Source organism: Hemibagrus wyckioides, linkage group LG09, assembly GCF_019097595.1.
Source record: "Hemibagrus wyckioides isolate EC202008001 linkage group LG09, SWU_Hwy_1.0, whole genome shotgun sequence".
Taxonomy (NCBI): domain Eukaryota; kingdom Metazoa; phylum Chordata; class Actinopteri; order Siluriformes; family Bagridae; genus Hemibagrus; species Hemibagrus wyckioides.
The window spans coordinates 22,195,367-22,314,052 of record NC_080718.1 but is presented as its reverse complement, the minus strand read 5'-3'; the positions used below and the strand labels follow the sequence as shown (position 1 = coordinate 22,314,052).

General features: G+C 40.2%; 1 protein-coding gene across 7 annotated transcripts; it reads right to left on the bottom strand.

Moving 5' to 3' along the window:
* Window positions 1-3,329: 3,329 nt before the first annotated feature.
* daam2 (dishevelled associated activator of morphogenesis 2) lies at window positions 3,330-106,618 on the bottom strand. 7 transcript variants are annotated; one of them, XM_058399892.1, is made up of 27 exons: window positions 106,303-106,618; window positions 67,963-68,185; window positions 62,178-62,267; window positions 49,010-49,084; window positions 44,374-44,468; window positions 35,334-35,667; window positions 33,408-33,518; window positions 33,185-33,288; window positions 33,022-33,088; window positions 32,778-32,895; window positions 31,607-31,745; window positions 29,597-29,620; window positions 29,054-29,112; window positions 27,435-27,619; window positions 26,150-26,455; window positions 25,824-25,931; window positions 24,340-24,369; window positions 22,334-22,440; window positions 21,190-21,274; window positions 19,342-19,448; window positions 18,729-18,817; window positions 14,699-14,867; window positions 13,812-13,919; window positions 12,894-12,954; window positions 10,873-11,004; window positions 6,233-6,403; window positions 3,330-4,733 (listed from the first exon to the last, which is right to left on the bottom strand). In XM_058399892.1, the coding sequence occupies exons 2-27, from the start codon at window positions 68,128-68,130 to the stop codon at window positions 4,515-4,517; spliced, it is 3,261 nt and encodes a 1,086-aa protein (XP_058255875.1). In that variant the 5' UTR covers window positions 68,131-68,185; window positions 106,303-106,618; the 3' UTR covers window positions 3,330-4,514. The 7 variants fall into 7 exon arrangements, with proteins under 7 accessions (XP_058255875.1, XP_058255873.1, XP_058255874.1 ...); XM_058399890.1 differs by having other exon boundaries at window positions 106,399-106,617; XM_058399891.1 differs by lacking the exon at window positions 106,303-106,618 and adding an exon at window positions 80,546-80,890.
* Between the last annotated feature and the right edge of the window lie 12,068 nt (window positions 106,619-118,686).

The window sequence follows — 118,686 nt, the reverse complement described above, 5'->3', positions numbered from 1 at the left end:
ACTTTCCCATGGTCAAGCACTTCAGGGAGCAAATTTTGTGATAAAGAAATAATTTTTTTTTAGGTTAAATGTTTTCCATCTCTGCAACACAACACTACATTTGCGGTAATGTAACCTGGGCAAGACTGTAAAGTAAATAAAAGGTTGCCACAATTCAGTCAGACATATGACCGAATTTTTCTCAAACCAACATTTAAAATCTTTTTTTTTTTTTTTTTTTTAAAGTGTAACAGTTGTGGGTCTGGACACCTCCAGCGTCCTGGGTTCGAGTCTCGCTCAAGGTCAGTGTGTGTATGTGGAGTTTGCATGTTCTCCCCGTGTTTGGTGGGTTTGCTCCGGTTTCCTCCCACAGTCCAAAGACATGCTTCTAGGCTGATTGGAGTCCCTAAATTGCGTGAAAAGTGTGTGATTAAATGAGTGTGTGCGCCCTGCAATAGGTTGGCACTTCGTCCAGGGTGCATCCTGTCTTGATGCCCAATGACGCCTGAGATAGGCACAATCTCCCCGTGTCCCGAGGATCGATCGGATAAGCGGTACAGACAATGAAATGAAAAAGAAAAAAACATTTGTGGTCTTACGAAAAATAAGTTAAATGGTTGGGATAAGTCTTGTGTGTTGAAGATGTTGGTGGTGCAACACATGAACACCAGAGGGCAGTGTTGAGCTTTGTTCGGGATGAGTCAAAGAGAATACACACGCGACTTAAGGGAAACAGGTTTATTTAACCCTACAAAAGGATGCATGGCGAGCAAAAACAAAAAAAAACATACATTAAAAAAAAAAGAAAGAAAGAAAGAAAAAGCTATTTATACTCGAAAATCTGACATACAAAGACCACAGTATAGTTACTCATATTTATACTTCTCATGTAACATTTTTGCTGTAATGTTGTGTATACATACAAAATATAGCAAAACTAAATAAGGCAAATAAATAGACTCAATTTACAGGAAAAAAAAAATTGGAACATTCTTCAACATATTTTTTTCCTTTTTCTCTCCCCCCCTCCCTCCCTCCCTCCCTCCCTTCAACTATAGCGGCGTACAAAACAATTTAGAACTATACATCTTTCAGGTGAAGTTTATTATAAGAAGTCATCCATTCAAAATACTTTGTTTTTTTTTGCTCTGCACAATATACAACCTGCAGTCGGACGATACCAAGGGCGCGTAACTGGTGTCATTCTCACCTGGGGTAATTACTTACCCATCATATACATCATCTATAGCAAAAGATCAACCACCACTTGTTTTTTTTTGTTTTTGTTTTTTTTTTTTACCTAAACGTGTGCATAAAGGTGAAAGGCAACGATATAAAGATATAAAAGGCTAGAAAATAATGGAGTGATAAACACAGAGGAAATCGATGCTCTTTCTTTGTGTTAAGCTCGATTTAAAAGAACTACATTCTCGATATATATCCATCACCTTATGACTGTTACCAAACCCAAAAAAGGGAGGAATAAACGGCCCCTGCTTATCCTGTTGAGAACGTGTAACCGAATACCGGGGTGAAATCAGTTCGCCTTAATAAAGAGCTCCACTCAAATCCTTTCATAATAGCTGAGAAGGTCCGAATTTCATTAGCTATGAAAACATCCAAAAACGCAACCCTGTATTTGTCCGTTTGTCCTTCCTTAAGCTGCATTGTGTCTCGCTTTTTTATCTTTTTTTTTTTTAGCATAACGATGAGCTAAATATCGAGGGGGTAAATATCGAGGGGGTAAATATCGAGGGGGTAGCAAAAGGCCGTCTTTCCAAAAAAAAAAAAAGTGCATCAAGCAACAAGCTACATTTATTTATTTCTTTTTTTTTTCTCCGTCGTGTTTGGCCAGTCAATGACCAAATATACATACAAAAGGAAACAGAACTAATAATAATAATAATAATAATAATAATAATAATAATAATAACAACAGTAATACTGATGGTTTCGAATACCTACGCGGCACTAGACTGGAAATGAAAATGAAAGCTGACAGCTTTTCCTTTTGCTTTTACTGATAAACATCTATTCTCAGTTGGCACAATTTCCTTCGCCTTCATTGACGTAATTTTCTATATATTTTTATTTTCAATACATATTTCCGACGCGAGGGCCATTCCAAAAGTGTCAAAGTGTCTTTTTCCATTTGGCATAGTGTTTTTTTTTATAGTGTTATTTTAAGAGAAATGACCTCTCACCACTGAGTTGAAGGAAAAGGAGGGGAAAAAAAAAAAAATAATAATAATAATAATAATAATAACAACCCAACCGGCTCTGAAGAGCAAAAGACTTTGTATTAGCTTCAGAAAAAAGCGTAACAGAGTTACTGTAATACGTTACACCACACGAACCTAAGCTTTAACCTAAGTGTTGGTCATTATTGACACATACTGATACTAAATAATCGAGAGTCGGATGCCCTCAAAGCTAATAATCTAACAAGAGCTAATTAATGTAGCTTAGGTGAAATTATTAAATAAGGCAGTGTTGATTAGCTCGGTTCAATTAGACCAGACTCGTGGTACTTTTGGTGTAGGGTTAAAAAGGAGGAAACCTGTCCTTCTGAAAACGAATAACGAGAACCTCACCTGTTAGGGTGCCAAGTCCACTTTTTTTTTTTTTTTGGCTTAATGATAAAAAAGTGTCCTTATGGCACAAAGCAGCACAGACATCAGCACTGACCTGAACAGAGACAAAAGATTAGCGGCAAATCTCTCTTAGAAGACGCACGTGATCTCTCGACCTTCTCACCTCGACTGGAGGAAAACACACAAAAAGGTGCGAACTACAATCTGGATAACGCCGAACCTGTCAATCTGGGCTTCTTTCATCCAGCTAGGCATCACATTTCTTCATTCTGGATCCCACCAGCACAAGTACCCCAAAGATAAAAAACCGTACTTTATATAGAATTTCCTACTGATTTTCACGTTTCAAATCTTACATTGTGTCATCAAGGACTTGACCGTAACCTTTATCACAATTTCCCCATCCTTTATCCCTCTATCCTCCCCCCCCCCCCTCCAACACATGATCTTTACAAGCACAACATTTAACATACATAACATGAAAAACAAGCAAAAATCGAATGAATGAATGAATGAATGAAACAAGAAACACGTGGGCTGCATGAAGATCTTGAGCTCATTAAAAAGTAAGACCTTTTCGAGAAGGTTTCCTAATCTTGCTGTAAACCTTTTTATTAAACCAAACGAACCATTCGTTAGCTTTTGAATTGTCGTCACAATATGAGAAGTGCACTACTTTGGTGATTTAGGTTAGCAAGCATCACTAGTGATGGGGCGTCACAGGTTTGGATCACTGATTTTTTGTTGTTGTTGTTGTTTTTGTTTTTTAATACATGAAGGAAATACCTATCAAATGAAAGTATTAGAAATACAAACTAGAAAATGTGAATAAGAATTTAAAAAAAAAAAAAGGTTTTGTAACTAGCATGTTCGCTTCTTTTGTTTTTTGTTTTTTTTTCCCCCTCATATAAATAAATATATAAATGCCGTTCTACTTGCATTTATTGTTGTCTACTACATATTTACTTTCCTGATTTTTGCTTTGGCACCAGGTAATGCCACCACAATCCATGGAAAATCTTTTGACTTGCCAATGAGGCGTGCCTACAGCATCGTCCTTGTCTCAGAGCATTTCGGGTTCCTGGCGGTATATCTTTTCCTAGAAGTGCTGTGCTTTCTGGGCATTTCCATGTCGTCCTTGGGAATGCCGTCGGTATGGGGAGGCACTTGGGTAAAAGGGTATCACAGCCAACATGACTGAGACCACAGTGTCCTGTTTTTCCAAGCTGGCCATCCCAACATTAAAGGGTTCACCTCCTTCATTTTTTAACCACTTGTCTTTTTGTTGTCTCCAAGTTGAAGATGATTTGGACCCATTACTTAGCTGGGTTAAGATATGGGCATCTCTCTCTCTTTTAGTTCCCATATACACCAATGGTCTTCTTAGTCAAAGCACCAGAGAAATATAGTAGGCTGAGAGAGAGGCACAAGGGGTATCAGCACCTAACGTATATGGCAGTGTCTTTCAACAGTTTTTTTTTTTTTGAGAAGTGGCTCCATGAATGCCACAATATTCTGTCCAAATTGTCCCCAAACAGAACTAGTTCTATTGGTTATGGTACCAGGTCCTAACCTGCCATCTTGGTCTTCTCTGTACTGAGATCTTAAGAACTGGATCCCATGGTGCTTGGCAGTTATTGTTGTAATTGAGGTTACAATTTGAGTTGGTTTGGAGAAATGAACCATTGACTATAGGAGGAGGAAGACCATGTAGGATGTAAGATAAGAACAAGGTTAGCCTATTTATTGAGCACAGTGCTGTAAAGAGATACAGACACCCCGAGAACTGTCCTCCAAGTCTAGGAATCTGTCTGCCTTTAGGATGCGAGCCATCACGGGTTAGGATGTTTGGGTGAATATGGAGGCGGATGGCAGTTAGGATTTTTTTTCCTTCACGTACAGTATACAAGTCAGTGAATTAAAGTGGTCCAGAAGTCAATATCAATAGTTGACCTTGGTGACTGGTCTTTCGCGGCCACCGCTTTCCACAAGCTGGTTGACAGAGCGCTTGCGGTTGCGTTTGAGCTTCGACAGGTCCTTATCAAAGACTTCTCCTGAGCGAAGGGCTGACACCAGGTCATCAAACTCGCCCACTTCCTCAGACACGCCCCCTCCTGCGCTCTTCTTCGCCCTCCTTTCTCGCTCCCTCTGGTCTTTCAGCTGGAGGGGTAAAGACAAATTACATTAGTAAACATCAGGGTGATTTAAATATTGTAATTACATCAATGACCGTTCAAAATCAGATCTTTTACTATGTCAATTTCTCATTTTGAAGGCTGTAACAACAAAAACGCTTGGTGAGGCTAAACAAATCAGCCTCCAGTGTCACTCCAAACTTTATGTCCATAGCATCTCTTTAACTTTAGAAGCCAACCAGTACAGTATAATACTGTATAATGTATAATACAACTGTATAATACTGTATAATTTACAGCACGTGTCTTTTCCATATAACTGATTTGAACATAACCTAAAATCATGATTATTAGTTCCCACCATATTTGCATGGCAAATGTAGCCGAATTGGAAACGATCCCCATAACACAGAATACCTGGCAATGTCAGCTTTGAGATTTAACAGCTGTATTTGACACTATAACTTACAGAACATTTCAAACACTTATTTGGTTGTTTGTTTTTTTTTTACATGTCTAACTGGAAGATGGTATCAAGTTTAGGAAAAATAAAATATGTCTTGAATGATTCTATTTTCCATGGTGTACCACAAGGCTCAGTACTCTGTCCAGTTTTATTTTTCTTGTATATGTTGTGACAAGGTCAGATATAGAGATATATATATATATATATATATATATATATATATATATATATAGATAGAGAGAGAGAGAGAGAGAGAGAGAGAGAGATGAAACATAGCTTTGCATATTAGTAATAGAAATGACATCAGTGTCTTAGATAAACTAAGAATCTGTTTTATTTGACTAGATTGAGAGTGATTGAATGCATTAGCCATCCGTGTGTGTGTGTGTGTGTGTGTGAACGGCTACATGCATGGGAATGATGTCCACATCACTGTGTGCGACTGTGTCTCCTTCCTAAATAAAGTCTACAAGCTAATCAGCAGTGCCTCCTGCAATCTGTATAGCTGAGGGATGAGAGGAAATCGAAGAGTTGCTTGGTTCCCATACTCTTTCTGCTCTCTGCTCACATTCCCGACATTCCCTGGAGAAGACCACTGAAAATACTGGCTAAAATAAAGAGGGGCTGTAGGTCTACTGACAGCTGATCTTATGGAATGACCATTTAACAAAGTTTGGGTGGGGGGTGGTAAACAATAAACAGAACATGCTGAAACCTTTGGCAGAGATTTATGAGCAAAACAGAGACAATTGGTTGCAAAGGAAAGAACAAACAAAAGCATGAAGGCCAAGGGAGGTGCCTAATTTGAAGTCTGCTCCTTTGATTGAGGAATTAAAGGACTGATGAATGAATTGAGGATATGAACTCTATAATTACTGTTCTGGCTATTCAAAGAGTCCTAAAGAGACATGAAAATCCTCTTGTTAAAAGGAAATGATCTCCACTGAGACCAGCAGTTAAGGACTATTTAAACGGGACATAATTATGCACAGAAAGTTACTTAGATGAGAGAAGATGAAACAAGAGGCTGTAGGCTGTATTTGTAGCATGTGGCTCACCATGGCTTCCATGCGTGCTCGCTTCTCTTCCTCCTCTTTGCGACGCTGCATGTTCTCCAGGTCTTGCCGAGCCTCATTGAACGACTGCAGGAAGGTGTCGAAGATCCCGAAGAACTCATCTGGCTGCATGTTCACCTGCTCCTCTCCAAAGTGTTTCAGAGACTTGGCAAACTGAGAAGAGAAATGACAAGCACATCTGAAACAACAAGCATTTATATCTTGAACAAACACAAAAAACAGACCAGTGATTAAAGGCTCAACAAGTGTTTCCAGACCTGCAATAATCATAACATTTTAAATTTTGCTTATGTGTCCTGCACTGCTTTCTAAGATATTTTTCTGGCCTGGAAATAAGCTCCACAGCTATAGCAGAGCTGCTCAGCTAGGTTACATTTCAACCATTTCAACTCACTTTCACAGTGGAGTTGTTTGTTTTGGGAAATGTAAATCTTAGCAATATTTTTAATTGTAACTTGCCAAGAGGACAGCAGAGGGCCTGAAAAATGTTATAAACAAATAATAAACAAAATAAATCAATCAGTAAAAATACATATTTAATCTTGAGCAATAATCCATTTACTCAAAATACTGATTCAAATACTAATTAAATTGGATCCATCCATCCATCCATCCATCCATCCACTTATCTACCTAATTATCCATCCATCTATCCACTTATCTATCTATCTATCTATCTATCTATCTATCTATCTATCTATCTATCTATCCATCCATCCATCCATCCATCCATCCATCAATCCACCCACTTATCCATCCATCTATCTATCTTCCTATCCATCCATCCATCCATCCATCCATCCACTTATCTACCTAATTATCCATTCATCTACCTATCTATCCATCCATCTATTTATCTATCTAGCCATCCATCCATCTATTTATCCATCTAGCTATTTATAGCTATACATCCATGTATAGCTATACATCCATCTATTTATCCATCTATATATCCATCTATATATCCATCCATCCATCTTTCCATCTACCATCTATCTACCCGTCTGTCTGTCTGACAGATTTCTTCACACAATTTAGGATGGATTTCTCGGAACAACTCACTTTAAATCTTCCCGATACCTGGAAAATATAATTGGAACATCCCTTATATTGTAAACATTATATTGTAAACACATGTTTCTGATTGCACAGAGCCACTTTAAGCTTTGTTCATACCCATCATACAGGACAAGCTAACTAACACAAAACAACATGCTGCTGCTGACTTGAAGTAAAACAAACAATTTACTTTACGCAGCACTGCACACTGCCAGGCTAGTTACCAAAAAAATGACAGTTAGAAATATTTTATGATTATGAGTTATTATATAATGATTATTGGTTGTTATACAGTAGTATGATTATGGCTATTTAAAGTCGATTGCAGATAAAAGAGAACAGATGCAGTTAGATTGAACCTGTAGTGACAAGAAAAAAACAGAAAAGGCCCAGAGGTGGGAGAATTGCTAGTCTCAGTACAAGCTCATTTGTCATTACTTTAAAGATTTCTGACTTCTCAGGCTGTCCAAGTAGTGCAGTGTTTAACAGCTACACTGCTGCAAAGATCAGATATTAGTGTAAAAGCACCAGAAAGAAATCATTCTGTGTGGCTCTGGTTCAGCAAAAATAATGACCGCCTTCCCGGTCATGGCTGATTTCACAGGAGTGTTTCTGTGCAATCGAAGGCAATACTGCAGCACTATAAAAGTGAGGTTATGATATTATACAATTACAGTAATGTATAAATGCATAAATACAGGGAGAGAGGATGCCGTGGACCCGTTGTGCACCTGGTCAGTGCGTCCTCCCTACTGATGCAGTGCCACATCATTCGCCTGCTTATCTGCGTACTGAGTGAGCTACATCAATCTCAACTACGACCGCTAACAGTGCACGCTAACAAGAAAAGGCCTCGTTGCTCCTGTGTGCGTGATGGATGAGGTCACGCCTCATTTGACTACCATATGTCTTCTCTTATCACTACCACCTGTCCACTGATTACTGCCAGAGAGAGAGAGGAGAGAATATTCTTGGCTTCGACAGCATTTGCAAATCTCTTTCTTACATAACTTTCAAAGTTTGACGTTTGTTTTTTAAAACCAAATCCATAAAAAAAGGAGAAAGAAATAGAAATGACCCAGTCTTAGACCCAACAAGGCCTTGCTCTTTGGGTCTTTGGGGCTGGTTTGGAAGCACCATGGTGTTAAAAGCTAAAATAAGTCCTTCCTTTAGATACAATTTCGATTCGAAAAGTGTAAATCCATTTTAAGGTCAGACTGCTGTGTCTGCCAAGAGCATCCCAAATCCACAGTAGATTTACACCAAGGAGATCTAGCATTTATCCCAGCTCATGCTGGCTTCCTTCCTACTGGGAGTTTGGCCATGTTCTCTGGATTTCGACTGTATGAAACAGCAATGCAGTAGAAAGTAGGAAAAAACATTGGGCTCAACTCTGCTAGATGTGTTTTAAGGGAGAAGGTGTATTTAAGGTTAAGACAGTGGTGCCATGACAACAAAAGCAAACACTCTTAAGCAAAGGGACAACTCAGGACTCTATTGCTAGTGTAGTGTGCTATATAATATGTGTTTACTAGGCACCTTTCTGCGAGGGGAGACATTTTTCACAATTCCCAACATCTGATCATCCTTAAGATGGGGCTTTCTTTTAAATAATGATATCATTTGGACCAGATGTGTCATGCTCCAAAACAGTGATCTGCCAAAAGTGGATCTGGAAACCCATGATGATCTTTAAGTCATACCTTTTTTTATTATTTGTCACATATATGTTACAGCACAGTGAAATTGCTTCTTCACATATCCCAAGCAGAGAGGGTTAATCATTGCACTCTTCTAGCCGAATGGCCACATCTCATATCGAACACATTCCAAAATCTACTGGAAAGCCTTCTCAGTAGAGTGAAGTGGCAAAGAGGCAACAACTAAATATGAACACCCAGGGTTTTGGATTCGAGTTTTTCAATACTCAGGTGTCCACATACTTCTGGTCAGTATAGTTTGCAGACTATACAAAGGTATAAAAGATGTTGAGGTCACATCCCATTTTTTCGAAATGTATGAGCATTCAGCTGTGAACTACTTCCAGTGTTCTAAAGTTCAGCTGTTTTTGACATCTGTAGAAAACTGCTTTGAGGTTATTATTTATGTTATGTTATGATTTTACTGAAACATAAGCTGGTGTCATTGGTCACACATTCGAGTCAGAATATGAGGTACATCTTGATCAGTACTTGGTGAAATCATGTATGAAAGTTGAATGTATTAATACAGATAGAGTGACCACTTTTGGTAAAAAAAAAAAAAAAATCTAGTATTTACATTTTAATTTGGTTATAGCCACAGGAAATGAAAACATAACTGGGCAGGCTCATTTTATATACTATTGTTAAAATTATCCATTTTTTACATAAATTTAATTAAATAATTCGGGTTTTAATATCTGTGGTTCGTGATGATTGTTTACTTTAACATGATAAACTTTCCCACAACACTTTTGAACCAGTATTAAACTAATCTGGGTTGTCCTTCGAGTAACATTCATATACTTGCATAAATGGGAAATTAATATTTGACCCTAACACAAGTAAGAGTGAAGTCTGGCCGTTGGATAGCTGTAAGGAACAGAGTGAGCTGCAGAAATACAGCAGTGCCTTTGTTCCCTTGCTGCAAATCAACTTTCAGGGTCAGCTTTTTCCCGTGACGCCGCTCTGAACAGACTTTTCATTTTAACGGTGTTCCTTAAATAAATAATTAGGCAAATGGTGGTTAGATTCACAGTGGAGCCTGTGTGGTTAAGTACTGAATCTGGCAGCGTGTGTTCAGTCCACGCAGAGAGATTACGCTGACCAACTCAACCCAATAACGCTTTCTGTTAACAAGAGGAAAAAAAGGATGGCCTTTACGAATACTTTTATTCCCTTAAGACGCAGAGATTCAGTGTAGCGTGGGGACTGAGCCTTCATGCCACGTTTCAAACAAGAGTGCTCTTTCTCTTTCTGCCTCTGCACACAGAAAAAAAGAGAGGGCTCTGAAGGACTCAGGCCCAGTCACCAGGCTTCCCCGGGATGTTTAAGTCATCACACCACAACGGCAAGTGTGCACAAAGACTTCTCTCAGTCTCTCACACTCTCCCTTCCCTTTATGGCTCATGCGCAAGCTTGGCAGGACTATAGGCTCTTGTGAAGAAGGAGGACGGAAAGAGAGAGTCCATCCTGCAGGCTGCTCTCTTCTCACAAGCAGTGAAAGAAAAGCAGTTGGAAAACACCTCACGTCTTCACAATGACTCTCAAAGCAAGCATAAAGAAAACACTTGCAGAATCAGGGACTAGGGGAGTAAACGCCAAGCCCTCATTCTCTCTTCCTTGAAAATCCTTTGTGCAATTGCATCTGGCTTAGATAAAAGCTGTATAAATGTGTTTCCTGGAGCAGAGAGGACACGTAGGTGGTTTTTGATTATGATCACGCAGATACCATAATTAGATTAAGACCCAGAACTTTGGTAGTCCTACGCAAATTGGTGAAAAGCCCAGGTCTGAAATATTAGATCAGTGGAGATAAAATCCGAGTCGCTCACTGATGATTTGTAATCAGCTGAATCTTACCTTGTCCTTTGCCTCGTTCAGCAGATCTTCCAGCTCAGAGAAGCTGAAACTAGCCACCGTGATGAAGTCGCTGACCACAGGGATGAACTTGTCCCCTCGATCGCGTGGCCGGCTCTGCTGATACTGCAGCTCCTGCGGGTTAACGACAAGGCATGGTTTATAAAAAACAATACAGATCATCTTTCTCGTTCGGTTTTTTACTGTTTCCTGCTAATCATTTGTTAATACAGTGCTTTAGGCTTCTGGCAGCTTCGTGCTATGCTGTTAAACCGTCCACATGCTGCTGTTTTCAATTTCCATGATTAATGCACATTCTCGATTCTGAGTCATGGCTTTGCTTGGCCTTGTTCCTCTACATGCCTCTCTCTTAATTGCTTACTGAATATGTCCATAGGCATACATCACCAATAATTGCTTTGCTCTCTTTTAGAGCAGTTCCATTTCTGAAACGCTTTCCATTCTGAAGCGATATACAAAATGAAGAGAAGCAGCATGCTGCAGAGCGTGACTTGTCCGAATTCACAGTGTCCACTAAAGTATCAACTCTTAACTCACTGCAACACATTTTCACAAATGGGAGAAGCTGTAATCATGACCAGAGACAGCTGCACACACATGTAAAATGGGAGTGCTACTGGCTTGTCAGATAAAATCTTTTTTGCTTTCACTAGCACAGGCTTCTATTTCATTTTAAGACGGTGTGGCGGTGAGGGCGTGGTCAAGCTGCGGGTGTTAAGGTGGGTTGAACCAGCAGGTAACACATGTCTTATTAGACTGAGTGTGTCTATGTGTGCCTTCAGTTGTCCCCCCTCCCATCCATTTAAATGAGAGAGAGAGAGACAGAGAGAGAGAGTGAGAGAGAGAGAGAGAGAGGGAGAGCGAGAGAGAGAGAGAGAGAGAGAGGGAACACAGAGCTGTGTGTGTTGGTGAAAAGAAAATAAAGAAAGAATCTGTTTGAGTTGTCCCAAGCCTGCCTGCTGTCTCCTCAATTCTAACCCAGGAAAGTGTTACAGATGGTTTTAAAGGAAGAAAAACAATACACTGTCTCTAATCTACTGTGAATGTACTTGGTCAGCCAAGATATGTTTGCTGGGCAGTGGAGGTCTAATGCTCTGGGTTACTGATCAGGACGTTGAGGGTTCAAGCCTTAGCACTAGCACTGCCAAGCTGCCACTATTGGAACCTTAAGCAAGCCCTTTAACTCCAGTTGTGCTGCATCATGGCTGACCCTGTGCCCTGACCCCAGTATCCTACCAAGCTGGGATATGTATGTACTGTATATATATATATATATATATATATATATATATATATATATATATATATATATATATATATATATATATATATATATATTTTTTTTTTTTAAAAAAAAGGACTTTGCTGTTACATACTGTATATATAATAAGATAAAGGCTGCTTCATTACTGTTGCATTGGACGTAACAGTACATAATTAACGTCTTTTCTTTACAGGACACCAAGCTAAATAATCTCATCTTTAATTAAACAACCTGCAAAATGATTCAGATACATCCAGTTGAATGGAACTATGCTTAATATGTTATATTAGGCCCCACCTCAGAAACCAGCATAGTCTCTAAAAGCTGATCGTAATTCAGATAGCAATTTAATTCCACTCTGTACATCAAGCTGTGGATCCTCATTATTCATGACATTTTATGAAGCTGTTATTTGAAGCTGAGATGCAGTTATGAGAAGATTGGTGCCTTTTCAGAAAAAGAGTTAGACTTCCAGTGTAAAACTGGAATAAAAAAAATAAAATAAAAGCAGAAATCGGACACTAGATACTTCTTGGCTGATCGATTACTTTTGGGGGTAAGTGGAAAATTGTGCAATTTGAATTTTCACTGAACCGTTCCTTTAATTGACAGCATTATTTAAAGGCTTAAAGGGTTGGGAGGCTTTCATTTCGCTATAACCGAATGCCAGTAAAGTCCCACTGTATTGTTCATAATAGAAATCTGAATAAGCCACAGGAATGTATAATAGAATACTCACTGCTTCCAGAGCCTTCAGTCCACTCTTTATGCTGTAGACTTCCTTCTCCAGTTCAGCCAGACTGTGCACAGAGCAACAACAAATCAAACATCAGCCTCCAGATCAAAACCTTCAGTGCTCATGACTCTCTGAATTAGGCACAAGTTCAGTTTGGATATAAAAAAAGAACTAAGAATGGACAGAAAGGTTTCCTGGAATAATGACTATACTATGTTTAATACTGGTCAGAAGGGGTTGATTGATTTTTCTATAACAGTAGTGCCAGCTATAATTCCAATCACAGTTCATTTTAATGCACTATAGTATATAGCATCTAATTCTCAAAGACTTCATAATAATCTACAAAGATTTTGGACTGTTATAGAACAAAGATAAAACGGGCATAAGGAGACAGTTCATGAAAGGAGTCTCCAGTGTCAGCGCAGTAGGTTTTCCACCACAGGAAAGCCTTCGGGTGAGAGATGTTTGTGATTTCTCAGTAACTAACCTTTCTTGTGGACATTCCACCACAACAAATTCGGCTACAAATGGACAAAAGGTATGAGTAATTCTTTAAATAAATAAAATATTATAATATTGCAGATTCCTGTGGTAGAGCATGAGAGGAATGAATCACTTCAGGACATGCTGCAATAGGAAAGGGTTGTAACTCTTGTGGTTTCACCACCATGTTATTGTTGTTGTTGTTGTTCTTTGGCTGCTCTCTGTGTCGAATTGCCACAGTGGACAGTCTGATCTCCATATTTTGATTTTGGCACTTGTTTTTACTGAGTTAACCCCTCAGTGGCTGGGTTTGTGGTTTCACCACCATGTTGTTGATTATTTTCCTTACACGGTATGACCTGTTATCTCTATTATCCTTTACCTATAACTACAAAATTGGGTATGGGCATCACATAAGTTGAACATGTGACTCACTTGACTTTTGCTGCCTCTGGTACTCTGAGCAAATCCTGCTGGACGTTGAGGGTGTCGGGATAGTTCTTCTCAAAAATCATGATCAGGTAGTGCAACATGGTGATGTTTCTGTGAGAGATGAGCATATGGTAAGTAAAGGCTTCACTCCTTCAAAGCACTAGCACATGGATCCATATGCAAATCGGTGCAAATCATTAACCTGAAATGGCTAATTATACTTTTATATGAGCTTTAACAAGGCGAAACCTGACCCTGATTGGATACCTAGAAGATTCCAAAATCCTTTCCATTCCCAAGCAGGTCTAAAGGTGCTAATGGGTTCCTATTACCATAACAATTAGAGCTGAGTACATTTACGTGTACAAAATATATACTTATAAAAATATAAGTATCTTAGGCAATACAATTATATGCACTTATATAATCTGATAGTGGGTCTTCAAGTTATGAAATAATTTCCATTTTAAAAACAACACAAAGCCCTTGCTCAAGAATTCAGTAATTAAGATGGATATGATATAAACATCGAGTCACTTTAATAGCAAATATCTATTTGGATATTTTGTTGTATTTAAATAATACATTTGTATAAAAATGCTGACCTTTTTCAAGTAGCAAAATCTTTTTTTTGACATATTCAATGTAGAAAAAGCAAAAAATATCTTATTAATGCTGTAAATACTAAGATCCAGCTGTATTTAACCTGCTATAACATACCTACAGTGTGCTGTTTACATGTCCACATGATTTATCTGGTAACTGCACACAGGCTGCCATGAATATTTGCACAGATTTAGAAACACCATATTACTCAATTCCACCCAATCACAATGTACCATAATGCAGCACTTGCCCAATTCAAGTCTCAGTTTAAATGAAGCACTGACCTGTCTATGCTTGACTTGGTGTCTACAATCTTGTTCAGACTGGACACTTTGAAGCCATAAGCATTCCCTCTTTGGCCTTTATTCAGAAAGTTCCCAAAGGCCAGGACCACCTCCAAAATCTGAGTCAGACGTTTACTCCTCATCACCTCACGGGATGCACAGACAATAGCTGAGGAAGAAGCAGGCGTGGGAAAATGAAGAAAACGGACTTTCTTGCTATCTGACACTGTTTAATAATAATTATAAAGACAGTTATAAAAAATAAACAATATGCAATCATCAGGTTATGATAAGTAAGGAGTAAAACTCTCAGAGGCATGCTGGGATCAGAAAATAAACCAAGATGTCGGTGGAGTGATGCCACGAAGTGAATTATTTTCCCATCAGCACGCCCCTAAAAGTTTTACTCATCTCAGCAAAACAAATTTGAAAATTCTTACATTTCTGTATTTATTAATTATTGCATGACATGAAAAGTACTTTTCAATTGGTTTTTAGTTACATGTAATTTTGTAGAATGTGAGACAAGAACACAAAAAAAGTGCCTTAAATCATAGAAATGCCCAGAACTTGTGAATGAGTTGTAAGTTATAGTAATGATGCATTAGTAATGTATTAATATGAGCATGTGATAATATAATAAACTTATAAGCATCTGAATTACAGCCGTAGCTACAATTACCGTCAATGCTCCTGTTATAGAAAATGAAATTTTCTGACCAATCAGGTTCGAGAATTTAAGACCCTGTGGCGCAATTCTGTAACATCTGCACAATCACCTTGACCTTATTTCCCCTCAAATGTCTCCAGTATCATTTTTCCGTACTCACACTGCCATTTATCGAGGACAAATACAAATCAGATGCTGCTTTACTGGTTAAAGAGCTTATGGATCTTACAGTCCATTCATGTTGACATCGAACTCAGTTCCTACATTATGAGTTCAATTCTCCCTAAAACCAAATCCTCCATCACTCTCTCAATCATAAACGATCCAAGACATGATTTAATCAAAGCAATCAATACAATACCAAACCAAACCACACATATGTTGTGTAAAGGTTTCAATAAGACAAGGCTATCGTTCCCTTTTTCATTCTTTTCACCAAATGAATTTCTCAGGAACACACAAAGACAAAACCACCAAATTTCCCGAAAAAGCCCCTGGCATCAGACGAAACAGTTACTTAACCTCAGTGTCCACTATGAGCCAGATCATGTGTATATAAATTTCGGCATCAGTGTGTGTTTGAGAATGAACTGGTCTCAACTCTGATCTTTCTTCACTGTACTGGGATTCCCATCATGAGCTCTCATTACTGAATCATCACACAGCTCTGATGCCTGGCCACAAGTTTCTTCTCACTCATACAAATCACACAAGCGAAGAAGCGTGGTTAAATTTAGACGCAGTCTAACGAACTCTAAATGGCTCGTATTTTGACGAGTGAGTATGCGAGGGTGGGGGGGGTATTTTGAGGGTTGTTGGGTCTGCTGTGTTTATGGTCACAGATCCTGGGCCAGTGTTTGTTATTCCTTTCGACTGGTAGTTAAAATCATTCTCTATAGACTATAAAGCCACTCTGGACATTAGTCTTCCAACGTGTGGCCTCTCATACAGGACGTGACAGAGGCATGGAGGCAAAGCGCAGGATTGTTAGCTGATCAAACACACCAGCAGCTAGGATTTCATGACATGCGGTTCAGACACTGAACTCTTTACACTTCAACATGTTTTTCAGTCAGACAGACGGGTGTCTTGAGGTGCCCTTGAAAGCAAGCTGAACTATTAATGATGTCTGCATGAGGCACGTGCCAGAGTAGATTCTGTTCATACAGTGGAAACACACTGACATGCACAGCTACACATACAGTGACTTGCAGGAGTATTGTTCAGTGTTACCTTTGGCCTCTTGGTTGTTTCTCTGGCTAATCCCCTTTTTACCCGGTCACTGACTTTTAGAGTCACAGATGGGCTATAATCTTTCCATTTTATTAATTATGGAGCTAATGCTTCGCTCCACAGGATGCATTTTTTCCCCAAATGTGTTTTGGAAGCTCTTCAGGCTTCATTATGATATCTGATAAGCTATGGTGTCTAACAAACTCTGCGGCCTTTCAGAAATTAATGCATTAATACTGAGATCGTGTGACTTTAATTAGACACAGTTGGACTCCGTTCAACTAATTATGTGACTTCTGAGGGCGAGTGTTTGATTTAGTACTAATTTAGGGATTTCACAACAGGAGTGAAAACTTATGTAATCATGTAATTTTGTGTTTTTTGATTTGCTAATAAAAAAAAAAAGATTGATTTTATTTCCCCCTGCACGTCAATATTACGGGCCGTTTCATGTAGCTTACTGACATATAATTCCAATTAAGTCCATTTCAGGTCCAGGATATAAACCTACAAAGTGTGGGAAGAGCTCAAGGATGGAGAACATTTATGTAAACCACTGTATTAACCTGCTAATCCTTAACTCCCCTTCCATACACACACACACACACACACGCAATTCCATTCGCATGAAGAGTTCTAGCACTTTGATGCAATGAGCCTTGTTCACAGAGAGAGAGAGAGAGAGAGAAAAAGAAAGAGACTCTTAACATTTGCCAGCTTTCCAAAACAGCCTCCCTGGTAACGTGAGAGAAGTTTAAGCAGCAAAAACACACCATACACTCACACATTCTCTCCATCAGAGTTATAGATGTTATACTATTTGGAAAATAACCTACTGGGGACCATTTTCATTTCATTTGGCTGTGCTGACACGTCAGACTCCATCTTAAAGCAAACAAGGAAATCCTGTGTGTTCCTGGGTTCAAGAGAGTTTCAGGTCCCATTTCTTACAACCTCATTTTACATTTATTTTTACACTTCTGACATTTGGCAGACACCCTTAACCAGAGCGACTTACATTTATCTCACTTATACAACTGAGGGTTAAAGGCCTTGTTCAGGGGCCCAGAGGTTAGGAACTCGCAACCTTCCAATCAGTAGTCCAACACCTTAACCACTAATCTGCCACATCCCCACATTTTGTTGATCTATGCACTTTAATCAACTACTAAGCATTGAATTAATCATGGACATACTTAGAGTAATGCTCCCAGACTTAATTATGTCCTAAAATAGCATGTCCTGTAAATATTTTATTCCTCTTATACCACAGCAACATGGCAGGATTTAAATACTGCGATCGTGATTATCTCCACGTTGACGTTTTTCCATCAGTTTTTACTACTGTGAAATGTCCATGGAAGAAAAAACTCCCTGATCCTTGAAAACTGAACTGGATGCTAAAAAGTGTTAACACCTAACATACCCATTCCTTATTTTTAATAAAAATCCAAGGTCAAAGATTCCTAAAATATCTGCTGTTAGTAATCCAGATTGGATATAAAATAGAAATAAATAAATAAAAATAAATAACTAAACAAGGCAATAAATAAATTAAGTAATTAATAAATAATAAATAAATAAATAAATAAATAAATAAATAAATAACATTTACAAGCTTTTAAAAAAAGGGCATTATTGGCCCTGTTTAATCATAAAGCTTACAAAATTCGTACATGTAATTACTAAATTTCGGCTCACTAATTAAAAAAAAAATTCTTCTATTTCAATCAATCAATCAATCAATCAATCAATCAATCAATCAATCATCTGACACAAACCTTTTCATTTCTGATTAATTTATTTATAAATAAATAAATCAGAAATTGTCATAAATCAGAAATCTTTTATATTAATCAGGTTATAGTTTTTACTTTTAAAAATAAATAATTAAAACATTTTTGATCCTTATAATTAACTATTAAAAAGTGGAGACTCGTTCCGTAAATGTGTAAGCGTCTTCTGACAAAAGCACCACATCAACAATTACTGTATATGTTTACTTTGGTAAATGTGCTAAATAACACATTTTAAATCTGTTTATTTATCCGGAGCATCTGTCAAACATGTCCCTGTGAATGACCCGTTATACAGAAATGTCAGTATTACTCCTGACGTGTCGCTTACCCTCCACCTTCGGCTTGGTCTCCGCAAGTCGTTCTGCAAACTTCTTTTTAAAGAACAGGGATTGGAGCCTTTGCTGGTAGTGATCAATCCTAACCAGGAATCAGGCAGCAGTAGAGAGACAAGAAGAAAAAAAAAAAGAAAAGAAAAGAATAATCAGTCTCCACAGGAGAGTCATTTCAAAGAAAGTTTGGCTCTCCCACACAGATTCCTGAGCCTTTATCCCTAATGAGCTGCTTCAAACTCTGTGCACTCGTGGAGAATCGTGATGCAGAGACCCCCCTCTGCTGAGAGGGGGGAAGAAAAAGGATGGAAGGGTAGCAGGATGATTTCAAAGCGTAGTTATCCATACTGATGATAAAGAGGGAAAATAGCAGCATTTCTGGGGCGCCGGTGAGACTAGACGGGAGGTTGTGGAAATTTCAAGAGACCACAGGCTATTGAGGTGGTTCACTTTTTTTTTTTGGCAAAAGTCAAAACATGCCATTAGCAATAAAGGACAGCACAATAAGAGGGGTTTCTTGTTTGCAAAGATGTTTTTCATATACACTTACACTGTCAGCATCAAAGTTTCTCTTCACCTCAGTTTAACCACAGACAAACAAGCCATTTGTACCTGCTCATGTCGTAGAGGAAGCGGTCAGCGCGGGCCATGCGGTCCAGCTCGTGCTTGTGTTCCTCCAGAAGGTCAATGTCGCTCTTTTCAGGAACAAACTTTAACAGCTGCCAACAACAAATACAAGAACATTACAAAATACAGTAGTGTCAAGTCAGAATATTATGTAAGGAATAAAACAAGTTAAAGCTGTGCTGTTGTATTAAAATAATCAAAGACATGGTGGAGTGATGAGGCCCAAGAGATCATATCTTGTTAAAAGATCCCTCTACAGACAAGTTTTAATTTCTCAGAGGCAACTAGACATGGGGATAGAATTATGCAATATAGGTGCTACAAATTTACTTCTTAAAAAATAACTTGCGTTAGAGGAACATATAAAGGTGTATAATTGTTGAGTATACATTATATGCACATATACACTTTTATAGACCCTTATAATAAACAATAATAGACCCTTATATGTAAATCATAGTATACACACTATACATCACACACATACATCAATCTATATCTATCCAACCATCCATCTATATTTCTATATCCTTCTATCCACCTATCTATATATACACATCTATCTATCCATCCATCCATTCATCTGCCCATCCATCTATCCGTCCCCCATCCATCTATCCGTCCGCCCATCCATCTAGCCGTCCGCCCATCCATCTAGCCGTCCGCCCATCCATCCATCCGTCCGCCCATCCATCCATCCGTCCGCCCATCCATCCATCCGTCCGCCCATCCATCCATCCGTCCGCCCATCCATCTATCCGTCCGCCCATCCATCCATCCGTCCGCCCATCCATCTATCCGTCCGCCCATCCATCTATCCGTCCGCCCATCCATCTATCCGTCCGCCCATCCATCTATCCGTCCGCCCATCCATCTATCCGTCCGCCCATCCATCCAGCAGTCCATCCATCCATCCATCCATCCATCCGCCCATCCATCCGCCCATCCAGCAGTCCATCCATCTATGCATCCGCCCATCCATCTATCCGTCCATCCATCCATCTATCCATCCACCCATTCATCTATCCGTCCATCCATCCATCTATTCATCTGCCCATCCATCTAGCAGTCCATCCATCTATCCATCTGCCCATCCATCTTTCCATCCCCCCTCCATCCATCTATCCATCCACCCATCCATCCACCTACCTACCTATCTATCTATCTATCCATCCATCTAGCAATCCATCCATCCATCCACCCATCCATCCATCTGTCTGTCCTCCATCCATCCATCTACCTATCTATCCATCCATCCATCCATCCATCCAGCAGTCCATCCATCCATCCATCCGCCCATCCAGCAGTCCATCCATCTATCCATCCGCCCATCCATCTATCCGTCCATCCATCCATCTATCCATCCACCCATTCATCTATCCATCCATCTAGCAATCCATCCATCCATCCACCTGTCTGTCCTCCATCCATCCATCTACCTACCTACCTATATATCCATCCATCTATCTGTCCTCCATCCATCCATCTACCTACCTACCTATCCATCCATCCATCCATCCATGTAATTGTGTGTTCATATTAGTAATTAATTAGTCATTTTCACCCATTCTCATAAAGGGTGCCAATAATTCTGAGGATGCCTAAACGAAGATCCACAATCAAAACAAACAAGTGTGAGATCAGCTTTATAAGCTTTTGCACATTTAGGACAAATATTCTAGTTCTTCTTGCTTATTTTTCCTTATTCATTTCTTATTTGTAATTCAGTTATTTATATGCACAGTCTCAGGAGGAGTGGCGGGTTTTCACATCGCTGCAAGACTGAATACAAATGTTAATGTGAATAAAAATCTTGAAAAAGTGTTTAAGTACCTGCTCTAACATATCTTTAGCCAGCTCCTCTCTCTCGTCCATTTCCAGAATGGCTCTCTTGATCTCCTCATTGCTCATTTTCAACCTGTACAGACAAAAAAAAAAGAGATTAGAAATAATCAGAAATTTTGACACGTGCAATACCAGGAATCATCTCTTTACACGTCACATGCTCACATGGCCTTACACACAAGAGTGAGTTCGGGTTAATCGATGCAGTGCTCTGTAAGCTGTGATCAATAGCTATTGAGCTCATGGCCTTGTTACGATGTTACCTGCCCCCTGGGACAGTTTGAGCTGTTTTCTAATTAAAAAAAAACAAAAAAAAAACAACAGCAACAAAACCCTGGAAGAAACAAGTCCAAGACTCTCTGGTCTCAATTTTAACCAATCCTAACATGCAATTTAAAAGACTGTACAAGCAAAACTTCAAATCTAATGAGCACAAATAAAAACCCTATATCTGATTCACACAAAGCTTCCTGCATGAACGACTAATGAATTCTCGTAAATAAATCTATAAATTATTGGAGAATCCAAGTGATTCCCAAGCATTAAGTCAATATACAGGTCAAAGGTTAGATTAAGAACATTCCTTTTTCCTCCTAAAAACATTGGACAGTTCTACAGTAAATCATATCCCATTTAATTTTAAAATTAACTTTACAAGCTTGTTTTTAAAGAATAAGAACGAAAAACAAAACCAAAAAAAAAAAAACCCCAATGTTTCAGTCATCATAGTAAAATTTCTCCAAGGTTATCCAGCAGAGAAAACCTCTCATACTGAAATCCTGTGTCCAGAGTAATTTTATATCAGACTATCAGAATTTGTTTATACTGATTGAAAATGTCCCATAGGTAGATTTCCACTCTACAGGTGAAATGGAACACCAGTGTACCCTTAAAAAGGGCTAAACCAACTTTGTCCAGTTATTCATTATATATTACAACTTTCTGATTCATTCTCTGTGCAACATCAAAAGCAAATATTTCACTGGTATGAATTTATTTTCGGCGTTTGTTTATTAAAGTTATGAGCTAAGTGTGTGGATGCAAGTCATACTTCTTGTGTGTTCGGGAGTATTTGACGGATTCGGAACGAAAGTACTGAGTCAACATTGCTGAATAATGGTTAAGTACATACTTTGAGAGTAAGATAACACAGTTCTGCGCCCTTCGCCCATCGATGACAGACAGCTCCTTCACTTTCCTTGAGCTAAGATACAAGTCATCCATGGAGCCGGTCTCTTTCTGCAGAGAGCAAGAAAGCGGAAGAAACAAATCAGAACACAGAGCATTTTAAGAACAAGATAATACAGTGGAACCTCGGCATACGAGTTGAATTCGTTCTGGAGGCGAGTTCTTAAGGCAAAAGAAACCATAAGAAATAATGTAAATGCAGATAATCCGTTCCAGCCACCCGAAAATATTACCATTACCAGTACGAAGCGTATGTAAACTGTACGGCTGCATACAAAGAACTGACCCAAGCCAAGCATTCCATGTCAAGCCTCCTCACAGGAAGTCGTGCCACCAAGCTTGGGCTAAAAATAGAACAGACCACCTACGCCACTAATCTGTCAACAAAAAAATGCCCAAAAAATCATGTAGCATTTGAATGCATACCGAAGGCATTCGTATGCTGAGGTTCCACTGTATCTTATATTAAAATCTATCATCAGGGTTAAGCAAGATTTGGATGGTGTATTTTGGGGGGGGGGGAAACCTGGAAAACATTTTCATGGTAAATTGTAGAGATAATATCTGTGATACATAGCTACATAACCCAAAAGCTGCATTCACCCTGAACTCTCAAGCCACATCACCGCAGTGAATGAGAAAACACTGATGCTAAATTCAATAAACAGAGGAAGCTGTGACAAAACAGACATGAAATCCATAACTTTCCATAAAACACTAGATAGACAGGAAACAGCTCCAGGATTGGGAGCAGACGGTTAAGTGAGGACCGTGTGACGGAGGCAGCTGAGGTGAGGATGTTTAAAGTACAGTGAGCTATTTATGGGTGAAAGCTTTTCCTCTGCTCTGTACGCAAGTACAAGAATGATTCAACAACCGCTGAACGGGCGTCCAAATAAGGCTCAATGCTTCCATGGCTGTGGCTGATGGGATTTGGGTTTGGCGCGAGGTCAGAAGACTACTCCTACTCACTTTCAGCCTTCGCCAAAACATCACTCACTACCGACTCGGCAGATGGGCCGGACAACAGAAAATTAACCTTCAGGAAATACTGAGCTTATAGACTTGTATAAGCTCAGAAATGTAAGAGAGCATGAAACAAATGAGGAAAGAATTGACTTTTAAAATGTAGTGGGAACCTCCGGCCTAATATGACGAAGCAAAGCTGTTCAACCGGTGATTAAAGGTCTGATTTTGGTACAAGTATGAAACACAAATTGTGACCTTTAAAACTAATAAGCGTGTTTGTTTAACATTTCAACATTTCGGACAGTTAAGAGAAGAATTCTTGGTCTGTCTGTTTGGATGCTGGTGGTCCACATCATTCATTTTTTTCTCCTTAATAAATCCCCAGATCCTGTATGTTTTTTCTTAAACATAAATAGGATTTAAAGATCGCTGATTCTACCTTTAAATAGAGTGCAGAAAAATGACATCCTAGAACATATCTAGTCAAATCTACGATTTCTTATGATATAAGATTACTAAGCCCATTTCTAGGTTTCTAAGCTTTATATTTTCTTATACTATTGTCAGATTATTTTGCTTCTTACTAGAAACTAATGCTTAAAATTAGCAAAAAATAATATCAAATACTATACTATAATATCAAAATACTCCACCGGTTTGATTCTTTGCAGTGTATTTAAGACTGATGTGAAAACATCAGAGTATAGTTTTATACTCTAATGCCACTACACTGCCCCTAAAACCTACAACAAACCCACTACTGGGATTCATACACAAGTAAGTACATGATAAATCACGTGTTGCTGTAACACTTGGCGACTCCACCTTTAACTTTAGCACGTTAACACACAAGGTAACTGATAAACCTTGAAACTAAGTAAAAGCAGTTTTTAAGGTCAGTGTGAAGGTCGTGTGGCTGGCAGCAGATTGTGGGAAAAGGCACAAGGCCAAAAGCTGTGACTACACAAACTAAAGACTCACCTGTTTGAAGGATTGGTTAGTGAGCAGCTCCTGGTCAGGCAGATGGAGAGAGCAGCACAGAAGAAAAAAAAAAAAAACATTGGAAGACATGCAGTGATTAGCGTCATAAGCAGCAGAACTACAGAAAAAAGGCTTTAGCCAGAGCTGGGCTGAAGATACAGCTACAGCTACACACACACACACACACACACACACACACACACACATACCACACACAGAGCCACAGCTTCTCACTACTGGCACTGTAAGAGTAATTCACCTACAAGTCAATATGATATGATGTATCTAGATTGGAAGTGGTGTTGTCATGGTCTCAGTTGCTGGCATGGTCAGTTAGCACAATGAAAGCGCTACAGATTCTACTCCATGCTTAAGCACTTTATCAAGTCGAGCACAACAAGCCATTCAGCAAAGAACAGCTGCTGTAAATGTGTGGTGGTCGGGGAAAACCCGGTATACGTCACTGTGACTGAATCTTGGCAACTACCCAAAGAAACAGGCCAATATTTTGTCCCCAGCCTATAACTTATTCAGATACCACAACGTTCAGGAGGCATAAAGATACATCATTAAAACGACTTCATTAATCTTGCTATGGATATCTGCCTGCAAAGATCATGTTGGGTAAGGAGGCAGTTTTTACACATACAGTGCCCAGAGAAAAATGATTTCCGAGCTCATGAGCGACAGTAAGCGTTAGACACTGGACGTGTTTGTGTCCAGCGAGGTGACAAATTCAGAAATGTAAATTTAAGTAAATGTAAGTTTATGCAAATACGGAGCGACCTGGTGCAGTGACTACCAAGTAAAGCGGAGGTGATCCGTGGCTGCTTCTTTTACATCTCGTATGATATGATGTAGAACGCTGAATTTTATACATGAACAAACTAAATCTCTCTCCAGAATGTTTTCATTTAGCGGCAAGGAAACCGATTTGTCATCAAGTTTAATGCTAGTCCACCCAGTGATGAAGATTATTACCATGGTAACCAGTAGCAGGAACGCCTCCTGATTTCTTCGTGGCACGCTGACTTGCAGAGATAAAAATCACAATACGTGTGAACGTAGCTTAGAGAGTGATTTCCTCATACAGAGAATTGTATGAAAACAATCAGTTCTTTTATAATCAGATGCTGGCTGTCAAAATGTCTGTTATGCTTCTGCACTGCATCAGAAGGGAATATGCAAATGTTATTTTCTTGCTTTCCCGGTTTGGGGGTAATGATATATTAAAGCGATCTAATTCCTGATTGAGATGAGTACAAAAGAGAAGCTAATTCTGGTGTATCAAGGCCTGTCACATTTTTAGCAAGTAAAGGGTTTTCCCAGGCTGCCACACAAACAGGACTCTAAAAGGGCAAGGCTTCTACATGTTCCTACTAAAGATCTCCTTCTCACAGTCTACCAAAATATGACAATATGCAAATGATCGCCATTATTGCAAATGAGTTCTAAAACAAAGTTCATATTCAAATCCTTCGTACTTGTTGCCTCTGATAAGCTGAAAACATCTTCTCGATATCTTTCAGGTCAAGGACTTTGAAAGCCCGCAGGTCATCGATGTCGTGCCAGATGGTACCCGTGATCTTGTTCTGTTAAAAACAAGGAATGAGTCATTGTGAGGGTGGAGAAATTCATAACTCAAAAATAATGACTGTAAATTGTTTGCCATTTTAAGATTTAAGAAGCCAAAGCATGACGCAATGTTTGTCCAACGCTGTCCAACCGTGCTATTTATTTTACGCTGATTCATGATGTTTAAGTGAGCTTTTTGGTTTGTTTAGTCATTAAAGTGCCATGACGAGCTCACCTCGCCCAGCTTGGCCCAGTTGAAAGACTTGAGTGGGTGTGATGGCTGTGGGATGCTCTTGTTGCGCAGACTTGTACTGCTGCTGAAGGAAGAGGGCACAGGTGGGAGTGGCACACCGGAGAAGATGGGTGGAGCTCCGGGAGGTGGAGGAGGAGCTCCTGGAGGAGGTGGTGGTGGAGGAGGAGCTGGGCAGAACGGGAGTGGAGGAGGAGGTGGAGGGAAACCGGCCATCATTGGAGGAGGAGGAGGAGGCATTGGACCTCCGGGTGGAGGAGGAGGTGGAGGGAACGACGCCATACTTCCATTCTGAATGAGGAACAGGTAAGACGAGACAACAGTGTGTGAATTATATTAGAGATCAGCGGAAAAAATAGAATTACACCATCCAAAAATATCCACCCTAAACTATTAAAGACAACTGCAGCTTTTAGTGCCTTTAATGAAAATCCACTAAACGCTTATAATCAATTATTCTCAAAATCATACGACATTGTGCATGATTTTAAATCGTCAGGTTATATAATGCTTTGGAATAACTGGTCACAATAACCACTAACACATGATCTAGTAGAGAGAGTAATTATACGCTAATTTATAATTGCATTAAAAAATGCTTTTTGCCATTGGTTTCTAAAACATAATTCAACTCCAATGTTTATTAACATACAGTACTAAAGCCTTATGTGTGGTCTTTACGTAAAGTATTTTAAAGGCATTATAAATGGGAATGCCATTTTACTATAATGAAGGGGTTACTATGAAAGCCTATCCTCAAAAAATAGAACTTAAAATCCACATATAATTGTACAGGCAGGTCAACTGTTCAGGGTTTTAATCCCTGCCTAAAGGTCCTGAAACATGATGTAATATCCACTGAAACAGGAAGTCAGGGCAGGACATTTAGTGGCTCCTTACTCTTTTACAAGTAGCCAATAATGTTTAGCCTTGCTCTAAGCTGACACTTGATAGGATAAAGCTGGAAAACCAAATAAAATAAAATGCATTTGAACATCCAGACACATTTACAACTCAACAGCAGCTTCAGCATTACAGCTGTTGATCTGCCATTACAGCTGTTGCCATTACAGCTGTTGATCTGTACTGGTGGTAGAGGCAGACTGCACATTTTGACCAGGTGAATTTTGTTGTAACATATCCACACTAAAAATCAGTGGCGCTCTTGATAATAAAAACTCACAAGCCTTACCCTCACTAATACTCAACAACCAGCAGTGAGCTCCTCTTCCAGTTTAGAAAGTTACACAAGCAGAAAAAGTGTACTCACAGAAATATCATTAATCCGAGAAGACAGATCTAAAACTTGCTCCCTGGCAGAGCGCAGCTCTACTCCTTCTCTCTGTAGCTTGTCTTTCATCTTGTTCAAAGTTTTCATCATGTCTTCTTTCTCTTGTGTTTTGATCTCACACTCTCTCTCCTTCCTCTCAAGCCGGGCCATGAGTTCTGTATGGTCTACATGAACAGATGCATCGATACACAGTCAGTAAAGGAAAGGGTTTTTTTTGTACCTTTATAAATAAACACTAAATGAAAAGAGTACAGAATGGTAATTAAATAGGTAAGGAATAAAACATGATACATGAAACATGATGCTGCTGTAGGAAAATAATCAATGAGATTGGCATCATTGCTGAAAAGTTTTCGTCCTCTATTCCTCAGGTTTTTAATATTTTTTTTCAATTTATCACTTTGTTCTAGCAACTATAAATGGTCTCTTTAAATAAATAAAATAAAAAATAATTAAATTATTATTATTATTATGAAGAAAAAGAACAACAACAACAACAACAACAATAATAATAATAATAACAGTGAGAAAAATGGAGCTTGATATGTTACTAAGAAACAACAAAACCCTTTGTAAATCCTCTCTAAAGAATTTCCCATGTCAATATATCTACAAGTTACAGCTTTACCCCCTAAATGTCATGAGGCTCTGACACATTCCAAATATTAAATTTGATTATTTGATTATGGTGAGCTTTCCCGTGAGGTGTTTATTCAGCATAATTTGTTTTTTCGACCCATTTATGTCGAGTGTCTAATACACTGTCCTTGTGTTAGTTGTTACTACAGAAACGATAGCTTATTAGAACGAGCGCCTTAATATTAACTTGTGACACTGTATTACAACGTAATAGGAAATGGTTCGCCTTCTGACCAAAAAGATTTGGGACGTCAATAGTGCGGTATAAAATAACGTCATTCTTTAATGGAACAGGACCATAGCTGAGCCGCAGCGATAACACGGACAAATAGCGCTAATAGAAGTGAGGGTGTATCTAATAAACTCGTAACTTAGTGTTTACTGTATGTATGTCGTGTGCTACCACATAGATACTGTACTACTACTATTAATATATCTAATCAAAATCAATAAAAAAGTTACACACTTTTCCAAACTTAGCCATCCACTACTTGTATTTTCTGTTTTGTCAAAAATAGGAACTAAAAATATCAATGCAGGTTTTACAAAACCTTTATACTGGAAGTGTTAATGTCTAGAAAATTCAATTCAAATTTATTTGTATGGCGCTTTTAACAATGGACACGGTCACAAAATCAGCTTTACAGAAATTAAATCTAAATTCAGGAATTAACTTAAATGTATTCATGTATCCCTAATGAGCAAGGAAAATCTCCCTGAGAGAGACTCGAAAGGGAAGCCATGCTCATCTGGGTGAGACTGGATAGAGGAAATGATTTCCCTTTTATAAATACTGGGTACTAATTGTTCAAAAAATAAGGTGCAGTTATGTAACTAAGTCTATTTTGTTGACATGATCAGATAGAGGTTCATTGATGGAGACGCGAGTACCAAACCCCCCCCAGCCCGCCGACACAGACACTGATGCAAAGGCTGTGTGTCTGTGTTTACATCATTACCTTTCCTGAATTTCTCGGCCTGGTCTCTCCACTGTTTCACCTCGTTCTCATTCACGAGCCTGTCAGCAGAGAGAGAAGAAAACACACCCATTAGCCTGCTGTGCTCAAATATCACACGCTTAGGAAGAAAGATTTTGTGCTTTCATTTTCGTTCACTTACCTTCACCGTCACTAATTAATCAACGCACTGTGTTATTGTTGTGTAAAGGTAATTGTTAATGCATCTTTCATAGGCTGAATTTTAACATGAGCATGAAAGGAGTTATTTCCATTTAAATCCATTAACACAGGAACAGACACAGTTAGGTCGAGTTTAAATAATGATAATAGATACATTATTATAAGAAAACAGCCATTAAATGACTAATTTGTAAACGTTAACAGGTTCTCACGCAATTATCACGGACTGTCAACATGAGGTGTTGACTTTTAGATGTAGGAGTCATTAAATAGTTATGTATCTGGACAGATGGTTTTAGTTCAGCACAAGATTAGGGTTATGAGACCTTCTGGGGGGGAAAAGAAATGTTTGAAATAAAAAACCTGGACGAGCGCTGCTTTCCGTAGCTGAGGAAAAAACAAGAAAAAGCGAGACAAGAGAATTACTTGATGCAGGTAGGAAAAGAAGAAAACTCTGGAAAAAAAGATGATATACTGTATATAATGGAGAGTGTTGCCTCTGTGCTAACAAGCAAAGAGGTGTCAAGGAGACTTCTGTTTACCCTCCTACCCTCACTAACCCTCCACTGATATACACACACACACACACACACACACACACACACATTACACACACATCGATCAGGCATAACATTATGACCACGCGCCTAATATTGTTCCCCTTTTTGCTGCCAAAACACTCCTGACCCTTCTAGGCATAGACTCCACTAGATCCCTGAAGGTGTGCTGTGGTATCTGGCACCAAGATGTTGGCAGCAGATCCTTTAAGGATACTTACAGGACATAAAAGATATTTTTGATACATACTGACTACTGCAGACCAGAAACACCCCACAAGAGCTGCAGTTTTGGAGATGCTCTGATCCAGTCGTCTAGCCATCACAATTTGGCCCTTCGTCAAACTCGCTCAAATCCTTATGCTTGCCCATAATGTTAAGCCTGATCCTTGTATATTCATGTATATATATATATATATATATATATATATATATATATATATATATATATATATATATATATATATATATATAAAATATAAATAATTTGTCTGTATATCTGCACAAATGTTTATGCTTTGCACTTCTGGTTAGATGCTAACTGCCATTTTGTTGCCTTGTACCCATGTGCAATGCTAATAAAGTTATATCTAATCTAATTGAATCTAATCTAATTTCATTTAATCTAATCTAAATATTTAGTTCTGATTTAAACTGATGTTCGTTTTCTGCCCTTCCAAATCTGAACAAACCGCTGAACACGAAAGGTAAAGTGAAAAGCTTTCCAGCCAACACCAAAAAAAGCATTCTCTATTTTTACAGCTAAAAAAAAAAAATGATGCTATTAGTGAGAGCAGAAGATTCCACTCGGCTCTATAGTGGCGTTTTAGTGAAAAGGGTTTTTGTTGTTAATGTTTGTCCTGGAAAGAACTGCACTATAGTGTAAAAATTAAATAAACACCGTTCAGTAGGAGCTGGCAGAGAGCCGAACGTACAGGCAAGCTTCTCCTCTAAAGCGTTTTCCAATCTCGCCTTTACACTGGAGACTAAACACATTAATCACGGACTTTGGCTTGCCTTCGCTAATGATGATGGAGAATGGAAGTGTGCGAATGCCGGCTATTTGGCCTGAATACACAGAGAATGGAAAGGGCAAAGACAAGTAAAAGAGGGATGACAGAAAGATGGACAGAGAGAAGTGGAAAATAATGACAATGCAAAGTCTGGATAGAGGAAGGACAGCAGGAAATGGGATCTACTATAATTTAACAGATAGGATAGAGAATGAGACGGGGAGAGAGAAGGAAGGGACTTCAGAAGAAAATAAAAACAACGAGCCAAGACTAACAAAATGAGGTGGAGAGAAAGAGTTGTGTGATCTCAGAAAGGGAAATAGCACCCAATATCTTTTGTTGGTCTTGTTAATTAATGCTGACTGGTGATTGTGAAGCATTGTAAATTTCTTTCAAGTATTTTCATTGCTCTCGATAAAGCTCAAAGTGTGTGTGTGTGTGTTTTCAGTGCTCTCAATAAAGCTGAAAAGCTTGAAGTGTGTGCTGTCTGTGTGTGTGTGTGTGTGTGTGTGTATTTCCAGTGCACTCAATAAAGCTCAAAAGTTATAGACTTCAGGCGCTATATATTTTTAACTTGCATCATCCTCTCTCTCTCTCTCTCTCTCTCTCTCTCTCTCTCATACATCCATTGACCCAGTGCTCTTTTCTCTCATTACTGTGCTCTTCAGTCGAGCTTGAACCCTTTCTCCTCCCGCAGCACCATGCACTGCCAGGTTGCACTTTGATCTGCACTGGAACTGAAGCTGTACTCCTGACTCCTTACATTTTTCCAAGGTTACAGTCACAAAACATGCAGCGCTTACATTCTAATTATGTTCCTGACGTTGAAATTGTCCAAAGGAGAAACATCTGGGTCTTCCCCTTTGTCGTCCTGCAAAACAATTTGTTGAAGGATTCGGTCTAGGAGCTGCCACTGCTGTATACTCCCTGCTCCACGTTTATCTGCAATACAGAAATACACAGTGTTTAAGATACAGCACGGGCCAGCGGAGAAATTTTACTCTATAAATAAGACACTGTTGTTATGATTAATGCCTACTAGCCATTTCTTCCATTTTACATGACAGATATGAATCATGGAGGATAAATGCTTATATATGCTTCATCTGAGATACAGGACAACTCGATTCTGTATATATAAACTCAAATAAGTCCACAAATTATTTATGTGAGCTTATATAGCCAGTCAAGGCATCTATTAGATTCATTTCTTAGATACCACATGAGCGCCATCTTGTTCAGTCATTCTGTTAACATTAAGATACATATAGGTGTTAAAAGATAAATAAATACACATAATCTAACATATCTAATATAAATCATGAAATCATCAAAAATCCCATAATAAAAATACAGTGTACGTTAATATATCATGTGCACATATCTTATTATGTACAATATGTTCTAGTTTCCTTACTTACTTTGAATACATTTTGTATATATAGAATATTTCATTTCATTTATTTTTCATCTATTTTTATATCATTTATACTTTTGAATACTTTTTGTACTTCTGAATACAATTGTATATATAAATTATTTTTTATTTATTTTCATTTATATTTATTTTTCTTGTTATCTGAAGCAGTCTCTGGCCAAAGAATTTCCTTTGGGATTAATAAAGTCCTATCTTATCTAGATTATGATAAAACAATTATAAGATTAATAAGCGCATTTTGTTCTATTAGCAGATGCACCATATTTTGAAAAGTTTGAGGACATTTGGCCATTACACCCATACGTGGTTCTTTCCAAAAATGTTGCCATAAACGTGGAAGCACAAAATTGTCAAGTGGTGTCGGGGATTTCTTGTATGCATGTGCAGCCGTTTAACTGACAATAAATTAATCTGAGTTCAATTAAGAAATAAATACAAAAAAAAATCAGTCACATTTGATTGATTGATTAGTGTAAATGGCTGTAAATGTCAGTCCTGGGCTGTTAATAAGCCTGATTTAGTTGATGAGCACTCACATGGCATCTGCATGCAGTGCTGGAGAATAGATAGAAGATGAGGATAGGCTTCTGTGTGGCTCAGCTTCTTCTTAATCAGCTCAAACATCTGGCCGGCGCTCTTCGTATCCACATGCGTCTGCAAGGAAATCCCCATTCATTTCCCCAATTAGAGCAGAAATCAGAACGGAATAAAACTTTTAATGCCTGTAGACATGTGCAGCCTGTGCAGTCAGTTTTGGGTGAGCTGGCTCACGCAGCTTACCATGTCAAAGCGCTTGGCCAGTTCGCAGTCATCTTCATTCCGCACCATCTCGAAAAAGTCCAGATGTCTGAAACAGAAAAAATTGGCAGCGAGTGAACCGAATGATCTCTCTGGTAACTTATGCTTTTATTTAAAAAAAAAAATCCAAGTAAGAGTCTCTGACCTGTCGAGAGTTGCGTTCTCATGACCTCTAAGCTTGTCGATGACTGGCTGGATCCCCAACATTAAGAATTCGTACCTTAGGTGAAGACGGAACTCGAGGTTGTCCTGTGCATACAAAGCAAAGCAAGACCTGAAAAATCTGTACTGTTTTTGACAAACATAGTGATGAGTTATTGACGTTCTGGTGCTGAAACATTAGCGTGAAGGTTTATTGATCAACTGACCTCTCCAGGTCCTGCATTTAGTACAGCGTTGATGAAGGACATGATGGCGGTCTTCAGGTTGACCTCATCCCTGTAGCGGCCTGTGCTCCTGTCCAGCTCGTGCAGAAGAGTCTGGAAGGCAGTGATGGTACAATTTGATTCAAGCCACACATTGTGTGTGTTTATTGATTTGAAAGCTTAAATATTATAAAAAGACATCCATGGATGTTCATAGGAAACAAAACACAGTAAAATTTTTTTTCCATTCCAATGTCCATTTTCAGTCAGATTTGTGCTACCTTGTTTTAGTTACAAAATACTTTGGCGCATATTAAGTTTGACAGCATGTCGTCATTAATTATTTATATCAACCCGGGTTAAAAAACTTATTTTAGATCATTAAACAGAAGACTTCATTTCTGTTTACCTTTAACTGCTTACGTTTCAGCAGACAGCTATTTATTATCTTTTAATTTGCTTGTGTGTTGAACTGACATACTGTCTGTATGTCTAGAAGAGTCAGTAGGTCACTGGCAGAGAGCCACGTTACCCACTAATTTTTCAGTCTCACATTACTTGTCGCTGAGCGTGACAAAAATACCAGAACAAACAGACAGCGATGACAAATTGCTCTACATACATTTAAGGTCCATAAAACATGACCTTTGGAAGTGTGTGTAGCTGTTGTTCTTCACAGCGTCTGCCACAGTTAAAATTACAGACACATACGAAGTATATTTTGATACACTATAACTGCCAAGATGGCCCTAAAAAGGGACAGAAAAAACTCAGCTATTTAACGCTCAGCTCCTTTTTTAGTCCAGGCAGTTAATCTTTCAACAATATGCCTCATTTTTTTGTATTATCAACATTAAATAGTACATTAGTCAATAATTTCTAATTTGCCATTTTAGAGACTTAAAGAAAAGTAATCAATGGCTTCTAATTTGTAATGAAACTATTTGTGAGCTCTTTGTGGACTTACACCCGACCTAAAACTCAGCTATGGATTAGAATAAGCCGCTATGGTTGGTCTTCGCCAACGTCCAGTAGTCATATGGCGAGGCAGTTCTACCAGAGGAGTGTGAACCAGTAGTATTACTGTAGACTGTGGATTATTTTCAGCAGTGTCTGAACTTAATCAAAGTGCCAGATCCGCAGTATTCAATAAAAAAAATTTTACAGAAAAATTCTTCTTTGGAAAGGTCCAGAGAAGCCAGTAACATGACTGAATGATGGCAACATTTTTCTAATCCTTAACCGGTTTCATGTGCATGTTGATCGCTTCTTCTGCAGTATGTCTGAGTCCTCGGTTCGATCAGCTTTGCCAAGCTAACAGACTGTGGTCTGGATGTGAACCAGACATTAGGTAGATATTACTGCTAGCTGGGAGCTTCTTTATTCATAACAGTATGCACTAGATTCATTTACATTTCTGGCATTTGGGAGACGCCCTTACCCTGAGCGACTTACAGAAGTGCTTTGAAGTCTCTATCAAGGAATTCATCCTGATACTGGTTTACAAGGTCACAGACTAAGAATATAATCAGTCTAAAAGAAACTTAGCAAGAAATATTGTATGAACGCACAAAGGCATTTTTTTTTAACAAGATCTGATCTGTGGACTGACAATAAGGCATTTGGCAGATGCCATTATAGAGAGCGACTTACATTTATCTCATTCATACAACTGAGCAGTTAAGGGTTAAGGGCCTTGCTCAGGGGCCCAGCAGTGGCAGGATTTGAACTCGATCAGTAGTCTAACATCTTAAACACTGAGCTACCACCTTGCCCCAGGGGGAGGTTCATTTGACCACCTAGGGGCCAGAACAGATGAGAATCTTGACGTATATACCTTCCTTGTACCATGACAGATAGTGGGACCAATTGAGCAGTTTTCTTTTAGAATGGGGTTAAATTTGAACCTATACAATTCTAACCAATTACCTGGAAGCGTGTCCTCTCAGCGGCGTACTTCTGGTAGTGTGCCATAGCCTGCAAGACTTTCTTATGGCCGTCAGGTACCAGGCAGAGAGCACCCAGGATCTCCAGCACGGCCACCTTGGTCTTGATGTTGTCCTGGCGCAGGCTCTGTGAGATGGTGTTGATGCTCTGAGGGTGGGCCAGCACGTGCGCTCGCCCCTGCGAGTTGTTCATCAGCGCTTTGATGCAGCCGATGATAGAAGTGTGGATGCGGCTCTCCGACGTCTCGAAGTCCATGCTCTTCAGGAAGTTCAGCAGACACGTGAGGCCGTCCAGTTCGATGAAGCGAGTCACAAACCTGTACACATCAAAGAAGCCAAACAATCACGACAAAGTCCAATAAGTTTCACAATCGAAGGCTTTATCTGAGAAGCCAGTGATGTGTTGATGCCAGAAGATTTCGACTTTACCAGCAACAAAATCAAATAAGGTTTAAAACATTGTGCTAAACTGCCATTTCTTTCTCCGTTCTCCACGACCCTCAGCTGTCTTGGCAGGCTCGTAACCCAGATGCCTTCCACAGAATCTCACACTTACAACTGTTCGTTCCGTAAACAAACTCTGAAACGTGACAGTGTGAATGAAACAATTCTTTAAACCCTCATTCATCATAGCAGCAAAAATGACAGTGCTCATTAGTCAGGCTAATTAAAGTCAATCACACTGTTAACATGGCTGCTCCATCGCAGCTCTCTCAAATGGCCTGTGTTTATACACACAAACGAGGTATGATATCAACTCTGGCAAGGCTCGGCCACCCCAACCCAACCCCCTCCATTATTTTATAAAACATTTCATTTTTCCATTACAATATCAATATCAGAGCACAGCTCAGTGCAGAGGAAAGCGCTATCCGCCCTCTTCCACATACACAGGCTTCCGTACTTGTACACAGGGCTCCATGATTGGCTAGCCTTTCTCCGATCACCAAGGAATAAAGAAACATCTTTGACAATTTTGCTCTCTTGGGCCCCTGGCTATAGATGTCAATTTAACAATAGGGGGAAAAAATAAAAATAAAAACACTTTTTCCAGATGTATATCTAGACCCCTAATGAGCAAGCCAGAGGTGATGGTGGCAATGAAAAGATTTCTGACTTGACATGAAGAAGAAACTTTGAGATGACCCAAGTAGACTCAAACTCTTCATTGTTGACTCAAACTCTTCACTGACACTGGATATTAATTTTCCAGTACACATCTGTGTTCACACACAGGAAGTCTCTCTGCTTCCAGCAATGCCCCTTGATCATACCTTTCCAGACCAAACACAGATCACCTGGAAGAGCACAGCTGTCTGGCCAAAACTGTGTGAGCAGAACATGCATGAGATCACAGCTGGCCTGCACTCAATGTCCTTCTCCACACACTCAATTTCTAACATGACGGTCTGGATTAGCCCCTTATCCTATTTCCACATCAACTCTAGCCCGAGTGCTCAGATCTCAAACATCTCACATGACCTGGATTTAAAGGGGCTGGCTCTGAATTGATCTTCACAACAGCAGCTGTTCAAACCCTCACTGCCTTTCTCTCCCTAACATCTGGACTACTTGTGAGGACCAAGTGACATTTGGGTTCGGATCTCACATTTGTTAGCCATAAATAGTCTTCTGTGCTAACGAAAATGAAAAATTAGATTTTTGACACACACGCTCAGCTAGGAGCTCGCTCTGATGCTGACGTGTTCGACGCTGAGGAATGCCTCGGCTGAAAGATCTCTATCGCTCTCCCTATCCTACCTCCAATTTCATATCCATCATTAATAACACGAGTGTGGAACAAATTCGTCTCTGTGCTGACTGCCTCGCTCGGCCAAGAGTCATACATTCTGGAACAGATTCTGTACGCTTAATTCTGAGGACGCAAGACTCCCTCCGTCGCCCAAACACCACACAGAAAGAAAGAGCTCACGATACACGATACGAGCCAAGACACCGACAGACACAGCGGGTGCCAAAGAAGCCTCTACTTAAGCCTTGCTCCTGGGATAATGAAGTCGGGTCGAACGGGTAAGCCGGTTAAAAAAACAGCCACCTTCTTGAAACTGTGAATTTAGTTTCCAATAAAAATAAAAAAAAAAAAGGATTTTTATAGTGTAGTTTGTAGTGTTTAAAAGTGTTTCTAGACCTATAATAATCATATATATCCAACCCCACTATTGAGACTTAATAAATTCTGGAAAAAATGTCTTTATAACTTCAGAACAAAAATAGGGGGTTGCTATTTCCCGTTATTTTAATGGGGAAAATTAAAATGCATTCCAAGCCCATCTGGACTTCCCAATAACTCTCCAAAATATCATGTAAATCCTATAAAAACACTGAATTAACTAACTTCCATTCATCTTCTCGCTCAGGGTGTGTGGGATTGCGTTCTTCTCAATGGGTTTTACTTTGCGAAAAAGGTTTATATTTCACCGTAGTGCTGTTATTTATCATGACGTATATGCACAAGACTCCATGTTACACCTGTAACCTGGACACAGATATGAATAAAAAGGAAGTATTATTCACTACAGATGAATATTTAAAGGGAAGAAGGTGCACATGGCATCCTGTACGACTGGGATCCTACAGCAAGCAACAAAAAAAAAAGTCATGAGCTGGAGGTTCTGTCCTTCATGCCTGATTGAGGGAGCGGTCATTAATAAAAAATCACAGATTAGGCCACGCCCACTTCGGGTTTACATTTGAATGCAGATTTTTTTTTTTTTACATTTACATGTCTGCGATTTGTCAGGCACCCTTATCCAGAGTGACTTACAATTTATTTCATTTTTTATATAACTGACGGTCAAGGGCCTTGCTCAGGTGCCCAGTAGTGGCAGCTTGGTGGACCTTAGATACAAACTCACATCCAGTAATCCAACACCTTAACCATTAAGCTACCACATCCCCCATTTTTTATTATAGCACTTATCAGGTACAAATATAGACTATAGAATATTATACTACCACATAATAGAGGTAGTTCTGCCATGATTAACTATTTTACGCTGCTAAACTTCCTTTTCGCGCACTCTGGAATGATACTATGAGTAGAATTATGCTAAATTTAGCAGCCTGAGATCAGGAAACCTGCATTAAATAACAAGATTTATCTGAGTAGGTAGTAGTTCAGGATGACGGGAATCAGGGTACAACTCTGATTCACAATATAGCAATGAGAAACTTTATTACAGGCTTTTGATTCAATATTTCTGGCCCTGACATTGTGTGGCACTGTGTGTGGTGGGAACATGCTGATTCAGCTTCAATTGATTAGACAGAAAGGGTGGGGTTGGTTAGGTGGATTGACCACGGCTTCTTTAAAGCATATACAGAGGTGTGAGTGGATTAATATGACTAGAGTTGGATTCTCCTGAGAAATATTCTTATTATAATAATGCCGAATACAGCACATCGTCTTGCAGTGAGTCAATTCTTGAAAACCTCCCACACTCCCATGTGAATGAGCTCATAGAAGCCCCCCCCCCTCCACAGTGAAAGAGCAGACGGCAGCGTAGCGGTACTTGCCGCCAGAGGTGTCAGGAGCACAAGGGGGAAAATGTCACATGATCCTAGTACAATTCTGCATAAATAACCTATAAAAATAATCCATCTGATCCTCCTTCTGTAACCCTGCTGAACAAAAAAGCCTGGATTAAACACTATAAATCATTCAGCGGAATAGCCCGGGTGGCCTAGCCTGGTGTGTGTGTGCCACATGGTGCAACTTTGGCACTGGGGCATTTGGCACCAGTGAATATAGCGTGTTTAGATAGAACATGTGCAATGACATGGAACATGTGCATAAAATGCAAATTTTAACTAGGCAAGTCGGATGAATTTAACACAGCTGCCTCCCCTGAGTGCAGATTTAAAGGATCCTCGAGGAGCAGGTAAGATTCAAGCAGCTGAGGTACAGAGATAACTAGAAATGACAAAACAATAAAAGCACACACACTCCAAACACTCCTTATTGAATCAGGTTGGAAGAGGACTGCGTGGGAGAAACAGCTGTGGTAGCAGCGTCGTTTAAAGCTCGGCCAACGCAAACGCCACCTCACAGCACACTTTCCGCAAGCCAAAGCTGACCTCGCTCTCTGCCTCGTCCCGTTTCTCCTTTCCCCCTCGGACCACGGCGAGCTCAGCTACTATATTCACACGGCACCGGGAGAAAAACACAACTCTGTCCAAAATCTTCAAAGGTGCAGTGTCGAGTTTCCGTGAAGGCATCCGACAAATGTGAAAACAAAGACGTTTGCTAGGTTCAATCTATCTAGCCTTTTAGCCTTCTCTGAGCCGACTCCGTCAATATTTTGAAGCCTAATATTTGAACGAGACGCTGAGAGCGAGAACTCGGGATTTATTTTTGTAAGCTGTGGAAAGGACAGGAAGCCACCGAGCTCGAGTCACCTTTTCTCTGGAAAAGGCATGAGGTCAAAATACCGTTACAGCACTATCAAAAACAGAGATTGACTATATAACAAACCAAGTGCTTGAAGAAATACTGTAGCACAAGAGATTCAAAAATGGATCAAGTTCAGACATTTACGATTTCCCATGCACTAGCTAACTCTCCCAGTCAGACAACATCTCCAAGACATGCGAGTCCAACTAGCCATGGCTTTTTTGAGCTCATGCTGCAGCTGAACACACTCACAGGAGAGAGCTTTCTGCCCTCTTTCTTATACGAGAGCTCACAAACCCTGTGATTGGTTAGTATCATGCACAGCTGACTCAGTCTTTTCACATGTGTTTGTGTAAATTATTTAGCTGAAGGCATCAACATAGAGACTAGAAACAGGGCTTGAGACAACAGCACAAACAATCGGAGAGTTTTCAGTTCCTTTCACAGATTTTGTGAAAACAGAATAATAGCCTCACTCACTCACATCTAAGCAGGGGTTTCACCTTGACCCCAGCTCAAATAAGTCTATCCCTCTGAGTCACCACAATAAACGAAGCTGCCTCCCACAGATCAGAAATGATTATGCACTGCTGAGTGATCCAGGCTTCATTACAGGCTATTTCAGGACCTCGTCTACTTTAGAGAGATGGAGTGTAGGGAGGACAGGAGCGCACCGTAGACATGGAGCCTGTGTTGTGGTCGCTCTATACACCAAACCAGGAAATGCCTGTCATCCTTATAGCAGAGGGGCAGAGGAGTGGAGGAGTGAAGGAGCCGAAAAGCAACCCGAACATCTAGAAGAAACCTGCACTCTGACTCTGAATGTGTGCGCTAGCCCGAGCTGACAAATAATGACGAGTGGAACATGACGAGGAAGGAAGAACAGCTGTAATTAGAGACCGAGACAGAGACGAGAAGTCAATTTAGTCTGATTGAGACATATGCACAACAGATTTCTCTCTCCAACACAAGTGCACTTCAATCTCACCTCAGTCATGTCTCCTCAGGCAGCCACTGCTTCGCATTCCAGCTCATCCAATTAACACAGTTGGAAAACTCTTAAGGTAACGACGCATCATGGGAATAGTATTAACATCCAGCGTAAACAGTGACGAACTAAATTACAGTAGCAATTTAGGAAGGAAGGAAGGAAGGAAGGAAGGGAGAAAGAAAGAAAGAAAGAAAGAAAGAGAGAAAGAGAGAGAAAGAGAAAGAAAGAGAGAAAGAGAGAAAGAGAGAAAGAAAGAAAGAGAGAGAGAGAGAGAGAGAGAGAGAGAGAGAGAGAGAGAGAGAAAGAAAGAAAGAAAGAAAGAAAGAAAGAAAGAAAGAAAGAAAGAAGAAAAATTATTATCTTCAGGAGCCACTTTTCTTGGACAGGACTGAACTAAATGTTGAGCCTGTGCGTTGAGACAAACACCCCCCCCCCCACACACACACACACCTCCCCCCCCCACACACCCCCACACACACCCACCCCAATACCCACACCTTTGGGATGCGAGAACAGCTAGAGAACCCTTCACTATTGTTGGTTATTTTGGTATTTTGAGTTTGTTTTGTTAATATTCTCTACTGAGTCACAGGATCATGTCAGATGGCTCTCAGCAGCAGCAGCAGCAGCAGAAATCAGACTTAAACACTAGATCTTTCATCTCATCTTATAGCAGGCCACCTCTGTCTAACCCTGTTCTGCATGTCTTACTAATTACAGTCTACACACTCCCTTCCTATCATGAAAAGCCCCATAAAGGAGTCAATAAAAACATCAGACGCTGACGTTAAGTGTGAAACCTCAGTACGTTTAACAAATCATTTATCTTCTGTGTGTAATGTCCATGTGACCTCATCCTCATCCTCCTCCCTCCCTCTCTCTGCACAGCCTCATAACGCACATCCTCTGTTCCTCGAATGACACGGATTTACAGTCAGCGTTATGGAAGGGAACATCTGCAAGCACTTGTGCTCATGGCACACACAGGGACGATCAAGAACGATGTCGGAGCCAATACTCCAGAACGAATGCCTTGTTTGTGTGTGTGATCAATGCAGCCAGTGTTATGAACGATTGGCGGCAGACTGTCTATGCTGACTAACAAATCTTTTGAATTGAGCATCGAGTCTGACTCCTAGCTGTCAGTTTTGTTTTACCGAGGACAGTGACTCGGGTTCTGCTAGAACGCTTAAGTCGGAAATTCTCACAACGTCGAGCCAAAGCTGAAAACAAGCTGCAAACAATCACATGTACTCAGAGTTTTAATACATTTATAAGCCTGGGATCATCTATTATTCATGAATGACCTCCAGTGAAGAAAGTTAGGCTGATGGTTTTCAGCTTCGTATTGCACTAAATAGGCAGTTCAAGGCTTATGCGCAGCTTACATTGTCTAATTTGAGCGAATGTTAGGATTTATAAAAATCAAAAATCTTCTAAAGCTGAAAGGATGGCATCTGATAAATGCTTGCTTGAGGCGAATCCAAAAAAAAAACATTCATATTTATCAGATTCACTCAGCCTTTTGCTAAACTGGTCTTCAACCCCTCATATTTTCTTAAACGCTTCTCCAACGTCATCTCCAAAAAACACACATAGCGTGGACAGAGTTGGAGATTCACCCATCTGCTCTCAAGGAATATAAACCATTCAAGAATAGCATACATTAAAAGCCAATAACATTTTGATTGCCTTCAAATTGCAGGCTATTCCAGGCGAGTCTTTCTTGAAACAGTTCGTGAACTCGCACACTTCCTGCCTCTGCAGGCAATGCTGTTTTTATTCGCTTTAATATTCCGGCGCTTCAAACCCAGCCACTGGTGTGCAGACATAAAAAAAAAAACAAAAAAAAAAAAACAAGTTACCTCCTTCCATTGCAGGACAGAAAGACAGACCGCAAAACCCTAGACACGAGCCAGATGGTCTCACACGGTATACGGTAAGTGAGAGGCAGTGACTTGAGAAAACTCACTATAAAGCTCATATCTTACTGACTTCTGATGAAAGAGATATGATAGAGAAAGCTGGTCCAAACCCTGAGGTAAAGCAGGACCTTCGGATGAAATATCCCTCCATTTTTCACTTAAGACTTTGCAGCTCGTTTGTAGGATTCTTGGCGATTTTAGGACAGAGTGTAAGTTTCTTTAGTTGGATCTGAATTGCAGACAGATTTTCATCCGGGAAAGATCAACCTGGATCTCTCTTTCTGTCTCTCAGCTTAAACCAGGAATGTTTTTCTGATTACATATGTGCATTCCCAGCGTTCCTGCAGGATCGGATCAGCAACTGTGTGTGATGTAGGTGTTTCAGCGTATATGTGAAATTTTACCCTATTGAAGTTACAAATCCAGCTGATTGACATGGATCAACATGTATATGATCGTGGGACCAGTGAGATGCTTCTTAAAGTGAGTAATGCATAAGAGCTTTAATCCTTTAGTCCATCCAGGTCTCCCATCAACACATCTCTCTAGAATAGAATATCATTACAGGGGAAACTCTTTCTTCTTTAGACGTTTGGGGTCAGAGAGCAGGGTCAGCCATGATACATCACCCCTGGAGCAGTGAGAGTTAAGGGCCTTGCTCAAGGGCCCAACAGTGGCAGCTTGAAAGAGCTGGGGTTTGAGCGCCAATCCTTCCAATCAACAACCCAAAACCTTAACCATGGCATTAGTCAGTTTTCAGCAGGAAGGAATTAATGCGAAGACAATAATGAACTACACTGACCTGCTAGTTCCTCAACAACTCTTGGTTGCTGTTGTAGAAAGGACATTATCAACATTCACAGTCCAGTGTCACCCAAATGAGGATGGGTTCCCTTCTGAGTCTGGTTCCTCTCAAGGTTTCTTCCTCATATCATCTCACAGAGTTTTTTTTTCCTTGCCATGGTCACCTCAGGCTTGCTCATTAAGGATAAATAGTAACGCAATTTTACAAATGGGCATTAGTGGCTCAGTGGTAGGTTTCTCGCCTACCATGCAGAAGGCCCGGGTTCAATTCCCAGCCAATGCCCAAACCCCAACCACTGGATGCAGTGCCAGTCCCAAGCCCAGATAAAAAATGGGAGGGTTGCGTCAGGAAGGGCATCTAGTGTAAAACCTGTGCCAAATTGTTGTGCGGACCAGTTGGTCCGGTGTGGCAACCCCTCACAGGAAGCAGACGAAAGAACATCTTAATTTTAAACTTCATAATCTTTCTATATTTCTATAGCCATCATGCGGCACCCCTGGGGTTAAGGGCCTTGCTCCAGGGCCCAACATTAGTATCTTGGTAGTTTGGAGGCTTGAACCCCAACCCTCTGATCAGTGACCCAGCACCTTGACCGCTGAGCCCCTTCACAAAGCAAGGGACGATGATTAATAGATTAATATTAATCAGACTTTCTCGTCAACTCGCAGATGGTTACCTTGGCTTTAACTTCAAGCAACTGCATCAGTATTGCATGTTTGTTTTGTTTGAGTTTAGAATAAAGCTGAGTTGAGAATATTTGCCGTGGAGCAATAAAATACAGAACTAACCAATAAAAGCACCAGAGTCGCTGATCACATCACGAACATTTCAGTCCAAACGTATGGAATGTGTGTCAGGGAGGAGTTTCATTTCAGAGATGCTCCTTACCTCATGGGTTGAGTGCGAAGTGCTGTTTTCAGATCTTCAACCACTTTATTCCTCATCTCCATCTCCTCCTCATCAAATGCAAAAAGGGTCTGCATCTGGAATATATATATATTTTTTAAAAATATATACAACCAAACTTCCTATTGATCTCTTTTTTATTTGACAAACCCGCAAAAGAAAAAAACTCTAACAAGCCCATCACATTTGCACATAAAAGTCCTTTTTTTTATATATATATATATATATATATATATAAAATATATATTATATATATATATATATATATATATATATAAAATATATATTATATATACACACTGTATATATAAAGTTGCCCTAAACTTTGCATAATGGTTTTGTGATGAATTCCGTTCAAGGTAATTTATTTTGAGTGGTCCAAGTGGTCTAATTTAGAATAAATCAGGGGCACATCTCAATCAACTCCCTAGTTCACTAGTCAAGGCACTGAGCAGGGTGTTGGCCATTTTAAGGGCTCTCTCTCTAAATCGCAAAACCCTTCAAGTGTACTGGGATGTTCGCTCTGTAAAAAAATCCCACAATGCACCACAAAAACCAGGAAGCATCAATGCTCACTATGTTTCCTAAGTGGAAATGGTGTCATATTTTCATTATCCTGCATGAGGGTCTGCTAAATTGTACGCGAGCGATCGTGACTACCACAGAGATTCCGGGTTCGATCCCCGCATTGGTCGGTGTCTAAAGTTAAGCAAATTTCCCCCAGGATTAATAAAATCCTTTAAATCTTGAATTGAATTTCTGAAGCATCTCCACTTGAATATATATATGTCTAAAACTCTAAAACTCCACTAGCTAGCCTACGAGCCTGTCAGACAGAACAGTATATGACAGAACAGTATATGATTAAGCTAGCAAATTCATGACATATAAAATGTAGATATTTTATATGCTTGGGTTTTGACAGTGATTGATATTCCGTTGTATCTCTTGGTAGCGAGCCTTGGTACTGATTCATGACTTAGAGGGCTAGGAAGCAGGTTGAGACACACCCCTGAAAAAATCTGAATAAGAGGAAAATCTTATTATGTCATAAATTAGAGCTTCTAAGAATATGCAAATTAGAGGCGGTTACCGAAGGAAAGAGGAGGGGAAATGGGGCTTTTACAATATGTACACTCTAATGCCATTATCAAATGAAGCAACTTGTTGCATATTATGGAAGTATATGAAAAAAAAAGTGTATGGAAGTTTTGGCAACTATAAGCACTAACTTCTACAAAAACACATCAGGCTTCCAAATTAAGAGATTAAAACTCTGCTGAGTCGCAGGTTGTGTAATGATAATTAGTCACAGGGTCTGAGTATGACAAGAAAGTCATGGGGTCTGATTATGAAAGCATGCTTGCAGCTGAGCTTCGAGTCCACTATGCATAGCATCCAAGTGCAGTTGTGCATATTAGATTTGGCCCAGGCTTCTGTTCGGCTTCTGTACTGCCTTCCTCCCTCTACCGTGGACTTAAGCCAAGCAGAAATGATTCACAAATGCGTGTTATAACTACACACTAAATCCTATTCACAAAGGCTTCCTAATAACTTGCGTGCACTCTTAAAACTCTTTTAAAAAATAAAAATAAAACGTACTTAAGTTCTGCCAAGATACCAAAAGTAAAGACTTATGTTGGCTGACTTGGTCAAAGGATGTGTTGAGAGTCATGCTTGGTAGGCTGGCACTGCTTTTATATAGAGACATAGATCATGTTTATGGGGGGAAAAAAAATTGCTGATATGGCACCAGGGTCCTCTTATTCATGTTCAACCAGATCCAGGCTCTTGTCCCGCCATGGGGCTGCGCAGCTGTTTCTGCCATAACATCCATTGGACAGATCTGGACTGTCCCTGTCCAGATGGCTCGTGGATCACTGGCACGGCTGCAAAGCCCCAGGCTCCGTTCTGTCCCTAAATGGATATGTATGTCCTAAATGGCAAGCAGTAGGCTGTGGAAGTCCAGAGGATGGATTATCGGCTAAAGCCGAGTTCTGTCCTGCAGGCTAAATGTGCACTTTCTGAACAAAGCCATCTCTGATTGATGACCCAGATCAAGCGTGTACGAGGTCAGAGCCCTTATCTATCCGGCTTCTCTGAGAAAGTGGGATGGTCTACGACCAGCCTCTTCATCATGCAGGGGAAAAATGTGATTACATAAACAAAACTTGAAATCCATGCAAACACAGGGCTAAAAGTTGGCAGGTGTCGCATAAACTTTTACAGTTGAGTATTATTAAATAGCCGGAATGTGCTTACATGCATGAACAAACAAGAGAATTAACAAGCCCCGGCTTGACTCGGTGCTAGCAGAGCAGTCGCGGTTCATAAATAGTGTAAATGCATGCATCTAGTAAGAATTATGGAGTACATGCCTTCTGTGACCGAAGACCAAAGCAACAGTTTCATCCTAGACTTACTTTAAGACCATTGAGTCTTGGCTGTAGCTGCTGCACTCTAAATTCTTTGATATGTGGCAGTGCCAATATGAAAAAGATACCTATAAGACTGATGTGGATGGAAAGGATGCGTAGGGTTCCCATTTAGAGCGTGACCACATCAGTCTTGACAGTGTGTTCTGCATGGCTGCTGGGAGCCAGCGTGTAAGTTCGCTGGGCCAAGCAGACACTGGGAAAATGAGCGTATTCAATAATTCAGCTACCCAGAGAGATCCCATGAGCACACCACACACATCCTCTCCAAGCCATGAAGTCATAGCACAAGCTCTCCACACACTCTGCACAATTCTTGCAATGTGTGGCCTTCAAGTGCCATTTTATGGACAGGTAATAAAAGCAGTTTCTGAGCAACAATGCTCAACTGCTATAAAACTATAGAAGACGTTACCTAGACCTCCATTCACACTGCTAGGAAGAAGTGAAGCTGAGGCTGATTTCCTTCAAGCCCAGACTGTAAATTTATGCAGACTGTGAAGGACATGTGACTAAAGAGTAAGAGGCATACTGATGCGCATTAGAGCCGATAGTTTTCATCCTGTGTCGCCAACACATGCATAACATGTCATCAGCAGCTAATGGCAGAACTGAAGAAAGTGCATGTGAAACAAATGCGAAACTGAAAAAAAGGATCATTGAAGCATTTCAACTTTGTGGTTAGAAAACCATGAATCAGAGTTTCAGCATCTTTCAAACTTCATTAAAACCCAGGAATGGACTGGTGTCCAATCCAGGGTTTATTTCTGACTTGTGCCCAGTGTTCACAATAAGATCCACTGTGACTCTGACCAGGATTACAGTGAAGGAAGGAAGGAAGCAAGGAAGCAAGCAAGGAAGCAAGGAAGGAAGGAAGGAAGCAAGCAAGGAAGCAAGGAAGGAAGGAAGGAAGGAAAAAAGCAAGAAAGAAAGCAAGAAAGGAAGGAAGGAAGGAAGGAAGGAAGGAAGGGAAAAAGCAAGACAGAAAGCAAAAAAGAAAGCAAGAAAGAAAGGAAGGAAGGAAGAAAGCAAGAAAGAAAGGAAGGAAGAAAGCAAAAAAGAGGGGGAAAAAAAGGATAAACAGATGGATAAATAGATGGATGGTTGGATGGTTGGATGTATGGATGGATGGATGGATGGATGGATGGAGAAGTGGACAGATGGATGGCTATAAACTAAACCTGATCCCTGCCAGAACTGCATGTAAACACTGCACCGCTATCTGACATGAGTACCGGCTCTAGAGTGAGCAAACCTTTATCAAACGATCTTTTCAAACTTTATTAACTGTGCTTAAACAAAAACAGGAGCTCAGAAATAGGCGTATAATCAGAAAGGTCATTAATCACTCTAAGCACCCAGACTCATGGACACAGTTTAGCAAAGTGTGAGAATGATTAAGAGAATCATGATAATGGACCTGATGAGGTTTTATACGTAGTCTCGAACTTAAAACCCAGCAGGAAGTGTGCCGATTGTGTTTATTGGCCAGGTCTGGGAAAATAATCTCCTCACAAACATCTGCAGAATGAATAGGCCTCTAAACACTGGGTTGCTAGGAAAATCTTCTGCCTGCAAATCTAATTTTTAAATAAATAAACAAAAATATAATGTCAAATATAATGTTGAGTGAGAATTCCGGAGATGTTTAAATATTCTGACTGGATTACTAGGACCACTGAATGTAGACATCTTCCTCAACCCAATTATCATTCCTCAACTATACCGCGAATTCCAAAATACATACATTTTTAATATATGTCCGTTTGTTAAGTGCCTCTAGAGGGAAGGGAGGGAAGACATGACCTCTCCAAGTCACTTGTATTCAATTCTAATGTAGACTAATGGGGCGATTAGAGTCCTGATTCAACAATGGCAGCTCGGTATGGCTTAAAAATAAATACTGTTCATTTATGAACTGGAGAGCGTCCTGGACTGATTTGTATTGCTAGACACGTAGGCGTGAAAAGAAAAGCTGTGGCGTTTATATTAGCTTGACAAGCTGTGGAACATTCTAGAACAAGTGCTATGTTCTCGTTCAGTAACCTGAGTCGAGAACCTGGCTGAGGTTTTACTATGACATAACAGTCAGAGAGGCAGAAATAGTTATAGATAAAGATATTACAAAATGGGTTGTGCTTTTTGATTGTGATCATGAGAAATCTTTAAAACAGGGCACTTACAGCAGCCATGGAGTTGATGCGGTCTATGTAGTAGTCGGGCCAGCTGGTAGCGAGCTTGTTGGGATCCTCTTGCTCCTAAATGAAAAGGAAACCACTTGAGTATAACACCAAATATGTTGATTTCACCGTTGGAAAACTGGTACAGGCTTAGAGCAACCTCAAAGGTCACATGATCATCCCATGTGTGCTTCAGATCTTTTACTAAATAGACGAAACAGCAGAAGCAGGAGGATAACTGACTCGTTATAGGAGGAGGAAACAAACATGATGAATAAGATTTCTTTCTTTTTCCTTCATGGATCTATGGGAACGTACACTGAAGAACACGTACCCTCAGTCAGATTTATGAGAATATAGTTTACATTATTAGATATGTATAAATATTACATAAAAATAGATCCCAAAAATGTGCTTATACACAAAACATTTAAACTGAATCACTTAGCATGATCGATTCACATAGTATTAACATAAACCGATTACATGAAGTAATCACACAGGAATGTTGGCAGTGAAGCGAGCTATAACTATAGTATCAAATGAGCACGATTAACGCACGGGTGGTAGAACTACGGAGCAGTAATGTGACTATTGCAGAATTCCAGCGACCTGGGTTCAATCATCAATTCAGATAGGAGCAAAGAGTTCAAGTTTATTCGGAGCTTTGAAAAGAGAAATCATCAAATAATGGTGGATGTACAAAAACAAACTGTGTTAATGGAACTTGAGTTGATCACATGAAATCAGTGTACACATTTAATTAAGTCAATTGTATGTAAACAGTACACTGCTTTCTAAAGTTAAGATTAAAGACCGTGAACTGCCTTGTATCTCTCGGTCAATGCAACAACCTCTTTATCTGTCCAGACACACCTACATGCACCCGCCTGTCCAAAGCTTCTTTCTTTTGTTAATTTCTGTGATCGCAAAATTGCAAAATCATGGAGGGACTTGGCAATGCAACCCTTGGGGCGGTGGTAGCTCAAGTGGTTCAAGATCTGGGTCGTTAACCGAAAAAATCGGGGTTCAAGCCCTGGCACCGCCAAGATGCTACTGTTGGGCCCTTGAGCAAAGCCCCCAACCCACCCTGCTCCAGGGGCACTGTATCATGGGTGACCCTGCAATCTGACTCCAACCCCCGAGGATGGGATATATGAAGAAAGAATTTCACTGTGCCGTATTGTATATGTGACAAAGACAACAACCTAAAAAAAAGCAGGCTTAAATGAAATATCTGATAGGATGATACTCAAAGAGGACATGCTAGGAATCAGCTGGGGGGAAGCAGATAATGAAGATGAATAAATGAATACTAAGAATCGGTAAAAACGATTAAAAGTGTACTTGCAAAATTGTTAAAAATCAGCCACGTCACTGACTTGAACGAAAATGAAATATTAGAAAGGAGGAGTTGAAGACATTAACATGGCTTGTACATGACCCTGGCCTGTCTGTCAGCACAATTTAATCACACTGCTAGCACATATATTAAAAATTCTTTACATTTCCATTAAATTATAGCTCTGAAGCGCGGGCTCATCTTGCGGTTCTCATAAAACAAGGGTGCTGTAGCTCCCCATTTAATTGAAGCCTTGCGTGTGACATGTGATAACATGACATATGAGGCAAGAAATTCAAACTAAATTCATCCCAAAAGGCACTGAAATAATATCTTTCCTGACAGACATCTAGATTTCTGCCACACTTTTATGTTTAAAGATATATTGCTTCATATATATAAAACAGATCGGAGAAAGAAAAGGTACTGGGGCAGCCAAAGTAATAAGAACAACCAAAAATAGACTTTGATATAAGACCTAGGTACTTAAAAGATCAGAAGAAACCCATCCATGCGTCCTAGGAAATCTTTATCAAATCAAATAATACTATATTATTAGAAAAATTTTCCATAATATAATACTCATGTAACTCTGATACAGATGATATTCTCCTAGTGTGATCACAAACGGTAGTCATTTTATCCTAAAGTTAAAAAGCTCCTATCCACTCCATCCGATTTTTGTCAACGAACCAAACCATGTGCCCAATGTTTGGATCCTCCCTTCAGATCTGTTCCTTTAACTAGCTTTTCCATCTCGCTGGTTGTTTTTAAGGCCAGCTGTGCTACCAAATGTTGTTAGTTCATCATTACTCCCTCAGGGGGAGGAAGCTCACTGATCTGATCACAGTGTGCATGTAACGATCTCACATAATGATCGATGCTGTGCACATCAGATGGCAATAAGTTAACAGCAGGCAGGAGGCAGGCCATGTGGCCATCACCTCTCGTGTTAGGTATCAGTCAAACTGCGTGCAAAATAAATTACTACCTACTGCAGTTTATCTTCAAGAGCAACATTTCATTCTGTCTGATTGACTGAGTCTGAGTGAACCATTAAGACCTCAGGACTGGCTTCTGTTTTAATCACAGTCACGTTTGGTCAATAAGCTTGTTGTCTCTTTGGGAATAATAAGATGTGGACACCAATAGGACGTCATGTCATTTAGGTGGTTTTCACACTGGACACCTTTGCTGTGTTCCTGTTTCGGGCTCCCTTGCAGCATGGGGGACTTGCTTTCATCAATCCCTGGTGCATTTGTGTTGATCCTACATCATCACAATCAAACATGGGAGCACATTGTCCAGTAATGCTCCTCAGCTCTGTTTTCTGTGCCCCCTCCCCCAATGTTCCCCCATTACCCATCATCATTGTCTAAAACACAGACGCAGGTTACTTTACTTTCTGAACAAGTGCATAATTTGTACAATATCATTGGAATCGTGGCAGTGCAACCAAACTCACACCACCTCCTACACATAGTCACGGGTTTGGTACCACAATGCACTTCCTGGTCCACATGACAGCTTTCACCTTATCAACTTTTCATATGTGTTCTGTTAAAAGCTGTATTGACCTGATGAGGATCCGGATAATGGAGGCTCCGGATTTGTTTGGAATGAAGTATGGATAGGGGCACGGCTTGAATACCACTTGCTGTCAAATCCAAAAACCTCAAAACAAAAATACGAAGAAGAAGCAGCCTTTATTTGTCACATGTACACTACCAGTCAAAAGTTTGGACACACCTTCTAATTCCATGGTCTTTCCTGATGTTTATTTCTTTCTACATTGTAAAACAATGCTGAAGGCGGCCGAAATACACAATAATCTCGTTTGAACAGTTGATATTGAGATATGTCTGCTACTGATGCTCTGTAAAGCCGTCATAACGCCTCTAATCTGAGGTGCTGTTAATTGGTGATTTCTGAGGCTGGTGACTCTAAATGAACTTCTCCTCTGCAGCAGAGGTAAATTTTGGTCTTGCTTTACTGGGATGGTCTTCATGTGAGCCAGTGTCATCATGGTGCTTGATGGGTTTTGCAAATACACTTGACAATACTGTTCTTGCAAGAACTATTCCAGAACACCCGACCTTCGTGTCTTAAAATAACAACTGACTGTTTTTTGTTGTCATTACATATGGATCACTTAAGTCCATGTGTGTTATTTCATAGTTTTGAAATCTCCAGTATTGTTCTAGAATGTAGAAAATAAATCCCTAAACAAAAAACATTGAACTAGAAGGTGTGTCCAAACTTTTGACTGGTAGTGTACATTACAACACAGTGAAATTCTTTCTTCGCGTATCCCAACACCAAAGATTGGGGTCAGAGTGCAGAGTCAGCCATGATCCATTTACATTTACTGCATTTGGCATACACCCTTATCCAGAGCAATGTACAATTGATCTCATTTTTATATAACTGAGCAATTGAGGGTTTAAGGGTCCTGCTCAGAGACCCAGTAGTGGCAGCTTATACCCATATACCACATCCCATATACCACATCCCATGATACAGTGCCCCTGGACTAGTGAGGTTTAATAGCTTTGCTCAAGGGCCCAACAGTGGCAGCTTGGCAGTGCTGGGGCTTGAACCCCCAATCAACAATCCAGAGCCTTAACCACTTGAGCCACCACTGGCCATCAAAAAGTACCTCCTTCTGTAGTTTGTTTTCTTTAAATCTCAGCTTTCTACCCAGACATACAGTATTTTGCTCATAGTAGCCAGACTGATTCTAACCAGATTATTAGACTGTTTTCTTCTTATCGCAGCACAATGTTGAGAACATTGCTCCTGGCAGACTAATACAGAAGCGGTCATTAGAAGGTGGTGAGTTTCCTCTTGGCTACAAATGAGGAGAGATGAGGGAGACGTGCCTGTTTGGTTTAAGGTTAACACAGTAGTGAGCTGTTCCCCCTGAGTGTCAATATTTGTACTATTAAAGCACCCAGAGTGCAGGGAGGAATAATAAACACGACCCGAGCTCGCAGCCAGCGCAGGCTTGCCATGGCTCTGGGTTTCTGGGTTGAACACAAGAACCCCATGTATACAACATTTCATTGTTTCATCCGCATTTTAAAGCAGCTTCTATTAATGTCTGAGATTCACTTGTATGAATAATAATAATAATAATAATAATAATAATAAGGATAATTATGGATACATTAATAGTACACACTTGTTTTAATTTTAGGAGAAGCAGGGGAAAAAAGAATGAAATGAAAAAGGAGAAGGAGAAGACAAAGAAGGGGGCAAGAAGTGAGGGTGAAAAAAGTGAAGAATAAGGAGGTGTTAGAATGGTGAAAAGATGGATGAGGAGGAGGAGGAACTATAGAAGAAGAAGAAAAAGAAGAAGAAGAGGTGAGAATAAGAGGATAGAGGAGAAGAAGTTGCAGGAGGAGGTGGAAGGAAGTGAAAAACGAGAACAAGGAGAAGGAATGAGAGAGAAGAAGAATGATGAGGGGGAGGAAGAGAAGGAGAAGAAGGAGGAACAATTTGAATGAATGATTACAAGGAGGGGCATGAGGAGGAGCTGGAGGAAGAAAAGGATGAGAGAGAAGGAGAAAGAAGTGGAGAGGGATGAAAAGTTGAAGATGGAGAAGACAGAGGAAGAGTAGAAGCAGGAGGCAAAGGAGAAGAAGGAGAAGGATGATGAGAAGATGGAGAAGGAGAAGCAGGAGGAGGAAAGATGATTGCAGAGGGGAGGAGAAAGAGAAGGGTGGAAAGTTAGAGGGGATGAAGGAGATGGTGGAGGAAAAGGAAGTTATAGGGGAAGAAAGGGAAGAATGAGATGAAGACATAGGGGCAAAGAGAGAAGAAGGAAAAGGATGGCAAAAGGGAGGAAGAACAGAAGGAAGGAAAATGTAATAAAAAGTGTGACAGAGAACAGGAAAAGCACAGTCACTATTTCTACGGCTCATCATATATGGTTTTATATATAGAAATTTTATGCTCTCATCAGGACCCTAACACTCTCTCTCTCTTGCTCTCTCTCTCTCTCTCTCTCACACACACACACACACACACACACACACACACACACACACACACACACACACACAGAGACACAAACAGAAATAGACACAGACTGAAAGTCATGCCCAGACTCAGACAAATATACATCCAAAGGCACAGACAAAGACACAGGCAGAAAGAGAGAGACACACACATACAGCCAAAGACACAGGCAGAAAGAGAGAGACACAGACACAGACACACACACACACACACACACACACACACAGGCAAAGACACAGACAGAAAGAGAGAGGGACACACACAGACAGACACAGGCAAAGAGAGACACACAGACAGAGAGAGAGACACAGACACACACACAGAAAAAGAGTGACAAACATACACAGAGACAGACAGAAAGTGAGACACACAAACACACATGCATCTCTCATTGTGTACATGTGTGCTGAGGATTCTGGGACACGTTTATCTTTCACGTCTCCTCATGTACTATATCACAGCAGTGGGTTCTGGCAGCGCTCACTTCAGCATCTCACTTCTTCATTCTCAGGAAATCAAATTCCATCCCATGTCTTTTTACAGCGTGACCCCTAAGCGTGCTGCGTTCACTAAAGCGTTTTACCGCCTCTCTGCTTTCTGCGGTTTCGCTTTCGAATGGCCGCGGCCGTGCCTAAGCTTGGGGTGATGAGTGTTTTTGGAGATTTGGGAACATGTTGGCTGAACCCATAGACTCCTTCAGAGGAGCAGCTGTGTAAATGCGAACGTGATGACACAGCAGCCAAAACACTAAATACTTCAGTTTACAAAAAGAGCATGTCCTTACAATAAACACAAGAACATCACTACTTAGTGGATGCACTTGCTAGTGGAAGTTACGAGTCCGAAAAATCAATTTTCAGAGATTTAAGACTTGATTTTATCAACTGGAACGCAGGCTTTCTGGTCTGAGAGAATGAACATAAAAATCACAAAAAATAAAAATAAATAAATAAAATCTCACAGGATTTTCCACCCCATTTTAATTATTTCTATAATTAAAAATTATATTAAATATTTTAAAAGGTTGAATTACATCTTGTATTAAATATTGCTGCTGTAACAAAGAAAAATGTAATTAAACATTATTTAATTTATTGCATAAGATTTCTTTAACCTACATTTAATTTGTCACCCTTAAAACACAGTTTTACATATTTCCCTCAAAGCATGCAACACCACCATGTGACTATTTGGAAAGTCTAAATAAAGTGCAACTCTGGCCCCCTTTTTCCTCGAACAGGAAATCACAGGACATTTAAATCACTGCACAAATGGACATTTCCTTCAGTTAGAGCTCATTATGGGAGACTGCAGTATGGGGGATGACTTTCACACAGAATGCTGATAATATGAACTGAAGAAATTTTGGAAAACATGTTCCTCATTATTCCAACTGGAGTGAAGACTTGGGTTAAGAATACAAAGAGACAGGAGACATCCAAATATTTCCTTTGGCAGATTTCAGCCAGGTATTTAGTGTGCTTACAACCTGGATTGTGGTTCACCAGAATGTATAAGTAAGCAGAAATGTATGCGCTTAAGCTGCAGAGATCCATATGGCTAGTGCTTTATCATTGTGGGGCCTTTCTTCCACACTTCTCCTCTTTCTTCTCCTACACTTCTCTTTCTTCTCCTACATTTCTCCTCTTTCTTCTCCTCTTTCTTATCCACTTCTTCTTCTCCACTTCTCCTCTTTCCTTCACCCACACTTCTCCTCTTTCCTTCACCCACACTTCTCCTCTTTCCTTCACCCACACTTCTCCTCTTTCCTTCACCCACACTTCTCCTCTTTCCTTCACCCACACTTCTCCTCTTTCCTTCACCCACACTTCTCCTCTTTCCTTCTCCTACACTTCTCCTCTTTCCTTCACCCACACTTCTCCTCTTTCCTTCACCCACACTTCTCCTCTTTCCTTCTCCTACACTTCTCCTCTTTCCTTCTCCTACACTTCTCCTCTTTCCTTCTCCTACACTTCTCCTCTTTCCTTCTCCTACACTTCTCCTCTTTCCTTCTCCTACACTTCTCCTCTTTCCTTCTCCTACACTTCTCCTCTTTCCTTCTCCTACACTTCTCCTCTTTCCTTCTCCTACACTTCTCCTCTTTCCTTCTCCTACACTTCTCCTCTTTCCTTCTCCTACACTTCTCCTCTTTCCTTCTCCTACACTTCTCCTCTTTCCTTCTCCTACACTTCTCCTCTTTCCTTCTCCTACACTTCTCCTCTTTCCTTCTCCTACACTTCTCCTCTTTCCTTCTCCTACACTTCTCCTCTTTCCTTCTCCTACACTTCTCCTCTTTCCTTCTCCTACACTTCTCCTCTTTCCTTCTCCTACACTTCTCCTCTTTCTTCTACACTTCTCCTACACTTCTCTTTTCTCTCCACTTCTTCTCCTACACTTCTCCTCCTTTTTCTCCTACACGTCTCCACATCATCTTCACTAGTGGTGCAAGGCACCTTCTCCTACACTTCTCCTCTTTCTTCTCCACATCTTCACTTTTTCCACATTTATTCTCTACTTCTTCACTAGTGGTGCAAGGCACCTTCTTCTCCTACACTTCTCCTCTTTCTTCTCCACTTCTTCCACATCTTCTACGCATCTTCTCCACTTCTTCCTTACGTCTTTGCTAATGTGTAATGCAAAGAGACTATTAGGCATTGAACTCCGGGTTATCGTCATTCTAACCTCTATCTGTGTCATTCTATCCTATTCTTTTAATGCCACAATATAGAGTAATCACATGTATAATTAAAGCAGGGTTAGAATCGCTGTTTACCCTGGGGTACTTTTCTAAACGTAGCCTTTATTTGTCACATATACATTACGGCACAGTGAAATTCTTTCTTTGCATATTCCATCCTTAAAAGGTTGGGGTCAGAGTGAAGGGTCAGCCCTAATACAGCACCTCCGGAGCAGGGGGGAGGGAGTTAAGGGCCTTTCTCAAGGGCACAACTGCAGAAGCTTGGCAGTGATTGCTGATCTTCTGATCAACAACCCAGAGCCTTAACCAATTGAGCTACCATCGTCTGCTTACTGCTTAGTGTAAAGCACCGTAAGCAGTGCTTCAGGGTGTTAACCCTGCATTATGATGTACAATGTGAGATGACGTCGTGTTACAATAGCAACAGACACCCAATCAGAAACTGCCTCATATCACATGACTGGCAGAAATTACTCACTGATGCAAATGTGTGAGACAAGCTTTCATTTAAAGAAGTCACACACTGTATTTCATCCAGTCATGGTTAATAAGAACATTAACACAGGGTTTAAGAATGTACATCCGATTCTGAATATCTAGGATTAATATTTGACACCGGGTAGCGTTTGAGCAGTGTAAACAATGGGGATAAAAATTCTGTTTCAAAGTATAAAAAGTCTCTCTCTTTATCTGTATCTGCTTAGTGATACAAATATCCATTTCTGTGTTTGGAGTTAAGCCCAAAGTGGTATTGTCTTAACCGTAAATGGATACACATCTCTATAGCTTATATGGGTTCATATGGGCTCATGGTCCTAAATTTCCAGGTTATATACTACACGTTCGTTGATATGCAAGAGCTTGTGAAGACTTTCATCGGATACGAATGGCAAATTTTCACAGCACGCTATACATATTGCTGCTATACCACCAAATAGTTTACAGCTTAGAGCCTATATCCTGCATATTTACTGCATTTTTCTGTTCTGTCCATTCTTTTTTCCCGCACTCGTCTCACACTATAGTGTATTTGTACTATAAGTAGTCTTGCGTACAGTTATTTGTCTTGGAGAAATGACATTTCATGCCAATGTATACAAGCTATACAGAGGAATGGCTAAACAAACCCACTTGATCTTTCTAGGAGGCTGGAGAAAGGCTTTAAACGTTCTGCTTCACCATGCACACGTAAGTACACGTGTACGCCTTCATACATAACTTTTAGAATAAATACCTAACATTAAAAAATACTTCTAATAATTTGAGACGCTTGAAGGATAGGTTGTGAAGGATGTGGTAGAGGTGTTGGACTCCTGATCAGAAGCTTGCGAGTTCGAATCCCAGGTCCACCAAGCTGCCACTACTGGGCCCCTGAGCAACCCCCAGTTGCTCAGTTGTATAAAATGAGTTAATATGAAAGTCGCTCTGGATAAGGGCGCCTGCCAATTGCCGAAAATTTAGATGTGTGCAGGACTGTGTTTTTAATCTTGATCTACTTCCAAAAATATAAATAAACAGTAAATGCAGTATAATTGAAACCACTTTGACCCTGACTAGGCAGTCACTAAGAATTAATGAATGAATAAATGCTGGAAATGCATGGGCACAGAGCCTCATGTCCACATTAAAGCGTTTGTTTCACAAGCTTCATGTCTGACTTGTTAAAAGTAAAACCCTCCTGCTTGTGTAAACTTCATCTGTTTATCCCAAATAATCTACCCATAATCAGCTACATCTCTCCTTTAAATCTTCTTTGTATTCGTTTCAGCATCGCTATCCTTTTTTGGCTTGTTATCTGAGAAGCAACATGCTTTCAAGCTCAATATTAAGATACATAACAATAAATTACTCTGAACATCCCACAGGCTAACAAGAAGCTGGTTATTTCCTTCAGGAACAGCCATGCTCTGCAGAATCTTCTTGCTTAAATCATATTAGAGCAGAGATTTTTTGTCTTTTTCTGTGCCAGAGCAGTAATCAACCATGTTTTTGAGGTCAGACAACCATCTTGCCAGAATCCAACATCTCAGCAGGATAGGCCCTGCTTTATCCTGCAATCCAATTCAGAGATCTGATTTCAGCTACAGGAATCCAGCTTCGAGCACAGTGCAGTTCCTTATCCAGATCTCTAGGTTGCCTTGTTCCTGAAGTTAGGGGATCGGCTGTCTTTGCCAAACTGCCATCACAACACTAATTTCTAAACGATTAAGGAGCTAAGTGTGCTTGTTATAGAAGAGGTAATTACTTTAAATGTTACATGTCAATAGAAATCTGGAGTAAACTGCGACATTCCTAACAAGAGCTCAAGCGGTTCTTACCCTGTTTATCCCGTTTCATCAAAACAACTCACGACTTCTACAGGACTCTAGCCAGAAATTCTTAGATCGGGGGAAAAGAAAGTCAGAAAAGGTCACTACTCCAAGACAAAAAGAGATGCTTTCATTCACTTCCTTGTTAACCTGGAGCTGACAAAGTAGCAAGAAATATATGCTCCCAAGAGAAACAATACATCTCAGAAAGAACTCTCAATTTACTTTACAACATATCTTATAATGACATCCTAATACTCGGACGTCCAATCCAAATAAACAGCAGGTTCAAGACCTGCAAGCAAATACAAAGAGTGACTGTGTGCCTCTGCTTACTTCAGTCCAGGCAATCAAGTCACTCAGAATGCATTACCACCGAAAACCGAAAAGTGCATGAACCGTTTACAGCGAGTTCTCGACCGCAAGCACGCAAACAAGCGCATACAGCCAGCTCTGTTACACAACATCTGTCTGACGGCCAAGATCTTCTCGTTGGCGCTGGAACTCAGACGAGGGTGTTTATTAAGGCTATTACAGTTACTCTGTTATGGAGTTGTTACAGTGTCAGTGTGTGTCGTCTGACTTCGGTGCTTTGTGTGCCTTCATGCCATTACAGAATAATCTACCATAGAAAATATGTGGATTTATAGTCTGGACTTGATTATACAGTTTCCATGGATAAGTGACCACAGTGCAGTCTGAAATGGAGTTTTTGGAAGGTGGCCAAAATATTCAAGAAACTGACAGCCTGAGTCTGGTAACAGAGGTACCGAATAAGAACGATGCCTGTCTACTTCAGTCACTCTATATATATTTATACCACAGTGCAGCTGAATGCTCGATTCTGATTGGTCAGAAAGTTGAGGTTTGAAAAGAGTCTCCAGTGTCTGGTGCTATCATTTGAGGTTTACAGTCATTTGGAAGTCTTGGTGATGTTTTAGTCTTGAGGATGAGGTAGCTTAGTGATTAAGGTGTTGGACTACTGATCAGAAGGTTGTAAGTTTGACTCCCAGGTCCACCAAGCTGCCACTGCTGGGCCATTGAGCAAGGCCCTTAACCCTCAACTGCTCAGTTGTATAAAATGAAGTAAAAATGTAAGTCACTCTGGACAAGGGTGTTTGCCAAATGCCGTAAATGTAAATCTATGAAAGAAGAAAAAAGCATATGATATAATGCATATGATAACATGAACTGGTTTTGTGGACTTGACACAGAGAGAGAAAAAATGAACAAAAATCTTATAATTACTAAAACTAAAATGTCTGTGTGGGAAAAGGTAACTCCGGTCTGCATCGCACCACCCCATTAATGATTATTTTGACACATCAGCATGGCCTGTTCTGTTTTATTCCATATTATATATATATATATATATATATATATATATATATATATATATATATATATATATATATATATATATATATGCCAGACTCCACTTACTTTTAGATATATATTTTCCTGTTTTAATTCAAAGAGAGGTGAAATGGGATACAGTTGAAGGTTAAGGGCCATGCAAGGTAACTCAGCACTGGAGGCTTTTTAGTTTAGGGATTTAAACTCACTCAATTATTAAAGGTGCAGCTAACTTTAACCACTGCCAATATTTTAAGCAAGTTGCATCAGCACAACTTCAGCTTCAGAGAGCCAAACGAAACAGTCTGGCGTCTGGAATATTCCAAGTCGGAGTATGTCTCTGAAACAGCGTAATATGGGAATATTCTTGTCACCTAGCTTTGCATGAATTCTGTAGCACAGAACAAGGAGTTCAAATTTCTCTCTGTCTGTTGAACCACTTTCCAGTAAGTTCTTTCTTTAGGCAGAGAATCTGACGCTTTGTATACATTGTGCTGCATTTTAATCTGGCATGTGTGCGATTCACGTAAGTCCTTCTCCACTGCGGCCAACGTGAATAAGCTTTTTGTTTTCTTTCACAACGTTTTTCCGAGCAAACCCTCGCCTGGTTCTGGTTCCTTTTTTTCTTCTTCTTTCGAACGTTCTGCACTGACGAGAGACCTGTCAGGCTTTTTTTTTTTTAAAAAAAAAAAAAAAAAAAAAAAAAAAAAAACTGTCAGAGAGAGAGAGAGAGAACATTGGCTGCAGATGACTTGGTTCCAGCAGGCATGGCAGGAACCCCTTTTCTGCTCCAAACCACACACTTACAAAACTGCACACCACCCCACCCTGCCTCCAATACCAACACAGCCGTCCTGACCAGAGCCTGTAGCAGGCTGAAGGAAGGTCAGCGTTGCAGATCAGAGTCTGTGTGCTGTAGGTTCATGACGATGAAATGACTGTCAAGGTCTAAAAAGTCAGCAGGATGCCAAACCAGAGCTGCAGAAAGCTGCTGGTTTCTGTTGGCTCTGCCAAAGGAATAGCAATTACCAATACACGATCCAGAGGACAGCCATGTGCATTTGTTTAATGTGAGATCCGGTAAGGCTTTCGCTGGCCGCCACAGCCCTCTCGCTGTAATCAGAGAGAGAGAGGCAAAAAGAGTAATATCCTGAAAGTGGCCGACCGCAAAGTAAAGCCCGAGCCCTGTTCGGCAGAGGAAGGGAGGAGATAAGTGTGATGAGTATGGTAGACATCCTAGCTTGCGGTTTTTGAAGGAGCAGCGGTTACACATTTCCATTTCAAAGCCATCTTCATAAAATTTTGACAGTTCTTTGTCTGCAAGAGAGTTATCATCCTGCCTTTTCTCTCCCCCTAAATCTTTAGCTAATATTCTAAAACAGTAAAGATGTCTTACGGGAAGCACTTTTGGAAGTGTTTAAAAGTTTGAAGTAAAACACTAACCTTCTTCTTGCTGCAGTAGATCTGCCATTTCTTCTCAGCAGGCAGGGCAAACATGGCCTCTCTGTTCTTGTCGGTGAGATCCAGTTCATCCTGCCGGAGAAAGAAAAGAGCGTGATTGAGCCGTTAATGAAACGCTCAAAGTAGGAAGACAGGATATTGTACGGGAGGAAAAATAGAAATATTGGACTGTGCATCCTCAGGCTTAGATGAAATATAATTCTAGCTCTGTATAAATGCTGAAAGAATAACATCTAGGCATGAGAGGTATTTATCATCTGCATACCGCTCCAGCTTGAAGCTATACCATGGTTATAATGCATAATTATTTAAATCAGTGCATTACAAAACACATGTTAAAGTGAGTTCTGATGTTATATATTCACACACACATTTATATATTCAAACATTAGGGATGTAACAAATATGCCATCACCTGTGTGTCCATCTACATTTGCTTCTCCAAATATGTGTATCTGCATACAAATTTAAGCAAAAGTGGGTGTGGCCTAAAACAAAATTAAACCCTGAAAGCCCCCAGAGGCAGGCAAAACTGCCAACATATCGTAAATCAATGCATGCCTCACACAACGTAAGTGTCGTATACGAGTGTTCCCTAAAACCAGCAAAAACCTTTTTTTGCTTTCTTCTACCTGATCCCAGTCCTGATCCACAGCTCTAGTACATTTAGAATAGGTGGATGAAAGAAAGTATAGTAGCGCACCTCCTATTGAAATCATTCAAATCTATCAATTTAGAACATCTGTTTATCTGTATTTATTTGTATGCAATTAACAGACCTTGATGAGAGAGCCCAGTTGATTTCAAGTGGTTCCCTAAATCTAGAAATCAAATCTTATCTAGATTCTTCAACACTAACTGGGTCACATGATCCCTCAAGTGGAGTCCAAATTCAGTGGAATTCACATAAAGCTAAACTAAGCTCGATTCACCTGAAATATATAATCAAATATACCTTGCATACACTTTCATGATTTTCATCTTTTGGTTAACCCCCACCCCCCCACCCCACACACAGTGTACATTTAATTCTATAAAATTTCAGGTGCATCCAAAACACTCTGAGGTCAAAGAGTGAATTATGGGTTACGGAACGAACTCTGGGATTTGCGAAGTTTGAAGATAGAAAAGGAATAAAGGTTTGCCTTTGTAAACGTGTATATTTTTTTTTCTTGTAAAGGAGGGACAGGAAAGATGATTCACAAAGTATTCCCAGACTATCAAGATGGAAGGAAGTCATATGAGGCCCTGAGGGGACCAACAGGAAACTGTAGAGTCCAATAACGATCACCACGCCAGAGAGACAGGGACAGAGGTTTGTAAAAGCACTAAACATGTGAAAGAAAGTAGTGTTTCCTCTACTGCGGTGAGAGAGAGAGAGAGAGAGAGAGAGAGAGAGAGAGAGTCATACCCTCATCAATAAGAAGACTGAGAACTAAATTGACGTGGTACCTTGTCCAAACCCACTGCTTAACGGACGCATTTCGGCCCGTAATGGGTCAGTGACTTTGGTTTGGCATGGGTTCTCTAGTCATCACTTCCTCTGTCGCTTTTTTCTGCTGCTCCAGCTGCAGTTGCTGAATCACGGTATGCGGGCAAAGCTGGGGTTTGTTGAGGACATGGACATGGCTGAGGCATACAGGAAACGCGCTCCCACCCAGAGCTTTCAGCTAAAGGGAAGAGGGTGAGATTGAGCCCATGGACCTCCACCCTCCGTCCTCCACCCAGTGAGCAAAGACGTCTGCATCCTAATAAATAGTATTGACTCATGCTGCCCAATTGCCCACATATTTACCACAGAGTAATGATCTGAATCTCAGTCTGTAGCTTGAAGCTTGTCTAGTTTGCCATACTTTATGAGTAGTACAAGCATGACTCATGGATAATGATCGTCCAGTTTAGAGCTGACTAAAATATTTTCGGTTAATCGTTATCTCCATATATTGTGGCATCGGAATGATCTAGAAATTACGTTCACAAGCTCATGTACAACTGCCACACATCGCGTTTTGGGTGTCAAGGTATATCACAATTACAAACGTGTATAATAATAACAACAACAACACAACGTTTTTTTTTAATCACACTAGAAAAGCCAGAGCATAACACTAGCTGTGCAATCTAGGCCAATATTTCAGTGTAAATCTGTTTGCCTAGCTCAACATGGAACAGAAATAGTAAGTGTAAATAGTAAGTGTAAATAGTAAGGGGGGGGGCTGCGCCTCATGTGACAGGATTAAAATTGTCCTACATACTGAGAGACAGACAGAACGAGGCATAAGAGAGACAAATACAGCGGGAATTAAACACTCGTATGTCCTCTGTGGACCAGATGTTAGCTTAGTGGTGCTGATGTTCCTCAAATAATATCAACAGTCCACTTCCTGCATGTTCCAACCCCAAACGCCTGCTGGTCTCTCGCTCTCACATGCTATAGCGTGATACACTAAACACCATTTAGTGTTTATTTAAGATTTCTCTCCGTCGCCACTATTTAACGAGGTGTTCAAGACTCCAAGTTCTACTTTTATCTCAAGTTGTTTTCCTCCTGTTGTTTTTTTCCCCCAGATAAGATTTCTTTCGGAGACAGTGCCAGGGTTGGGGTTTTTTTTTTTTTTTTGGGTAAGATGAGCTACAAACACATGGCTGCCACATGTCCACTTGCTTCTCATCTATTCCCGTTGAGCTCTTTAACATTCACATTTTACTGTCACACTTTAACCAAAGCTCCCAGTCCCCGTGAACTTAAATAACCCTGATCCACAGCTGGCATATTCAACATCTTGCTGAAACTTACATACATATATATATATTTGTTGTTTGCTCTACGCGTTCGTCGTGCTCTGATCACGCCATAATAACCACATACTACAGAAGATTATCACTCATATCCACCCTCTTTCCTAGCTACAGGAAAGAAGCTGCATGATTTAAACGCGAGCGGGTTTCACACGCGAGTGCAAGCTTCCAACAGTTTACAAGGAAGCCACTTCAAAAAGATCAGAATGTACACGATCCAGTCGGGTAATAAAACATCACTCCAGCAGATAAACAACATTTATATTTTCACTACTCTTACATGTGCAATACACTCCCATTTGTTTCAGAGTCACAAATCTGTGCGAAATCTCAACTCTAATGACTGTGGGCATTGCAGAGATCCAGTACCCATGATGCATTACAGCGCAGCGTGTGCACTCTGCACTGCTCTAAAGCCTTTTTTTTTGACTGAATGGAGCCACTAGAATTTGTGATGTGGTCTCTGCTTTAAAAGGTCTGAACCAGTCAGCATGGGCTCATTAAGGTCAGCCTTACTGTGCATGGATTTTGGTTTTAAAGCTGAAATAAGGGTCTGGTAAATTTAACGCTGAAGCCGAAAGAAGGAAATGTCACAGTTGGCGATGTGTGCACAGTGCAGATCTGCCCTAGATTGGATATACAGTGTCACTTGTCAAGGAAATATACAAATTTTTATTTCAGCTCATTTTCTGACTACGATACTGTGATTTGGGAGGGTGAAGAAAAACACACACACACACGATCCAAAACTAACAGCGCCTTAGATCCAACATCTCTGTATACACTATATTGCCAAAAGTATTCGCTCACCCATCCAAATCAGAATCAGGTGTTCCAATCACTTTCATGGCCACAGGTGTATAAAATCAAGTACCTAGGCATGCAGACTGTTTTTACAAACATTTGTGAAAGAATGGGTCGCTCTCAGGAGCTCAGTGAATTCCAGCGTGGAACTGTGATAGGATGCCACCTGTGCAACAAATCCAGTCGTGAAATTTCCTCGCTCCTAAATATTCCACAGTCAACTGTCAGCTGTATTATAAGAACGTGGAAGTGTTTGGGAACGACAGCAACTCAGCCACGAAGTGGTAGGCCACGTAAACTGACGGAGCGGGGTCAGCGGATGCTGAGGCGCATAGTGCGAAGAGGTCGCCAACTTTCTGCAGAGTCAATCGCTACAGACCTCCAAACTTCATGTGGCCTTCAGATTAGCTCAAGAACAGTGCGCAGAGAGCTTCATGGAATGGGTTTCCATGGCCGAGCAGCTGCATCCAAGCCATACATCACCAAGTGCAATGCAAAGCGTCGGATGCAGAGGTGTAAAGCACGCCACCACTGGACTCTAGAGCAGTGGAGACGCGTTCTCTGGAGTGACGAATCGCGCTTCTCCATCTGGCAATCTGATGGACGAGTCTGGGTTTGGCGGTTGCCAGGAGAACGGTACTTGTCTGACTGCATTGTGCCAAGTGTAAAGTTTGGTGGAGGGGGGATTATGGTGTGGGGTTGTTTTTCAGGAGCTGGGCTTGGCCCCTTAGTTCCAGTGAAAGGAACTCTGAATGCTTCAGCATACCAAGACATTTTGGACAATTCCATGCTCCCAACTTTGTGGGAACAGTTTGGAGCTGGCCCCTTCCTCTTCCAACATGACTGTGCACCAGTGCACAAAGCAAGGTCCATAAAGACATGGATGACAGAGTCTGGTGTGGATGAACTTGACTGGCCTGCACAGAGTCCTGACCTCAACCCGATAGAACACCTTTGGGATGAATTAGAGCGGAGACTGAGAGCCAGGCCTTCTCGTCCAACATCAGTGTGTGACCTCACAAATGTGCTTCTGGAAGAATGGTCAAAAATTCCCATAAACACACTCCTAAACCTTGTGGACAGCCTTCCCAGAAGAGTTGAAGCTGTTATAGCTGCAAAGGGTGGACCGACGTCATATTGAACTCTATGGATTAGGAATGGGATGCCACTTAAGTTCATATACGAGTCAAGGCAGGTGAGCGAATACTTTTGGCAATATAGTGTAGATATCTTTATTATAACAGAAATAAGATTCATCTTTTGTCTCCATCCCTTTGGATACTTACATGTCACTTTGTATTTGTCTTTTCTTCATGCTGTGCGCAAAGTATAGCTTTGTATGCGCCACAAGCGAGCTATATAGAAGTTAAATGTGGCTTTTCGTGGCCACAACAAAAACAGCTTTCCTTCCACATTCCCGAAGCGTTCACCCATCTGCCGTGTCTGCCTTCAGCCAAATCCAGATATTTACCATAACTAAACTGCGAGTCGTTTCATTTTGTCAAGTATGAGGCTGCCGTGCTTGGGTCTAAGCACTCCCATATGTCCGGCACACTTGATTTGATGCGTAGCAAATGAGCACTACTATGCTCTTCACTAAAAAACACAGCATGTGGAGCTCCTGTCTAAACAATGCGCCACTCTCCTAATGCTACTTAAATGTGTAGGAGCATGCTGTTTTTCTAAGGGAGCCAGGAACTGTAAAGGCAGCATAAGCAGATATTTGTGCACTTGCAGACTCGATCGACAAAGTCGGCTGTGTAATTACAGATAAGTCGACTTTCATGCCCTGCGCCATGATTAAAGCAGAAATTAAAGATGCTTTAACATGGATTGTCGCTTTCTGGCTATAGCCAGCTTTCCACCCCCACCTCAGGCCATTTGCTGGCAACAAAACAAGTTGGCACAAAGTGAAATTAATATATGTGTGTGTTTATGATTATCAGTGCTGGCCAGAAACACAATTTCTGGACCATCACATGTGCAACACCAACTGACATCAATTAGCATGTGAATAAACTAGCAAGTACATATATTTGATTGAAACCAGGATTTGTTCCTTCCATTAACTGCATCAATGCCCTATATAAACACATCTGAGTAAGTAGGAGGTGATAGAGTATGATTTTTGATTAGGGAGAAAAAAAAAGGATTGACAACTTACCACCAGTTCAGAAAATCGAGCATTCAGTTCCTCCTCTGGGGGCATGGGGGCACTGAACTCGAGTAGCTGCAAGGGAACACTGTCCTTCAGGTTAATCTCAGGGGGTTCACTGCTGCCGAAGCAGCACAGAAGGCCCAGGCCGGGCCGTGTGCGCTTCCGGGGAGGCATCCTCTCCGCGCTGGATGGGCCAAACTAGCCAAGTCTGCTATCTAGTCTGCATGGTCTGAAAAATAAGAGAAAAATAGTTCATGATCAGTATACAAGCCAGGATAAAGCACACAAACCACATCATAAGTGCTAGAAACCTCTCAGTGAAAAGCCAAACAGGCAGCGGATAGACCTCCACAACTGACAAGGTCTTGTTGAAGGAGTTCTAAAGCAAGTTTCATTATTCGACCACAGAAATGGTGCTGACATGCAGAGAGGGTTCTACCGAGGAACCATCCACGGAGTCGTAGTGTTACAACGATCGTGCATTTGTGTACGTCTTATAAACACATAAATGTCTGCAGTCACTGACCGTGGAAGCTTTGCCTTCCAGGCCCACAGCTCCGGGTCTGGTTTCACAAAAGCATGGACGTACGAGGGTTTAACAAAATTGTTAAATGCTGGATATGGCATTACTTTATACATGCTTTCCAAAAGTTAACAAGATCCTGAAACTATATTACTTTTGGGAAGTTCATCCTAACTGCAAAACCCCAGAATGACAGCAAAAGAGAAAAAGCAGGTTGAAGTTGGAAACAGTCGTGGAGCTTCAATCACTCAGATGTTTGGAGTGGAGGATGTTAAGCCTCGGATAGAAAAAAGTATTCATTTCTCCTCAACCGTTTGGGAGGCTGTGTGGGCACAGAGATGGGAGCAGCCTGGCACCGGTTAATGTGCACTGGCATAAGGTTGGATGGCACAAAGACCTTTCTGTTGTAGCGCAGAGAGAAGAAAGACGGAACGAAGGGAGGGGAGGGAAAAGCCGGCCGTACCCAGCACGCTCACACTCTCACCAGAACTAGCATAATAAGGGGAGGAAAATAGCTCAGTGTTTTCTAGAAGCCGCCTGCTCTCTCAAACGCATCAACTTCAATCAGGGATTTTAAAACATTTTCTTCAAGAGAGGACTGAATATCATAGCAGTGCTCATACATAAACCTGTACAATTACACAAAAAATTGCAGAGGACTTTAACCATGGTAATTATTGCAATTATCTGCTCATCTTTCAAAAAAAAACCCTCATTCTTATCGCTTCTAAATGTTAGTGTTCACTGAAGCCAGCTGTCCATACACCATTTTTCTCTACGGCAAATGGATTTTTACTGCTTTCTCTAAGAATAGTTTAGTGGTAAATTCTTTATGAGGGACCCCCTGTTCAGTGCAAATGTGTGAGAGGGGAATGTGAGGTTATAGCAACAAAAACAGGAAGCCATCGTTTTCTTTCTCATGTGCTTGCATGGACACAACATTATTTTTACACTGCCGTATATGCAGTGAAGCATTTTGAAAAGCTTTACTATACATTTATACACATTACTAAAACCACCAGCACAGTTAAACATCATGGTTTGTCATCCTGGTTCTGACCATTCCATCTGTTTGCTCTCCAACATAGAAAGATCTGAGAAGTACACATTCACGTCTCATAATGTGACCAAGACCAGTCTCAGTACTGCTCTGACCAACCCTGCTGAAATTATTAATATATAATGATGTGGAATCCTGATGAGAATGCAGTATAGGTTATGGATATAAAAATATATTAGTAGAGAAAAGACACTCAATTCAGAGCACAGGAAAATCTACCTGGGAAACGCATGTTAGACGCAACTGCCAAAAGATGGCAGTTTTAAGTGTATGAGTAAGAGGTCTCCCTCTTCTGTTGTTTCCATGGAAACACACTGCCATGTTCATGGCAGATCTGGCGCTCCTATATGTCAGCACTGAATGCGTGATTAACATGATGATGATTCTCGGCTGCTGTTTCATCAATATTAAGTCAAATAAGCCGTCAGTTTTCTGTCATCAACCCGGCTGAAGCAATGATAGCTTCTGTGGTTTGTTGTCTGCATCCTTTTGTGAAGGTTAATACGATTTTCTCACATATCCTTGTCTGTCCAATCTGTTGGGCAGACACTTTCCTCAAAAAAATCATCCTTAACATAAATTACATTGAAGATTATTTGTTGTTGGTTTCTCTTTGACTACTCCAGAGAACATATAAGCTTGTTTGTTACATGTCTCTTCACACTCACCTGATAAGAGGCAATCCATCTGTCCATATGACCTCCATACAAGATTACGCAGTTTGCAATCCAATTCAACTGACACTCAACACACACACACACACACACACACACACTCTGAAAATAAGCTTACACTTAGCCTGGACAACACATCACAGAAAAGTAGGCCAAGATATCAGTCACTTATATACAAAATGAAACGACTATGAATGCAAAGTAAGACACGCTACAGGAAAGGAGAGAGATCAAGAGATCTGGAATGTAAACAGAAGTACACTGATTGCCCATCCTGTCTGAATTAGCTCTAATGGTCCAGTAGGGACTACTGAGGGAAAGGGAAAGAAGATTTAGATCATTCCCATATCCATTTACAAGGGCAGGTGAGTAAGGACACCTAAAGCAGGATTCTGGGATTCGGCATTATAAAATATGTGGGGTATATCCGTGTAAGGCAGGAGGGTGGGGGTTAAATGATGGCGGTACTCCAAAATCAACATTCGCTCCTCTCAATTAGAAGTAACACCAATGACACCAATGACTATTTAGGAAAAGAATAGTTCTGAAACTAATTACCAGCCACTGCACTATTCTGTCCATTTGGTAAGACAATACCCCTGATTTGGAATACTAAAGGCTGACCACACTTGTCTACAAGTTTGGCCACTATATCTTTTTGCTGATCAAGCTCCAACCACTCAACTTACCATGCTTGATTTACCATTATTTCACCAAGAAACAGAGTGATCCCATTATCCATTTCCTTCCATTTGAGAAACTGGCTTATTGTATTTCCCCTGAACTCTTGACCTGTCCTTCCTATAACACTCAGTGCTGCTCTAGAGCAACAGGTTTTCTATTGCTATTTTGGACATTTAGACTTTTGCTCAAGAGCTGAAATCAGGTTCATTTGGCAAACATGCGATCCAACCTCTCAATTTTAGGACCACTGGTTCAGACCCTTAACCACTAAAGGCTAAAGCACCAGGCAAAAGCCAAACACTACAGGAACTCTAAAGTGGGTTACACTAACTACACTTCCAGATGTTCCAGTGTTGCTAGGCAGTAAATACAATTTCTTGGATCTTTAGAAATGAGATTTTAGCTTTGGAAACAATAGGAGAAAGTACTTAACTCAAGCAGGCATTCAATGGAATAGCCTGACTAATGAAGATGTGATTATTTGACTGTTATATATATTGTCATCAGTGTGATCTTTGCCATTCCTGCTCATGGCATAACAGATTTACTCAGGACTTTCCCACTTACAGGTAAGTAGCTTTGACTGTGAAATTTGACCCATTTCTTTCTGACTCTTTCCTTCTTTTCTTCTCCTTGACTCGACTCTCCATCTCTCTCTCTATATCTCTCTCTCAACAGTGAAGAGAGAAGTGGAAAGTGGAGATTCTTCACTGGTCTATTCACTCCTCTGAAAAGTCAGAACAGAGGGACAAGACATGTTTCTGCTTCGTGATCCGATCCCATAGGTTCCAGATATGCTTTCTGTAGATGTTATGATTAAACATGGAACTGGAGTAGTTCAAATGTGACCAGATTTAGTTTTGCTTGATCTCAGTCTGCCAGTCAGACACGCAAGAAGTCATTTACATCACCTTAGCCACCAGAATTAAACAGTATAACTTGAAGCGTCCAATTGTGTATTCCGACAAATCACAAATGTTCATCTCCATCTTCCTCAATCTGGCACAATAATTGTCCAATTTATGAAATGGAAGTGCAAATAATCATAGTAGAAGAGGTGAAATATGTCACAATATGGATGGAGGGGAAAATAACATGGTACCAGAGAGCCTGCTAACATTCTCAGTTGATTAATCAATTGCTCACCAGCACTTGAGTGTATTCTACTACCCAGTGTATGGTAGTCCCAAGTATCCCCCCTGACCATGCTTGTTTTAACAATGGGAATCAGTCGGTCATTCAGTCAGGAAGGAAAGAAATGTCTCTTCAAGGCTGGACCACTCAATTTTATAGTCCTTTATTCATTCATTTCAAGTAACTGCTTTATCCCTGGTTTGCGTAGCGGTATATCTGGAGCCTATCCCAAAAACACTGTGCATGGGGAGAGATTACACTCTGGATAACACACACACAAACACACACACACCTCTACTCACTGCTGCCTTCAATCTAGCAATAAAATTGCAATATTCCGGATTTGTCCATAAGCTGCAAGTCTACTCCATTGCATCAGCACCTCTATCAACCTCCTTCCCTTGTTGCCATATAAAAGAAATCTCTGAAGGTTCTGTGAATTATACAACAAACATCTTTAAAGAAATAACTACTTACAGAAGCATCGATTTAGAAAACACTCATCCTTTGCAGCAACATATTGCCCGAGCAGTTCTAAGCTTCTGCAGATGCAATTAAAAGTGTGCAGAGTCCTTCACGGCCAGCAGTGAGGAAATATGTCCTCTGCAAAGACAAGGTGAGGAAAATGAATCTCTAATTGGAGGTGAAAAATCCATAACAGCATGGCATCAGTACCGAAAGGTGAGAAGGGGAGGGATAAGCATAGAGACATTTTTGGATGCAGTGTTGTGAAAGAAGCATAAAAAGCATTCAGGTTTGTAGCATTGTGTTACTTTGTGATATTGGCTACACACATGCAAAATTCGCACACAGGCCTTGAGGCAAAGTACGTCCACTGTGCATGCTCCAAAGAGCAGTGGTGCAGAGAGAACACAGACAGATAGAGGGAAAAAAATGTTTTCAATTCTTATTCTGCCCCATCACTTCAGACTACAAGTGAACTAGAAGTAGGTCAGTGGAGGATAAAGAAAAAGAAAGTGAGAAAGAAAACAGTGTCAGTGTCACATATCCATAACCTCCATAAATCCACCCAATTCTTTAAATTCATCCAGCTATTTTGCCTCAGTTCTTGCTCGTGCAGTGATAGAGTATTCACAAACAACATAATGCATTCATCCTTTCTGGCTCTTCATCCATTTACATTTCCCTTTTTCACGATAAGATGCAGACACACCTCTTGTTCCCAGAGAAATCCTTTCTACAGTACATAGCCATCTTTTTAGTCTGGCTCTCCATATCTAATCTATCACAGCTGGTACTAATGTAAATTAGTGCATGTGCATGTGAAGCCAATCCTCACCTTCTGGCTCCAATGACTAGCAACCCCCCACTGTCAAAGTGAATCTTCTATTTATTATTTCTCATTAATGATGAACCTTAGTCCCAGGAGACAGAAGCAAACAGTATTCGGAGAAATATCTGGCTGAGATAGCAAAAGAAAAATCTCGCTGGAGCAAGAACGCATGTCAATCACCGGTAGGCACAGCAACACTGTTCCTGGTGTTCTACTATACATGGATCTCCAATGACTTGCATTCTATAAATTAAACGATATTTTGATTTCATGGAACCTTTATGACAAAGTTCAAAACTACCATATACTGTATGATGTGCATATTCCATAAAGGGTTTTTCGATTATTGATATTTTATTAAAAGTGTTCTGCCCCTTATATAGCATATTCAGTATAAATGACTGAAATTGAATAATTGTGTCCAAGCAATAAACAGATACACACACTAATGCATGTATGTATGCAGTGATGCCTCACACACCTCCTCCATGGAAGCATGACCAAGCTGCTGCCTACCGTGTGTCCTACAGGTCTCAAAGCATGCTTTATCTCCCATCATCAAGATTCATCCTGGAACCCACCCACAGCTCGCAGTCTGGGGGTCCTTACACATTACACTGTGCTCATGTAGTGTTGGCAAGACAGCGGTTGGCATTCACAGCTGAATTTAAATGAGAAAGCCAAATGGTAAACAATAAGTAATGAATAAAACACTGGACGGGGTATGCGATATGAAAATGAGTCAAAAATTGACCTACATAATATAATGAATTAAGAAATGACTCTGATGCTCAGATTCAGAAGTTATTCGTTACAGCATTGTGCTTTTGGGCCAGTTATAGAAGAAATCTGGTGTCTGATGAGGATGTGTTCCCTTTGAGTCTGGTTCCTCTATACAAGCATAACACTTACATATTTTTACATTTACATTAACAGCATTTGGCAGGCACCCTTATCCAGAGTGACTTAAATTTTATCTCATTTTAAACAACTGAACAAATGAGGGTTAAGGGCCTTGCTCAAGGGCCCAGCAGTGGCAGCTCGGTGGACCTGGGTTTCAACTTCACAACCTTCCGATCAGTATGCCTTAAACACTAAGCTACCACATCCATAATAACTGAACCAAAGTGAACTAAATGAGATGTGATGCAGCTTGACACAAAGCAATTACTGTAACCCTGCATCAAGTTCATTCATTTCCCATAACCGCATGTCCCAAAGTGTTTTTTATTCTAATCATTACACCACTGCAATTTGCAGAATACAGATTTTATTTACTAATGAATGAACAAACATTTCACTGCTTGTGATTAATTGAATATTGTGGAACACCCACAGAACAATTTCCTGTTATCATTTACAACATACCAGCTATAAATAATAAAAAATAAATAAAAACAAAACCCTGTAGCTTATTACAGAAAAACAGGAAAGTCCACTTTCCTGAATATTTTCCCATGGTGGAAAACTTGTTTACTGTTACAACGCACTGACAATGGAGACTCCTTCCAAAAATGTTAAATAAATTTCTCCATTTGAAAAACTTCACCATACTGAAACAATGGTTATGTTTTTTTTTTTAATTATTTGTGTACTATTATACGTTTTGTTTTACAAGGAGTGTCTGTAAATGAAATCCCTCTGAATTAGACACTACTATAGAAATTATATTGTATTAAAATTAGTCAACATGCGTGAAAATTAATCAACTGCTTCAGTTAGACCAATCAGATTTGAGAGTAGCGATGTGCTATAGTAAATGATCTCTCTTGCTAGTAAACTATCCAAGTTTAGCTACCAGTCAATTTTATTTATTATCCTAAATGCCAAAGAAAAGAAAAAAAAAATCACAACATGGTTTGCACATCTGTCCTTGTTGTGGGGATGAAAAATCATTGCAAATTGCATAATCTGTGTATTTCTGCGAAAGAGAATGGATAGGATGAACACAAACATATGTGCTGTCTAAACAATACACGCTCACGCACACTTAGCCCTAATATAGAATCAAAGATAATAAATAAGTGTGTTGGCGTAATGGCTCACTGGAAAGCCTCGTCAATTTCTCCCTTCTACCCAACCCACACACATAAAAACAGAAACACTGAGCGCACACACATTCCTAACTCGTTCCTGTGCCGTGTATTTTCCCCTTGAACATAGGAATGAGAGCTGAGTTACAGTCTGAATTGATAAATGACCATCACTAACTGTGTAATAGAGAGCCTAGGATAATTTCATGCCGCATTTGCAGGGGACACATTCCACCGTTGCGCTCGTCTCGTTTGAAAGCAAGCTCTGTTTGCTTTTAGCACAGAGTGTAGGCTTGTGTAACACGGGAATGCTCATGTGGGACGACACAAAAGACACACAAAACAAAAAAGGCATTCGGAGATGCCAGTTCCAAAAAGTCCTTCGACTCTAAACGGGGCACGAGCATGCACGTTTGTTCATATGTTCATAAACCAACTATCCTAAAATCTAAACATGCATGCATTCTCCAATCTTAAAATCCCTTGTGTCATTTTATATACCCACCCTACTGAGGCCGTCTCTGGACAACTGTGCCTACGTGCACTAAAGACGATGAGCAAGATTGTTAGGAATGACAAACCCAGCCATCCTTCCTTTTTTTCCCCCCTGTCCGTCTCCTCACCCCCTCCAGCCGCTCTAAATGATTTCCTCTTCATCCCTTAGTCAGATAAGATCTGGCCTAAAGAGGAGGAAAAGCCTTGGATGGAAGAACGTTCAGATTTTTCACTATCAAACTCTGTGCCAAAAGGTCTTCTGAATCAGCCAACACTTTTGCGAAGGGAGGCAGGTCAGGATTTAGTCTGCGGAAATTTCACTACAGAAGAACCCGTATTCTGAAGCCATGCACGCAAGAGCCAAGTGAATTACTTCATCTAATAGCGCATCAGAGATCTATTTTACATGTCTGCGGCAAACGCGCTATCTGCATATCAGAGGCTTTGTGTCCCACATCTTCTTGCCACATTTCGTCTGCTCGCTCTAGGCTTCATTCCTAACAAACAGCTTATAGGACTTGTGGGCTACATTAAATGTTTTTTTTTGCTCTGGGAGCGTAAATATTTCAGTTAAATCTGGGGAAAGTGGGGATTCACAAGGCATGTCGGTAAAAGCCATTTCATTCGCTCATTGTCTACTAAAAATTAAAACCATGTCCACATCTGCTGTGGAGCCCAGAACTCAATTTCAGCCTGCATGCAATCCAGAATGTTGGGGAGAAAAAAAATCCCCCTAAATGCGTTCCTCTGATTTGCTATAACAGGACTCCTTGTAATAAAAACAAATCAAATATATAATATTTAACAAAGGCAGAGGCTTAAGAAAGCGATTCGAGCTTCATACATGGAAGGGATGAACTGACTAAAAATACTTTAATTTACTTCAGCTGTGCAATAAACATTCTAGAAAGGAAAAAAAAATCTTTTTAAAAGGTAGAGTCAGCAATTTTGAAGATCACTGTTATAAATTGAAACTCCAAACAGAAACCACCTTTATCTTTAATTCCATCCAAAAACATTTTAAGGCCACACGACCTGCATGGTTTCTAAATTAACAGACAGCATGACTGACAGCAAAGTGCTTGATTGTCCTCGTGGTTTGGAAGCTGGAGCTTTACATCATTTGTTTTTTTCCCTCAGTTTACAGAAGTTTCTCCTCCAAGCAAATATTTGATTAAATCTGGCAGAACATGACAAAAACCTCACCGAATATAAACACATTTCAGCTGAAATGTTTAAGCTATAGATGTTAGCTATAGCTAGCTGTTTTGATTTTTAAATAATCCAGAGCTTCCATGTTTCTTCTAAAGCCACACCCCCAAGAGTGCTACTGTAATAGACATGAATGATGGATGCCTCCTGGGTTTTTCTTCCAAATAGACATTCTGTAGAAGCTTCCAGATTGTGAGCAGCAATGACAAATGTTACCAAAGTTATCGTGGTTAAAGTTTTTGCAACCTTTAACCCTTTCATGTAAGTGGTTGGTCAGAGATAATAATTTAAATCAAAATCAAGACTCCTATGGAATACATGGTAGATTAAAAAACATCTGATCAGAGATGCTGTTTCAAGTATATGGGATGGGAGTTAAAAATGTAGTGCTACTGACCCACTTTTCATCTGGCAAATGCATCTGTTACTGTGAGAACCTGCAAACAGTGTGGGTTAAATATGAAATGGACGCTATTTATGCTAGCCGCTACATTCCATGAGCCCTCCACAGTACATGCCCATGTTTCATCAAGGCTCTTGTGGAACCTGATATCTCAGTCACATCACTCTCCATCCGATATCAGATTCGCAAGCATCTCATGCACGGGGTAGGAAATCGTTTTTGTTTGTTTGTTCATTTTTGTTTTGCTTAATTGAATGCACATTCTGAGGTCTGTGAAAATGTTAAAGCAGAGTCATATGGCTAGCTGGAAGTGACATGCGGTTAGCCAAAGTATGCTCTCTATATTACTATTCTGTACTTGTGTTTAACCAAACTGACTATGAGCTTTAATCCTCACTGACCTCCCAACCTTGAAGCAAGACCAAGACCGTGTTTTCACTAAAAATATAATCGAATCATTGACTCAACAGCTGCTCAATTGTTGTAATTTTCCAATGCGTCTCGGGCCAAAAGCACCGCATCCCATCGTCTCCTCTTTCTAGTACTTCCAGGCGTATATCATGCCGGCTCAGTGACAGGTTGATACAAACCCGCACTTCTGGCTGGTCACGAAGGACTTCCGATACTTGCCTTAGTCAGATAATCCCAGGCAAAGGGTGGCCTTGGCATTTTAGCATCATATATTACTAAGCTGTGTCATGTTCCTATAAGGTGAAAGGTTAACAGCTGCCTGCTGAAGAATAGAGGTCTGTAGGGCTGCTCATAATGGCTGGAATGTGCGCATCAAGCATTTACACCATGCCTTGTAGCCAAGACTACCTCTAGCCGAGACGGCATTCAAAACTCAGCAAAGCAAAGCTCTTTTGTCAAACTGTATGACATAATTCTAAGCTTATATATCATAAGCCTTCGATCTGTGTCAGTGGCACAATGAGTTCCTTTTTCTATAGTCATTTGGGGACTTCCAAATGACATCAGCTTTAATATCACAGTAGTCCAACCCTTGAGCATTTCCTGTAATATTTTATGACTAGACTGACCAAACTGTGTATATCCATGCACATATCAAGCAGTAGCCTATAATTACTCGAGCCACAATCAACAAAGCGTATAACGTCATTCAAGAGAAACTGTGCTGCTTGCAAAACGTCAGGTCTTCATTAAGAGTGCTGATGGAGCTTGAGCTCTTAGTGAGCCTATGGTAGTTCATATATCCATAATATACAAAACGCAAGAAAATCAAAACATCTACCGGAGCTTGCTCATGTGACTTTGCTTAATGTTCTCACATTCAGATCTCCCAAGCTGCCTTGCAGAGATACACAAGCACAGCCTGTGCTCTACTTTTAGAGATGTAATGAGGTGGGAAGATGGAAAGAAGCAAAGCTGGTGAAGAACATCAAAAAGCTGTGAATCAGTAAGAAAATCAATTGTCAAAGTATCAAGTTTGAGTTACCACTGCCCAAAGAGGTATATCTGCCATGACGGGCTTCATGCTAGTAACGAGAGCATCAGTGGTTGGTGGAGTTTAAATCCGGGTTTAAGCTTTAGGATCTATGATGGCATTGGTGAGTCAGATTGGGTGAAGCTTAAATCCTGGGTCATACAGGAAAGGATAAAGGCTGATGGAGTGTAGACCCTGAGGAATTTTGACTTGTTGAATCTGATTGGTCCCACAGATCTCAGCCTTGCAGTAAAAAACACCATTCCCAGAGTTGTATCTAGCATTCTTTAATCTTTCCCAAATCCAACAAGAATTCTATAATTCCAAATTTGATAAACCAGCTCCTTTTATAATGTTGCCAAAAAAACTCCTAACCAAGTCCCCGAGCAACCAGTGTGATCAGCAGCTTCCATTTGTCAGTTAATTCAAGACTATAGACAAGGCCCTTATCCCTCAACTGGTCAAGATACAACTCATGGTAAAATGTATTGCTGAAGGGCCCAATGTTTGCAGATTGCTGGTGCTGGTATTTGAACGCAGGAACTCAGGTCATGGGATTTGAACTCAGAAATGCCTTAACCACCAAGCTTTCACTACCCAAATAAAATTAGCTTGACCTGTCACGACAAGGTTTTTGCATTCAGAATAAAAACCAGAGGCTCCAGGTTTAAGCTTTAGGACCTGCATTGGTGTCAATGGGTCAGTCAGGGGTGAAGTTTAAGGTTAAGCTCTGGGTATAGGCTTTAGGCTTTCTGGTGGTGTTGTAAAGGAAAGGATCAAGGCCGGCGGAACATTGACCCTGAGTTTATGCTTTGACTCTCTGGGAGGGCCACTAGGGAGAGGATCAGAGGCCAGTGGAGTGCAGAGCATGAGTTGAAGGCTTTAGGCTCTTTGGTAGAGTGGCAGGGGAAAGGATATGAGGCTGGGGGAATGTAGATCAGTTGAATTACAATGGTCCCTGGAGCACTGCCTGGCATTTAAAGGCAAATGCCATTTTAAAATAATCCCATTCCCAGAGTCATCACCAAGCATCCTTTAATTCTCCCCTGGTCCAACTGGAATCCTATAATTCCCATTTGGATAGTGATGTTCCATGATTTTACCGCAGACCGAGCCACACTTCCTCAGAGACCAACAAGTGTGATCAGCAGCTTCCATGTGTCAGTTAATCAGCTGCTCCAGACAAAATAATTTCCAAAGACAGTCTCTGCCATGTAGTTGAGCTCAGGCCACTCAGTTCAGTATACTCTGTGGAATATTTATTAACTCTAGACAATCTAAGGAACGGGATCTTCTGCCCCAATACAGTATATAGCAACCCTAAGAGATTTAGATTTCATACCATTTGCAGGAACAGAACTGAGACAGATGTGTCTCAACTACTGCAAAAGCAGGTTTATATATTCATATTTGCAAAGCTCCAACGGGAAAGCTTTCCAAATGCTCACTTTATTGGAAGAAGTCCTCTTTGGCAGCCCGGACTTTAAACAGTGGCATTCGTTCTATTTAAAGCTTTGCGTGCTGCAAATGCATCTGGATCCCGTTCTAAAGTGTCTGCCCAGTCTGGATCATCTTTCAGGCACGGCAAACCACGGACATCAACAGTGTGATCGATTGCAGAATGTATACTCACCCTTTTCAGAAAGCAAGCTCTGAAGATTTTTCATCTTGCAACCTTCATATACAACCAGAGCAACAAAGATCCTATAAAAGTTCCTTTTGAAAGTACAGCTCTGCTCCTACTTGATCGAATCCTTCCTTTTGTCGAGAAGCCGCCTCTGCTAAGTAGCGAATATCGAAAGTACTTGAAATTATATTCCTGATCCAGCCTGAGCCTGCCACTTCTCTCTGGGCTACTGAACCAGAGCCTGCATTTCAGGGACTGGAGCTGTTGACATTACTCCCCCTTCTTCTACTCATCCTTCTACACTTTCCCTCCCTCTCTCGCTCTCTCTGGCTTTTGTGCCTTCTCTCTCTGTCCCATCCTCTTCTGTATACTGACCTCAGCATATAACATCATGCATGTGTATATTAGCCACTATGGGAAGAGAGCAGGATGAAAGGAAGTGACCCTTTCACAGTTTGTACTTCCCACTAACCCCCACTCCTCCCATAACCATCACTAATCCTCGGCAAGCACATTCCCCAGCCCAGCTCGATAGCGGAAGTGGGCTGGGGATCATGGAACACCCAGAGGAACTCCTTTCCTGTTCAGTATCTTTGTGAGACACACACACACACACTGACACATCCACAAATGCATGCTTAAATCCAGACTCAGCTCAGTACAACTGGAATGACTAAGCAAATACCCAGCTTGAGAATTCAGGAAACGTCGATGCAAATCAGATGAGTTTATCAAACAACGCTCTTCTGGAGATGTCACGTCCACACCATTTGCCTACACATGCTTTAGGATCAAAATTAGATAAGTGTCGCCACATCATCTCCTCCAGGACCATAGCAATTACCTTATCATGATAAATCAGAGGACTGGGGAGACAAAGAGAGGTGGCGTCAGTAATTCAAAACCCCCTTTGTGAACATCTCTAATACTCATGTTGAATGTATTAAGCACAAATTTGAACATTGTGCAATGTGATGGGGAATGGGGTTTTACACCTGCCAATTATTGGACAGTTCTTTACACTTTGCCAAAAACAATTTTTCTGAATCTCAGGACAGACTGCATAAGTGCAACTCAGGTTAAAGTGGGGGAAGAAAAGCATCTTTTCTTCATCGGAAGGAGCTGGCATGTCTTACGTGACCTCTGACCTTCCTTGATACACAGCAGGTTTGGTTCAAAGTCAGAGCTAGCTAATGTTGTTAGCTAAGGTCGAAAGTAGTAAATCATTATTTGTTGTGTTGTGTTGTGTCAGTTTAGTTAGCAATATTGACAGAAAATTGATTTTCCTGCTGTTAGCACTGCAGTTACATAATTCCCATTTATTACTGAGGAAATCTGTCTTGTAATGCTTAGGTAGCTTAAAAGCTGACAATATAAATCTCCTATACTTGAATTACATAAATATATCTATGAAATGTACATTTTCATACATTTCTGAGGGGCCAGTAAATAAATAGCTTTTTAATGTCCTACTCAAACAGCTACATTTCTACAGTGATGTAAAAGTATCCAAAAATTTGTTCATACCCAGTATAAATATTTAAGCTCCTCTACCTAAACAGGCTAAGCCAGCTTTAGCTAGCTAGCAACTGTTAGCAGCTAACAGCCAAAATTAACTGTTTCATAGGCATATAGCCATTTCTGTAGAGCCTTTAAATGCCTATACCTTTCCTCGGAAATTCCAGATGTCTCACCTTTGGCCTAATGTATATACAATTTGTATTAAATACATTATTTACTGTCCACTGTCACCCAAATGAGGATGGGTTCCCTTCCAAGTCTGGGTCCTCTCAAGGTTTCATCTCAGGGAGTTTTTCCTTGCCAACTATTCATATCAGTAGAGCCACCATATGCCTTTGCTAGGTGCTGACTCCTGTTTGGACAAATTAGCTACTCTGTTATAGCAAGAAATAAATGCATTTTTACTTATGTAGCTGGACAGAATGAATTCAATACACAAAAAAAATCCATTTACATTGGATGAACATTCATGGGCTTGTTTCCTAAAAGGCCACAATATCTGAAATAGTCCTACACTTGCTTAATGCATTCTTCATTATCTCTGGGGACTCATCCATTACTCCAATTTCTAGTCTCTCTTCCTTTTCTGTCTCGTCCTGCCTTGTTTTATAAATAATCACATTTATTTTTTTTAAGGCCAGAAAATTTGGCTTCCAATATATAACCCTAATGAAGAGAGAAATTCCATTCCGCTCAGATCTATTTGTGTGGCACTAGCCATTCTCTCCCATCGCGGGTGTGTTTTGTTTTGATCCATCATTATTATAGCATGCACTTTCCAGTGAAAGAAAATGAGAGGGCAGACGCAGTCATCTTCGACACCATGATGTTATGCAAGATGCTAGGTGGGGAGACCGCAGCAGAAGTGGTCACACTACCGCAACAGAGCTCGTCACAGATCTGCAAACAAGCATGGTGAACTCGTGCTACACTGGAGATGATTACAGTGTACTCTTACAGTGGAGCACCAGCAACACCAAAAAACACACAGCGGGGAAAAACAGGGAACGTGGAATATTATGAGATAAAAAAGGATGCTAAATTTACCCATGCTCCATCACCAGTATTCAAGGAATCTTATTAGCCATCAGTAAACCATGATGAATCTCCGTTTGACGTCATGTAAGGGTCAGAGTCATATTGACAACGAAAACCTGATTATTCGAAACACACAAGGTTCCATGTACCATCCTAAATGAAATAATTTGTTAGTGTTTCTGGAAGACCTCTTAAAAATTGGATGTAGAGTTTCCCCTTTCAGAAAGAGTACAATCTCTTCAGGAAGCAAAGAAAGACCCTAAACAAAGGACCCTGAATTTTATATATAAAACTGAATATTTGAATTGGAAGACCCAAAAGTGAAATGCTTTAAGAGTGGTGTACATTAAAATCAGGTAAAGTGCCATAGGCATGTTTTCTACCACTCTTACCACTTATAAAAAATTACAGCAATCAAACCCAATAAAATACAACAAGAGACAGAGCTTCTTTCCTTAATAGTAGGCTTGGAAGCCATGCCTTCAAATACCCGTAACACAGCAATCCAAACTGCACGGCTGACAGCGTTTTAGGAATTACTGGAAGCTTGGTAAGGATCTGGACAGTATTCTTAGCTCCTGCACGGTACACTCAAATATACTGTCAGTTTTACAGAAACACCCAACAGTATATTCTTGCTTCTGTTCTGGATACAGCAAAAAGGCAGCCTGCATTCGACAAATCAACGTTCCTTTAATTCGGTCAGAGTCAAAAGGTGTTAGAGTGCCGAAAATGGGAAGCAAGGCAGAAACATTCTTTCAAACTGCAGAATAAGTAAATCACTGGCATTCGCAGACTGACCTCAAGAGCCATGAACCTCTTCTAACCTCTATTTATCACCAAGCCCAAAATGGCTTAAACAGACAGCGCATCGTTCTGATGTCTGTATCCTTTTCTCTCCCGATCCAGGATCGAACACCATGTCATGGTACACCGTGTCAGCTCTTCAGGTTAAAACTCACACCAAATGAGCAGAGCCACACCAAAATCAACCTCCTGGAGTGGCAAAATATAGATCAGTATGAGGATTATTTAAAAAAAAAAAAAAAAAAAGGGGGGAAAGGATGAGTGATTTGTTTTTGTAAGGAAATAAGTAGGTCATAGGCGTGTGTGTGTGTGTGTGTGTGTGTGTGTGTGAGTGAGTGATGGTATGCCTGAATGCAAGAAAAATGGGTTACGTGTAAATGCAGGTGTGAAAACAGGAGGCCGGGGGCCCACTGCTGGTCTGGTGTTAAATGGATTTGACCTTTACCTGCCAATCATCATCACTCACCTTTCTGAGGCAGAAAAACCATGCTAATTGGTGAACTCACAGACAGTGTTGACAACAGGGTCATCCAAATATAGACACAGAGCCATTTACTGGTTGCCTCCTATTTACTGAATAACATGCTGTTCTGGTTGGTGGGGCATGTGGTAACATTTGGCCAAGGTACAGCTGCACAAAAAGTCTTAGAATAATGTCATAAAACTCTATAATATAAAAGGGTATACTATTGCAGACATTCAGAGGTTAAACATGCATGTCCGGATTGAACAGATCGTGAATATCATATAGGGCTACAGATCCAGCTGTTCATCATCAGTAATTAGTTTATCATGGTCTACTGTTCATCAAGAGTTTATCCTAGGAATAGTAGGCACAAGGCGTGAATACACCCTAGATATAAATACAGATACTATCATGTATTATTGCTTAACCCCTAAATTACCTAAGATATATTCATTGTATTTAGAATATCTCAGAACAGTGGTCCTGGTTTTTACCAAAATCCAAACAAGTACATGTAGTAGAAACAGAGAACAGTATTCTACATTATAAACTAAATGGACAAATATTTCTGGACATTCCAAAAGATTTATATTTATATTTATTTGTATTTATCCCTAATGAGCCAGCCTGATGCGACCGTGGCAAGGAAAAACTCCATTAGATAGTAAGAGGAAGAAACCTGGAAATGAACCAGACTCAAAAGACACCAGAGAGTGTGAATTATTATAAACCCTGGAGTGTGATTATAACTAATGTCCTTTCTACAGTCAATTGGAGTTGTGTAACCAGGAGCTCCTGAACAACTCATAAATTAGCTTAACATTTAAGTTCATTATAGATTTAACAGCAAATCCTCCATGCCGAAGCCTTCAAATGCTCAATGATGGGGATACAGCATATGTAAAATTGTCCACATGCAGTTGGCATCTTCTCTTCGAATGTCTGAAACCATCTTGAAGCAGAATCTGACCAGCACACCCACGTGTGGCTCTTCCCCAAACTGTTGCCACACAGTTGGAAGAACACAGTGTTGTACAGAATGTCTTTGTATGCTGTAGGATTGCAATTTCCCTTCAGTGAACTAAAAGGCTCACACCTGTTCGAGCATGGCATCTGCATCTGTGCACAAAGCCAGCTCCATGAAGACATGGTTTGCCAAAATTTGAGTGGAAGAACCCCACAGAGCTCTGACTTAACAGTACTTAACACTTTTGAAATGAACTACAGCACAGATTGCACCGCAGACCTCCTAACTCAACATCAGTGCCTGATCTCTCTAAGGCTCTTATGGCTCAATGAACACAAATCCCTGAAAGCCACACTTCAAACTCTAGTTCAACCTCTACTCCAGAAGAGTAGAGGTTATTATAACAGCACAGGGGAATTGCAAAAACCATAGATGTGATAGGCAGGTGTCCACAAACTACTGTGCACTACTAAGACACTATGTTAAACCCATCAAACGTTTATGGAGCAAGGACCTTCTCTCAAACCTTGGACACACAATGCAATATTTATCCTTACAGATAACAAGATCGCACACCATCTACTTTTTTTGATTAAATACATTATAGATTATTACAACTGAAAATTTGGGATCATAATAACGATTAGGAACCACACATTGCTCATGCTTATATTTGTTAGTAGACCAAATTTGTACAAAAACAAGCACTTCCCTGTTACTTGGAGACAGCAATATCCAAACAAACACAGAGATTACACCCGGATGGTTCCAACCTTTGGCAACTGCAACCCAGCTTTTTTCCCCCGTCTATGTGGTTGCGGTAGTTTTACAAATTTATGTTGTTCAGGAACTCGTCTTCCTGCCACAACCCAATTAGCCCAAATAGTCTGTTCTCCATTTATAGAGTCCAGCTACCCTACTGTCACAACTGTCGCACAAGTTTTCTTTATACACTTCTAACGTTGATGAGTTCAGTCTCAAATATCACAGCAGGTCAATGACGGTCAAGAGCTATTCATTAACTATAAACGTCTTAAAGTTTACACTTGCTGCAACAGACCTGACACTAGATCAGGAAGCAGGAAATTAAGAGTCTGAGCCACTTCCAAACTGATCCTGACTACACCAAATAACTCCAAACAAGACCAGCACAACCTCTTTTTAGCTATAATTACGGTAAAAGTTGCATGTTCTAACACTGGCTTAATAAAACCAGCTGACGGTAAAATGCTGGAATATTTTTTACAGTTTCCATTTGGGTTGTGCTCAGCAAGCGGACCAGAATTACACTGCCTCGAATCCAGATACACGGATCAAACAGCATGATATTGAAAACCACCAAATTTTACAAATGCCAAAGGACCAACTTGATAGTTGTGTCCTTTACTGAGGTAACTTTTAACCTTAGTTTTATAAGCATAGTAAAGGCACAGGTTCTAAATTGTTCCATGTGTAGAATCCTTAAAAAACCCTATAAATCAGCACCCACATGTCCATAAAGTGCAGATTTTTTGTTGCAGATACAAGACAAGTGGAAACATGAGCCTGGTTCATAGCTGGACACCTGTGTATTACATACATCTCTTCTGATGGCACATCTGCAAGTCATCTTCTGTATAACAAGGAGTCCCAAGAAACAGGTGCACGTCTCAAATCGTGACCTCCGCTGACCCCAAGGTCCTGTTGAAGCAGGGTGCTTTGAAATGAGTGCATCTTGTCTGAGGACAGGGAGATTAAGGAGTCTGCTGTCTGTGTATCCACTTGATTATGTCACAGGGCTGGGGACAAATAGGAGGTGTTTTAACATGAAGCTTTTGCTAGGGAGGCATATCATCTGTAAACAGCTGTCAGAGGGAAAAATATCTCAGCAGTGTGTTTACAAGAGGCAGAAAAACAGTTTAGTGTTGACATGTTCGTCTGAAATTAGCAAATCACCAGGAAAAGGGATGTTAACAATACGTAGTTATCGTCGTGAAATCAAAAACTGACATTCTTCTAATGACGCCATTACAGACAGCATCAGTGGAGTCCAACAGCTATGACATGGGTCAAATCCAAAATTAGGCTAGAGCCTCTAAACTAGGAAGATCTTGTCTTTGCAGACTGAGCAGCATCTAATTTAACCCTACGGCTAAAAACTAAAACAAACACTTCCTGTTTATTTTCGGAGATGCCAGGAACAATCTGTTCTGATTCGGTCAGAAACAAAGTCGTCTAATTCCTAAAGAATTAGCAGGAGAAAGTGGAGAAGGATTGTGCTTCTTGAGTCAATCACAAGATCAGAAGTTTGACCTTCAACACAATGCAAGACATTTCCTTTATATCTATTCTAGTCTAAACAATATGATGTTGCATTCTGATATCAAGAATGCATAAATTCCTAAATTTCTAATCAATTCAAAATGTTTTTATATTTTAGAACATACAGAAAAATCATAAACACCTTAAAACACTATAAAGTTTGGTGCTTTGGGCAGAACCTAGTCATTTTGAAACTCCTTCAGATGCAGGCCCAAAACACGTACTCAAAAACATGACTGACTGGTCACAAATGGTCAAATGGTCACATCGTATCCTGGTCATTTGTACGCTGTTTTTTTAATCTGATGACCTTAGGTATAGACCTGAGGTTTTTTTTGTCACCTGCTGGAATGTTACTATTAATTTGCCAAAATTTACACACTTTTGTATATCTTTTAGTATCACTGACCATACCTTTATCACAAAGTACCAATAAACACATATTACCTAATTAACCTACTACGCTTTAGTTGAAACCATTAAGTAAGGAATACATCACAGACAGAACATACCAAACTCATTCTGAACAACCTGGTGCTCCAAATACTAGAACATTCGCTTAACATTTTTGTCATTTTTCTTTTTTTAAATATTTGTACTTCTAATGAAATAAAGGAAGTCCTCTGACCCTTGCCACTGCTTAGGCACACGTGTCTCCTGCTCCTCCCAGGCCACAGCCCCCACTTGTCCCGCACTTTAGCAGATTTACTATGGCTTTCAACACAGGACGGCATGTTCCTCGCAAGTTCTTGGCCAAGTTTTGCAATGCTCACATTCCTCAGGAACAAGCAAAGCACGGACCTTTGACCTTGGCTCTGAGAGCTTCAAATGGACATCCAAGTGCTGCTCTGATATGGACCAGAAGAATCATCATGATTTCGCCAGACAGTCACAAGAACATGAACATTAGGTTCAAGACAGTGTCCATGGCATATGCAAATACATTGTACAAAAGTATCTGCATGCGATTGTCACAGAGCACTTTTGCTTACATAGATGCTTAGATTTTTAAAGAATACAGTACATACAGATTTTTGTTTTGATCTGAAGCCAAAATATATAATTTGCTGTGTTTAGTATTGAATTTCTTCATCATGTCACACTCCACAGTGGTGGTTAATCCCTCATATGAATGTAGAATTAAGAATTTGTAGTGTTTTATAAGTATTTCTGTTTTTACCTAATCTGCTTTCTGCGATGCAAGAACAAGAAGTGCTTGTTTAGAAGCAGGTGTTATCTTCAACCGCTAAAACACCTCTGTGTTTATATTGATTGAAAATGTCTGATAACTGGTGAAAAGGGTTATATAAGAATAAGACAATCAATCACATTTTGGCAACCTTGTAAAAATAGTAGAACTTAAAGCATCAGCATCATTCTTCTACCTATATCTAAATCTCTTTATTTTCGACAACACGGCTTCTTAATCATCCAGATTCCTCCTTTATGCCATAACCATGCTGGTATGTGGACAGGTTATGCTAAATTGCTCGTGAGGTAAATGTGGGTATGCAAGATGCCATGCAATAAACTGGTGTCCCATCCAAGGTACATCAATAAAAACCGTTCAAACCATTCACCTCTGTTCGTTTATCTAATGTTAGAACCCTGTGATAACAAAAAAAAAAAAGATCCATAAACCTGACCAGAATAAAATGGTCAATACATTGAACTGGAATGAGAAGCCAGAAGAGCAACAGTGACTGCACTCTTCACCAGGAGCAGTACACGAGTGAGGAAGTAAACGATGCAGTGATGGAAAAAGGGGAAAAGGGTCTGCTCGGCCGAGGATGAGGGAGTTCTTTGTGCTTATTTCTGGGGAGTGTTGATTTGAAGCAGCTGTGGCTGCCAGACTTCTCGACCGTAGCCACGCGACACTTCTGCAAGGCAAGCTTCAGGAGATTCTCGCTCCACCTCTTCTGAATTCGGCTCCCTCTCCGAACATTCATTCAGCACTTCTACAGCCATCTCCAGGCCCGTCTTCTCCACGTCTTCTAGAGTTCACGCCACCAAAAACAGTTGAGGAGTGAATAATTTATATTTAAACCCTGCAGCTCAATCACTAAAACAGCATGCATTAATAGAAGCTTTCAACATTTTTTTTTCTTCTCAAGAACGTAGCGAAACTGCTGAAATGCCAGGATTGCACTTTAATGCGACAGTAAATCCCACAGTAAAATGAACAGGGCCAGCGAAAAATTTATGGAGATCATTTTTTATTATGCAGCCGAGAGAACTGGGTGTATTTGCTCAGTAGCTGTAACTGATGTTATGCATAATTTGACTCACTTTTGTGAGACGCAAAACAATACTGTAAACCAGACTTGGAGCAGTGAATGGATTGAGACCGGGTAATCGAGTGGAATTTCTCCCTAGCCGGTTTATAATTGCAGCCAATAGCAAGCGTTCCAAAAACACACACACACAAAATTATCTTTGGAAGAAATATGAGGATATTCATGCACTTATTCATGACTGCACTGAAGGCACTAATCCAAACCTGGGTGGGGTTGAGTACGGGCGGCATGAACAAGCAGCTCCCATCAAAAGGCAAGACCAGACAATCCTCTAGTTAAAATACACTTATATTCAGTCCGTTCTTTGCTTCAGCTAACTTGTTTAGAAGACATTCAGTTCTGGCTCTTCAGATTTTTGTACAAGAAAAAAAAAAACAACATGCCGTGCCTCGCCTATAAAAGTAACAAGAAACACTTTGCTATTTGCACCAATAAAAAGCACAAAATCCTCCTAAGTCTTGTGCTGTTCTGGAAACTTGACATCTATTGAAAAAGAAATTAAACAAATAATGCTGGATTTAGGAAGCAAACACTCCTTATTCCATAAATTATAATATTTGGAAATTCCTCAAAGGTTTGCGTGCGCTTGTTTCATGAGAATATGCAAATCCATAGTGTTAAAGCTGTCCTATTATTAATCATACAAATAATAACAGTGATGATGATGATGCCAAATAATTTTGGTCAGCTCTGATAACTGATGAGAAATTCACAAGCCAGTGTGGGAAACTTCTACACACAATCGTGCAATACTGATAGATATGCCAAAAGATCTCTGCATTAATATGGCAAACATTATAATAAAATTATGCATGATCGTGTAATAAATTATATCCTAACTTGCCCCTACAGTTAATTTAGCTAGAACAAAATCATTAGGTGTATACCATAACAGCCATGTTCTGTTCATTAGGTGTATACCATGGTCTGCTATTGGCTACATGGTTATGCTATTGTTGCAGCTGTTTGTTGGATTTTCTGTATAATCGTGCAATTATTTATGACTGTTTAAGCACTACCATAAATCTTAATGGGCACAACCTGTAGTAAAATTGTGTGTGCATAACTCTGGCCATGTTTCGGTACACTAAAAGACTAAAGGTAGTTACACTATATTGGCAAAGGTTTTGGGACATCTGCCTTCACATGTACATGAATGTAATATGGAGTTGTCCCACCCATTGCAGCTATATAACAGCTTCAACTCTAGTGAGAAGGCTTTCCAGAAGGTTTAGGAGTGTGTTTATGGGAATTTTTGACAATTCCACTAGAAGTGCATTTGTGAGGTCAGTCACTGATGTTGGACATGAAGGCCTGGCTCCTTCATCCCAAAGGTGTTCTATCGGTGGCCTCCACTCTAATTTATCCCAAAGGTGTTCTATCGGGTTGAGGTCAGGACTCTGTGCAGTTCCTCCACACCAAACTCACTCATCCATGTCTTTATGGACCTTGGTTTGTCCACTGGTGTGCAGTCATGTTAGAACTGGAAATCTCCAAACTGTTCCCACAAAGTCGAGAGCATGAAATTGTCCAAAATGTCTTGGTATGCAGAAACATTAAGAGTTCCTTTCACTGGAATCTAAGGGGCCAAGCCCAACTCCTGAATTCAATGATGTGGAGGCGTGTTCCAAAACTTTTTGGCAATATAGTGTTTTGTTTACTTATTTTTATGAATACATTTATATGTTCAAGTCAAAAAGCTCTATGCTGCATCCATACATTCTTAAGAGTCAGTGGTGTTATTTGAACCAAGAGCTGGCACAAAAACCGGCTTTTACCCTGGCACTAAACCCGGCTTCACCCTGTTCGCCAAAGAACCTCACGTCCTAAAAAGACTTCTTTAATTCTAAGTTTATATCTGCAGTTTTATATCTGCATTATGTGATACGCTAACCGGCAGCTGATTTGCCGGATGTCTCCTCACAGTTTCATCACCACAGCAGAAAATGGGACGACAGATGGAAAGAAACAGAGAATGACTTACAGCAGCCAGGTATGTAGCCAGCTAATTAGCAAACAAATGGTCTCTAGACATAACATTGCTCTTGTTTCACTGATGCTTGTTTCCGTTTGTGTGCGCCCATTTTCTGAACGAGACCAAACAGAGATGACTGATGACAAACAGAACGTGGCCAGCTTCTTTAACAGGACTAATGTTAGAGGATCTCTATTGTATAACGTTATCACAGTCTGATATAGAAATTTAGCCAAGATTTTATTAAGTTCACCCGACAATGTGAAAAGTAATTAAAAAAAAAAAAAAAAAAAAAACCCAAAAAACTACTGCTCTACACTGATCTATTCACCTTAAATTTCTTATTTATTATGTAGCTACTTTATAGCTGTAAATATAGTAGTGCGTTTAGCATCCTCTAAGCCACTAGACGGCCTTCAACGATCCAAACTTTTCCATTTAGGCATCATTGTGCATGTCTGATTGGTGCTCCCCAGCGTGCTTAGCTTTATATTTCAAGCACATCACTCATGCAGACACAAACAATAAATCAAAAGACTTAACCACAAAAAATAAAACTGGGTCAATCGTATCCACCACAGTAGCAATTCAATACTAAATCAGCACACACTGTATTCATTAGAGCGCTCATATGCAAGCGGCAAGGTCGAGAGGCGTTAGCTTAAAGGGACTGAACCAAGTTAGTTTAGCATTTCCTCTCTGAAACAATAGCACCACCCCGATACATCAATTTCCTTTGTATAACAAATCACCATTTAACATTTGGGCAATGTTGTTCACTTATTTCCATACAGCAACAAGGCTATGTAATATTAAGGTGTGGTGAATAAAAGAAGGAATGACTCAGCGAGAAAAATAAATAAAAGTGTGCAACACTGATAGCACAAAGCGCTAATGCCACATATGGGGATCTGTGCTGACGGTTATGTAAAGATACATCTCACCCAAGCTTTTAAAGAAATAGTAGTATTTTTAAAGCAGAATAGTTCATTTTATATTAGATAGTAGTAGTTTTAATACAGAGTAAAGAGAGAATAGGACAGAGCACAGATGTGCAGTCAATGCTAGCTTTGTTATGCTAAACTTTAAAAATATTGAACTGACAGTCACACTGGTACACAAAATTTGGAAGATAATCAAGTATGACTATGTTTAGTGAAAAATACATTTATTTCTAAAGTTGAAAACAATGCGGGTAAGTTAATGTTTAGAGAATCTACATGACCTAGTTAACTAGCCAGATACCGGGCTAAGCTAATAAACCTCACTAGCAGATTAATGAACCTGCTATATATTTTTCTAGGCTGCTGGCTTTAAACTTCTTTTATTTCTGTACACATCTTCAAGTTTCTGAAATCCTAAATCTCCTGTCAGGTTAGCCTATTGTCACTAGCTGACTAGCATTACAAGAAACTAAAGCATGTGCTAAAGTTATCAAGTAAAATAGGGAAATAGGGTGAGGGGTTTGAGTGATTTTACAAACTGACAGGATTAAATTATACAAAAGCTATATAGCTCGATCTCAGGTAATGCTGAAGTTAGAAAAACACTTCAGATGCATCAGTGCTAAACATCATAAATCACTTCAGATCAATGTTTTATGCTAACCTTATTTTTTAATAATATGCCAAGAAAAGACTGTAAAGGAGGGAAAAGGTGAAATATAAAAATGGACTGCTGTAAAGCTTTGGATTTTATCCTGCTGTGTAACAGAAAATACAGCATTATAATTAGTAATACATGAGCATGAGGGGGGAAAAACATGAGCTACGCAGAAACTGATCACATTTTTATTACACATGCTACGTTTTATTATCAGTTTCCCAGTCTAAGGTTGAGGTCATGTCCTTCAGAGAGTTTCTAATGTCTGGACTGGAAAACAGCCTAATACACATTCAAAAGCTATTAGCTGTAAGCATCCACTGAAGAGAGGAAATTCAGCTGTAGTTTTCTCCTAATGTGTTCTGGGTCAAATGGCCAGCAGCAAAGGTGAGGATGGAAAGTTTGATAGTGAAACAGCAGTTCTTTCGTGGTTCATATTCTGCATTAACTATATACGTACAACATGAACATCCGCTTAATGCAAAAAGAAGAGAAATGGGACCGGAAGTGGTAATGGAAGAGAAAGCTGCCAGTAAATAAGAAAAAGTAGTTGGGAAAAATCTCAAGACTTTTTTTTGGATTCTCTGGTAATCTGCCCATGTCAAATATTTCCTGATTAACAGCGGCTCACGGTCTATATCTTCCACATAACGCAAACCCGACACTTAATATTTTTATGCATTGAGAAAACACTCAATCATAACAGCACACTCAAAATCTAGATAAGGCCCAGCTAGCAGTCTGGATTATGGTGATGCCGGCAGAGCGTTCTGGCATGAACCAGGTCGTACTTGGAGTTAAGCCCAGACTGAGCATGGCTCTGTTGTTTAGTCTGGCCCCTGCTCCCACCACAACCAAGAGAAAACTCAGTGGCATTAATGGTTATTATTCATCAACGTGACTTGCTGTATTGCTCAGTCAAATCGAGTAGGCTTTGCCTTCCATTTTCCTTAGCTCACATCTTCACTTTATCCTTCTTCACATGGTAACACACAGGAAAGCAAAGGCTGCCTTGCTCATTATTTCCCAGTCTAAATCTCTCTCCTTCTCCCTCTCGTAGGTCTTAGGATTCGAGAGGTTAAATTAAAAGGGTTTTTCTCAAAGCCTGAAGGCGAGTTAAATAAAAGAAATGAAACGGCAAAGCTCGATTCGCTTCGTGCTTTGCCTAACGTCCAGCAGCTCAGAGATAAAGAACGTGTGAGATTTCCTGCTCCAAATCCCACCGCTTCGTAAAACATCTCACCGTTTATGTTCCGCAGCCTGTTGCCCCGGCAACCTGGAGGCAAACCGTCAGAACGTGTGTGTTCCAGTGGAGAAAGCCGCACGATCATCTTAAAGAGACCACCACATTATTATCAGTGAAAGAACCACCGTCATTATTTGAGGCAAGTCATTATCGAATTATAATTCTGTGGGCAGAAATTCCTTGCTGCCTCACTGGAGTCACTGCTGGAAGGAATGTGTGGACGTCTTTTCCATACAAGCATCCAAACAAAAACACACCATCTCTCACTTGAGATCTCAAACATACACGAACGGAACCTGCCATGTACACCACCACAAGAGAGGTCATTTGGTTGCTAATACACACACGGGCATAGTGTTTGTACCTAATTCTTGGCTCCTGACTTTTGTTTATTGGCCGTCTTCCTGGATACAGATAACAGATCACTGTATTTATGCATCATCGAGAAGAAGCAAGAGGCATGCGGTGAGGTCCTGGCTTCATGCCTCAGGGAGGATTTACAAACCAACTACTCTCCTGCCGAGAAGCCTGGCCTGGGTCACACGCACAAGTCACTGTGCATGTTCATGTTCATGCTAACGAATGACAAACTCTGATTTATCAAATTATAATAGGAAATTATTGATCACTCATTGAAATGTGACCCAAGGTAAAAACCCAAGAAAAGACTGGTGTGCACTGGGTTTTTGGAATTTCTAAGGGCTCCGGCTATTTGAAACCGTGTGTGACGGCAGCTGCGACATGTCTTTGAGGTGGGAATGTCTGAGAAGTTTAGCGCAAAAGGAATGGTACGTTTCACTCGACAGTCCATTTGCAGCAGAGCCGAAGAGGCAAAAGCTGTGCAGTGTGGATGAATGATAAAATTGAGGGCCTCATTTTGCTGCACAAACTCTCCGGGGAGGACGTCTTTTTATGGCTAGCATGCTTTCTTGCTACAAATGATGCGGTTTGTCACTCAGCTCGCAAGCTTTCCTGACAACGGCGAGAACGGTGGTTCTCTGGGAGAGCGATTTGACGCCTGAAGGAAAAGGAAAAGGAGCACTGTTGTGTTTTTTAGGATATAATCCTAGTTATTAGACAATTTACACTATGTCTAGTCATCATGTTCATCCATACATGTAAAGCACAGTAGTCTGAAAAGGCTATAAACAGCAGTGATGAATAAGGTCTACTTCGTAATGTATTGTATATAAAATACTCAGCGTGTCATCATTACACACTTACACGTTTTCCAGGCATTAAGCATCTTTGATTTAGCATTTCTTTGTCATGTATGTAGCTTTATGTATATTTAAAAACCTACATCTGACTTCTGGAAAAGAGCAAAATGAATATCTCAACATGGATGACATGATCCTCGTATTTTACCACATACCAGAAGTTGCTGTTTTCACTGCATGATTTATGAAATAATCTCCACAGAGTTCTGTGCTTCTAGTGATTTGCAAGGAGATACTTGGCGGAGGGCTTCAGATGAGGCCCAGAAAAGTATTGTGTCGTTGTGAACTATGGGGTGAATAATTAATTGTTAAATAATATCTTTACCATTTCAAAAAACAAAAGAAGGAATTAATAACAGGGCTCTACAGGATATTCCTAGTTTGTGATACCGTAACCAATCCAGAACTTGGTGAACAGGATGCAGTTTGTTTAGTTATGCTCTCTGGGGACTTCCAGGAAGAGGAAGTGACACTTTAATTGCCACAGGTTGACCCCATTCAAATAATCACGCGACTTCTGATGGCAGCTGGTTGTACAATTTTCTGTATCAGGTTTGAAGATAATTTTGTAAACTAAATTCATTTTACCTCAACTGCAATCCCATGGGGTGGTTTGTGTACATTCATGACCTATAATCCCAGTTACATATAACATAAAGGCAGGAGATTACTTATGAAAAGCACTGTATTTGTGCTGTTAATATTAATATATGATTTCAAGAATATTTTTCCACCATAAATATTACATATTTATTTTTTATTTATTTAAAAAAAATTATGGGAGTGGTGGACACATTAATTATTTAATTAATATTCACAATTAATTTATTGATTATTTATTTAATAAGGGAAAAGTGTCAAAATGGTATCATCAATACAAATCTGGAAGATTTATTTATTTATTTTCATTTTTTATTTTTTTATTTATTTTTTGCAGAACTGCTGAGGATGAGATGCTTTCAGAAATGTGATGTCATTTATCATGATTCTTTTATTTAAATCAAAATCATATTAACATTTATTTTGGCTGTAATCACAACCAAGGCTTTTTGCCAGTAGATGCCAAAACACACTGAAAGTGAAGCAGTGAAATTGCTGTGTTATAAAAAAGGACTCCTCAAGGGTTCCTGACTGCCTACAAGGGTTTCCCTCTCTAATATAATTTGGACAAGCTGAAGAACCCTTAAAGGCGATGAATGCCTTTTTTTTTTTTTTTTTAATTTAACATTCTCTTTTACTTTCGTTTTTTAACCTAAAACAGGTTTAGCACTTCTGAGCATCGTAGGTATGAGCAACTTAATGATTTCAAGTGTCTGGATCTGTGCCATGGACACGATCTGAAACAGGGGAAACAAGGGGAAACACGTTAAGAATTCCCCTTAAGGTTGTTGAGTGAAGCAATCATATCGTATCAATTGTATCTTAGGAGGAAAATGTCCCCAAAACGCATACAACATATTGAATGTGAAAGTAAAGACGCACCTAAAAATAGCCGTGTCTCAGCGTAATTCTCCCAAAGAGTTAAACATCAGATTCTCGAACGATTAAATTCCATAAAAGAACACAATATGAAGGTTCGTATTAAAGCTAAAAACAAATCCGTCTATTCCCCAAGCCAAAGGGCAAATCGTTCAACTGGAACATGAAGGCAGCTCGAAATGAAATTACAAACTAAGTATTTAACATTTAATATCCTGCTTTCTTTTTTTTTTTAATGCCTGATTTGACGAAAAAGGCCAAAGTAAACCTGTAGTGCTTAGACATTCCCAAGTTCCACACTGCATCAAGATCTCCATCTCCCCCTTGGCCCCTTCGCCAGGTCATTGATCTGAGCAGATTTTCAGGAGCGTTTTGCAAGAGCACTGCAGAGGTCCTGAGAAGCCAGAGAGCTTCCTGTTGCTTTTCTTCATCTTTCCTTGAAGCTTGCTTTGGTGTGCAAGACTAACCATCATTTATTCATTCATTCATTTATGGTATCCGTTTTTATCCTGGACAGTGTTGTGGTGAATCCAGAGCCTATTCCAAGAACAGCTGGGAATACGGATGGATCAGTCCATCGCAGGACCCCATGCACTCACTGATTCATGCACAAGGATGTGAAAAGTGGATAGGTTTGAGCTAAAAAAAAAACCTCAAACTAACTGTGTTTCCAGAGCCTTCTGCCAGTCAGTGGGGCTGCTGAGAGAAGCAGAGCCGAGCCCCTGTGGGAAAGACGAGTCAGGGAATAGGGGTAGGCTCTCTCACGGACATTGCAGGAATTTTCCCACAATCAAACAAATAAACAGAGTGCTGTGCAGGGCAGTGTCAGGACCTCGGTACACTGGGGGAGGGCTGCTATGGTCATAAAATATCCATCCATGGGACTACAGGAATCCAATAACACTGCACAGCTGACCCTCGGAACGTCATTCAAAAAAATGCGACTTCGTCATGTTTTCATTTTGCTTTGTTCCCAACTGATCAAGATTTAAAGTCAGGTGTCAAACATCATCGGCTGGAAGATTTTCACGTTTCTTTTTTCCCTATTATTCTCTCATCTAAAAGTTCTTGAAATAAATGTCAGAAGGATCGAGCAGTTAATAACAACCAGGATCCGGAATCATCACACCACCAAGTTTCCTGTGCATTTAAGTGAAAGGGTCATTGAGAGGCAACAACCCATTTCATTCTCCGTTTCCCACCTTCCAAGCCTTAATGGAGCGTAAGTGTACTGAAGGCTCTCAGTATCTGGACTCCCGGAAAGCAGCTGGGTCTGACACATCATGTGGGAAAAGTTGATGAAGCCGTGCTCGCTACAGGAGGCTCTGCAAATCTGTTGCCAGTCTCACCAAATATCATTTTGAAGTAATTATTTGGAAAGGCCACAACTTCTCAATGTGCTCTTTTCTATTTTAAACTCCCTCAAATACCAAAGGTTGCACATCATTCCTTAGAGCGTCACATAGATGTTTGCGAAGTCCGGCTGATCTCAGGAGTCGTCCAAACAAAAGCATAAAGATGATTTAAGATGAGCTGCTGAATAGCTGCCTTCGAAAAAATTTAGTGTCGTTTGTAGCTGCTCTCCATCATGTATCTTTCCATCTTCGAATCCAGCCAAACTCCTAAGTATTCTGCCATATGATGGATGTCCCTCTGTTCAAAATCCGTGGGGTTTCTATCTCGAAATCTTTTTCGTGTCTTTAAAATATGTCGTGCTGCCTTTTATAGAAATATTCCCCAAGCTGAACTTGCTTTTATTAGAAGGGGGAAAAAAAAGAGGAAGGTGTTGAGTAAAAAGCCAAACTCTCAACAACCAGCCATATAATCAGACCAGAAATCAACTAATGCTGTAAACGCTGTTAGCTGGGGTTTTTTTTATTTATTGTCGAGATATTTTTATTCCAGAACTACCACGTTGAGGTTGTTTCTAAATAATACGAATCTCTGAGCGCCCGCACAGCCAGAATTTGAGCAAATTTTGGACTTTGGAAGAGATTCGTCCAGGCAGAGCACAGCTGCACGACTCAGTGATGGAGCGATGGAAGCTGAGGAGGGTAGTATTAGGTGAGGGGAAAACTTACGTCTGGCGGGAAGGAAAAATGTTTCCATATGTGCCTAGGATCCCTAGTGAAAGAACAGCTTTGTGCTGAGCATGAGCAGAACACAAAATAGATGACCAGCCTTTTTCACCTCCCCCGTCATTTTCAGTAGCTTGGTGTAACATTAGTCAATGAGGGGGCTGGGGTACGACAAGAAGTGCCCCTCTGGCTTTATGGCCGGTCATGTGGCCTGTTTTGACGGGAGCTAATTGTCTGTAAATGCGAGGGAGTTGAGGGGGCCGAGACAAGCGTCTTATTGAGTTCGGGCGGTGGAGGTTGAGAGGGGGGAAGGTTATGGTGCATGGACAAGGCCATGAGACAAAGCAAAATAAATGGGATGAAGTCACAGAGGCCATTATACCAGTGCTAAATCATTCTGACTAAAGACTTAACGATTCACACCCACCCACCAATGCACCTGCTCCTAATACTTGGCAATAAAGATTATAGATTCCTTTTTGAGTGCTGCCTCAGGATGTGGCGGTCTAGACCATTCACAAAATTAACATATTAGTCACTAACTTCATTAGCTGACTTTCCATAATAAATTGGCAAGTTACACCATATCCTAGATCTCCACCAGTGTTTGCACTGAGATCCGGCTTCGAGAAAGAAAAAAAATAAAAACACCTCGCAGGTAGCCAAGACAGCAGTCTTTTGTTATTCCTACACAGAGCAGAGAAGCAGGAAAGTGTTCTTCATGCCACTAATGCAGCACTTGAGTGGTTCTGGAAGAAAACAATGAAACATTGTGTTTAGAAGTGCTGGAGAAAAAAAAAAAGAAACAGGTCCGGACAGAAAATAGCTCTCCAGCCAGTTATTATAATATTTAGATGTCTGGGTTAAGGAGTGTTACCATGAATTAATCACTACATAGCATAACTGATTCGATTCCTCAGAGCGACTGCATCCTGTTTCTGATGAACTGGAGTAGGAAATGAGGCAGCAAAAGACAACGTAGGGAGAGGTGGTGTATGGACGCCACAGAGCAGGGAGGGGAGCTTAACGTTTTTCCTTTCTTTTCAGAGAAATCCCAGCACAAAGAAAGGAGTATTAAAGACCTCAGGTACAAATAGAGAGGAAATCTGGAGGTGTATTCCAAGAGGATTAATACGATGTACACAGTACAGAGAAAAAGCAATGAGGACGTTACTACCATAACAATGACTTCAACGTGAACACGTGTCCGATCTGGCTGGCATAGTGGTGCATTCCTCTCCAAACAGGTATTTCCCAGAAACACTGCAGAACTATCAGAGACATAAAGCATGACAAACCCACACAGGACAGATCTGATCTCACCCCACTTCATATTTCTGACTGATTGGCAGGTTAGTGATCAAGTCGCTGTTGGTCAGTGAGATCAGATAGAAGGACAGGATGCCAGGCACAGCCAGGATGAGTGAGAGAATTAGACTTACACTAAAGATATAATATACAACTCTCATGACGTTCCTGTCCTACAAGTGTTTTCTTTTATGATGAGTAAGTTATAACTCTAGTCATTGTCCTGCTTCAAGTGGGCTTCTAAGACTCTAACCTGGTCTTAATTTCTACAACACCTTATAAGATTCGTATGAAATTTTGTGCCAATTTGTTTATTCATTTAGAACACAGCTAATCAGAAAGTGCTGAATCCTGGTCCAGAGTGAATCCAGAGTTTATTCCAGGAACATCGGGTGCAAAAGTGTATGGGAAAGTTCACCTTGAATGGGATGCCAGTGCATTTCAGTGCACCATGAACACATACACGCACACACACACTGACACACACAGAAACACACACTCACACTCTGTCACACACATTATCTCTTTCTCTCTCTCTCACACACATACTCTCTCACAAACACACACTCTCTCATTTGCTCTCTCTCTCACACACACTCACACTCTCTCTGTCTCAAACTCACAGTCTCTGTGTCTCTCTCTCTCTCACACACATACACACACACATACTCTCACACTTACTCTGTATCAAACTCACAATCTCTCTCTCTCTCACACACACATACACACACTCTGTCTCACACACACAGTCACATACATTCTCTGTCTGTCTGTCTCACACTCACTCACACACACTCTCTCTCTCTCTCTCTCTCTCTCTCTCTCTCTCTCTCTCTCTCTCTCACACACACACACACTCCTCGATCTATAAACTCTGTGTTCATGATTTGTTCCCTCATCATTACTTCAATGTTCTGAAGCACTTCTTTACAACATACTTTGAAGTCTTTTCATCTTTTCTCTGCACTGCTAATGAGGATTCTCCAAACTCTAAACTTCAGCATGTTTACCCTGAGACAATACACACCAGATTCACATTTATCCCTGAGTGTAACTATGACTCCTGCATGCTTTGTATCTCTTCAGCGAGAATACTGGGTGATGTGTTCGTCATCTATCAGCGAATAGAACGGAATCAAATTGAAACAAGTCGCTCAAATGTCTTTAAAAGGTTTCGTAATATCATAAAAATGCTGGCAATAAAGTTCAAGAAAGGCCTGCGTTATTTTCACCAGATTTATTTCCGTTCGCTGGAATATGCGAAGGTGGGGATTCATCCAAACTCCCACAGAAACACAAACTGGAGCATCTGACATTTGGTCAGGATGATCACAGCTTGCAATAAAACCAAGGCTCATTTTGAATGGCGATGGGAGTAGATGCCATCGCTATACTAAAAAAAAAAACAGCTGGTAAAGCTGTCATCTTTCTCTTTTCTATCCTTTCCATCACTATTAGTGATATTTTAATTCAGTTTATCTGGGATTTACACTCTGTGTTTTATTAGACATATCCAGAGTGACAAATTACACCTGGGCCACTAATAAAACAGTAGATTCAGACATAAAGAGATACGATGACCAGCGCTAACTAGTCTAGAATAAATATAAATCGATCAATAGTAGTTGACGGTGTACTTTTACCTGTCCTAATGGAAGTATTTAGTGTATTATATTAAAAAGTTTCTCTCATCACAGCTAGATTTTATACTCCTCCTAACCATTTGCCTGTTTTTATTCAGTTCCTTTTTGAGTGCTCTATTAAAGACATTAGTGGCTATTGTTTGTTTTTTTATTTTTTTGCATATTGTTGCTTTTTGCTATACACTGATCAGGCATGAGATTATGACCACCTGCCTAATATTGTTTTTGCTGCCAAAACAGCCCTGACCCATCATGCACTGTGTATTCTGGCACTTTTCTATCAGAACCAGCATTAACTGCTTCAGCAATCTGAGCAACAGTAGCTCGTCTGTTGGATCGGATCACACGGACCAGCCTTCGCTCCCCACGTCCATCAATGACCCTGTCGCCGGTTCACCACTGTTCCTTCCTTGGACCGCTTATGATATATACTGACCACTGCAGACCGGGAACACCCCACAAGAGCTGCAGTTTTTGAGATGATCCAGTGGTCTAGCCATCACAATTTGGCCCTTTGTCAAACTCCCTCAAATCCTTACGCTTGCCCATTTTTCCTGCTTCTAACACATCAACTTTGAGGACAAAATGTTCACTTCCTGCCTAATATATCCCACCCACTAACAGGTGCCATGATGAGGAGATAACCAGTTTTATTCACTTCACCTGCTGAGTCGATTTTGCTAGATCTTGATTCCTAGAAAAAACTGATTTATGTACATTGACCAAAATGTTTATGGACCTGATCATCACAGCTATACAGGCTTTCTGAACATCCCAGTCCAGATTTAGGTCTTTTTTTGCTGTATAATAACCTCCACTCTTCTGGGAAGGCTTTATACAAGATTTTAGTACAAGCCTGATGTTTGGGTGTCCATAAACTTTTGAGCCAACAGTGTACATTATATAATGCATTATAGAAACGACAGAATGAGCGTATTAAGCCTGTGATTTGAATTCAGAGATGCAGTAATAGAAAATTAATCAACATTTTCTGTCCAATCAGATTCAAGAACACAACTGGAGTATAAAGACCTACATTGTCTAACTTTCTAGCCCAAATGAGAAAATGTCAAGAGTTTGTTAATAGCAAGCTATAAATTCTTATCAAGCTAACATCAAGCTACAAAGTTTAGGGTTTTTTTCCCCCAACCAGAGCAGTTTTCAAAGTAAGACTGGAGCCAGACACACAGCTTCAAAAAGACTTTGCTTTGCTTCAGTTACTCGCACCTGAACACTGTGCTAAAAATTGTATAAATGGTACAAGGTGCCAGACGGTGCACATAAACCTAAAGCAATGTTAGAAGCCCCCGCCAGACCTCTAAACACCAGGACCACTTCCTGCGCCAGCTCTACCCGTAACACACCATGACCGGCTGCCCGTCTACACACCACGCTGAACAAACGCAGCATTAAAACAGGCGAGAAGGAACGAGGAAACAAAGGCTTCCAGTGTGTCTGCGGCAGAGCAGCCTAGTTGGAACCCATTAATAAGCGCTCGCTTTTCCGCCTGCAGTCAACTCTCGCAGGCCAGCAGAGCACGGGAGACCCGTACCGTGACCCGACGCAGACACGCTGTATATACTGTACCATGGTGCTAATTACTGCCAGACCTCAGAGAAGCTGTGCCAGCGGTATCCATGCTGCAGAGCTCCAGCAGTTCTCCATAACAGTGAATGAGCCAAACAGACAGAAGCTTGGAACAGAAGCCAACAGGGAAGGAAGTGGTCGTTTCACTCACACAGTGAGCAATAGAGCTGGCAATCTAATCTAATGGCAAGCTTTCACACAGCATTAGTGAAAGTTAATCTAGACTCCCTTTCAGAATTAAACTGACTGCATGGAGATTAATTGAACCCCAGTCTTCAATTACAACATCCATTTTAGGTGTTTATGACCCAAGCAGGTCCATATATACACCACACCAGGATGTAAAAGGACTGGATTTGTATCCTCGCATGTACCATTTGTGTCTTGTCCAACACCCATTGGTCCATTGGTGTTAATCAGGACCGGAGTCCACTTTTTTTTTCCAAAAGCAGCTAGCTTTACCTGCTTAGAAGGCAGGATGACTGCCAAGCACAACATCTGGCCATGAGCAAGGAACCTTACCTCAAAGTGCCTTACCTCAGCGACTTCTACTGAACAATAGCCCTCTCTCCACCCATATATCCTCTCACAGACAAGCATCCAGCCCAGTGCCCACACACGTGGGCATGGCTTCCGAGTAGCTCTCCCTACCCAGGCTCTTGATCAGCAGGCAGAGAAAACATTCAAGCCCTGTGGAGTTGTTGGTCTTGGATGAAAGCTATGCTTGGGTTTTTTAAAAGTACCTAGAGGGCTCTTTGTTAAAATATCCAGCAGGGCAGTTTGGTTCAATTATTGTGCGGCTGTAAAAGTACAAGCTTGACTGCATTTCTGCTGTTTCCATCAGAACTGCCTTCACGAGCATGTAGGCAAAAGATCCATAATATGCCATACACACATGAGCTTTCCATGTGGAAAAGTAGCCGTTCTATAATGTGCAGATTACTGTCGCAAAAACCAACAGCTTCAAAAAAAAAATAAAAAATCTTATTAGAAATGTTATTTCTACAACATAATCCTCCTAAGCATTCAAACCACAAGCACCAAACTCACGTTTCATTCATTCATTCAGATTTAGTAACCGCTTTATCCTGGTCAGGGTCATGATGGATGCTGAGTCTATCCCAGGAAACAGTGAATGGGATGAAATCCAGAGTCACCATAGACACTCATTCACACCTATGAGAATTTTGGCATCAAGCTACTCTGGTTTGTTGAACAGTGGGAGGAAACCGAAGGACCCATGCATACACAAATAGAATGTGTCAAACTCCACAAACTCAGGAATGAACCAGCAACACTGGAGCTCTGTAAGGTGGCAATGTTCCCAAACTCCACCACCACCACTCACTTTTCCCCACCAAACGTCGTCAACCAAATACACAAATGCCAACATGTTTAGTTACGTTTCACTCCGACTGTTGGATCGTAGAGCTTGTACTACGATTTAAGATCTTGTCAGGTACGAAAACATTACCAGATGTTTAGTGTTATCCTGCTACCTCAGCCTTTCACCCCAAAGTGTGCACTGCACAAACAAAAACTTTTTTATAGCATCCAACCTGCCATGTTTATTAATATGTGGCATCTCTTATTATTAAAAACACTGATGTGTGTAGTGTCATCTAAAGGAAATAATATAGGATTTGTTTTTCGAATAAACAAACAATTGTATGTGCAACAATACGATACTCTGATTTCCTGTACTGGCACGTGCAGCAGTCCATTATAAGCCTTTATAATGGCATGAATAAAATTATCCGGATTATATAAGAGGAAATGTTGCATGTATCAAAACCCACCCCCAAAAAAAAAAAAAAATTCACTGACTAAATTTAGCACAGAAAGAAGAAACTGGATGATTTTCCACAGAGAGGGAGCAGCACCCTCTACCAGCATCAACAAGCATCTCACATCAACCAGTGATTTAAAGCAAACCACCAACACGCACAATGTGCATGCAAAGAAAAGTGCCAAAAGCGTCAGCGATTAAAAACAAACACATATGACACCGATAAAGGAGACAATAAATTTGTTTTTCCAAAATATTTCCAGTCCTTGCGCAATGCAGTGGCGCCGGGTGAATTAATTTAAAAAAAAAAAAATGCATGCCTATGTCAAGTACATTTAAGGATCCCAGCAGTGCCAAAAAGAAAAATAATTCACATTCGGATTAAGCTCGTAATGTGAACACAGTCTGAAAGAATCGAAACGGCGAAGTGCGCGCAGACCTGTAGAAGACCTGTAGAAGACCTGTAGATGTCAATGAATGGGCACGCGCGCGGGGTTATTTAGGGTCACGGCTGTGCGCAAATCTCCAAACTCACCATCCAGCTTCATCTCTGAGAAGAGCCGTGTTGCTGAAACGTAATCCGTTTTTGCGATGTCACCCCAGCAGCAGATAGAGCGCCCTGTCACCGTTTCAACTCGCACTGTGTGTGTGTGTGTGTATGTGTGTGTGTGTTGTGTCCTATTTCTCTGCGTCCGAGAGCTCTGAGTGCGTGCGCTCTGATCAGCAGCAGTAAAGCCGGAGCAGCGGCTGCACACGCCCACCTCTCTTAAAGGCGCAGGGCATTTTAAGCTACGCCGACCGATTTTACGAGCATACTTGAGGCTGTCAGAAATGACGCATTACAAGGCAAGGGTGCGCATGCGCAGAATCTGTAACGCTTTCTGCGTAACGCATTGTAACCACGTAGTTTTCAGTAAGTAAAACATGCCTGACATAAAACACGGACAAAAAGGGAAAAAAAATTAAATTATGGAGATGGATTTAAGTAGAATAAGAAAGAACATAAATAAAAGAAATTGTGCCATATTGGAATGTATATAAATTAATGGCAGTAATTAATTTATATGATTTTTTTCCCTTGGTGCTCTTGGTGAGCTTGCTAGAGAGTTGGAAGATAGATACATAGATAGATGGATAGATAGATAGATAGATAGATAGATAGATAGATAGATAGATAGATAGATAGATAGATAGAAAGATAGATAGATAGATAGATAGATAGATAGATAGATAGATAGATAGATAGATACTTTCTTGATCCTGGAGGAAATTTAAGCAACATACAGAAAGGTAAGATTATCACAACACAACACCCCTTACACACACCTACCCCCTGATAGCCATTATATTATATGCAATACTTGAATGATTAATTAATTGATCATAATCAATAAAGTGTTCAAACATGGTGGTGTAACAGATAGTGGTGCTGCTTACAGCTCCTGAGATGCAGGGTGTATTTTCTGTGCAGTTTTGAGTTACAAAGTATACATGATGGTATATTGGGGTAGGTTTACTGTCTTGTGCAGGGTTTTGTATGTTTACCCTGTGTGGGTTGTTTCAGGTTCTGTTCACTTCTTCCCCAAATACATGCAGAAAGGTGAATTGGCTAAATGTTAAATTGATGAAATGTTAAATTGGCTACTGAACACAAATTGAACAAAAAGTGCCTACCAAAAGCCGAATGAATGAATGAGATTAGATGAGATGAGATAATTTAAATTAAACCATTAAATTGTTTGTACTCGGAACAATCAGTTCACTTATCTTACTCACAAAGCACTGGTGTGCCTGCAGGCTTTCATTAGCACCAGATTGGATGCACACATGATAATTGATAGGAAACCAAGATGAAGCAATTAAACAAGTGAAAACATCTAGTCACACCAGCCTGTTCTGGATAAGAGTGAAAACCAGTGATTTAAATATTATAAATAAACAGAGTTGAATCAATTATCTCCTTAGTGTTGCTTTATCCAATCCAATTCCAACAAAACAGGACATATGGTAACACTGAACTAGCCCAAGTTCAGTAATACCAAAAAATTAGTACCTGAAATTCATTAAAAGGCATTATTGGGTTTATATATTTAAAAGTAAAAAGTTACACAAGCATGTATACTTTGTGCCAGAGCTGTAAGATGGATAAGGACGAGTACTTCAGTCATTTTTTGCAAGTGAAGAGATTTAAAATGTCTTCTAGAATAAACTGAACAGAAAGCGTGTGTCGGTGACTGTACCCTGACTATCAGAAGTGAATCATGAATACATTTACACTAGCGTGTCAAGTCTTCCTGTTTCTTCCGAATATCTACATTAATTCTCCTCTAGCTGTTGATATCTTGGTCAAAGGATATCATAAAGCCAGCATTGTAAAATGCTTTGTTTCATATAAAATCAAGGATGGCGCCTAGTGAATCACTCTTAAGACTTTTATCATTGATGCGAACATGACTGTCAGCATTTTGAACTCTCACACAATATAATCCCCCATTATTTGCAAATTCCGGTCCAGATCCTGTCCACAGCTCTGAACACATGAATAGCCAGGGAAGTTATGAAATTTTATTTACGTCTGCAATAAGGCTACAAATTCAGAAGGGAAAAGATAATTAAGGAAAAAAAGGGAAATTACAAACAGGCCTGCCATGTGATCTCCCTTTTTTCTAACTGCAGATGTTCGGGAACACGAATAGAAAACTGAAAACACCAAGCGAATGGAAATATGTTCATGGTCATAAAACTGCAGTGGAGTTTTAAAAACATAAATGTCTTTCACCATTTCCCAGAGCCTGTTGCTACTGTTGATTATCACACTATGAAGACCACAACTTAGAGTTCGAGGTGACGATTCAAGCAATCAGTCATTACATAGATTTTATGGCCATGTGTAGACAGCGGAAATCTCTCAAACATCTCAAATCACAGATTTTTCTTATAGGAAAGTTTTCTTATAGGAAATAATCTTCCTCAAGGGATTGATATGTTATATTCCTGTTATTATATCTCTGTTAGTGCAGTACGCTGAATCGTAATCAGTGTGTCACATCAACATACTGTTTGCTTTTACTTCACTCAACTCATCATGTAATACTTTAAAGACTTTAAAGCCAACATTCCACAGATATACAGTAGTATTATGTGTAATCTTGTTTTAAGAGAAGCAAAAGTCTTTGTCTTAACTGGCCAATTTTTATGCATAATTGCCTGACTAAGTATAATTTGCCCCAACGTAATGATTATTATTTTATCCTGGAATTCGTCTACTGTCAAACAATGTCATTATGACTGCAGACCTGTTCCATTACCTTCACTTCAGCCTTTCATTCCTCTTCACATTTTAAACCTTCACCATCCCCTGTGCTGATTTTAGTGAATTATATACGTCAGCTGATCAGAGAAAAGGATTGTGTCACCGCGTCACATAGTCTGTAACAGAATCCAACACAAAGACCCATACATTGAGTAAAAGGAAGTAAAACCCATACATTTTCCATCAATGAGAATGAGTTTTCAAGACTACAAAACCTGGCCAAAATAATGTCAATGCTTTCTAATGAGAGGACTTTTCGGTCTTTTTCACTCTACCCAACAGAGGACAACGGTAATCCATAGCAACTAAGTGAACACTGGAGGATTCTGGGTGCTGTTTTAATGAAAAGGCCTCCTAAGGACTTACAATGGGGCTTCATTGAACGTTCTTAGTTGATATCCACAGCAAGTCGACACACCACTATTGATCACATTTGTAAAGTAACAAAGCATGAAAAGATGTGTGGATTAAATATTCAAAGCAGGTCGCCTAAAGCTGGGCAGGAATGGAAAATACCGCAGGTCACCTGGAGATTGTAATTCTGTGGGTGTTTACCCCAGTGCGTGAGACCTTCAGGGCAATATGCATCAAGTGTTTAAAGTCCTCTAGATGAACCCTTTGAGGCTCCATGTAGAACAGCATGGTTTCACCCTTCATGTAAGCTCCACATGCAAAGCTAGAACCATTCACTGTGCAAAGAACTCTTAAGGAAATGTTTTCTGAGAATGCTAGGCGTATTTTCAGTATCAGAACTTTTGGCACCAGAAAACCAGAACTATGCAGTTTCTAATTGCACCTACAGTCACATTACTGGATGCTGTCACAATGATATAGTTACTTTTACTGTCACCACTTTGGTCTTTTTAGTTTTCAGCATCCAACACTGGTGAAGCACAAACTTAAAGAAGTGCTGCTCTTTGTGCATTTACTTTACTGACATTTGACAGATGCCATTATCCAGAGTGACTTACATTTATCTAATTTTCTTTTAATACAACTGAGCAATTGAGGGTTAAGGACCTTGCTCAAGGGCAACCAGCAGTGGCCGGTTGATGGGATTCAAACTCACAACCTTCCAATGCCTTAAGCACTGAGTCACCACATCCCTAACCCTATTGTATTGTATTGTATTGTACTGTCTATCTTCTGTCTTGCCCATACTTTATACAGAACTGTCTAAATGTACTTACTCCTTATTTCTGTTTTTGTATTACGTAGCTCTGCTTTTTATGTCGCATCACAGTCCTGGAGGAACATTGTTTCATTTCACTGATTACTGCACCAGCTATATATGGTTGAAACGACAATAAAAAGCTTCTTGACTCTTGACTAGACTATTAAAATTTGTTCACTTCCAAATTCTATTGTAGAAACTGCAGAACTGACAGAACACAGACATAGCAGACATCTCTGGTTAAAAGTGTTTTGTGGGCACTGCCATTATATTGTCAGGGATGGCATTATTCTTATGCATCATTTGGCCAGTTGTGGGCATCTGTCAACTTGTGTGTGTGGAAGAGGGCAGACTGCTTTCCTGTTCAGTGAAAAATGTAGTGACTGTCTTCACATGTGTCGGAGGAAGCTCACTAGCCTGTCCTAGCCCGTCTACTTTGGTAGCTTTCATATCACAGTTATTGGCAAATGACCAAATTGGGATTAAATAGGATTAACCTATGAGGAGAACCTGTTTAAGAGTATGTAGATGATACAACAGTTCTACATCTATGTAAAACCCCTATATAAAGTTATAAACGCTTAACAATTTAAAAAGAACCAATTAGGAACCATGAAATAGTGAATTGTTATGGTTCTTCTTCTCAACACTGCATTTTCTGTGCTTTTTTCCCCCAGTGAACTATCATCACAGAGGGTCTGTCACAGTGAACTATGACAAGACTGATCTCACTTTCAGGGAAAATCCCTTCAATGAAAATAGCATCTGTTGTAATGCTTTTGCTGTGCATGTGCGGTGTGTAACATTCTAACAAATCGGCACACTCAGCTGCAGGGGCATTTTATTTTAGTGACAAAGCTTGGGCAAAACCTCTATAGCAGCACTGTCTCATTCGTTTCACAAAGCGCCAGTGTGCTAGCAGGGTTTTAAGCAGCGTCCAAACTGAAGCATCTGATTCCACTTGAGTAATAAATTGGATCTGGTGTTAAAATGACTAATGTGTTGTATTCTGTGAGCTCCTGATTTGTTGTGATAATAACTTACAGCCACACTGGTGCTTTGCAGATAATAATACTGAATACTACCTCTTGGCTTTTTGTAGCAATGTAGCTGTTATGGAATAATAAAGCAATATGCTTTTTTGCTTGATGAAAATAATAACCGCTTCTGAAATGTATGTTTATGAAAGCTTATTATTAAAGTGTATTAAGCTTATGGGGGAAAAGCTTGATTAACACATGTATTTGATTAAGTGTAAGTCAGCTCACTTTCCATATATACTTTCATGTTTATGTATTGAAAGAGGTTCTACATGTATAATTGCTCCAGAAGAACCTCCAAGAGTTCTAGATTTAAGCTTGGGTTAAGAGAAAGGTGCAGCTTTTTACCCGGGTCATTTTAGACTGTGGACAGGCTAGGTTGTTTTCTCATACTTCTCATCCCATTCCTACTCTGCAGTTTAGCAAATATTTGCATTAATAAACTGTAACTCTCATTTCCTTTTCACTCCAATCACTCGTTTCATTACAAAACATGATTTTGCTGACTACAATCCATCCACAAGGTCATGGGGAACCTGGGGACTCAGGGCACAAGGTGACGGATGCCTTAGATGGGGTGCCAATATATCACAAGGTACAACCACTCACACACTCACACACCCAATTAAACACTACGGTCAGTTTAGAGATGCCAATCAGCCTACAACACATGTCTTTGGACTGGGGAAGGAAAACAGAGTACCTGGAGGAAACCCCAAGGCATGAGGAGAGCAAGCACACTTGGCAGAGGCAGAAATCAAACCCCTAACCCTGGAGGAGCATGGCAAATATGCTAACTCTTTAAAATTCTGACTTAAATGTCAAAAGTTTTTAAAATGTTTCCATGTGAAAGATGCCGGATTTCTACAATATGGAGTTTTTTGGGGTTTTTTTATGTATGGAATGAGGTTTGACTATCCACCAGGGTTCATATTCAGATCCTTTGCTTCTATAATCTACTTTCCTTTCCAAGTTCTCTTTAATTTTGTAGCCCCTTATTATATGGTCATTACATCAGTCCTGATTAACACTTTCATCAAAATCAGACCAGACCTATAAAAAGTTGTAGGTCTGTGCAGGTCAGAAAATATTCATATATTTTGTTTGGTTTCCTTTACTTTTTTCCAAATTCTTGTACTTATTTTGGTAGATGTTATACAATCCTTCAAATTCTGTATGTTTTCCCTTGATCCTCACTGCTTAGTTATTCGTGTCTCTCCCTATATTTCCTCGCTCCATCTTTCAGTTTGAGGCACAGACAGAGAGTTGCCGCTGTCTGTTGGCTTGCTAACCCGAGGAAAGCTCTATTTATATGCACTAGCCTGAGTGGAGAGCTCTGGGCTGAACGCACCAGGACCTCCAAAAGCCGAGTGCCACCCATCCCTGCTAAATCAGACCTGCAGCTGGGTGAAACACTCCTACTCGTTCCAAACCCCAGGAAAGTAAAAGTGTTTGCCGCATATCAGGTCCAGTTCGTCCTCCTTCACAAGGCTGACAAACATGTGGCTTAAACAGATGTCTCAGAAACTAATTTTACTCAAAGCAAAAATGTTCGGCGGCGTCCGTCTAGTCAACGTTTGAGGCTATAATCACGAATCGAACAGTTCTTAGGCTTTGAAATGAAACGTGTTTGAATAGAAGTGTGTGTATATATACACCCCGAGTGAAATTCTGCTCTGCTGCATATTGGATCAGAAATTTACAGTGTCGGTCTGCTAATACAGTTGGAGAGCTTTGTGCAACCAAACACAAAAGCAAAATCCGAGAAGCCAGAAGCATATTTGTACAGGTGGTTTGCAGTGCATTCTTGTGATTGAACATGAGAGAGTCTGAGCCATCTGCATGGGAGGGCCTGATCTAATGTCCATTTCACAGCACAGCCCAGAAGTCCTTCAGGAAAAGCACTGCTATAAAAGGAAATGGTATGCATCGCAAACTTTTGGCCCTTTGGTGCACATGCCACAAATTGCCTTGCCTATGGTTGCATACTCTGAAACCTTAATATAGTAAAGCACCAATAAACTCATCCTTAGTTGATTATGAATATTTATCCATTTAGTCCAAATTATATAACATAATATATGGAATTGAAGGCTGAACTAAGGGGAGGGACTGTTTTGTCAGCAGTGCTTTACATAATCAGTGAAACTAAGTGTGTTTACACAATGTTAGCTGAATGCAGTCTATCCAGTATTGGCTATTCTGACACCTCAGCTTGTATAGGTATTGAATAAAGGGCAAGTTATTTTAAGTCATTAGTTGGGCGTTTGATATACAGCTGAGACATGTGATTTTATTCTTAAGATTTGGGCAAATAAAGATTCACAGCTACATCCACACTTCCTGATTTGGATTTTAATTAAAACTCCATCCTCACTCAAGTCAAGTCAAGAAGCTTTTATTGTCTTTTAAACCATATATAGCTGACACAGTACACAGACAACATTTCTTCAGGACCCTGGTATACACCATATACAGTAGTATACACCATATACATTCTGTATGTTATACTGTATTCTGTATATGTTATCCTGAAACACATAAAATAAATTTAGATAGAAATGTTTTGTAATGCACCAGTATAATATATATTTTGTAATACACCAGTATAGTCCTGACCAGTTTACACTAGTATACTGTATAATATGTTTTTCAATATATTTTACACATAAAATAAGTTTTCATAGTAATATTTTGTGATGTGTGATGTGTGCTGCTAATTATCTGTTGGTTAGTGCTGTATTCTCGTTATTCCCGTGAAAAGTCACCGGTTGTTTGGAGCTCTGACATCACAGGAGGAGGAGGACATCACTGGTGCAGTGGATATAGTGGAGAGAGAGAGAGAATGTTGGACGGAAAGCCCCAGACTGCAATTCAATGACCATGCCTAATGTACAGATGAAGAGGTGAGCAAATAGGAAAGACTGAAGCACTAAAGCTCTGCCACATCGATCTCTTTAGGCAGAGATGAAGGAAGCAATATTTTCACTGGCACTGCTATCAGCAAGTTGTCGATGTGGTAAAAATTTCATTACTAATTAAATCTCGGGCATCAGGATCAGATTATAAGGATTAATGTGCAAGTAATTCAGGGTGGATTTATCCTTTAAACCTGTAAATTTAGTCCTTATATGCTTACATGCCTCCACTACCCTGGTGGTAAGAGAATGCTCTGATTTTATACTGCACTTTCTGGTTTCTTTTGAAACAATAATACATCCAGCCAGATTATAATATTCAATCAGCCGCAGAACGAAACCTCACAGCTATGTTTAAGCCTTCCGTGACTCTGGGGACACCCCACAGGCCTGTCCTTCTGTGAGCGGGATGACGACAGGTCATGACTTTCTGTCACGCATGTCACACGAAAGCTCTGTCATCATGGTTTAGATGAAAGACGGCGGCCAGGGAAGTCACCGCTAGGAAACGCTGACCACCCGCAATTTAAGACACCAACTCGGAGAATTAATGACAGAGCATCCATAAAAACAGTGGGACAACAGAAAGTCTAAAATGTGTGCATAAGAGGAATCATTTTCTCCTGCTCTGTAATATAGAAGTGTTTATAGGACGGAGGGTGGAGGAGGCTCAGATTCATGCTGGACTGATTAGGATACAACCTCAGAAGCTCTAAGAATCATCAGGGTCGATATATTTTCCAAAGCTAACGCTTGATCCCGGGTCTGTTCCTCACCTAATATTTATAACTTTGGTTTTATTTTGCTTAAAGCATGAAACTTTCTAAATTTTAAAGGGTTCACAAACTTTCAAGCACCACTGAAGTAGCCTTAATGGCCATCATGCAGTTTTCCTTTCCCACTGCTTTTGTCTTGTTTATAAAATGGATTACTAAATGAGGGTTCATGTTTTCCAACACACTGCATTAATGAGAATCCATGAATGTGGTGCTAATAACAAACTCGCACAAAAACACAACATGATCCAAATGACTTACGGCTAAACCCGGTTAATCAGATTCTTCAGTGTAGCTGTGTCTTTGCCAGTCTATAACCAGCACAGCCCTAAACTAAAAGCAAAAAAAAAAACTTGGCACAGGCAGCTGAACAAACGAGTTTGTTCTTCCCCATGACTGTCTAAAAGCCCAGCGTTCTTGCTTACTTTGGTTCATTTCATCTTTAAGGGTTATCCAGAGTGCAGCTTTTAACATTTTCTGTTTAGTCTAATAATCCATTGATTAAAATGGAAATAGAACCCTACTACAACATGTAGATGGATTTAACCATCACCATCAATTTATGCTTTTGTTTGAGTCATCAGAAGGAGCTGCTATGGTAATCATGAAGCATTCCTTTCTAGTGAAATGTGAATACAAGCTTCTGTGAATGGCACATTCACTTAAATTACTTCACTCTTGACGGTTTTCAGTCACGTAATTGTTTTGCTACGAGACAATTGCATCCCCAGGTTCCAAGCCACAGGCATGCTAGCCTGCAGGTAAAGAAAACACCGAGAGGAGACCTCTGAAATGAGATATGACCTAATACGTGCTATATGAGAGCCTATAAAACCGTAAGAACAACTTAGCCTAATGAAAGCAAGGCAGATAGGAACGGAGAGGAAAAACCTGCCGCAGACTGAGCCCGGAAGATGTCACAAGTCGCAGGTTGTTGTGACAAGTCCTTTTACTTGTCCTTTCATGTGGCACAGTCACTCACCATGACGCCTGGTGAATCTCACAATACCTAGTTCAGACATTCAGCGTTGCCGTGAAGATGTGTAGCATTCCATCCTACTGATTCACACCTCAGACTGAAAGGGAAGTAACAAACAGCACACGATTTTCACTTGTTATTTACCTTCCACACATTAGCCTTTTTTATAAACCCTACACTTCGTATATCTCTTAATACATACACATCTCTAAAGGTTCTAGATCCCAATTAAAAACTCCAGTAAACTTCAGATTAAACTTCACGTATGTTAAAGTAGATAAGTCTCAAATTTACTCAAAGTGAAAAGGAAACAAGAAATATTCACAAGAGAAATGTGCCTTTTTAGTTACTGAAGGTAAATGAGTCTCCAGTGGGAAAACATTAGCTTTAACAGCCAGCTAAGGCTAACAGCTAACAACTAGCTTTATTCCTAAATATGTTAGCTAGCATGATACTGACTCTCGATTGAGTGTTAAGATGATGCTAATAGGCAGTGGATCTCACCTAAACCTTCAACTATAGTTTATTTTCTCAGGTTTATTACTAACCTTTCATAGATTAGGAATAAAGCTGCTGTTAGCTAGCATAATAATAAATCATAGTAATGTTACAAACTAGCTGAATGCTAATGTCAGGCTGGATAGATACAAAGCAGTTTTTAAATTCCTAACAAATGTAAATTTGGGAGATGTGACAGCAAGCGGGAGACCTATATAAGCATCTGTTGCTGTGTACACATTGTATTTATCAAGCTAGTTCTGTGGCAGTTGTTAGCATTCAACTCTCAGTGATAAATATCAGAAAGAAAATGAGGAATAAAGCTGTTCGTATGTATAGTAGTTAATGACTCTGATGATATAACTTAGCTAAGTGATAATAGCTAGCTGTGAGAGAACAAACTGCCTTGATAAATTCAGAGTGTACTGTATATCGCTAACAGATAGACCTTTTATGAGGCATGGCATATAATACAATATATATAATGAAAAATCTCTCCATTTGTTTATACTCTCGTTCACAATTTGTGGCTTTTTTTTAAATAAAGTTGCCTGTTTCTCACAAAATAGGCTCACAAAATAGTCTGTGTTCTTGTTTCTATTGTCATGAATTAACAAGGTCATTATTGCACTACTTACTGATGTGGAGGAGTATTTCCATTACTCTCCCAGTCACTACTTCACATGCACATGCATTCAACAATGGCAAATTATTTGTAGTAACTAAATAATATTTTTTTTGGACCAGTTAAGTGTAATTGGATAATTTCGCACGGCACACTTGTGTGCCTAGGCACAGTGGTTGAAAATCGCTGGATTTACAGTGATGGATATTACAGCTGTTAAAGGTAAAACTTGGAAATTTAAAGCAGCTCTGAAGAAATAATGTAGTGTTTGAAAACGTAATAAGTGTAAAGTACATTTCTGTTGAAATGTAATAAGTAGAAATCAATATTAGGAGGTTAATATAGTATTAGATGGAGGAAAAAATCTACATAGTTATAAAAACAGACTTTAGTCATTGTAATTGAGCTTTGTTACTACTCTATATGAAGGTGGATGATTAAAGCAGCAAAGAAAAACAGTACGGTTCAAATAAATGTGTCCGAATGATGTATTAGGGGGAAAAGAGTGTTTTGCTTGGTCATGAACAGAAGCACTGTTGTTTTTTTTTTCTGCCAGTGCTTTCAGAAATGCCACATAACTTCATGCCACACTGTGTGTGGTTCTCAGGGTGTTGCGACACAGATGGACTATGCAGAACCACACAACCAACAGCGCCAGAAATATAAAGTGGCATCTGGATATCAAATAGAAATGCATTCTGACTTCAGCCAAAAATCCCATAGTGACAGGTTTTCAGAAAGATGTAGATGCAGAAATCAGGATAATACTGCCGGTAAAATCACAAAATTTCCATCTGTATCGTTCAAGTCTCATTTTGTCTTAGGGAATATTTTAGCTCTCTTATTAATATAAAAGGCTTTAAATTTTTGCTCTGAGCACTTGGTACTTACATGGTGCTTCATAACCTTAGTTTAAAATTAGAACTTTTAAGTATAATCAAAGATTTATTCCCAAATCCAAGTTGAAACCTGAGAGCACACACACACACAGATACACACTCTCAGCACAGTGATAAAAGCTCTATGAATTAAAACATTAAGAAACTGTACACTACACAGTCTGGTACTGTTGTGGCAAACCACACACCACGTCGTAATTTAGTCCTGTGTGGACGTAACTAATAATGTACAACAGGGTGTAGCATTATACGTGTATATAGCAAGCTATTTCTGGAACCAATTTAACTTTCTAGGAAAATCTACACGTTAATACTGAAAGTATATGTCTCTGGTCATGCCTCGTAACCTTGTGGCTTGTGGCTGTAGCATATGCGATATACCGTTAATGTTGGTCCCTTGTGCATTCTGGGCATATGTTTTATAAGGTATACTTACTTCTATTTCAACCGAACTATAAATGTTATATGATCACCTGCAACTGCTGCTCTGTACCATACTCACACATGCACAAGTGTACAATATATTCCCTCGAATTAGTTGACATTTGACTTATTTTCCTTGGTCTTCACAAAGCTTTTCTAATAGTTTTCCTGTAGTTAC

Excerpts from the sequence above, each read along its gene's own strand:
- daam2 (XM_058399892.1), bottom strand. The coding sequence starts at position 68,130 with ATGCCTCCCCGGAAGCGCACACGGCCCGGCCTGGGCCTTCTGTGCTGC. Across the intron at positions 29,113-29,596 it reads GGAAAGCAGCGCTCGTCCAG|GCTCGTGAATGAGAACGAGG; the intron begins GTTTTTTATTTC and ends CTCTGCTGACAG. Across the intron at positions 27,620-29,053 it reads GGCCGAGAAATTCAGGAAAG|ACCATACAGAACTCATGGCC; the intron begins GTAATGATGTAA and ends CTGTTCATGTAG.